The sequence below is a fragment of the Sphaerodactylus townsendi genome, linkage group LG14, assembly GCF_021028975.2.
Source record: "Sphaerodactylus townsendi isolate TG3544 linkage group LG14, MPM_Stown_v2.3, whole genome shotgun sequence".
NCBI classification, from domain to species: domain Eukaryota; kingdom Metazoa; phylum Chordata; class Lepidosauria; order Squamata; family Sphaerodactylidae; genus Sphaerodactylus; species Sphaerodactylus townsendi.
In genome coordinates, this window is record NC_059438.1 from 24,172,433 (window position 1) to 24,311,231 (window position 138,799).

Genomic DNA, 138,799 nt, shown 5'->3' on the forward strand with positions numbered 1-138,799 from the left:
TGTTATAGCATCATGGCGTTATAGGAGATTTATAATGGCGTTAATACTGTGTTATAATGGTGTTACAACGGCGTTACAACGGCGTTACAACGGCGTTGTAATGGCATTACTACTGGACATAGTTGCCAAATTCTTGCTCACTATCATGTGATAACCTTCATGACGTGATGCTATAACGTTATGACCAGATTTTATAACACCATGATGTGATCTTATAACTTCATGACCTGATGTTATAACACCATCATGTGATGTTATAGCATCATGACCTAATGTTATAACACCATCATGTGATGTTACAGCATCATGGCGTTATAGGAGATTTATAATGGCGTTAATACTGTGTTATTATGGTGTTACAATGGTGTTACAACGGTGTTACAATGGCGTTGTAACGGCATTACTACTGGACATAGTTGCCAACTTCTTGCTCACTATCCTGAAATAACCTTCATGACGTGATGCTATAACATGATGACCTCCCAGACCGTGGACTCCCACCTGGTAGGCAGGTATTTCAGCTTAGCTGGATCCCACTTCCACCTTTCCAACAGCCATCCCCTTGAGAGGGCCAACCCCCGTGAGCAGGGCTGCTTTGGCCCTTTCCTGGAGGCCTCTGCTCTCAGAGGGACTGGTCTGGCGTTCCTTCCCTGCCGTGGTCGAGGGGACTGGGGGCCTCTGCCTAGAGGGCCTTGTGCATCAATCCTGCCTGGTCCTTTCTGCCAAGTGGCTCTGAGAAGCTCCTTGCTTGAGAGGTCAGCTGCACAGAGTAGGAACCAAGGCAGGGAGCAGCAGCAGAGAGTGAATGTATCAGTCTGTTCTGTTGCTGGAATCTGCTTTTGCTCTCTCCACCCCCCCAACCCCCCCTCCCAGTTTCTTAAGGGCTCTGTGCCTTGCCGGCTTCTTTGCCTTCCCTTCCTTCTATACAGGTGTGTGGGGTGGGGGTGGGGGGTGGGCAGCGGCATGTATTATAGCCCTTCTTAGTCAAAGGAGAGGCATGCTTTCCTACTCTTGGGAAAGTGTTTGCTTTTGCCTCTTTTCCCCCCCGAAAAAGGATATAAACCGAGTACTGTCAATTCCTGGATGTTGTTTTAAATAAACGAATACTCTCCGGAAATCAGGGCTGGTGTGAAGGCTCACATATGTGTCACCCCCCCCCCCCCCCCCACAAGTCACTTGGGAACTGGAGAGGGCAGGAAGGAATTGCTGACAGAGATACCCTTTCACTTATTCCTCACCAGACTTCAATTCTTGCCCCAAACTGCAGTTTCCAGATAGGGCCTCAGAATTTAAAAGACATCCGTGGAGCAAGCGAGAAGCTGTCCATCCCCCACCCCCACCCACCCCTTTGCTTGTAGCTCTTTGCTCAGGGAGCGTCATAATGGACATGTATTGTAGGATCCAGTCCGTGAACAGGTGACATGGATTCTGCCGACTCCTGCACATTCCAGGACAAACCCAGGTGAATTCTTGCACTGTGTGGAACAACCCTTCATCCTCTTATGGGACGGAGCAGTCGTCAAAGCCATAGCAGTGTGCCCCCCTGTTGAAGTCGGACATAAGCATTTTCTGCAGAAGTCAATGCTTTGGCCACTGGAGGGCCTCCTTCCCAACAATGGCATAGACAAGGCTCCACTCCCACCCCCACCCCCCACTCTCATTGGCAGGCCAGGACCCACCTCAGGTGTGCCTCCAGGAGCCTGCACACACCTGTCCAGGGTCTCAAAGCACAGGAGTTCTTCTGCTGGAGTGGATGTTAGAAACGGGAAAAGAGGGGCTGTCGGAAGCCCTCACTCGCAAACACAGGGTCTTTCATCACAAGGAATTGGGGGGGGGGGCGCAAAGAGCTGGGCCTACAAGGGAGGGAGGGGGAGGTAGCTGGAAATTTCCTATGTTGTTCAAGGTGTTGGACTAGATCAAGGGTCTGCAACCTGCGGCTCTCCAGATGTTGGTGGACTACAATTCCCATCAGCCCCAGCCAATTGGCCATGCTGGCAGGGGCTGATGGGATTTGTAGTCCATCAACATCTGGAGAGCTGCAGGTTGCAGACCCCTGGACTAGATGATCCTCAAAGGTCCCTTCCCTTCCTCTCCCCACAACAGACCTTGTGGGGCAGGTGGGGCTGAGAGAGTTTTCAGAGAACTGTGACTGACCCAAGATCACCTAGCAGGTTTTATGTGGAGGAGTGGGGAATCAAACCTTGTTCTTTACGTTAGAGTCCACCTACTCATAACCACTACATCACGCTGGCTGTTCTGAAAAGATCTCCCGAAGTAGGTGATTTCTGTTGCTGCTGTTTAGGTGAAAACTAGTGGATTGTCATCAAGTTTGCTGCCTGCACTAGGAGGGGGGTGGGGGCTATTGGGAAATATTCCCTGACCTGGGTAGCCTGGGAAAGGCCAATCTTGGAAGTGTTGGAAGTGAAGGACTTTACACTTTACGCTGTTTCCTGCCTCAACCTACAGAGGGGTTTTTACTAGAGAGCTAGTGGCTAGATAGGGACCTCGGGATTTGACACCTTTACTCTTATCATGCTGGTTCTATCCCTTTGATGTTAGACTGATAGTGTCAGGGACTTCCTTCTGGCTTGTTCCTCGACCCCTTCTCACCTTCTTCTCTTCCTACCATGCCTAGAGAGAGGATGGATGCTCCACGCATCCATCTCCATCCAGCTAGATTAGGATAGCATAGTGACTCTACCTACCTACCTTTCTATCCAGAATGGAGTTCACTAATAAATACTCTTTTTATTAGATTAGAAACTACAACTGGCTCTGACTTTCTTTTGTGTAAGCTTGCCGCACATTGGGATCCATCATGTGCACGCACGCACACGAGGTAAGGGCTTCTGCTGTGTTCTAGCCACCCGTGCCGCTCTGCTAACTACGATAAAGGGTAATCTCCAACTACCAGGAGCACTTATCCCAACAGGAAGCTTATAAGTGCTGGCCCTGGTTTGGACTTGGACAGGACAGGACACCACCAAGGAAGACCAGGGTTGCCACACAGAGGCAGCCAATAGCAAACTGGCTTTGACAACTTCAGGGCGTTGGCGGAGACTGGGCAGCGCTTCATGCCAGCAAGCGTCAGGAGCAGTTTGGGCCCCGTTCCTTTTCTCACGTGCAGCTCTGAGAGCTGCTAATGCTTAGCTGCAAGGCCAGTGTGCTGACGAACAGAGAATCAGGGCCCCTGCCTGGGAGGCTCACAGCATTCGCTACAAGAGCTGAACCACGTTTCCTCCCCTCTATTCCAGCCAGCCAGCAAACACAACAGGAAGCTGGATCGCTCCCAGCCTGCTTGTGCAGGTGCCTTATGTTGCCTGTAAAGCAAAGACAGCCTGTTGCCGAAATGCTAGCGGAAGCTGCTAATGAGCCGCTTGATTAAGCCAATTAATTAGCTAATGTTGAATGCTTGGACGAAGCCCGCAAAAATGGGATGCCTGGATGGCGTTCGCTTGTTCGGCGTCTCCATCTGTGCCTGGAGACAGGGCTCCTTCCCATCGCCCCGCCAGGAGGAGGGTGTTGGACTGGGGTGGCTGCTGCATGCCAGGGCTCAGCCGTGAAAGGCAATCTTCTGCCCATGGGCTGGGGGGGGGGCGTTCCTCCCCGGGAAGCTCCCCTCTCCTGAGTCAGGGGGCGCCCTGCTTGCAGCTTGCCAGGTCTCTGCACCCAGTTCTTGAGGTTAGGGCCAGAGCCAAGTCTTGGAGGGCCCGCCCCTCTCCTGACCCCCAGCCCCCCCCACACGACACTTCCTTTCCTGATCACCCACCTGCCCGAGTTCCTTCTGTCCATGAACCCTCCTGCCTTTCCTTTTTCCAGTGGTGCTGGGCGCTGCCACTTCTGACATTTCCAAATACTAACTACCTGCACATCCCAATGATGTGGGGCGGTGGAGTGACAAGCAGAAGACAGCGGGGGGCAGGGCGGGACACACAGGCAGGTGGCAGGGCTGGAATAGGGACAACGGGTCCGTGGCAGGAGCCTCCCTGAGCCCTGACAGTTGCCCCACCCTGGGGTACCCTGGCACTGGCCCTCCTTCAGGTATCCCACAAGCAGCTTCTGACGGGAAGCAGCTTCTGCCTTCGCCCCCGGGGCCCCGCGAGGGCTTCACAGACACCCACTGCAGAGACAGCGAGGCTACCTTAAAAGGTTTGGGCCCCACGTGCTCAGCACAAGTCTGGCCAGTGCAAACGGGACTGCCAAACTCCAGGGCAGTCAGGCTGGAATGGGGAAAGACCTGGGTTCAAATCGAAACTCAGTCTTGGTGTTCACTGGGTGATTTGGGACCCCTCACGTTCTCTAAGCCCAGCCTTCCTCATAGGGTGGCGGTGGAGATAAACGCTGGGACGCATCCTGTACACCCAGCTCCTTAGAGCAGGGGTCTTCAAACTATGGCCCTCCAGATGTTCATGGACTACAATTCTCATCAGCCCCTGCCAGCATGGCCAAGTGGTAGGGCTCATGGGTATTGTAGTCTATGAACATCTGGAGGGCCATAGTTTGAAGACCTCTGCCTTAGAGGAAGGGCAAGAGAACAATGCAGTGGATAAATTAAAAACATGACAATGATTTAAATTTTAGAAAGAAAATGATTGGATTTTTTTGAAAGAAAATGTTGACACACACACACCCCCATCATGGGAAGAACTGAGATGATGATTCTGCATTTCCTTGCACGGAGGTGCTGGCTCACATCACAACTTGATCAGGCAGTGTTCTGTGGATGGGGGGCTTCTACAGGAGGCAGCCAGCCAGGAAAAAGAGTGCAAGCAGAGCGGGGAGGTATGTGGGACGGTCCCCACTGTCGGGGTCCCCACTGTTGTCAGGGTCCCTGCTGTCGTCAGGGTACCCGTACCGGGTTCGGCACGACCCCTGCAGCGCCTCGAAGGCAATGGGCACGTCATCAGGTGGGACTTCTTCAGAAAGCATCCTGTCCCTCACCTTGGGTGGGAAAAGAGACGGGTGGGGATTAGAAATGGGTTTTGCAAATAATGAGCCACACACACACCGCCCATAGTGGGAGTCTGCTGATCTCCACCTTACCTGTTCCACTTCATGGAAAACTCGCACCAGGTTCTTGGCCAGGGCGCCTCTCACTTCGGTCTCCGTCCAATTCCTCCGCAGCAGCTCTGCAACCAAGTCTGGGTACTTGGAGACGTCCTCCAAGCCCACTGGGACTCTGTGGTTCCAGAGAGCACCAAGGGTGAGCCCCATGCACAGGGCCACAGGCTCCCTTGCCCCGTTCCCAGGGAGCCCCCCTGGCCCCAATGGGCTTCCCTCACAATTGGGGGCTTAGCAGGGGTCCGGCTACCTCAGCGAGCCCTGCTGGAGGAGCCGGGAAAGAAAGGCGGCTGCTGGAGTCCCTCGGCCAGCCCTCGGGGGTCTGCCCCTGCTGCAGTTCTGATGCCCCTGGAAGCCCTAACAATGGCCCATCCTTTGCTGGGCCCTTCATCTTGCCATCCCAGGCAGCAACCGAAGTCTCCAGGCAACACCACTCCTTTCTCCTAGCCCTGAGTATCTCTCAGCACCAACCTTGCCCAGGAGGGGCTGTCTATCTAACAGGGTTTATTCCACCCACCCCCACACACACACACAACCTCCGGATACCTGCCAACACCATCGTAATCTCCTCCAAGTCCGACAGCCTCGGCCCCAGCAACATGCTTGATGTAGTCCATGTGATCTGTAGGCAGGAGCAGCAGCCGCTCAGGAAGCCCTCAGGATGCTCCGGCCCTCTTGCCCGCCTCCTCCCCTGCTCTCCGACTTACCAGCTACCTGCGAGAGGTTTGACTGATGACTGCAGGACACGTAATCACTGTAGAAGTTGACCATCACGAGGCCGCGAGTCTCTTTCTAGGAAGAGAACAGAGAGGCGAATTCCGGCAGAGGGCATGCCTGCGGTGGTGGTAGTGGGGCTGCTACCCTGAGCCATGACACCCCTTTCCCTTCACAGCATTGTTGGAAGTGAAGGACTTTACACTGTTACGCTGTTTCCTCCTGCCTCAACCTACAGAGGGGGTTTTACTAGAGAGCTAGTGGCTAGATGGGGACCTAGGGATTTGACACCTTTACTCTATCATGCTGGTTCTGCAGGAGAGAAAGGGGGGATATAAATCCAAACTCCTCCTCCTCCTCCTCCTCCTCCTCCTCCTCCTCCTCTTCCTCCTCCTCCTCCTCCTCTTCTTCTTCTTCTTCTTCTTCTTCTTCTTCTTCTTCTTCTTCTTCTTCTTCTTCTTCTTCTTCTTCTTCTTCTTCTTCTATCCCTTTGATGTTAGACTGATATTCTCAGGGACTTCCTTCCTTCCGGCTTCTTCCTCGACCCCTTCTCCTTTCTTATTCCTACCAGGCCTAGAGAGAGGATGGATGCTCCGCGCATCCATCTCCACCCAGCTAGATTAGGATAGCATAGTGACTCTATCTACCTACCTTTCTATCCAGAATGGAGTTCACTAATAAATACTCTTTTTATTAGACTAGAAACTACAACTGGCTCCGACTTTCTTTTGTGTAAGCTTGCCGCACATTGGGATCCATCACGCACACGCACACACATGAGGTAAGGCTTCTGCTGTGTTCTAGCCACCCGTGCCGCTCTGCTAACTACGAATAGGGATAATCTCCAACTACCAGGAGCACTTATCCCAACAAGTATGAGCTGTGATTACGCTTCACTTCTCCCCCTGATTTCTATCCCGTCTGGCTGGTTGGCTGGTCCCTGAACAAGCCACCCTGTGGCATTCAAAGGGCGTCCATATCACCCTAAACTGGTCCAGGGAAGGGGGAGAGGGAGCGTCACCCTCTCCTTTGGAGGAAAAGAGGCGTTTCCGGCCTTTGCATGCACAGATCATCAGTTGCAGGTCTGCAAAGGCAAAGGCTGAGGAAAGAGGGGAAATGGGCGATCCAGACCCAGTCCAGGCGGGAGCGGCTCTGCAAGAAGAGAGCTGGGCAGTGGTGGGATCCAAAAATTTTAGTAACAGGTTCCCATGGTGGTGGGATTCAAACTGTAGCATAGCGCCAATGGGGCTGGGCGGGGCACGACGGGGGCGTGGCCGGGCATTCCGGGGGCGGGGCATTCCTGGGCAGGGCTGTGGCAAGGACGCAGCTGCTGCGCCGGTCCTTGGGCGGGAAACAAATGCAAGCAGGCGCAGGCTGCCACGCACGCCGGTGCACCTCCTGCTAGACTGCTTCAAGTTCTGCACACTACTGCTGAGAGGAGGAACGTAATGAAGGCAAAAATCACATGGCAAAATCACCCATTAGTAACCTCCTCTCGGCACACACAAATAATGAGTAACCTACTGTCGGGAACCTGTGAGAACCTGCTGGATCCCACCTCTGGAGCTGGGGTTTCTCTCTCATGGCAGGCGGGAGCTCTCCCACTGCTGCCTCGGGCAAAAGCCCCTCATCCCCCCCTTCACCCAGTCTTGCTTACCACTTTCTGAAGCACATCATCTGGTACGTTGCGTTGGTGGGGGCAGATCCCGTAGGCAGAGGAGTGGCTGAAGATCACGGGTGCCTCGGAGACATTCAAGGCGTCTTTCATGGTCTCCACAGAGACGTGGGCCAGGTCAACCATAATGCCCAAGCGGTTCATCTCCTTGACCACACGCTGTGCCAGGGAGGGGCAAAGGGAGATGGGGAAGATTATGCTGAAGGAAGCAGAATTCTCTGTCTAGGGCTGTACATGTCGGTGGTGCCGGAGGGCATCTGGAGGTGGTGCTTTTACAACTCACTCACAACATATACTTTTAAAGACCAGCTGGAAAACTGAATAGGCATGCTTCACACAACACCATTTTGTGAACCTGCCCACTCGGCACCAGACAAGCGTGTGTAACCCTGAGGAGCAGGGCAACCAAGCTCAGAGGATACACTGGTTGGAGATCCATAAAAGTGGGGAAGAATTAGGACTAATAAAAGGCTGCAAAGCTCACTTCTTAGTTGGAGACGAGGCTACCAAAGTGTGACCTTGGTGTTTGGAATATGCCTTGCCACAGGTGGTGATGGCCACTAACCTGTGATAGCTTTACTGGGAAAGGGGCTTGGACAGATTGCTATGGAGGAGAAAATGTTCCATTTTATGGCTACCAGGGCTTCTTGGTCCTCCTTGTAATGGGTGAGATCTGCTGAAAATGCCTTTAATCATGTCCGATCTGTTCGGGAGCAACAGCCACAGAAGGCCATTGCGTTCACATCCTGCTTGTGAGCTCCCAAAGGCACCTGGTGGGCCACTGCGAGTAGCAGTAGTGCTGGACTAGATGGACTCTGGTCTGCATCCAGAACAGGACCTTGAAGTGTGATGTTAAATGTTGATGTTTGATGTTTGATGTTGTGTGTTGAGAAAGTAAACCATTTTGTTTGTTGAAATTGGTTGTTGCAAGCTCATTCCAAGTTCTGCCCCACAGAACCCACAGATAGAGGTTACACGTGCTCCTGAGGAGGGGAACCAAGCGGGATACTGTTGGAGATCCATATATACGTGGCGGTCCCCTGAGGAGCAGAGCCTGGCTTGGATGGTGTGGCTCGGGAGAAGGCCCCCGGGTTTGCATTCAGCCCTTTGCGGTTCTCTGGGCATCTTTGTGCCTGGAACGTGGATTTTCTAAAGCACTGATGCTTGCGAGACTTAATTTCTATGGAGCAGGACATCCAGATTAGCAGCAATTGTGTTAGTTTGTGCAGTTTGGTAATTGCAGGGGCTTAGGCAATTGCAGGAGCCCCAGGCCAGGCTGATCCTGCCAGATCTCAGAAGCGAAGTAAGTATTTGGATGAGAGACCTCCAAGGAATAGCCGGGTTGGGACGCTGAGGCAGGCTGTGAGAAACCACCTCTGAGTGTCTCTTGCCTTAAAAACCTCACTGGGAGTGGCCATAAATCAGCTGTGATTTGGTAACAGGTGAAAGTCTATAAATTGATTGATTGAAGTCTATAAAATTATGCATGGGATAGAAAATGTTGACATAGAGAAATTTTCCTCTCTTTCTCACAATACTAGAACCAGGGGGCATTCATTGAAAATGCTGGGGGGAAGAATTAGGACTAATAAAAGGAAACACTTCTTCACAATATGGCTTGTGGTGATTGGTGTTTGGAATATGCTGCCACAGGAGGGTGGTGATGGCCACTAACCTGGATAGCTTTAAAAGGGGCTTGGACAGATTTATGGAGGAGAAGTCGATCTATGGCTACCAATCTTGATCCTCTTTGATCTGAGATTGCAAATGCCTTAGCAGACCAGGTGCTCGGGAGCAGCAGCAGCAGCAGAAGGCCATTGCTTTCACCTCCTGCCTGTGAGCTCCCAAAGGCACCTGGTGGGCCACTGCGAGTAGCAGAGTGCTGGACTAGATGGACTCTGGTCTGATCCAGCAGGCTAGTTTTTATGTTCTTATGTTCTTAAATGCCTTAACAGACCAGGTGCTCGGGAGCAGCAGCAGCAGCAGAAGGCCATTGCTTTCACCTCCTGCAGGTAAGCTCCCAAAGGCACCTGGTGGGCCACTGCGAGTAGCAGAGCGCTGGACTAGATGGACTCTGGTCTGATCCAGCTGGCTTGTTCTTATGTTCTTATGTTCTTAAAGGACAAAGAAATAGCTGTTCCTGGGGCACGTAGAGCACAGGGCCTTTCATGGAGTGGAAGCAGCACGGAGACTCCAAGTGGCCGAGTGCCCTTGCTCCAGGGGCAGTACTCCCACCAGAGCACAGCTGCTCCTCCACCCGGCTGCCTGCCTGCTCCCTTGGGGCGCCGGCTCACCTTCCCGAAGTCGGACAATCCGTGGTGCTCTGGCTTTTCATCTGCTGTGTCCACCAGCCAGTTATCAGCCCTGCCAAAGGAAGCAGATGATGCCCAGCGAGGAGGGAAGGTGGCGCAAAGGAGCAACAGACCCTCCTGTCCCCCAACCTGAAGACAGCCCCTCCTTTCTGCCTTCTCCCACAAGGGCTGACCCCTGCTCCCCCCTCACCCCCCCCAAAAAAGTCCATGCGTGCTGCACATGTCCTGCACGCTGGGTGCAAACATGCTTGGCCATTGCCCCTCTGGAGGCTTTTTTTCAGATGCAAGCAGACTGGCTGCACTTGCTCTGTGGCACTCTGTGCAGGCTCAGGGGCCTCTGCACCCTTTCACCACAAATCACCCCACAGCTCAAACTGACCTGACCTTACCAGGGAGTGTTGCAACTGTGAGTGAGGGTCATGTAGCGGACCCCCAACCGGTAGAAAGTGCGCAGGACGCCCATGCTGCTATCGATGGAGTGCCCGCCCTCCACGCCAATCAGGCTGGCCACGTGATCCGTCCGGAAGGCTTCCTCAATCCCTGCAAGGCAAGCGTGTTTGGTGGGCTCTGGACCCAGCCTTGGGTGGGCTCAGAGAATGGGCAGGCAGTCCTGTTGGGCGAAGCAGTAGTCTTGCTTGGGCTCATCTTGGAAGAAGATGCTCGCTACGTCACTAGCAGGCGGAAGTACGGTTGCCACCCTCCAGGCAGGGCCTGGACATCTGATGTTGTTTCAACCGAACTCCAGGCGACAGAGATCAGGGAGTTCCCCTGGAGCATAGGTGTCAAACTTGCTGCCCTCCAGATGTTATGGACTACAGTTCACATCATCCCCTGCCAGTATCATGCTGGTAGGGGATGATGGGAACTGTAGTCCATAACATCTGGAGAGCCGCAAGTTTGACACCTGTGCCCTGGAGGAAGCGGCTGCTTTGGGGGCGGAGCCTGCCACTATTCCTCTTTTCCCCAAGCCCCGCCCTCCCCAGGCTCCACCCCCTGGCCTCCAGGAATTCCCCAGCCCAGATTTGGCAACCCAAAGGTAGGAGAGAGAATTTTGGCAAAAGGTGCTGCTTCTGCTGCTATCTTGCAACAGGAGCATCTGTTGACTCACTCCTTCAACCCCCACGATTCAAGGTGCCCTGTGGAGGTCCTGGCACGATTGCCACCCTTTCATCTTCAGGGGTAGGGGCATCATCATAGCTGATAATGGCACAAAAGCCAGGCCTCCAGAAGGCAGGAGGCGGTGTGGCACAGCTGTTCAAATGGGGACATCTCCTAGGCCAGTGATGGCGAACCTTTTCGAGGCCGAGTGCCCGAAATTCAACCCAAAACCCACTTATTTATCGCAAAGTGCCAACATGGCAATTTAACCTGAATACTGAGGTTTTAGTTTAGAAAAAACAGTTGGCTCCGAGGCACACATTACTCAGGAGTAAGCTTGGTGAAGCAACCATACAACACTTTGAATGGGTCATGCCCAGTGGCCCAGGCCAGCCTATGTGTGTGAGTGTGTGTGTGTGTGTGATTTTCCGACCCCCCCCCTCATGATGAACTCTGTGCGTGTGTGCCCACAGAGAGGGTTCTGAGTGCCACCTCTGGCACACGTGCCATAGGTTCGCCACCACTGTCCTAGGCAGAGGAGCTGGCAGCCTGGGATGCCCCTTGGCCATCTGTGCCCTCTCCCCCTCGCTTACCTTCGCTGTCGCTGATACACGCAAAGGTTTCTGGGTATTTAAGACACATGCGATGGATGACGTCAATCTGTTCCAGGGTTCTCTTCACAGCGTCCTTGTCTTGGGTCTCACAGGGCACATAGGCCGCCCAGAACTGGCCACGAGAAAGAGAAGCGAGGGGAGAACCGGGGTGAGCTACCAATGAATATCCCCTGGCTGTGTGCTTGGTGCTTGTGCACAAGTTCCACAGCCATTGGATAAGTCTACAGGATGCCCTGGCATGCCCACAAGCATTCCTACTGATCTGGGGGGAAACGCTTGTCTATGGGATGTAAGCAAGTATTGCAGTCTGCTTTCAGAACATCTTGCACATCTTGCAAAGGAAGGAAAGTCTGTGCAAGAGCAGGAAGTCGGCACACAGCAGATCTGGGCCCGCCAAATGGTCCTTGCAGCATTCACTGACAGCCAGAAAGTAGCCTGAATGCCTGGCAAAAGTTCATTTCACTTTTTGAAAACTGGGCATATGTTTTTAAAGAGCAGGTGCAGTTTTAAAAAAAACTTGCAAAATGTCTGGTTTAGAAGAGTCCCGGGTACACCCTCTTCTGTGTTTCTGCGTCTCCCGTCTGCTACCTTTCAGACCTTTCCCTACCTGTGCTCCCACGAGTCCCGTCATCAGCTTAGGGATGTTCGTGTGGGTGCCTTGGAGTTCAGACAGGTTAGCCGCCGGCAAGGAGAGCTGGTTGTTGAATTTTTTGAGCAGCTGCCAGGGTAAGTCGTTATGCCTAGAAGCAGAGAGGGCAAGATGCCAAGTGAGAGTGGAGAGTGCCTTGCCTTGCCTTGCCTTCGGGCGGATGGCAGCCACCACTGGATTAGGGACCATCAGCTGCTCCTGCTATACATGACATGCTAGACACCTGCCAAGCCAAGGTACTCCAGAGCAGAGGAGGCAGTGGTTCTGGAGTGTGGCTCTTGCTGCGTCTCCCTTGGACATCTAAGGTGTCGGTGGAAAGTGTCAGCTGACTTGTGGCGACCCCCGTAGGGATTTCAGGACCAGAGACAAGCACAGGTGATTTGCCCTTGCCGGCCTCTACACAGCAATCCGACCAGGGCTACCGGGGTGATCCACCATCCAAATAGTAATGAGCCCTGACTGCTTAGCTCCCGAGATCTGATGAGACCAGGTTTGCCTGCAGTCTGCCAGAGGCCTGCAGGGGCTTCCTGAAGGCGAGTGAGTGGGACGTGGTCGGGATTCTGCTGGTGTTCCACCCCCACCCCCTGTGCTGCCCCCCCCCATCTCTCTTCCTGAACTACCGATCTGGTCTCAGGTGTGTTAGTGGAGGCTGACAGGAGCAGTGCAGGATTTCATGGCCTCCATGTTAACCACAGGCCTGTCCCAAGTGATTACTGGCCCCACACATTTGGATGTGGTCTGTTACACTGTGGGTGGGAGAGTCAGAGCATGCTTGTCCAATTTATACAGATACCTTCCAGGTTGTGGCCCCCAAGGACGTGGTCCAGATCCTTGGAGCAGAGAAGTTTGAAATCGCTACTTTGCCACTGGAGGTTGCCACCTACTGAATTCCTCCTTGCTCCTGGCAAACCAGGCTCTGATCAGGTTGGGGTGCTTTCTCAGACACGCCACCAGTGGTGGGATTCAGCCGGTTCGCACCACTTTGGCAGAACCGGTTGTTAAAATGGTGCCTGTAGTCAACCAGTTGTTAAATTATTTGAATTCCCACCACCAGAACTGGTTGTTAAATTATTTGAATCCTATCACTGCACGCCACCCCTTTCCTAAGCCTGGATGGTCCAGGCCAGCCCGGTCTCATCAGATCTCACAGGTATACATGAACACCTGCAGCTGCTTTATCCTGGATCAGACTGGATCCCTCAAGGTCAGTATTGCCTAACTCAGACAGGCAGCCGCTCTCCTGGTCTCTGGCTGAGGTTTCCCCCATCACCAGCTGCCTGGCCCTTTTTAACTGGAGATCCCGGGGATCAAACCTGGGACCATCTGCCACTAAGCTACAGCCCTTCCCTCAACCCTGGGCGCTTTCACTCATGCTGCATAAGTCTATCTTCAGTCCTCTTTGCAGCTGGATCTGGCTGTGTGAAATGGAAAAACCCAGTTGCAGACGACCATCAAAATGTACTGAACGGGGACTGTGTGTCTCAGGGGTGAGGAATGAATGGGGAGCCACCCGGGAGGTCGAGGGTCACGATGCAGAGGCCGGCAACGACAGACCACCTCCGCTAACGGCTCGCCTTGAACCTCCTCCCGCGTTGCCGTGAGTCAGCTGCCCATTGACGCAGAAAAGAGAAGCAATGTTTGGAAAAAGAGAGGGTCAGCGTTTAGAGTGACGATGGGCTCTTGTCCCTCCAAGGCTGGAAGGCGGCTTTCTGTGTAGTCTGTGTGGCTTTTTTTACAGGTATAATTGGGTCGTTATATCCCTGTCTGCCGTGCTGTAGGACAATCAAGCTGGGCTAAAGTCTAATTAGACCTCTTGTCACATTCCCCCTTCATAACCTTTGCATTTTGTTCTTTTCCGCCATCCTGTGCTGCTATTTCTCGGCTGCTAATGTTCTGCACGGGTTTGAAGTGTTTGCTCAGAGAGGCAATTTCCTTTGGGTCGGTGTTCTCTCTTGTAAATCAGCTTCAAAGAGGGCGGCGCTCTGCCTCCGCGGGAAGCAGCATGGCCCAAGATCTGTGCTTTTGCTGCATGGGGCATGATGCCAGGGCCCTCTCTGCGGACCCAAAGGAGGTCTTGGATGCTCTCCTCACCTGGGGCCTTTCCCTCTCTGTGTTTTGCAGGCTGCCTGGTGGAGAGTGCGCTGGTTGAGTGGGCCAAAAGGCAAGTACCCCCTTTCTGTCTCACCCCAGAGCCTGCGGGGAGCTGGCTGAGCACCGGACGACGCCCAGGTCAATCACCCAGTTCTGGCTGCCTAATGATTAACATGCTGCGAAGATCCACCCTGGAGTGACTGACAGCCAGAGCGAAGAAGCAGCAGAGTCCAAGGGAAGAAGAGCACCTGGGCTGCCCAGCCCTAGGGTGAGGTCTATCTAGCCCAGCACCCTGGCTCTTGCAGGCCCCCCCCCCGGAATCTTCAGGAAGGTTTACAGGTGGGCAGACAAGCCCAAGGCACCCTTCCTGGTGGCCCCCTCGCCCCTGCCCCAGCACTGGCATTCAATGGACTACTGCCCAGGTGCATCTTAGCCAGGTTGGGTAAGCTTGGCTTTGGGGGAGTCTGATACAAGCAAGGCTCTTTCAGATGACGGCCACAACCAGTGGCGGGATTCAAATGATTCAACAACTGGTCGTTTACACGCACCATTTTAACAACCGGTTCTGCCGAAGTGGTGCGGACCTGCTGAATCCCACCACTGGCCACAACCCCAAGGATACTGGACTGAGACACGAGAGGTCAGGGATCAGAGAATCTGGGGGTCTGGCCGTTCTAGCCCATGCTCAGTACCCCCTGCCCTTTCCTTCTGGGCTGGCCTCCTGCTTCCCAGCAAAATAATTTCTCTCTACCTCTGGAGAACAAGCATAGCTGGCTAAGGAAGCTCTGCTAAGGGGCCAGGGATGCTGGGTTTGAGCCCAGTAGGACCCCAGAGACCAACAAATTTTGGGGAGTAGAAGCTTTCAAGAGGTGCTAGGGAAGCTGGGTTGCCCTTTGGAGATCTGCCTTGGCTCAGCCTGGCCCACCGGCCCTGGGGACTGGCAGCCATCTGGACAGCTGCCACCTAGACCAGGTCTGCATGACCTGGGCAGAACCATGCCCTGGAATTCGCCATGCAGGAATGGATCCATTGTGTTGAAGTCACACCCAACGCCTTAGTTACAGTTTCTGGTGTTGTTTCTTGCATTAGCAGAACTGGCTGATTGCGAGTCACGCTCCCCAGTTGCCCCGACCCACCCCTCACTCCGAGCAGAAGACCCTCACAGGCGATTCTTACCCATCCACGGCACGAGTCGTGCTCATCAGCCTTTGGGCCTCCAGCAAAAATGGATCTGCAGAGCAGAGAGAAAGGCCAGAGAAGAACAGGCACCCCTGCAGCAGCAGCAGCAGCATTCTGGGGAGAGACCGGTGCAGGGTGCGGAGGAACTCCGAGAAGGGCTCCCACTTTTCCTTTTAGGGCAATCCAAAAGCGGAGCTCCAAGAAATCTGCCTCTGGTTGCAAGAACGACTCGCCCCTTCGGTTCCTGTTCTGAACTCTGCCAAGGAGCAGGTGTGGATTGTGGGTTCCGCATATTACCTGGAGGTCAATAAATAACTGCTTGGGAGGAGCCAGATGCCGCTCGACGGGCAGGATTGCCACGGCCTGCTATGCAAGGGTGATGTCAAGGAATGGAGCTTTGGTCTCCTCGCCTTAGGAGAAAAATGCGCATTTCAAGGGCGGAGTCATTGCTGGCTCTGGTGGAGAAATGAGCAGATGAAACTGCCTTATACTGAACCAGATCAAGGTCAGTATTGCCTGCTCAGGCGGGCAGCTGCCTGCCCTCCAGGGTCTCAGGCGGGCCTTTCCCCTCACCAACAGCCTGGTCCTTTCAACTGGAGATGCCAGGATTGAACTACGACCTTCTGCAGACCAAGCAGATGCTGCACCCCTGAGCCACCGTCCCCCTGCCAAGATTTGAGCCAGGGGTCCTGTCCTGGACTTCTTTGCCTACCCCACTGAAGCTAGGCCAGCGTGTCTGGAGAAACAAGAGGAAGAGGAGATGCTTTCCAGCAAGACCTGCAACATCACAGCCCCATCTTTCTGGCTGGGCTGCCAGGGGCAGGGTTAGTGTGCGAGTGCGCTCCTTTTCCTGCCTCGGCAGGCACTGCGATCCCCTCCGGCAGAGCCTGGCCCAAGAGGTTTAATGTCTCTGTCAGCTCCTAGGCCTGGGCCCTCAAAGGGACATCCAATTATCAGTGCAGCCGAGAAAGATTCACGCTGGCTTCAAGCTTTTCACAAAATACACAGGAAATGTACGTGTATGTATCTCATGCACTTGTTCAATGATAAACAATTGATAGTAATTCAATCCTCCCTTGCATGCCACCCCTCACTTCCCCTCCCTCACTTCTCTTCCCTTGCATGCCTCCCCCTCAGTCCCTTCCCTCTCCCTCCCTCTCTTCCCTTGCATGCCCCCTCCTCCTCCCTTCCCTCTCCCTCCACTAGGGTGGGTGGGTCATGTCCAGATGCTGGGCCTCCTCCCTCCCCCTCCCTTGCATGCCACCCCTCCCTCTCCCCTCCCTCACTTCTCTTCCCTTGGTTTACCCACTGAGTATCATTTGTAGGCTGCAATTTTTTTGTGTTCTTCAAGGCTCCCCTTAGATGGTTCAAATATTTGCACTGATTAGCCTTTGCTGTGCAGCATGTTGTTTTTAATGTTTAAACACAGATTTCATTGGAAGTACCCATAAATATATGTTCAGTTTTATCGACCATTTACATTTTTATTCCTGCGAGTGGTTGTGTTGGTGCGGGCCCCAGTGTGCCGCTTCACCCACGGTGGGAGGGGCTATAAACTGTTATAGGCCCTGGACAATAAATGCCGTGAAAGACCTCAGTCAGTTGTAGGTCCCTTCTGCACAACAGTAAATGTGTTATTCAAGAAGATGCCACCAGGACCTTAGATGTTACAAAACGTGAATGGAGCTGACCCTGTAAAGCACAAGTCTTGTGCCCTTGTCCACCCCTGGAGCTGATGTTTGTACAAGCCCAGCAGCTGGCATGAATGATAACAGATCCCAACAGACAGGAGTCTGGCCAAATGCCCGCCAAGCTGGCAGCTGAGATCTACAGGAGAGCCCTGCTGGATCAGACCAGGGAGGGTCCATCGAGTCCAGCATCCTGCCTCACACAACAGTCAGGGCCAGCCCCAGGGCACAGAGGCCGAGACCTTCCCCAGATGCTGCCTCCTGGCACAGGGAGTCAGGGGTCGACTGCCGCTGAATGACGTGGAGGTTCTCTTTAGCCAGCAGGGGCAGCAGCCTCTGACAGAACAGCCCTCCACGAAGCCGTCTAGTTCCCTTTTAAAGCCAGCGATGTGTAACCGGCCTTGACCTGGGTAGCCCAGGACAGCTCGATCTCCTCGGATCTTGAAAGCCAAGCAGGGGCAGCGGAGGTCAGTCCTTCGATGGGACTCACTCGAAGGCTTCCCAGGATCTCCAGCATCACCACACAGAGGCAGCAAATGACCAATCACCTCTGCCCATGGGGTTCTCATAAGCTGATTGGAACTGAATGGGGCCAAAAAAGATAGTGTAAATGAGCCGTCTATGAAACACAGGTGCTCGTCTCAGAAGAGGCATCTGACAAGCGCCTTTTCTTCCCTGGCCACCTGTATATGTGTGTATGTGTGTGTGTGTGTGTGTGTGTGTGTGTGTCCCAAGACAATGATAATTTTCAAATCTTTATAAAGCAATGTAGATACAGAAATGCTTATGAAGTCATGCCCGCGATGCCCCAAGGAAGAGACGAGACGCGGAGATATCATCTGGTGGAGAGAGCCAGTAGCAGGAAGCGCGGGATCCCGTGATCCTGGCAACTCTGCCGTGTGCTAGCCTCTGGCACCTTTTATTAGGGTTTCACTGGGGGCGTGTAAAGGGGTCGGGCAGGTAGGAGAGCGGGAGGGTCGGGAGAGCGGGAGAACGGGAGACCATCATGTGATGCATGATCTCATCGGGCTGCTACGTGCAGGAGGAAGCATCCGCGTCTGGGTCTAATCCTCACCTGAGGGCAGGGGCCCTTTTGTCCCTTTGTCTGGGGACACCTGGTGACCGTGAGCCAGGTAGTTCATGACCTGTGACTCACTGGGGAACAGGGGTTGGGGGAGCGTGTGCGCCCAGAAGGCCGTAGCCGGCACTGGCATTCCAAGCGCGCTATCTACGGTTCTGCTGGGTCGCGGGCTCATCCCTACATGCTTACCCTAATCTTTCACCATAATAAATCATTCACACTTACAAAAGTCTACAATGTTTACAATGCAAATAAATCTTTTCAGTTGTTTAAACAAAACATTCACAACAACTTGCACATTTGTTAATCATCAGTCATCCACCATATTGTGGGCAATCTTTTTTTTATTATTATTTAAACAATAAAACTTAACAACATGCACATTATTTTGGCTTGGGCTAACCCAACTCCGATAGGTTTTGTCTCCAAAATCTTGTAGCTCAATTTATAATGCTCTCAAAGAAATTTGTACCAACAGTTTCCGGCTTTTCCTCTTCCGAGACTACAGCTCTCTGTTTTCTCTCATGGAAGGATAATATGCATGTTGTTATGTTTTATTGTTTAAATACTTATAATAAAAAAGATTGCCCAAACTACAATATGGCGGATTACTGATGATTAACAAATGTGCAAGTTTTTGTTTAAACAACTAAAAAGATTTCTTTGCATTGTAAACATTGTAGACTTTTGTAAGTTTGAATGATTTATTTCGGTGAGAGATTAGGGGAAGCATTTCTGAATCTACAGTGCATTATAAAGGTGTCATTTAAATAGCTGTGGAAAGGGTGCGGGGGATGGGTGGGAAAATCTCTCTCTGCTTCAAGCCTTGAAGCAGAGGGCACCGGGCGAGGCTGACCTTTCTCCCTTGCTCTTGCTTCCAAATGGATCTGTCTTTTGTGGGTTTTAGCCTTGAAGCAGGAGCAGGTGGCTGGCTCCCAGGTCTGTTGTTGTTGGGGGGGGGGGAGGGTAATGGAGCAGCCATTGTCCCTCAGAAATAGGCCAGGGCTCCTCTCTGAAGTCCAACCTTTATTGCAACGCACCTGAAGAATCGCTGGGGAAGAGGGCAGCAGAATCAGAACGGCCAGGGCCCACTTTTACTTCTCCGGGTATCTGTTTGTAATCATCAGCTGCAAAGCACTTTGCGGCTTGCTTATGGGGAGGAAAGTCTGGCCTTGGAGCCTGAACAGAGCGGCTTCTCCTGACTCACAGTGTTTATCTTGGCCTCCCTCTCCCACCTTTTTCTTTTTTTTACTTCCCTCTTGTACTCTGGTTACGTGTCATCGTGGTCTCTGGCTGGTTAGGCCTTTTGACAGAGCGAAAGAGAACTTAGCAGGGCAGGATGTGAAAACCGTGGCTTCCTCAACCAGCAGGTCGAGCCACTGTCGGGACTTATCTTTCAGTATGTTAATTCTAATGCCGGTGTGGCCCTTGTAGTTCTCTTATCATTGTTTCGGTGGGTGTGGACGGCATCGCGGCCTTCTCTTTTTCATGCCAGTAAAGGTCTTGGACTTGAAGGGCACTCTGGCTTTTACTGAAATGAAACAGCCACCCCATATGTCATGTCATGTTGATATTTCAGTGCTGGAAGCCGCCCTGAGCTAGGAAGGGCGACACATAAAACCCATCAATGCAAGGAAAGATGCTCCCCCCCGCACCCCTCCAAAAAATCTGAGCTGCTCCAGGCTGCACCAGAACCTGTCCCACCAGAGGGAGGGAGGGAGAAGAGCGTCCGGGCAGCAGCAGGACAGACTAGGACTGGCCGAAGGCCCCAGGCAGCCTTACACCGCCCACCCCCCGGGCCTGGGGCGTACAGACTGCCGCGGTGGTTAAGAAGGCCCAGCAAAGACTGGGCTATCTGATACTTTTAAGGAAACAACAACTGGATGGAAAACTCCTGGTGTCCTTTTACCGCTGTGCTATAGAGAGTGTCTTGACCTACTGCATCTGTGTATGGTTCTCCAGTTGCACAGTGGCAGATAGGAAGGCGCTCCAAAGGGTGATCACTACTGCACAGAGGATTATCGGCTGCCCTCTCCCCTCCTTGGAAGAACTCTATAATTCCCGAAGCCTAAAGAAAGCCCAAAATATTCCGAGGGACCTGTCTCATCCGGCACACTCACTTTTTGAACTGTTGCCATCTGGCAGACGACACAGGTCTATCCAAACTAGGACAAAGAGGCTTAGAGACAGCTTCTCCTCTAGAGCTGTGGCGATGCTGAACTCCGCGGCTTCGTGTTGATGTGTTTGGGGCTGTGTAGGGATGGGTGGAGGAAGGGGAAAGTGAGGATGGGGCATGAGTCTGAAGTGGTGTGCATCGAGGAATGCTGCTGTAAATTTCGTTGTGCGTGCACAATGGCAATAAAATGCTTATGCTTCGGGAGCCCTTCAAGGGCTTTGGGGCCACAATAGGCCACCCTCTGAACGGGGCGACCGCGAACCTTCGCCACGTGCGCAGAGGGCTTTCCTTCCCCCCACTGCTCAGCAAGCAGCAGACCGGCCCTGTCCCAGGGGGGTCCGTCGGAGGCTTTGCAGCCGCTTCAGCCTGGCAGGTTTGGGGCTGCCGCCCACGTGGCAGAGCCCCTTGGCACTCGGCCGCGCCGGGCTCACTCCCGCAGCGCCCGGCCCCCGGCAGAGGAGCGTTTGGGATGGGCCAGGATGGGCCGGGGGGAGCCAAAGCCGGGCAGAGCCGCGGAGGCGCACGAGGAGCCCCCCGACGCCGGTGCCCCCCGGCTGCTGTCCCGCCGCCGTCCGAGCGCCGCCGCCGAAGCAGGAGACCCTCGGTGGGTCCGGGCGGCCCGGGCGGCTGCGGCTCCTCCCCCTAGGCCGGGCCCCCGAGGGCGAGAGGAGGCGCCTCCTGCTGCTTCGCCGCCGCCGCCGCCGGCCGCGCAGTGCCATGGCCCGCCTGGACCAGACGGAGACCTTCGCCGGCCTCGCCCTGCCGGCCCACCTGCACACGCAGGAGTCGCTCCGCGCCGCCGCCGCCTTCCCCTTCCGCCCCTCCGACGTGCTCCTGGCCACCTACCCCAAGTCCGGTGAGCCGCCCCCCCCCCCCGCCCCAAGCCTCCGGCTGGCCCAACGCACCGGGAAGGGGGAGGGGTGCCAGGGAGCTGGAAAGGGGGGGAGGAGAAGGGTGCTTGCGGACCTCACGGGAAGAGGAGCCCCCCCCCGCCCCCCGCGAACCCCCGGGGGAAAGGTGCGGGAGGGGGTGGGGTGGGGTGGGGTGGGAAGGGTCCACAAGGAACCAGCCCGGACAGTTCCTTCTCCTTCTCCCCTGGGCCAGCCCCAGTTCTCCCACCTCTGCCCTCTAAGTGGCCTGTGGGGGATCCCGCTGCCCCTCCGCCAGCCGCCGCCTCTTCTTCCTCCTGCCCGCACTTTAGCTGAGCTGTTCGCCTCCCGCTTGATCTTTGCTGCAGTCCTTCATGGACTGGTGCGAGAGTAGCAGGGGGGATGCAGAAAGAACAACCGTCGAACTTCTCCGGCGCGGGCCTCTGCACGCTTGGCCTCCTAAAGGTGTCCCAGCGCTGTCCTTTCTCTGATGCTGGCTGCCATCATGCTTCCTGAGTGGCACTTGCTGCTGGGCCAGACGGTGCCCCCCTCCCAATGGCTCTCTTTCTGCCGGCCCCCCCCCCCACCTTCTCTGCCAGAGGTCCCCAGAACCACAGCCCCATGGTGGGTGACAGAAAGACTGGCTGAGTTCTAACACACACGCCGCCCATCTATCTCACAGGGAAGGTCACGCACAAAGAAGACTGTGCCAGAGGGCCACTCACCTGTTGCTAGCTGCCCTGACCTGGGGGGGGGGGGGCTCTCAACAGATGGAATCAAAAAGATCATCCAGGAATGAATGCCCCTGCTGGCATAGCCCCACCAGCGGGAAGAAAGGCCAGGCGGGAGCGAAGTAAGCAGCATATGAAGAAACAGCCACGTCTGTTTAAGGAAATAAGGATAGAGGATAATTTGTAACTGGTTTAATGTAAATAAGACTCCAAGAAATACAAGTTATGTAATTAGTTAACAGAAACAAGGCTAAGGGGAGGTCCCATATATAATTTTTTTTCCCTTTCTTACTTCATATATATATAAATTTTCTTTACTTTTTCTTTTCTCTTTATTTCTTCTTTCCTCCTTTTCCTCCTTTCTTTTTCCTTTTTGGGGGGTGATTGGGATGTATACATTCTCACTATATCTTTAGTTAGGTCTATCTAAACTCTAGCTCTGATTCATCTATGATTGTACCACAATTATTATAGAAGAAATCTGTATGGTTAAGTTGTACTAGGAAAAGTGGAATCTGTAACTATTTTATTATGCAAAATTAATAAAAAATATTTTTTTTTTTAAAAAAGAAAGAAACAGCCATGTCCACGCTAGTTCGGACTATAATTTTCACTGGTTGTGGTGGGTTTTCCGGCCTGTGTGGCTGTGGTCTGGTAGACCTTGTTCCTAACATTTCGCCTGCATCTGTAATTGGCACACCATTAGATGCCAGCCCCAGATGCAGACAAAACGTTAGGAACAAGGTCTACCAGACCACGGCCACACAGCCCAGAAAGCCCACCACAACCAGTTGAGTCCGGCCGTGAAAGCCTTCGACAACATCATTTTCACTTTTCAGTGCTGTGGAACAGACAAATGTTTTGGGATGCTGGAGAGCCAGGTCTTAGAGCTCAGAAGGGCATCATTGGCTGGGGCATGTGCAGGAATCAGGGAGCTGGGTTCAAGTGAGGTCCATAGTCGATCTCTGGCTACCAATCTTGATCCTCCTTGATCTGAGATTGCAAATGCCTTAGCAGACCAGGTGCTCAGGAGCAGCAGCAGCAGAAGGCCATTGCTTTCACCCCCTGCACGTGAGCTCCCGAAAGCACCTGGTGGGCCACTGCGAGTAGCAGAGAGCTGGACTAGATGGACTCTGGTCTGATCCAGCTGGCTTGTTCTTATGTTCTTATGTTCAGTGCAGGCAAAGCCCAGCTGAGGGGAGATGCCAGAGTTTTGCTTTGACCTCAGTCAGCATCAGCTTCCAGTTAGGCTGATCGGGGGAGGGAGAAGGTGTTGCTGGTAAACCAAAGTGTCGGAGGAAACCCACACGATGCTCTACTGTGCTGACAGCCCTTTCCTGCCTCCGACGTTGTCAGAGCTTTGAAGATGCATGTTGGGATTTTCTGAAGAATATAGATTCAGAGATATACTTAAGTAGCAGAGATGCGCAGTAGCAAAAACAAAGATATGCAGAGATCTTGAGTTTGCTTTCAAGAAAGAAAGTTTCCTAGCATAAAGCAAGGAAGAAATGCTGTGCTAACAAGATACACAGCTAAGTCTACATTTTGTCTCTAAGGAGCAGCAGTGGCATAGGGAGCAGCAGTGACATAGGAAGTTAAGAACTCATGTATCTAATCTGGAGGAACCGGGTTTGATTCCCAGCTCTGCCGCCTGAGCTGTGGAGGCTTCTCTGGGGAATTCAGATTAGCCTGTACACTCCCACACACGCCAGCTGGGTGACCTTGAGCTAGTCACAGCTCTTCTGAGTTCTCTCAGCCCCACCTACCTCACAGGGTGTTTGTTGTGAGGGGGGAAGGGCCAGGAGATTGTCAGCCCCTTTCCTACAGGAAAGAAAGGGGGGATATAAATCCAAACTCTTCCTCTTCTTCTAACTAGCAAGCCTAGCGGCTTGTTCTGGTCTGGTCTCAAACAAAGAAAGTCAGGTAACTGAATAACCTCTGTTGTGCATGGTTACCAACATGCAAGCAGTGGCATCTGCTGACCAATAACTGACCGGCAGACCAGATCATAAAAGTGTGACCTAAACAGCTGCTCTACAGACAAACAGTTAACCCTTTTGTGTGGCAGACACTTTCAAATTCCAACAGGGCACCTCTGAAGTCTGGGCGGGGCTGGGGGTGACTTGTGGCTTTGGCTCCTCCCCCCGCCCCGCCCCACTGTCTCTGCAGCCCTCTGGCAGGAAGGCCGCCCTCACAGAGCAAGCCGTTGAGTGCCACACAAAGGGAAGGATGGAGCGGCTTCCTGTTGAATCAGACCCTCACTGGCCCATTGAGATCAGTCTTGTCTGCTCTGGCTGACTGGCAGCTGCTCTCCCGGGTCTTTCCCATCATCTGGTGCCTGGAGATGCTGCTGGCGATTGAACCCTGGTCCACCGGCATGCCAGGGAGAAGTTCTGCCACTGACCCCCGGGCCCCTCCCTGAATGACCTTTTCTAACCAGGAAGCCCCTCTGGGGAGGTGCCGCTGTGCTGGTTGGGTGTGGAGGGTCGGCCTCAGTGTGCCCCGCTCTCCTCTTTCCCAGGCACCACTTGGATGCAGCAGATCCTGACCCTCATCTACAGCAAGGGAGACCCGGAGCCGGCCGAGACCCTCCCCAACTGGGTCCGAGTCCCCTGGCTGGAGCACACCATCTTCAAGGAGACCCTTCAGGAGACGGAAGGACCTCGCCTGCTCACCACCCACCTCCCCTGGCAGGTTTTAGCAGCTGCTCTGAGGAAAGCCAAGCCCAAGGTGGGTGCCGGCCAACTTCCTTTGGACTTCAGAAGTCACTGCAGTGCTTTACGATCCCCCTAGCTCCGTGGTGTCGAACCTTTTTGAGACCGAGTGCCCAAATTGCAACCCAAACCCCACTTATTTATCACAAAGTCCCAACCCGGCAATTTAACCTGAATGCTGAGGTTTTAGTTTAGAAAAAAACGGTTGGCTCCTTCTTCCTCCGCCCCACCCGCTCGAGCAGGGGCCAGCCTGCTCTAGCCTCCAGCAAGTCCCACGTGCACCGCTCTGTGCCTCTCCATCATCTCTGCCTCCTCTGCCCCCCCCCCCCCCGGCAGCAGCCACCCGAGCACAGGCACCAGCCCTGCCAGCCGAGTCCTCCCTGCTCACTGTGGTGCGCGCACGTTGTACTCAGTGGCCCAGGTCAGTCTGTGTGGGGGTGTGTGTGATTTTCTGCCCCCCACATGATGAACTCTGTGTGCGCGTGCCCACAGAGAGGGCTCTGAGTGCCACCTCTGGCACCCGTGCCATAGGTTCGCCATCACTGCCCTAGCTGGTGCTTTAAAGAAGAGGTGGCCAAACAGCAGGAGTCTTTACCCCCTTCACACACAGACACACCACCCCCTCCAAAGTCCGAGGCAGGAGGGATCTTCAAAGAATAAGACAATAAGAACCTGCTCAATTCCCCCTCTAGTTGGCCCAGGCCTCATCTAGCCCCCATGGCTCTCATATGGGCCTGTTTTTCTGCATACCTGGGAGTCTTCTGAGTAGAACCCCCTTCCTTAGTGGACATAGTGGGCTTTCCCCAGCTTCAAAGAGTAATGAAAAAATGGCCATCGATTCTTAATCAAATTGGGGTTATTGAGGCAGCTGGCCATTCCCTGCTTCTGTGTAGCAGCCCCGGAGTTCCTGGGTGGTCTCCCATCCAAATACTAACCAGGGCTGACCCTGCTTAGCTTCTGACCGGATTGGGCCAGCCTAAGCCATGTAGGTTGGGGCTACTTTAGGGTGGAGAAGGAATTTTTCAGGAGCTCCGCTTGGAGTCTTGAGCATGGGTCACTGAGTGGAGCTGTATGTACTGTGTTTCCCCGAATATAAGACAGTGTCTTATATTATTTTTTGCTCCCAAAGATGCGCTATGGCTTATTTTCAGGGGATGTCTTATTTTTCTGTGTTCTGTTCGTCGGGCATGCTTCCAAACAAAAACTTTGCTATGTCTTACTTTCGGGGGATGCCTTATATTTCACATTTCAGCAAAACCTCTACTATGTCTTATTTTTAGGGGATGTCTTATATTCGGGGAAACAGGGTAGCAGGAAGAGTGAGTATAAAACGGAGCCTGACTGCTCCTTTGAGGAAGGGTTTTTTTTTGAGCAGGCGAGGCGGGCAGGAAAATGGCCCGGGGTGACATTCCCTGTGAGCGTCTGTCTGTTTCTCCAACACAGGTGATCTATGTGGCCAGGAACCCCAAAGACGTGGCCGTATCTTTCTATCACTTCTACAGGATGGCCAACTTTTTCCCAGACCCTGGAACCTTTGATGACTTTCTCCTCCATTTCTTGGATGGCACTGGTGCGTGGGATGCATGGGGTGTGCTTGTACCGGTGTCATGGTGCAGACCAATCCAGAACGGGCTCAATTGTCAGGGGTTGAAACCTGGAAGGGGCTCAGAATTCACTCCCCGGTTTTATAGGAGGGACGATCTGCCTCTGCCATCACTTTACAGAGTTAGTTCAGCTCAGGTGAATTTTATCACCAAGCCAACATGGTCAGCAGAGGACTCAGGTAGCAGTGATGCAGGAATGCCACAGATAAAGAGATACCACTTTCCCCCTGCAGCGTGAATCAGAAGTGTTTTTGCATGAGAATCTTGACAATTTACAACATCCATTTCAGAGAATCCCTATCTCAGTTTTTGCATAACAACTGCCATTTGGGCAGCTGTAAATATTATCCCTTTTATTGTCTGGGCGAGAAATACACCTTGCAGCTAGATCCTCAGCTTCTGATATTCCCCTTAACAACCTGCACATTGGTTTTTTCCCTTGGGAGCCTTTAAAGAGTTAGTTCAGCTCAGCTAGCAGTGATGCAGGAATGCCACAGATAAAGAGATACCACATAAGAACATAAGAACATAAGAACATAAGAACAAGCCAGCTGGATCAGACCAGACTAGTCCAGCACTCTGCTACTCGCAGTGGCCCACCAGGTGCCTTTGGGAGCTCACAGGCAGGATGTGAACGCAATGGCCTTCTGCGGCTGTTGCTCCCGATCACCTGGTCTGTTAAGGCATTTGCAATCTCAGATCAAAAAGTTCAAGATTGGTAGCCATAAATCGACTTCTCCTCCATAAATCTGTCCAAGCCCCTTTTAAAGCTATCCAGGTCAGTGGCCATCACCACCTCCTGTGGCAGCATATTCCAAACACCAATCACACGTTGCGTGGAGAAGTGTTTCCTTTTATTAGTCCTAATTCTTCCCCCCAGCATTTTCAATGAATGCCCCCTGGTTCTAGTATTGTGAGAAAGAGAGAAATCCCTTTTATTGTCTGGGCAAGAAATACACCTTGCAGCTAGATCCTCAGCTTCTGATATTCCCCTGAACAACCTGCACATTGGGTTTTTTTTCCCTTGGGAGCCTTGCATATTAGTGAAGGGCAGACAGCATGATGTGCTTCAACCACACAAATGTCAGGAAGGCCACTCTCTGGCGTTTTGCACTTCTGTGCTTGGAGGCATCTGAGCAGAGGGTGGGCCTCGTGGCTGTTTCGTGGGGAGGGTCCTGCAGGATGCTGAGACACTTGAAGTGTGGAAACAATTCTTGCATAGCTGTGCCATTAATAATACCCTGCAGTTGTGTGTGTCGTTGTGTGTGTGGTGGGAAGAACAATTGTCACTGAATCAGTTCTGAGTCCTCAGAAAGAAAACTGACTCAAGTGATCTACCATAGATAATGGAAGGCCGAGATTTTTGTATGCTCAGCTTTGCTTTTAAAAGGTTTTCAATTGCCACAACACACATAGTGGGTTGAGTCTGGTTTGTGCTCTGAGGAATGCCGCTTTGGGTCACACTCAAAGAGGCTTAAAGGAATTTGTTGTGTACAATTTCCATTACCCAAATCCTCCTCCCTTAGGTTAGCTGAGGAAACTCTTTCCCAGAAAATATGCACAATGTTTGCTGTGGAGTTAAAGGTTGCATTTGAACTTATTACTTAAAATGTTTTTGTTGGTGAGCATGTGTAAAAACCAGAACTTTGGCCACATTTGTGCAAAACAGAAAGACAGTTTCAAATGTGGTTGTAACAAGTTTCTGGATGTCATAAAGAACTGCATCTCTGCCTTTCTGTGCTTAAGAACCCAACTGAAGTTTCCTTGTTAGTCTGAGTCTAGAAAAACTGCACATCCTTTGCACAGTTCTGGAGGCTCTGAGCTTTGAGTGTCCCCTGGGCCTGACCCAGCTCTTCTCCTTTGGGCAGTGCATTACGGCTCCTGGTTCAAGCACGTCAAGGGCTGGCTGAGCTGCCAGAAGGAGATGGACATTTTCTACATCACTTATGAGGAGCTGCATCAGGTGAGTCCCTTCCCATCAGCACCTTGTCTATCCGCTCAGGACCAGGACAGAAAGCCCAGTCTGAGTAGATCCAGACTTTGAGATCTGAATGTTTCTATGTGGCGTAAGTCACATGTGCCATTCAAAGGTTTTCCTTGTTATTCCATAATAGTGGGATGTCACAAAAGTGTTGGTACAAATGTGTCATTGTCTGTCTTGTTCCCTGAATCGCGCCTTCCTTCCCTAGCACATCATGTGGAGGTGGGAAATCTTGGGCCATTCCATTTCTGCTCTCCTTGCAAATCAAACTCAGTGTTTGTCTCCTGAAATACTGAAGTGCACGTAACTCATAGCGGGTATGCTTCCGTTTCAGAGAGAGAGAGAGAGAAAGAGAGAGAGAGAGAGAGAGAGAATCAGTGTACAGGATGGGGTTAGCAGCACTACATATAGCAACAAAACAGTCTGGATATTTCCATGCTGCTTTTAAACTGGGACCTATTACTCATGGAACACTCACCTCGGCCCCTTAAGCCTTGCAGTGGAGCTTAAGAAGAAGAAGAGTTTGGATTTATATCCCCCCTTTCTCTCCCGTAGGAGACTCAAAGGGGCTGAAAATCTCCTTGCCCTTCCCCCCTCACAACAAACACCCTGTGAGGTGGGTGGGGCTGAGAGAGCTCCGAGAAGCTGTGACTAGCCCAAGGTCACCCAGCTGGCGTGTGTAGGAGTGCACTAGGCTAATCTGAATTCCCCAGATAAGCCTCCACAGCTCAGGTGGCAGAGCTGGGAATCAAACCCGGTTCCTCCAGATTAGATACACGAGCTCTTAACCTCCTGTGGCTGTGACTCGATGGCTCTTCCAACCACCGATCCTCTTGGTTCAGTTGGGAACACCTCCCAAATCCTCCACCTGCCCGATCCAAAAGCTCCCCCCCCCCAGCTGGACCCCCTGCTCATCCCCCCCTCCTTCTCTGCCTCAGCAGGACCTGCGGGGCTGTCTGGAGCGCCTCGGCGCCTTCCTGGGCTACCCTCTGCAGCCGAGCCAGGTGGAAGCCATCCAGAAGCACAGCTCCTTTGCGTCCATGAGGGAGAACTCCATGGTGAACTATGCTCTTGTCCCTCGGGAGGTCATGGACCCCAGCAAGAGCCCGTTCATGAGGAAAGGTAAGCAGGTGGGCACCTGTGGGGGAACCATCCCCCGGGCTGGCCAGAGCGGCCTGTGGCCACTGTGCTCCTTCGCAAGACATGAGGGTGGCCGTGGCCAGGTGGGAGTTTGGGCAAGACCCACCTGAGCCATGGCCGATTCTCTGGCTTTCAGGCACGGTTGGAGACTGGAAGAACCACTTCACCTGGCAGCAGAGCGCCCTCTTTGACAAGGTGTACCAGCAGGAAATGGACGGCTGCAGCCTGACCTTCCAGGGCCTCACGGACTGACGGAAGGGAAGGGACTCCTCTTCCGACAGCCAGGTGATGCCTGTGCGGGGGCGGGGAGCACACCCCCTCGACGGCAGACCCTCTTCCCTGCCACAGGACTTGCCCGTGGCCCCAAGACAGCTCAACAGCCACAGAGCCAAGAGCCACCACTGGCAGCAAAGAGTTTTCCCAGCTTCTGAGGAGCCTTTAGTCATGGGAAGTGTGTGTGTGTGGGGTGTGTGTGTGTGGCGGCGCTGAAGTTCGGATCCTCTATGCAATACACAGAGCAGTTTGTCGCTCAACCTCCTGGCACTGCTGTTGCTGTACTCATCTTTTGGGGGGTGGGGTGGGGAACAGGGGCTCTCTCTGAGGCTTCCTCTTCTGCAGGCTTTGCCAAATAATGGCCCCAGGTGCTGGCGACAGGCCTCCCTTTACCCTCTGTGGAAGGTGAGCCGTTCTTTTCGTAGAGTGAGGCCCGGAGCTGCTGTACTACTGCCAGATGGTCGCATTCACAGCCGGTTCCACGTTGCAGCCAGTATCTGGTTTCCGGCCACTTCGTCCTACCTGGGTTTCATAGCAACTAACTGAGATCAGCTGGCCAGGCTTCTCTGGCTTCCCCCCAACCTCTTTGTAAGGCTGGGTGGGGGGGAGGGGGCGGGGCGAGAGCAGGCTGACCTGCCTGTGGAATATCTGCAAAACAGCCCCAATTTGGGTCCTGGCAAAGTTTGGGGAGGGGCCCCCAGATGTCGGTGCCAAGGAGGCAGGAAGATCTCCACTAAGCATTCTGGGAGAGCCAAATAATTCCTCTTCCCCCAAGGAGGCTGCTGCTGCACAACATTCCTGCGAGGGATTCTGTTTTGCATCCAACGTGTTTAGCAGGTTCTCCCACCACTTCTGAAAGCAGGATTTGAGTCCTGTGGGAGGGCGAGCCCCCCCACTCTACCCACACTGTTTTGTCTATTGACACCCCCCCCCCCCCAAATGCTTGGGTCCTGGTTGGTCCGAGGAAGGCAGGCTCAAAAATGGCTTAAATAAAATGTTTCCTATTGAATATATTTTCTTTGAAAGGAAAACAAACAAGTCTTGCTCCCCAGAGCCAGCCCCAATTTTGATTTTGAAGAAGAAGAAAAGAAGAGTTTGGATTTATATCCCCACTTTCTCTTCTGTCAGGAGACTCAAAGGGGCTTACAAACTCCTTTCCCCCTCACAACAAACACCCGGTGAGGTGGGTGGGGCTGAAGAGAGCTCCGAAGAACTGTGACTTGCCCAAGGTCTCCCAGCTGGCACGTGTTGGAGTGCACAAGCTAATCTGGTTCACCGGATAAGCCTCCACAGCTCAAGTGGCAGAGTGGGGAATCAAACCTGGTTCTCCAGATTAGAGTGCACCTGCTGTCTTTGCCATTGTTTTTAAACATTAATTACACATCTCTAGTTTGGTGCTGCACATCTACTTACGAGGAACGTGTGGATGTCCTTTGGCTTCAATCAACCGCTTGCTTAGCGCCGTCTGGTGGGCATCTCAAAGGCTGCAAGAGGCAGACAGCAAGAGGCAGACAGAGGGGCTCTGCCCTTCCCTGCCTCTGTGGGGCAACCCTGAATGGTTGTCACCCGTCCAAGGATTAACCGGGGCCGACCCAAACTGACAGTGCAGTTTGGCAGCTCCCACAGGGTTTGTGACCTGTTCCAGTGACGTCCTCACTTGCAGGGCATTCTCGTTGGCACAGCCAAACTGACCCAGGCAAGAATAGCTTCAGATCCCAAACCTGCCCAGCTTCCTTTGTGGGAAGCAGCTGGTCAGCTGGTGTCCCATTTGATGCCGCAAGATTTTTCCAAAGGAACAATTGGATCCGTACGTGTGTGTGTGTGAGCATCAGCTGCCTATGAATCAGCTGCCACAGCACAACTCCCGGGCATGGCACACCCCTGTGAGGCATGGAAGGCTACAGAACTGAGAACTTTCCCACTCTGGGGGGGACCAGCGGCACTGCGCCCAAAGCCTCTGAGTGGCATAAAGATGGCTCTGACGCTGCCCTTGCGGTGTCTGCCTACATTTTTTTAAAGTTCTTTTGGTGATGAGGTCCAGGAAGTTCCCAAAGCACTCACATCACATATTGGTTTGAAATGCTCTGAGGAGAATGCTTTTTAAGCATTTAAAATGTTTTACTTATCCCATAAAGCTTCTGGGGCATTTAACTATCCTTCCAAAATCCCCTTTGCCTGGCAGACTGGTGGGGAAGCACTGATCTGTCATGCGGTGCGCCTCCTGGGCCATGGAGAACATAAGAACATAAGAACAAGCCAGCTGGATCAGACCAGAGTCCATCTAGTCCAGCTCTCTGCTACTCGCAGTGGCCCACCAGGTGCCTTTGGGAGCTCACAAGCAGGATGTGAAAGCAAGGGCCTTCTGCAGCTGCTGCTGCTCCTAAGCACCTGGTCTGCTAAGGCATTTGCAATCTCAGATCAAAGAGGATCAAGATTGGTAGCCATCGATCGACTTCTCCTCCATGAATCTGTCCAAGCCCCTTTTAAAGCTATCCAGGTGAGTGGCCATCACCACCTCCTGTGGCAGCATATTCCAAACACCAATCACACGTGGCGTGAAGAAGTGTTTCCTTTTATTAGTCCAAATTCTTCCCCAAGGGAAGATGGTCACTAACAAAAGGAAGGAGAAGCTTGGATTTATACCTTGCTTTTCTCAACCATAAGGAGTCTCAAAGTGACTTACAAACTCCTTCCCTTCTTCTCCACACAACAGACATTTTGTAAAGCAGGAGAGAGATCGGGAACTGGGATGGCGCAACGCCACCCAGCCAGCATCATGGAGAAGAGCAGGGAATACAAGCCCCGTTCAGCAGATTAGAGTCCACCTGCTCTTAACCAGAACACCACGGTGGCTCTTTTGCATATCTGGGAGGGAGCCAGCCCAGTGGTGGGATCCAAAAATTTTAGCAACAGGTTCCCATGGTGGTGGGATTCAAACAGTGGCGTAGCGCCAATGGGGCTGGGCGGGGCACGACGGGGGCGTGGCCAGGCATTCCAGAGGCGGGGCATTAATAATTTCTCTGTTACTGTAAAAAACTCTTACTGTAAAAAAAAAGTTCCTAATTTCCAGCTGGTATCTTCCTGTCCATAATTTAAACTCATAATAGCCAGTCCTATCGTCTGCTGCCAACAGCAACAACTACTTCTCCTCTAATCGACTGGCTGTCAAATACTTAATACTTTCAAATGATTAATTTTGTTTCTAGACATCAAAAGAGGGAGACTTTCCTTAAACAAGGAACTTGACCATATTTCTAAAACATGTTTTTAAAACAGCCCAACAGGGAGAATTTTCTACCTTCACTAACCAGCCACATAGGAAACAACAGGACTTTATGATTTTTGGACCTAATGGAATTTCTAACGGAAAAGCAGACCCAATTAGTGACCCCCTCTCGGCACACACAAATAATTAGTAACCCACTCTCGGGAACTGGTGAGAACCTGCTGGATCCCATCTCTCTGCTTGGTACCCCACGTGGCAAGGAGGACGGCCCCTGCTCAACTTCAGGACGGAGGCTGTTGTTGCAGGCACGGGTGTGGGACTAGGAAAGAACGTTGACAGCTGTTTCTGAATCTTTCAGACCCCGGGAACAAGGAAACAGAGGAGCTTCAATTCGTCAACGTTGATGGAAAACACAGATTAAGAAAAGTCCAAAAGTTAATGCAAAAAAGAGAAACCTTTATTTTTATTTAAGCATTTAAAAAATTTAAGTATCCTTCTCCCCGAGGGGAAAAAAAACCACAACACTTAAATATCAGAGAAAGGGAAGGGGGAGGGATATCCGATCTCTACATCACTAACTCCAGAAGGATTTTTAAAAGGTCTGGACAGCAATAAAAAGATGGTCAACGTTAGAGACAGATTTCGAAGTGCAAAACATCAGTTTGGACAATTCCATACCATAATATATCTAAAAACTGCAGGCACAAAACAGAACAGCTCAAAACAGTTCAAACACAGATGCCCGGTTTTCCACAAACCCTGCAACAACTCGATTCACCTACTGTGGGAGGGGCAAAGGTCAGAAAGGAAGATAGGAGCACCTGACCCAAAAGATGGTGGCTCATTTTCCGAACCCTGCCCTGGTTAGCTGAGCCTTTTCCAGCCAGGGGCTATCTAATGATTTGGTCCAATTGCTGCGCCCCCTGGTGGGTTAGACTGGGAACATGAAGCATATCTCTATCCGTGGTGGCGAACCTTTGGCACTCCAGATGTTATGGACTACAATTCCCATCGGCCCCTGCCAGCATGGTCAATTGGCCATGCTGGCAGGGGCTGATGGGAATTGTAGTCCATAACATCTGGAGTGCCAAAGGTTCGTCACCACGGAGCTAGAGTCTTCTTACTTCACAATCAGTCCAGGCTTGACCTCAGCACATAGTGGACCGCTTCTGTCCAGGCCCAGACCCCCCTTTTGTCTGGGGTGAAAGGTAACCAGTCCCCCCCCCCGCCCTTATGCTATGCTCTACTCCCACCAAGTCATTTAAAAAGTCTGGTATATAAAAATAGAGGCAAGGAAGAGGGAGAGGAACTTGCATTCTTTGATAGGAAGGTTGGTGGTTCTGGAAACACCCCTGCCCTGGCCTCAGGACTCCCACAAGCACCAGGGCTACAGGGGCAGGAGAGTAGGTTGCCCAAGGACTTCCTGCCTTCTGACTGATGGTGGGCTTGGCTGCTTTGCACAGGGTTTAAGGTGCCTCCCTAGGAGACTCATGGCACCCTCCTGGTTTTACTTCCCTGCAACAGAGATTCCTCACAAAGAGAACAGAAAAAGGCAGGGCAGCTCAGATCAACTTCAAGGCATGGCTGTTATTGCTCCCCAGCAAGACTCCCTTTCTGGGTCCTTTCATCCCTCAGGGCCAAACAGACAAAGGGGTGGGGTGGGGGGAACAGTCAGCTAAAATCCTGCTCGTAAAACCCTGGTGGACGGCAGAGGCTGGGCAGTAAAAGGACATTAAAAACACACAGCTGTGTTTCAATACAGGTCATGATCTTTCCAGGCTGTAAATTGTTTTAGACATTTTAAAAAAATAACTTTCCTTCTCCTGCCCGTGTACCTCAGTTGCCTCTCAGTGGTTCTGTGGAAAGAGCCCTTGCTGAATACCCAGGCATGATGCAAAGGGAAGGGGCAGAGGTGTGTGCGGGGGGGGGGGGGGGGGCATCCTGTACTGAGCCACCAAGAGACCAGAGCTCCAGCCTGACTCTTGGTGGTTGGCAGGGATCCTCCTCCCTCTTTGATTCCCCACAGTCCTCAGCAGCTGCTCCAGGACTGCAGACATCTCAGCTCTGACCAGAAGGAGCAATCAGTCCAGAGGAGCCCCAGCCCCGGTTCTCTGCTCTTGGCCATCTCTGCTCTGAGCGAAAGCTGCGCTCCTGACTCTAGAACAGGTCTAGTGGAACACCTGGCAGAAACACCTGGCAGAGTCTCAGAAGCCCCAAAGGCAGCCGACATTGGGTGGAATCCAACCTGGAGGTCTACAGAGGGACCTCCCATTTCCACAAGGGCCTTCTGGCCACCACACCACTAAGGTGCCCCAGTTTTACCAAATGAAGAAGGGGTGGCTGGGGGGTCCTGCCGTTTGCAGGGACGCGTGTCCGGTCGACTCAGTGCTCCAACCTCGCTCGGCTCACAGGGAGGGCCGGGGTTCCTGGGAGATGCCAAGGCTGACCGAGGAGGCGCTGTGGGAATCTTCTGGGGAAAAGCTCCCCCTCTGCACTGCAGCACTGATGGTCGAGCGGCTGATGCCAGGCGGCTCCCGCTGGGCCCTGCAGCACAGCCGGCACAGCCGATGCCCGAGCGTCTGGAATTTGTGCCGGAAGCGCCTGTTGATCCAGAAGTAGACAAAGCAGTTGAGGAATCCACTGCTGGTGGGCAGCCACATCGCCACAAACTCCAGCCACTCGTGCACGCGTTCCTGGGTGATCGCTGGAGGGAAGCAGAAAGAGACTCAGCATTGTCAACAAGCAGGGTGCCAGCTCCAGGCTGGAAAATTCCTGGAGATTTGGGGTGGAAACTGGGGAGGGAAGGTTCGGGGAAGGGGAAGGAGTCTTATGACGATTCCCCACTGACTTTCTACAACTGAGTTCAACTCAGTTACAGGGGAAAAGTAGTAGTTCATAACTGCAACCTGATATTCCAGTTCTGAGGGGGACAAAACTGGGACAGAACAAGGACGAACTCAGTGGTAGTGGGGAGTTGCTGGGTTGAACCTAGTACTAAACTGAGTCGACTCTGCCAGTGGGGAATCACACGTAGAAGAGCATCTAGATCCATGGTGGCGAACCTATGGCACTCCAGATGTTCATGAACTACAATTCCCATCAGCCCCTGCCAGCATCAGGGGCTGATGGGGAGATATGGATAATTTACATCTGGTCTCACTCAGGTCCGCCACCTGTAATCCCCTAAGATCCTCACGTTGCCCCCTTTCTGTCCCTGACCAAGTGCCGAACCACCCCGGCCCCTCCCAAAGGCCCTGCTCTCCTCACTTCCCAGAAGCCTTGAGCTCTTTCCCCACCACCACACACACTCCCACCGTTGGCCTGGGATGGTGCCCATACAGGGGAGGCCAAGCAGGCAATAAGCCCGATGACCCTTTGGGCCCAAGAATGCGGGGAAGGCTTAGGGGTCCCATGTGCAGCAGGCAGAGCCTCTTGGGTGGCGCCCTCCTCCCTTACGCCTGACCAGGACACCTGGCTCCATGCCGCTGCTGGGAGCCAGTGCAGTGAGCCAGGCAGCCTTGGAGTTGTAAAGAGTGGCCCGGTGCAGCAGCTGGGCAGAAAATGGTGCCCCGCCAAGCTTAGGAAAGGAGTAGTGGAGTGTTGGAGAGGCGTGGTCCCTAGCTCACAGAGCAGGGCTGCTGCTCGAGAGCCAGGGACCTGGAGCACAGCACCGGCCCTGGCAGCTTGTACCGGCCCCATCGGGAGGGCAGGCACCAGCCACTTGCCATGACTATGAGCAGGGCCCACTTTCGCCTGCAGCGGAGTCCAAGAGAGCACCAGTGGCCCGAAGCGGGAAGAAACCCACGTAGCACGCTCCAGGAGGCAGCCCGCCAGGGGGAGTAGAGGGAGGGAGCCCGAAGGCAGCTGGAGTTGATGAAGGCCACTGCCCGGGCAGCTCCTGTCCACTTCCTCTACTGAGTGCCAGGCTGTGGGTACAGGTTCGGGGGCACCACCAGCACAGCCAGGGTGTGGCATCGGCGGCAGCCAGACAGGAGCACCAGCCGCTACTGTGGCTCCCAGCCAGGCTGCGGAGGATGCAGCTGACACCCAATGGCCGTCCCGTTGCCCAGCATGAGTCAGGGGCGCCCAAGAGGCGCACACCAGGCCACTCTTGACCACCCAGACTGCTGCACCCGATCCCGAGGCCCGCCTTGCTAGGGCAGAGGGCCCGCTCTCTACAGAAGCCTTTGCGCCGTTTCTGGAGCCTGTTATGCCTCTGCCCCGCCCTCCTGGCAGCCTGAGACCCAACAGCCCTGGCTCAGAGGGGGGCTGCCTGGCTGGGAAGAGGAGTCCCTCCTGGGGCGGGCCCGGCTCTCCATGCAGGCCTTCTCCCCTCCAGCCCACCCAGGGGCCCCTTGGGAAAGGAGCCCCCAGATCCCATTCCAGCAGGCCAGCTGCAAAGCACAGGCAGCTGACCAGCTTTAGCAGAAAGGAAGAGAGACCACAGAGGCTCCCCTTGAGGCCATGGCGGTCGAGGGTGGGAGTTAGGGGTAGGGGAGTGAGAGAGTGAGGGTAGGTGAGTAGGAGGCAGGCCTGGAAGTGACTGGAGGGCGGCCTCTCCACAGAAAGCAGAACTGAGGGCAGAACTGGGGGGTGCTGTGGTTTGCAGGCTGCATGCAGGGAGGGCACAAAAGGGCAGTTGCAAAAGGAGACTGGGCTGCTTTGAAAGCCTGCCCACCTTGCCTGGGCTGGAATGTTTACAAAGCCAGAGCTTCGGGGCAGGAGGGCTTCACGGATCCACAGGCCAGACGGGGCTGGAGGCCTCTTGCTCCCACAGGCAGCCTCTGGGAGGAGTGAAGGCAGACTGAAGCCCGGCTCTTCCAGGGGCACCACGATTCTGCCAGCCTTCCCGACACTCAAGCTTTCAGAAACTGCTCTGTGGAGACTTGCAGGAGGCGCTTGAGGGAACCTCTGCCTTTCCCATCCGTGGAGTCTTCACCGCCCCCACACCCTGCGTTCCATTGGGAGGGAGTGCCCACCACCACCTGAGGGAGGAGGAGGGAGGGAGGGAGGCCTTTCCTTCCCCAGCAGGAGCTCTTCTGCCTTCAGCAGAAACTGCACAGAGTGACTTTTTCTCCCCCTGTTTGGATGTGAGGACAGGCTAAATCGTGGGGTTGCAACCCTCTCTTTCCTGTGCCTTTAGCTGGTTAAAAGGTGAAGTAAGCACTGCCAGAGGTCTACTCAAGCCAAAGGCTGCAGATTTGGGCACTGGCTGGCTAGGGACTGCCAGCACACACCTGATCCGAGGGCAGGTCAGGTGTGAATCAGGGAGTCACCTCTCTCAAGCAGGAGAGCTCTTCTCCAGAAACAGACAAACACTGCCCAGTGTCAAGCTAAACTGCCCAGCTGTAGTTTTTGCAGAATCAGGACTCTGTCAATCCACGGCCCTGGGAAGGGCTTGCAGCAGCAGAAGGGGGGGGGGGCTTTAGGGGTTTCAAGGGGAAGAGGCAGAGTGAATATACCTTCTCTGTAGTTTTTTGGTGAGGGAGGGCGCTGATGCATTGCTGGGAGCCCGGGTGGTTCCCTTTTTACTGCTAAGACTCTTGGGTTCTTTGGTCAGGAAGAGCAAACCCTGAAATGGGACCTTGCCTGTTGTGGCTGGGTATGGGATGGTGGCCTAGATCCCTTTCCAAAGCTTTACTTTGGAAAGAGTAAGGAGGTGCTAGAGAGTAGCAGAGAGCTGGACCTAAGATGGACTCTGGTCTGATCCCGGCTAGGCTTGTTCTTATGTTCTTATGTTCTTACTGCTTTCAATATGGGAGGGTTCTGCTTTAGGTATCAAATAGAATTGGGAGCTGGGAAGTTCTGTTTTATCTCCTGTGAGCCACCTATGCCTATAGCCACTGTGAGATCCCACTGGCAAAGAATACCAATTTTAACACTAGGGTGTTGGGAGTTTCCAGATTTGTAGAACCGATGCTCCAACCAGTATTTTCTCCTGATGTCATTCGGCTCCAGGTGGCTTCCCTTGGGAACCCAGGCATGGGTCTAATGTGAAGCTTGCTTTTGGACGGCTTCATTGGACTGGAGGGGTCTGCTACAAACCACCCTCCTCCAGTGGGTGGGATCAGAATTTTAGTAACAGGGATTCCCATGGTGAGTGGGATTCCAAACTGATGGCGTGGCGCCAATGGGGCTGGGCGGGGAGCCGCAGCTTGAGGCGTGGCCGGGCATTCCAGGGGAATTAGGGGACATTCCTGGTGAGGCGGGGCTGTGGCAAGGGCAGCAGCAGCTGCACCAGTCCTTGGGTGGGAAAGCGAATAGGCACTTAGGCACCTTGCACTTTATGCGGTGCACCCTGCTAGACTGCTTCAAATTCTGTGCGCTACTGCTGAGGAAGGAGGCGTGGCTTAAGGCAAAAATCAAGTGTAAAATCACCCATTAAAGTAACCCCTCTCGGCACAAATGGCTTCTAACCTACTCTGGGACCTGCTTGAGGGAACCCTGCTGGATCCCACCTCTGCCTCCCCCCGCCCAGGGTATTCCAAGGGGAAGAGGGAGGGACCCTCTTGGAGTGCTCAGCTTGGCTGCTTGCATTCCCCTTTCAAAGTGGAGCCCTGGACAGAGCGTTTCCATCAGCAGGGTCCAAGCCTGTGATGATGTCCAAACAGGGCCAGCTCCCCGACTCTGCTCGTGGGGAGGCAGCCCCTCTGATCTTGGGAGGGAGGGAAGGAGGGGGAGGAGGCCCGTGTTTACTTTCATGGGGGTGCTTGCCCAGGCCTGGGAGCCTCTCTCCTACCCTTACCTGCCAGTTTTGTGGTGAAAACTGGTGTCAGCTGATTGGGGCTGGCCCGGGTGCTTTAGGGAGTTAACAACCTCTCCTTGGGGTTGGAGGCTGGTTGCTGCTGCAGGGGCCTGGCACTGCAGCTCGCCCCCAACCTGGAGCTCCTTTGCTGAGGGAAACTGGGTCACAGGAGGATGAGTAGGAAATCCCTGATTAAAGTGGCTGGTTGAACCTGTGCAAAGTTGCAATCCCTCACAAACTGACACCGTGGGGAATCCCTGCTGAGTGGCTCCCTTGCAAGAGGGGGGGGGGGGGGGCGAGGGGGGGAAGGACGATGGAGTGACAGATTTCCAGAAGGTCGGTCATTCCTCTTCTTGACTTTGCCTGCTGGATGCAGCAAAACTGACCAAGCAGTCCACATGGATGAAGGGGGGGGCAGGGATAGGGGACCCGCTATCTTAAACAACGGAGACGTCCCACAACAGAAGTGGCTGCAAAGGCCGCTTCTCCCTGACAGAAGGGAGCCAGGGCTGGCGAGTCTGAGAAACTTACCACCCTCCAGGTGGGGCCTGGAGAACTCTTGGAATTACAGCTGATCTCCTGAAGCGGATGCTTTGGCTGGGGACTCCGAGGCACCACCCTTACGGAGATCTCTCTCTGCCCCACCCCAGATCCAGCCTCCAGCTCAGATCTACCCAAATCTCCACAAACTTCTCACCCGGAGAGTTGGCAACCAACACAACCCACATCTGAGGTGGAGACAATTTGGGAGGGTATAAAAGTGTTGTGGGGGGGGGATGTTTCCAACTTCACAAGAGGTGGTCCTCTTGGTGTTTGTCAACCTCCCAGGCGGTGGCTTTGGAGATCTCCTGCACGGTGCAGGCAGTCTCCCATGCACACACAGAAATCGGTTCACGCCACCAGGAGGAGCAGGGAGGCCACTCTATAGGAGGAGGGGGCCTCCATGGCACAGAGACCCTCCCCTCCCCCCTCGGCCCCGACCTCCAGGAGCTACTTATTAAGATCAGATCAACTGGTTCGGACCCACCGACTTGGGAGAGGTCCCCAAAGCAGAGAGCGGCCTCAGAGTCCCCTCCCGGTTAGTTGAGATGTTGCTTCCAAAAGGAGGGGCAGAAGAGACTGGGAGGAGGAGAGGCAGTCTCTTTATCCGGCTTACAGCCAACTTTCCAGCGGCGGCAGCAGCTCACCAATCCCACAGAGAGGAACACCAGGGGGAGCAGCAGTGGTGCACGTGGCGCCACTGGCCAGGAGGCTGAAAGCAGCCACTTGGTCCCAGCTGCTAGGTCAGGAGGGCCAGTGGCGAAAGCAGGGCAGGATTGAGCCCATGAGTAGCCTGAACTCAGTGCCATGTAGCGCCCAGGCATGGCAGCTGAATCGGAGGACCTCTGGGCACACACAGAGGGGCCAGGTTGGAACAAATAGAGACCCAAACCTGCGCTAGACCACCTTCCGGGCCTCAATCATCTCCCCACTCCCCTTGGCCGGAGCGTCCTCTGCCCTTCCCGGCCCAGCCCCTTACCTTCCAGCCCTCCCCTCCTTTCAAGGACCCAACGGTGGTGGACTTTTGGCAGGCGGAGCCTTCTGGGGGGGTCTGGGGCTGAGAGCATCATCTCCTACCTCCTTAGGGGATGTTGGGAAAGAAAACCGCTGATTGCTGGAGTCTGAGTCAGGCTCATTGCAGAGGTGACCCCCCCCCCCCAGATTCTCTGCAGTCCCCACCAAGGGGCACTAGTTCACCAGATCTCTCCTGCAGTTCCTTCCCCATCACCATGATCTGCTCCAGAAAGGCTGGCCCATATGCAGCAGAAGGGGGTGGAGAGTCCCACGCCTGCCCCACAAGAGCCAAGGTGCAGAGGAAAGCCTGGCCTGCCCCCCAGCTGGCAAGACCGCTGTCCAGTTCTTGGCAACAGCTGCCTGCCGGCTCTGTGGCTGCCCTGGCGGCCTCTCTTGGGGAGTGAGAAACCTGCCTTAGCTTGTGCTCGACACCCTGGGGGGTGGTGGAGAGCCCTAGTTTGCCAGATCTAGGTTAGGAAATGCCTGGACATTTACACAGGGAGAGGACGGACAGTCCACCCTCAAAGCAGACCTGTGCATTTGGAGAGCTGGTGTGTTGTTGTCTGGAGGGACCAGCTGTGTGCCCAGGAGGCCTCTGTGCTCAGTGGTGGGATCCAAAAATGTTAGTAACAAGGTTCCCCATGGTGGTGGGATTCCAAAGCTGTGGCGTAAGTACTTAATGGGGCTGGGCAGGGCACTGGCAGAGGCGTGGCCAGGCATTCTGGGGGTAAGAGGCATTCCTGGGTGGGGGGCCTGTGGCAAAGGATGCAGCCGCTCTCATGTGAGTCCTTGAAGGGAAGCTTGCAAAGTGCAGGCAGGCTGCTGCATACGTAACTAAAAGGCAAAAAATCATGATGGCAAAATCCCCAATGGAAGTAACCCCCTCTGGCACACACCAATAATGGAGGTAACCTACTCTCAGGAACCTGTGAACCTGAGGAACCTGCCCTCTGTCTGTGCTCCTCTAGAGGCCACCATTGAGATGCAGGGGGTGCTTAAAAAAGAACACAAAGGGACGCTGAACTGTGGATTTGACCCCTCTGCTGAGAGTAAAGAATCCCCAGTAAATCCACTGATGTTGGCACGTAGGGTGTGGGGTTTTTTTCAGGGTGGTGGTGGATTGAAACTACACCTGAAAATCCTTAACGGTCCCAGAGTGGCAGGTGTCTGTCCTTTGGCTGAAGTCCAGCTGTTGCTCAGAAGCAATGCTTTTCAATACTTCTACCATGGGTTTTCTGTTCCCCCCCAGCTATTTCTGGAACCCACCCTCTACGACTCTGCATCTGGCCTCACCTGCCCTGGACTCTTCCTTCTCCACCTGGGAACCTTCCTTCCCCCGGCCACGTCTCTCCATCCTTCCCAGTTGACTTTCTGCAGCTTGGCCCCTGCCGTGCTCAATTCCAGCCCACCCCCACCCCCATCCTGTAATCATGGAACATGGCTGTGCCTGTCCAAAACAGGTCAGTTTCTGCTTGCCCTCTACTGGGACACTTAAGGAGGAGAATTTGGTGCTCTGCCCACACAGGGACTGAGGCTTTTCCACCTGGCATGTCAGCCCACCCCACTTCCTGGCAGGGTGCATCTGAATATGAGCACCTTGAGAGCTTGTCTGAATGTAGCTGCCCATCCAGCTCTAGGCCCGCCCTCCTGTGACTTCCCATCTTGCACGGGGAAGGCAAGGGCATCTGCGTGTCTTTCTCCTGCAGAGCTTTAGTGCACCCAGCCCTGCAATATGGGAAGTCACAGAACCTGCAAGCATGCACAGAATATTACTTTGTCCTCTCTAGGAGTTACCAGCAGGATTTTTGGGACTGGGTACAAACGAATTGCTGGAATGGTGCTCAGCAGCATGTCTTTGTGCCCAGGGTCTGGCACAACCTGTCAGTTACCTCACCAAGTTTCCTACCTGTCCTTTCTCAACACTTCCGCTGAGTGACTGCAGTTGGCCCCCACAGATTTGGAATCGAGAGGCATCGATTGATGCTGGGGAATTGCGAGCCCTGGTATCCTCCCTTCCCTTGCAGGAGATGCAGCTGGAGTGAAAGTCCTTTGGGGGCACTGGGCTGCGTCTGCTGAGGCGGTCCCCAGTGTCCTGCAGCCACCTGTCGAGGAACCAGCATCCCTGCCTCCTTTCTTGAGAGGGTTGCTCCAAGTACAGACAGTCCTATTTCGTCAGAAACCATGAGCAAGTGTCATATTTGTGCAAAGAAAATTGCAGCAGCGTTTCCACTGAATTGCGCAAACTCTTCAAACCCCACCCAGTGCATGACTTCCTTGTGTCCTGATGTGGCTATGTGGGTGGACAGCAGACTGCATTTTAACATCTGGAGATGGTCCTTTTAACATCTGTGGACAGGAGAGGGCAAGAAACCTGACCCAAGAAGCGTAAACCCCACAATAAATGCCGAATGGTTCTCAAGGTCTAAGCTAGACAGCTGCCGGGAAGGAGGACTTGCGGTGAGTGTAGAAGCCCCACAGAGGAGACCTATCTGGAGGCACCAAGACATGATTTGCACACTGCATGGGTAGCCGCACGGGCCTGGGAAATGCCCCCTGGCTCCTCTCACCCCCTGCCCAGGACAGGAGGGCATTAAAAAATGATGGTGACAAAGTGCAGCCGCTGTTAAATATTCATCCAAGGGACTGAATTAAACATCCTTGCTTTTCTGATGGCAGCTGAGTGGTTACTGCCACCCCAGGGAGCTCATCCTGCCTAGCAGTGGTGCTAAGCATCTGCTGTCTTCCCAGACAGGCGACTTCTGCTTGCACCTGCGCAGGGTAAAGGGAGGCAACAGAGAAGGAGGAATGGCACACTCAGGAGGAGCCTTGGTCTGCATTTTGGGTGGCCTACGCTGGGACCAAACCTCTGGGGATCAGCGTAGGTTCCTGAGGTCCCAACCAGTCCCTTTCAGCTACAGGGGCTGCTGGTGTACTTGCCCAGGGTAAGGGCACCCGGTCCCCACTCTGCCCAGCGGGGAGGCTCCTTTTGCAGCTTTAAGTGTGCAAGCCGTAGAGTTACACTGAGCGCTTGTTCAACCAGAGTGCCCTAGTGCTTCAGACAGGACCTGCCTTCTTCTACCTTGGCATGTGAAGATCTTCCTTGCTGCCTGTCGTGCCGAGCAGGTGGCAAAGCACGGGGCCTGGTGGGGGCCACACCTGAGCATTTGTTTCCCAGCCACGCTAGTGCCCCCCTGTGCAGCACCAGCTCTTTCCCCCAACCCTCCTCATGGCTCAAGATGCGCGGCCAGGCACAAATTGATATCTTTGATCAGGCTAACATGCAAATTTATAGTTTGTCCAAAAGACTCCAACTGGTTCCATCCAGAAGAGCTCCGGGACTGAGCGCCCAGCATCGTCGGAGCAATGAAGGTTTGCTGCTGCTGAGGTCCAAGGAGAGAGGGGGGGCTGGAAGGGGTGGGGGGCAGCATAGCCCTCAGAATGTGCCCGGCAATCATTTTCACTCCCCGCCTTAGTCACGCTCTGCAATTGAGATGTTTTATTGTCTCCAAAACAGCTGTAGCTTCTGCTGTGGCTGGATTCTCAATGCAGCTCCAGCCACCTCAGCGCTTTGCCAGAGAGACATCGTTCCGCGGGCCACGTGCACCCATGTCTGAAGAGGCTGCCACTCCCTTCACGGGGGGGGTGGGGGTGGCTGGCAACTAGTGCTGGCAGCCCACTTGTGCTGAGCCAGCTTGCTAATGGCTGACTGAAGCAACGGGAGGTTACCCTCTGCGCTGGTCACTTCCTGTGGGCCTCTAGCCACACGCATGAGCTTTTCACTCCGCGCTGGCAAGTCACGGCACCTGCTGGCAGACTACTTGCCCAAGCTGGTCCATATGGGTTCTGTTGCAGTTGGTTAGTCTTTGTTGTGCCGTTCAAAGCTCTGTGTGGTCCCCGGCCAAGGGGCAGGTCTACCCACTTCTTGCTGGGCCTTAATCTCTATTACTGCAGGATCTCCATACAAGGTCTGCTACATGCTGCCCTCCTGTGGGCACTGCCAGCTTAGGTGGAGTCCTGGCATCCCTTAGAGGCCCCTAGGTTCTCCAGCCCCATTTTTTTTGTGTGGCCGGTTCTTTGGTTTGTGGTGACCTGGGTTGTTAGGGTGGAAGTGGTTGATGGTGAGACCGAGGGCATAGCACAGTTAGCTCTTTCCAAGAACAGGCAGACCCTACCGAAGACCCATGACACAGAAGGTGGTGGGTGAAAAAGGGCCCTGGAGATGGTTACTCCAGTGACACTTGAGGGGTGGGATGGATGGGTGCCGGAGGTTGTCTTCACACAGAAAGAGTTCTGCTTTCTTCCCCGCATGCAGGTCAATGGCAGTTGGAATCCTCCGTGCCACCACACACGGCAAAGCGATGCTCTCTGAGCTGCGTTGGTGGTCTCTGCATCTGGGCCCAGCCAAGGACCTTGGGGGCAAGTTCAGGTCTGCCGGAGCAAGCCCAGAGCTGCTTGTCGCAGTGCGGAACTACCAGGGCTGCCGCATTAAGCCGACCTCTCAATGTACTTGACTCCCTCTCTGTTTCCTGCCCTGCCTAACCTTCCTTTTGTGAGGACAGCTGGTCTGGCGAGCTTCCCTTCTCTGGGTGCAAACAATCATTCCTCAGCCCCATAGAGCCTTACTCGTAGTAGTTCCAGTGCAGAGAATCACTTTGCTCCTTGCCTTTCTGCTCCAACTGGGGGCCTTTTTTGGAATCTGCCAGTAGCCAGAAACACACATCTGTGTGTGTTTTGCCTCAAGAACTCACCTAGAAGTCCTGGTGCTCTGGCAGGGACGTGGGCTCGGTGGCTTTGGGAAGGAGGGCCACAGAAGGACAAGGGGAAGGCAGTAGTTTACATAAAAGATGGTGGGCCGTGGCCTGGCTCAGGAAAAGCAGCAGCTCAGGCAAGGCTGATCAAAATGAAGACCAGGCAAACACCCCAAATGGCCCAAAAAGCCAGGACAACCATCCTGACAAGGGAGATACTTGGGGGCCTGCAGGCCTGGCTGCCCTGGTGCCCAAGAAGAGAAGAAGAAGTGTTTGGATTTATATCCCCTTTCTCTCTGCAGGGAGACTTAAAGGAGCTTACAATCTCCTTGCCCTTCCCCCCCTCACAACAAACACCCTGTGAAGTGGGTGGGGCTGAGAGAGAGCTCGAAGAGCTGTGACCTTAAGGTCATAGCTGGCGTGTGTGGGAGATGCCCAGGCTGTCGAATTCCCAGATAAGCCTCCACAGCTCAGGTGGCAGAGGCTGGGAATCAAACCCAGTTCCTCCAAGATTAGATACACGACTCTTAACCTCCTACGCCACTGCTGGGCATAGGAAACCTGGGCTTGCAATACAGACTACATATGCCTCCCCCTTCGCTCACACAAGCCAAGGCAAACTTGGATCTCTATCAGGGGCTTGTCTCTTGTTCATTTGAGGACAGAGAGAGAGGCGAATATGGAGGCCCCCCTGGTTTCTCCTCTCCGTGTTCAGCATGAAGGGCTATGAAGAGAGGTGACCCCGCTGGGTTATATGGGCCCCAGGCAGGGTTGCATTACTGAGACATCATGGAAGCGAGGGAGCCAGCTCCGCTCCAGCGAAGCTGACTCGTTGTGGCACTAGGAAGCTCTGAGGGAGTCTCCAATTCCTTCTTCCTTGAAACATCTGCTTCCAGTCGGAGGGACTGGCTGCGAGCATGAAATTCATCAGAGCACAGGAGTTTCCTATGAGAGCGTCTATCCCTCTCTTATGGGAGATGAATCAGGAGCTATAAATAAAGAAATCTGTAGCAGATTGATCGGAGATGTAACGGGGCAACATGGGTGGTGGGGCTCTGGGTGCTCTGTGTTGAAGTCCCTCCTATCTGAGGGGCACCCAATGGAGGGCCAGGTGGGCAGGCCTGCAGAAGCAGGAATGTCTTTGTGAATAGTGTGTTGGGTTTCCTGAGCCAGGTTAGCTGGACGGACATGGGTCAGGAGACTCGTGTGGCACTGATGGTTAAGAGGATCTGGGAGACAGGTCTGAAATCCCCACTCTGCTGTGGCACTTAGCCCAAGTCACTGTTAGCCTAATCTACCTTACAAAGTTGTTGTAGGAGTTATGATATATTGTGAAGACTTTCGGCGGGAATCCCACTAGAGGTGCTGTGTGGTTTCCGGGCTGTATGGCCAAATGTTCTAAGCATTCCCTCCTGACGTTTCATACCATCTGTAGCTTAGCATCTTCCAGATCCTCTGAAGATGCCAGCCATAAACCATGCTTTTGAGAAAAGAATACTCTTAAATTCTGACAATCTACAACCTATATAGATATATTGTCGAAGTTCTTTGTGGCCAAACTCAACTGGTTGTTGTGGGCTTTCTGGGCTGTATTGCCTTGGTCTGGTAGATCTTGTTCCTAATGTTTCGCCTGCAAATCCCACAACACCCAGAATTTTTGCTCCGTGGTGGAAGGGCAGAAGGCAAATGTGTCAGAGCATCAATATCTATGGGTGCCTGCATAAGGACAGGTTTGAGCAGTGATGGGCGCTCTTGCAAGAGCCCTGGTCTGACTGGAAAGGTCTGTGGGGTCCAGCTGTTGAAGTGGTTGTCCGATTGACCAGCTCTGGCCCCTTTGCTTGGATCAGCCATAAAGAGCAGGCCGTTCCTTGTGCAGATAGCAGAGGAATGGGAAACACCACGGAGCCATCCTATGGTTGTGCCAGATCTGGTCACCTCTGTGCCAGAAAATAAAGCCAGACTTCTCCTGAGCATAATCCCAAAGTGAATGAGGAGCAGCAGTGGCGTAGGAGGTTAAGAGCTCGTGTATCTAATCTGGAGGAACCGGGTTTGATTCCCAGCTCTGCCGCCTGAGCTGTGGAGGCTTATCTGGGGAATTCAGATTAGCCTGAGCACTCCCACACACGCCAGCTGGGTGACCTTGGGCTAGTCACAGCTTCTCGGAGCTCTCTCAGCCCCACCTACCTCACAGGGTGTTTGTTCTGGGGGGGGGGGGGGGCAAGGGAGATTGTCAGCCACTTGGAGTCTCCTACAAGAGAGAAAGGGGACATAAATCAAAACTCTTCTTCTCTTCTTAAAGATGGGGTGTACGGAAATCCTCTTTTTTGTTCTGAGAAAATACCAGTACCAATGGATTGCACAGCACTTCTTCTCTGCCCACATGGTAAGCCCTCCTTGTTTGCCTGCTCACTCTGGCTGGCCACTCTTCCCATGAGCATGTCTACTCTTAAGAGAGATCCGTGGGCCCATGCATGAAGTGTGGCGATGAGTGCACTGCATAGTCACGGGCCTCTCGCCAGCGCAGATGGGGCGTGCATGCCTTGGTGAACCCGCCTCTCCTGCTGGGCCAGGTCAGCTTCCAGAAAGCAGCTTGTGGACACCAGCAAGAGGCTGGCAGCTAATTCAGTTCAGCAGCTGGGAAGTATCCGGCTGCAGCGGTTTGCGCCGGCGACTCGAGCGCACAGGCTGCTTCCCACTCCTTGGAGTGCTTCCCCATCAAAACCACATCCTTGTCCAGCATAGATGCATCTCGCTGGCCCCCCATTTTTGTTGTTAGAACAATTTGAGCAATTATCCCGACAGTCAGAAATAATCCCACTTTGTCTCTGTTGAATGGAGCTGTTTGTAGTGAAAGCCCGTTGAGTTGGTCCGGGGGCGGGGGGGGGGGGTGTCAGGCAGGGAGAGTTGGGATTATTGCCGACTGTGAATCCCAGCTCTGGTTAGCAAGGGTCACCATCTCTGAAAAAAAACTGGCCTGCACTGGGAAAGAGCATGATTAGTCTTTGTTTCCTCCACAGCTATGGCTGAAGTTATCTCTAAATCATGCCCCTCTTCCCCTCATAAGAACATAAGAACACTTAAAAAAAAAAGACAAATACGAAAGCTGGATCAGACCAGAGTCCATCAGTCCAGCTCTCTGCTACTGCAGTGGCCCTGGAGTGCCTTTGGGAGCTCACATGCAGGAGGTAAAGCAATGGCCTTCTCGCGGCTGTTCTCGAACACCTGGTCTGTTAAGGCATTGCAATCTCAGATAAAGAGGATCCAGATTAGGTAGCCATAAATCGACTTCTCCTCCATAAATCTGTCAAGCCCCTTTTAAAGCTATCCTCCACAAAGACCATCAAGCATGATCTTGGATGAGGTGTGCCCTGGTTCTTGGAGCTGAAATTATCTGGTTGGCTTCCCTTGGAAGACAAAATGCTGCTCTAATGAATCTTTTACAGGGTTGGATGTTTATCCTCAGGTGACATAGCACAATTTATCTCTTTGATTACCTTAATGAAGGGACCCTTCTGACGCAGGCCTCTTTACTGTTTCCCACAGGTGAGATGCGATCAGGTGGAATTCCCAAGCATTATTTGTGATCCAGGAACCAAGAGAATTTTCTGTTTTCTGACAGACAACATCTTGATTTTACATTTCGGCTGAACATCAAAGAGACCACCAAAAATGACTACTGAAGAGTTACTCAACTTTAAGATGGATAATAGGGGAAATGGGATTAGTTGGGTTTTCTGGGTTTGTATGGCCATGTTCCGGTAGTATTTTTAAGCCTGAACAGCCTGCATCCTGTGGCTGGCATCTTCAGAGAGATCTAGAAATGAATTTTTTCCCAGACATTCCTATTCCTTGGCTCCATCATCAATCAAAGGAGACTGCAACCAAAAGAAATCAGAAGGCAATTTGAGGTGGGAAGGGCAGCTACGAAGAGGTTAGAAAAGGTTCTTTCATGTCAGGATGGGTCACTGGCAACCAAGATAGGATTAATTCATGCAATAGTATTCCCTATTATTATATATCCAGTATGAAACTCTACGGAAAAGGTAGAAGCATAGCAGTGGCGTGATGGCCTAGAGCAGGTGCACTCTGATCTGGAGGAACCGGGTTTGATTCCCAGCTCTGCTGCTTGAGTTGTAAGGAGGCTTATCTGGGGAATTCAGATTAGCCTGTACTCCAAAGCCCACATGCCAGCTAGGTGACCTTAAGGCTAGTCACAGCTTTTCGAATCTCTCAGCCCCACCACACCTCACAAGTTGCTTGTTGTGAGGGGGAGAGGACTGAAGATTGTAAGCCGCTTGAGTCTCCTGCAGGAGAAGGGGGGATAATCCGACTCTGCTACAGATTCCTTTGAAATATAGTTGTTGAAGGAGGTTTACAGATGCCTGGACCACCAACCCCCATCCCCAAGAAGTGAATTCTAGAACAAATCCAAGCCCGAACTCTGGGGTGCTGGTGACTATGACTGCAGAGCTCTGGAAGAAGACAATGATGCTTGGAAAGAGTTAGAGAGCCAACAGGAAGAGCAAGACCCAGCATGAGACTACAGAGGAAGGAAGCCACAGAAAGTGACCCCTCTGTTTGCAAGACCAAGGGAGGCGGTCCAACCAGGACATTTGATTCCGCAAGCTCATCCCGAGTCCAGAGCATCTTGATGGCTTGTTGTGGGCGCCACCTGCCTCTTACAGCAGTGGTGGCGAACCTATGGCAGTGCCAGAGGTGGCACTCAGAGCCCTCTCTGTGGGCATCGCCAAACAGAGTCTCCCCCCACACACATCTAGGCTGGCCTGGGCCACTGGGCTTGATTATTAGCATTAAACCCTAAGACTAATTTTGGGAAAAAAGTGTAGGTAACCCCTGTTAGCTGAACAAGCACTGCTGGATTTTCCTTGAAGAACTAAAGCTTGATCCCTTTACCTGGGAAGTAAGCTACGGCGGGACTGCTTCTGGTAAAACCCTCTAAGTCATGATTCACCCGTTGGAAGAGAGTTGCACAGTTGCTTCAGACCAAAGCCACCATTATCCATAAGCTTACTCCCGAGGTAGCTTGCATACCGAACCCACCTTTTTTTCAACTAAAACCTCAGTATTCAGGTTAAATTGCCGTTGTTGGCACTGCGATAAATAAGGCTGGGTTTTGGAGTTTGCAGATTGGGCAATCGACCTCATTAAGGGTTAAACCATCACTTGTCCTACAGAAACAATTCCCAGAGGAGGGAGGGTCATCTTGAAGACCTCTTTGGAAGCCCCCCCCCCCCCCCTCTGTCCATGGTGCTTTTTGAAAAGGAATGTCCCCTCCAGAAGCCCTGTGGGAGACTTATTGCAGAACATTCTCTCTCTCTCTCTCTCTCTGGTCTTTCTGATATTATTTATATAATGGACTCAAGGGCCTCTCTTCTGCACGATGTCCTTGAGACGCTGCTCTTGTGAGCCAGGGCTTCCATTATTTGCCCAGCGTTACACCATGAAGTGGTCTTTTTTTGTCATGCTGCAAAAAAGATGCCTGAATCAGGATGTCTCTCCCGAGTCAAGCCCGATGGGGAAATGAGGGCAGCAGCCACACTCAAAAGAGACCATGTGAGCCCATCCTGGTACCAAAGCTGACCCGAGGTGAATTGAGGATACCAAAACGGAGGTGGGGAGCTGCCCACCCAAAGAGGTTTGATCAAGACTATAATAGGGAGGGAGGCAGGCAGACCCTTTGGTTTGCCAAGAACAATCTCAGCACAGAGCATCCTGCCAATCTGCTTCTGTTAAGCCAAAGAAATCCCATTGAAATAGTTTATTTTCCATCCTTGCCAACCATGACCTGGGAACTCAAACCTTCCACAATGCAACTAGAGCTCACTCCCCAGCGCTTCCCTCCTTTCCTGTTTCTGCTTTAAAAAACAACATCTTTGAGCTTCCACCTCCTGAGGCTGAGATCCCCAGCTGGGTGAGACAGTTTTCTCTCGAGGGAGAGAGCAGAATATCCGCGAGATGGAGCCAGGCTGGTCACCATCTTCCTCCCTGGCTAAGGCAGGCTGGATCCATTGCTACATGCTGCATCAGAAAAGTGATACTCCAGTCAGTCATGTGGGTGCTGCCTTACAGTTGGGAGGAACCACACCCTGAATGCGTGTGTTTCCCACTTACCAAAAGTATGCAGAAGCACAGAGGAGGCTGAACTTGCAGGGAAGCTTACCTGGGCACCTACTAGCATTGGCTGGGCATGGCTAGCCAGAGAGAACTTCAGACACAAAGAAAGTCCAAGAGTCGTTTGTAGTTTCTAATCGCTAATGAAAAGAGTATTTATTAGAGTAGGAACTCCCATTCTACTTGGATAGAAGGTGGAGACAATTGGGTTGCTATCTGTATTCCAGGAGTAGAGAACCTGCTGCTTGAGAGCAGGCATGTGCAGGCTTTCTTTGGCACCCATATACACTCTGCGGCTCCCGCAGGCTGAGCCGCTGGCCCCATCCTTGCCCGCCCTGCAGACCAGCCCAAAGAGTGAGGCTTGCCTCTTTACCCACAACTGGCTGGAGCCACACTGAGGGAGCTTCCCTCTCAAGCCTGCCCCACGTTGGGGAGTGGGGCAGGGCACCTTCCAAACAGCAGTGAGAATAAACCCAGCTAGCCCCATCCCTGCCTGCAGAGGCGGGGCCGCATCCATCAAACTTCTCAGGGCGAGCAGAGTAAAAGGTAAAACCCCTATAGCACAGTGTTATCTTTATTTTTAAATGTCCAAAAATTATTTTAGGACTCCAAATTGTTTTCTTTTCCCATGGAAAAGGCAGTTGAAGCAAACTGCTCTTTGGGTGTTAACGGTTCACACTACTTCCTAACTAATCTAGCTGGATGGGCCGGGCCGATGGGAGACACATCCTCTCCCCAAGGCATGGTGAAGGTAAGATGGAAGGGTTCTGAGAGAGAAGTAGGAAGCAAGGGAGATCCCAAGGTAGCAGTCTACATCAAAGGGATAGAGTCCCAGCATGATAGAGTAAAGGGTGACAAATTCCTAAGTCCCTATCCCCAGCCACTGACTCGCTTCATTTACAAAACTCCCTCTCTGTAGGATGGGGCAGGAAAGCAGTGTAAGTCAGCACTGCTTCCAACATGCTTGAGATCCGGAGAAGCTCATGCAGGACTAGCCATCTCACTTTCGGTTCCCACTCCCGATGTCTCTTCCATGCATTTGAGTCAGAAGTGCCCATAGGTTTTCTCTGCCAGCTGGCCCCAACACAGGGCCGAAGGGTCTCAGAGAACACGGATGGCTGTGGAGTGGGTGGCTCAGACTTTTGTGCATCAGGCAACTGGGCAGTGATGTGCCTTTTTTTGTGTGCAGATGTGCTGCAACAACTTACTTTGGCCCCACAGATGGTGCAGCGAACTTCCTAAACATCAACCCAGCTCCTGTTGTTCCCAGTCCCGAGGCTGGAGAGCTCGGTTTTTTCAGGTTCCAAGCGCATGGCCTGTTAGCGACGAGCACTGCCTCAGTCTGCTCCTGTCAAGGACTTCACAAAACAGGAAGCCTTACCCCGAGAGCCGGCCATAGCACCCTTTACAGCAGGGAGGCCTTGAGACTCTCTGTAGCCGTTTGAAGTGACTAATGCTTGTTAAATAGTCTGTGGCTGGAGCCCCCATTACAAGACGGCTGCTTCTCAAAACAAACAAATTAGGTTAGACCCACAAAAAGTGGCAGCCAGGTCCATGCAGGACACTGAATGCAATCCTGCCTACAGACCTGTGTGGCAGGCCAAAATAGCGTCCATTCCTCTACAAGCGGGCACAAGATCCAAAGCACTCAGGACTTTTCCTCTCACCATTTATTAAACTGCAGTTTTGAATTAGCAGAATCCTTGGATCCTCTGAGGGATAAAAAGGCCCATGAACGAGAGGTGGGATCCAACGGGTTCTCACAGGTTCCGAGTAAGGTTACCCTAATTATTTGTGTGTGCGAGAGGTGATTTTACCCCACGTGATTTCACCCACTTATGGTCATGCACCTGGAAGTAGTAGCATAGGGAGACTTGGGAAGCAGTCTAGCAGAGGTGCACCGGTGTGTGTAGCAGCCTGCGCCCTCGTGCATTGGTTTCCCACTTGCCTGGACCCGTGAGCAGCTTCGTGCCACCACAACCCTTGGGAGATGCCCCCACCCGGAGATGCCTGGCCCGCGCCCCTGTGGTGCCCGCCCAGCCCATTGGCACTAAGCCACAGTTTGAATCCCACCACCATGGGAACCTGTTACTGAAAACTTTTGGATCCCACCACTGGAGCACAAAAAGAGACCTGTGGGCACACACAGCTGATCTCTCAGACAACACAGACCAGCTCTCCTGGGGCCAAGGTCTGCTTTGGAGGGAGTGGATGGTCCGGTCCCTCCCACTCCCAAATGTCCAGGAATTTCCCAGCCCAGATCTGGCAACCAGGGAATTCCCCTTCATCCCAGTGCTTGGCCGAGCACAAGCTAAAGGCAGGTTTCCTCACTCCCCCAGGAGGCCACAAGGGGCAACCACAAGGCTGACAGGCAATATTTCTCCAAGAACTGGTCCAGGGGTCTTACCAGCTATTAGGAAATGGGAGGGCTTCCAGTGGCTTGTGCCCAGCCCCATTGGCGCTACGGCACGGTTTGGGTCTACACCACCATGGGAACCTGTTACTAAAAAATTACCCCAGATCCTCATCACTGCCCATGAATGGATTGCTTTCATTCTCTCACAGCTTGTGGGGGGGGTGGGAGAGGAGCCCCTCAAAGGGGGTGTGTCCAGGGATGGTCCAGTGAGCCTGGAGTTGCTTGCACTCCTGCATCTTGTGAACTGGCCCCAGTTCACAGTGGCTCTTCAATAATTCTGCACAGCCAAGACTCAACTTGCCCCATCAAAGAAGATACAAAGCCGAGGGGAGAAACTTATAGACCTCTTTTATTTGGCTGCCTCTCTTGGTACATCAAAGAACAGTAGATTTGTCATGCTGGAAACCTTGGGCAAAACAAACTAACATCACAGTGAAAAGAGGGACCATGGACCACATGGAGGGAAGAGGGAAGGGGCCAGACCACGATGCCTCCCAAGCAGCCCAGCCCGAACTTCATGCACAGGGTGGGGCAGGAAGGAAGGGAAGGGAGTACCAGAGGGATGGGGTCCGGGCCCCTTTTGAGCTGTTGTGGCCCAGGCACCACTGTCCAGGAAGCCAAGCCAGCAATTCTGCCCCACCCCACCAGCTGTTCTGAACAACAGGGACTGAGTGTAGGATTTGGGTGGGCCCACTTGCTTGAGGGAGAGGGGTCAAGAGAGGTTGGAAATCTTTCCCACAGCAAAGGTGCCGACATTTGCACAACTTGGGAATAATACCATAAGCCGCCCCGCCCCCCCCAGGTCCCTTCATCTCCATCAGATAAGGAGGCGCTGCTGGCAGTATCAGGCAACAAAGGAAGCCCACAAAGATCCTAAGCGTGTTTGCTACAGGTGGGGGTGGGATCCTCTCTACTATGTTGACCCGTAACCCCAGTCCCAGCTCTTCCCCGAGACTGTGCAGAGTCCTCCTCCCCCTACTGTTTTTCCATCCATTCACTCCTCCCACTCCTGCCTACCAACCTCTCCTGGAAGTAAGTTTGTAAGATCTCTCTAGCTACTTTTCCCAGGAGGGAGGAGGGAGGAAGAGGAGGAGGCCCTGCTTCATTCTGCTGCCAGGGACCAGAGAAGAAGGCCAGAACTGCACCCGGGATCCCTTGCCTGTGTGTGCAGCCCAATTGCCCGCCCTCCCTGCACCTTCTCCTGCCAGCCTCCTGTTAGCTGATCCAAGCTGAGACCTAGCCATATACCCCCTTGGAGGCTCTGGGATCAGGACTCCCATGCTAGGAGAGCAACAGTGGTAGGCAGGAGGTTCAAGAGCTTCGTGTATCTAATCTGGAGGAACGGGTTTTGATTCCCAGCTCTGCCGCCTGAGCTGTGGAAGGAGACTATCTGGGGAGGTCCAGGATTGCGACCTGTACACTCCCACACATGCCAACTGGGTGACCTTGGGCTAGTCCCACAGCTTCTCAGAGCTCTCTCAGCCCACCACCCTCACAGGGTGTTTGTTGTGAGGGGAAGGGGGGAGGCAAGAGATTAATAAGAAAACCCCCAGAGTCTCCTGCAAGAGAAAGGGGGGATAGAAATGAAACTCTTCTTCTTCTTCTTCTTCTTTGGCAGCCCTCCTCTGTTCCCTGGGAAGGGATGGGCATCTTGGGGCTGTCTCCCTGCCAGCTCAAGCTACATAGGGCCGGAGACCACTGAGAAGGGACCCATTGAAAGACATTGGGGTGTGTACAAATGGCCACACAGTCCTGCTCTGCACAGGATCTTCTCTGGGGCCTGGCCGGTCCAATTGTCAGGAGGGCTTATCCTTTCCCCACCCTTCTGTTTCCAGCCATTTCTGGAGCATTCTCCTGTCTCCTTTTCTTCCTAGGAGGGAAAGATCTGGTGGATGAAGGGGGAAGACAGGCAGGTGCCCAAGTCAGGCCCCTCCTCACTGAGGGTGAGTTCAGGGGTGGAGTCTGGAGTGCTTCCCTAGTGCAGGGCAGGAGAGCCTTAGCCCAGCTGTAATATTCCACCACCTGCTTGAGGCACACTGCTGGGACACACTTGGCCAAAGCTGGCTAGGAGATGCCACAAGACAAGGAGTCAGGGAGTGAGTGGGTCTCCTCTCTCCCTACCCGGGAAGACTTTTCCTTCAGCCCTCTGTCTCTATCGGAGGGGGCCTGGAACCTCAGGGGTTCATTAAGTTTTTTATGTGTTTAGAATGTTGAAGATACCGGATGTCTCCTGGGCAGGAAACAATCAAATGGATTCAAGTGCAAGGCCACTACTAACTAAGATGCCCTCACTAATTGATTATGCAACTTCATTCTTGGGGTGCTGTGTGGTTTCGAGGCTGTATGGCCGTGTTCTAGCAACATTCTCTCCACAACGTTCGCCTGCCATCTGTATTTTAGCATCTTCAGAGGATCTGATGCCAGCCACAGATACTGAAACAAATCGGGAAGCTACTGCTAACCCTTATTCAGCCTTCTAGCCTCCCTAATGTTCTGACCGTGAGAAGCCTTCGACAATACAACTTCATTCTTGCTTACATATGCTAAAATGGGTGGATTCCACTTAACGCATGCAAATCACACTTGCTAAGTGCACCCTGTACACTTGTTAACCAATGCCAATGGTTATTTCTTCCACCCTGGACATTCCACAGGTATATATATTCCACTTGCTTTGCTTGACTACCACCAGATCCATTGAAGATGCCAGCCACAGATGCAGGCGAAACGTCAGGAGAAAATGCTACTGGAACACGGCCATACAGCCCAGAAACCCCACAACACCCCAGCGATTCCAGCCATGAAAGCCTTCGGCAATACAGTAATATACATTATTCAAAATATCCGATAAAAATACAGCAATTCAGATGGTGGGTTCCTTGTCAATTGTACTAAACAGTAAAAAAACTACCATGCCACGGGGACCAATTTAATAATTAATAACTGGTGGTCGATGGTGAGTGGGGGAGGCCCGAATGGTAACTGAAAACTGCCTCAACCATCCGCCTGGCAGAACAAACTCAGCTTTGGAGACCTGGGAATTGCTCTAAGCTGCACAGCCCGTTCTCCCTTGGACCAGGCGTCCCTGGGAAGGCTACCCGGGGCACTGAAAGGGCCGAGGGCTGGGACTTTCTCCGGGGCTGGGGATCACCAGGAAAGTGGGCATCCTGATGATCAAAAAGCTCCTTGGAGGATGTGCCAGGAGAGGCGGTCCCATAAGTACGCAGTAACCCCAAGGAAGGGGGTTCATTTGAGTCCAGCCTCAGCCACAAGCAATCTTTTAATGCCAGAGAGTGCCTTTGACAAATGCAGAGGCCTGAGGACATTTTAAAAAGGATTAAGCAGAGATTGGTCCAGACCTGGGAGGAGTCCTTTTGTGGATTTTTACTTATGGGGACCTAAAGCAACTCGTGCCACTCTCCTCCCCTTCATTTTATCCTCAGCCGTGGGAACAGGGGGGGGCAGGAGGCTGATCTCCTGCGGGGGCGGGTGGGAGGGGAACTGTCTGAGTTCCCAGTTTGCACTCCCGACTCCTGTCACTTCTGGCGCCAGCAGGGCCAAAGGGGTTAATCTTGTGTTGTGACATTTGGAGGCCAAGGAAGAGGTGGTCTCCAAGGGCCAAACTTACTGACAATCAAACCAATTAGACGTTTGCAGCGGCCAGCTCCTCTGGACTCCTCTGGCTGTCAAAAGCACCCAAAAGGGAGATTTTTCTTCCTGATATGTGCAAACCAGACCCGGTGGCTGGAGCAGAGAATGCCCCTCCTTCCCTGGGCCCCCTTCTCTTGAAACACAGAGTGGGACTTGGGGGCACTTATGGCATGAAGGGGAGACTGAATACCCCCTTGCCACGCATCACTGCCCCAATCCAATTCAGGTCCTGTACATCTGAAAATAAATGTAAACATCAGGACTGCAGGTGTGGTCCTTGACCAGTCACTGTGATTTGTGGTAACTCAAAGCCCAATGGGGAAAGGAGGCCCAGAGATGCTGAGTCCTCTCCTGGCCCTGTGGCCTGAATTGGTCCTTCAGAGGGAGGGCTCTTGTTTCAGGACCCCCCAGGGTCTGCCTGGCTGTCTCTGGATGGCTGTGTGGCCTTATCCCCAAAGCTCACACCCATTCTCTTTAGCTAGCTCCAGGCCTTGCACTGCAGAGCCTCCAAAGTTGCTCAACCCAACAGACCTGGGACGAGGGCCAGCCATCCAGCCCAGAGAGTCTAGTTCATCTCTAGAGCCTCTGACTTTGGGGTTGAGCACCAGCCCCCCTCTGTGGCCTGACTGTTTGAAGAGAAAACAGAGAATTCAAGGTTTGCAGAGGGCAAGACTTCTTCCCTGCTCTCAGAATGGATTGATTGAAATATTTATGGCCGGCGTTTCTCCTCTGGGGTTGCCAGGAAGTCATCAAGAGGCACCATAAAACCAAGAGAAATGATCCCAACCTACAAACAACCAAAAAGGGAGCCCAGGGAAATGCCACTTGGCGACACAAAGCCACCTGATCCTCTGCTGGAAGGAACTGACAGAGTGGGCAGTTTGCAGTTGTTTAAAAGGGATGGAAGAGCCACTTATGGAAATGAATGGCAATGGCGGACACAGTGTTGGTTCAAGCTTACCTTGAAGAAACTGCAGTTAGGTGGTGGCGAACCTTTGGCACTCCAGATGTTATGGACTACAATTCCCATCAGCCCCTGCCAGCATGGCAAATTGACCCGGGCTGGCAAATGGCTGACAGAATGCTGATCAGAGTTCCATATCCTGCTGAGTGCAAATTACTCTATGAAGGTGCCAAGTCTCACCATGGAGTTAGGGTGTTGTGGGTTTTCTGGGTTGTATGGCCGTGTTCCAGTAGCATTTTCTCCATCAGGGGCTACTGGAACATGGCCATACAACCTGGAAAACCCACAACACCCTAGTGATTCTAGCCATGAAAGCCTTCAACAAAACTGCAGTTGCTACCTGGCTAATGAGGGGCAGGGCTGGAGGTGAGGAGCAGAGCCTTGTGTGCTCTATGGAGTGCATAATGTATTCCTGGATCCTCCATGTTTTTTGCAGGAAATGAGTAGGCACCGCCCTGCCCTTAAAGGCGGCAGAGCCGCTCGGAGGAGCCCGCCTCGCAGGGCCACTTACGTTCTTGAACTCTCGGAAGGGGACGAACTGGACGATGTCTCGCAGCACCGGCTCCCCCTTGGGGGAACGCAGGATCCCGTCATCCCCGTCCAAGATCTGCATGTCGGTGAAGTCAGCGTTGCCCACGCCCACGATGATGATCGACATGGGCAAGTAGGAGGCGCGGACGATGGCCTCCCTCGTGTCCGCCATGTCGGTCACCACCCCGTCGGTCAGGATGAGCAGGATGAAGTATTGCTACGGAGACAAGTGGGGGAAGAGGGATCGGTTGAGGGTCTCCAGCGGCATCTCAGGGCGTCTGGATGCTGCTCCTCCGGGGACCCAGTCCTGGCCTCCCAAACATCTGCCTCTTCGCCAGGCATCATTCTGTCTGCTGCGCATGGAGGCTGCCGGCTCCTCAGTCCCAGCTGTGGCTGCAGAGCATCACAAGGTCCATGGCGGCCAGGACTGGAGCCCCAGCAGGCGAAGGCAGCAGCACGTTCATGGGGTCAAAAGGGGCCCCTCAACATAGTGAGCCAGAGAGGGGGCAGCTGGTCTAGCAATTGATGAGCAACATCACAACGGTCCATAAACTTCATGTGAACATCTCACGCGCCACTGAAGAAGAAGAAGGGTTTGGATTTATATCCCCCCTTTCTCTCCTGCAGGAGACTCAAAGGGGCTGACAATCTCCTTGCCCTTCCCCCTCACAACAAACACCCTGTGAGGTAGGTGGGGCTGAGAGAGCTCCGAGAAGCTGTGACTAGCCCAAGGTCACCCAGCTGGCATGTGTGGGAGTGCTCAGGCTAATCTGAATCCCCCAGATAAGCCTCCACAGCTCAGGCGGCAGAGCGGGGAATCAAACCCGGTTCCTCCAGATTAGATACACGAGCTCTTAACCTCCTACGCCACTGCTGCTGGCTGTAGCATGACCACACAACCCAAAGGTCTGGGGGACACACAGTGTTTAGTGTACCACAAAAGCCCTGCCAGAACAGACAAAGGAGGGGGTTCCTCTCCATTCCCCCCCCCCCAAGCCACCCCTTATCTCTTGCTCCTGGACCCGCGATGGGCCCAACTCCACCCAGAGCAGGACACACAAGTCCCTGACGTGGCCCACTGGCCCCCCCCACTGGCATCTCTGACTTGCAGGGACGCATTAGGCACACGCTGCCACTTCCTTCCAAGGCCTGGCGACAGCAAAGCTTTCAGCTTCTTAATGAGCAGAGAGTTGACGAGATCCCAGAAGAAGCAAAGCCCGCCACATGCCGCAACCCCCGAGCGCCTCGTCTGCGTAAATAATGAACAGGGGTTTAATTGAAGTCCCCTTATTTAATTCAGCACGTGCGCACGCACACACGCCCACACCGCAGGCTCTGAGGACAGCCCTCCCCGCCCTGGCCCCTTGCCACCAAGGGGGGACAAGGGGGGGAGACTCAGCCTGTGTTCCTTCAGCCTTTGGTCGGAGACATCTGCAGAGGATGTAGGTGGCTGCCCCCCCCCCCCCCCGTTCCCTGCTGCAGGCTCACTCACCGAGGCCTCCTTCGTCTTCTCCTCCTCGGCCGCCACTCTGGCCACTTTGGAGATGATGGGGGCCACGTTGGTTGGCCCGTAGAGCTGGATTTTGGGCAGGCAGCTTTGGTAGGATTCCACCACACCCTGGATTCCTAGCAAGGGGACGGGAGGGGTCAGGGGAGGGAAGGACACAAGGAAAGGGGCTTCCACGGTTGGGGACCTGGATTGATGGAGGGCCTGGCGGTCTGTGCTGCTCCAGCAACAAGAGGAAACCCCCAGTATGAATTGGGTGGATTCGTGGAGGGCTGGCTGATCAGCGGCGACTAAAGGAAACCTCCATGCTCAGAGGCAGTTAACCTCTGAATTCCGGTGACAGGAGGCGGCATCAGGGGAGGTCTCAGATTCTAGTTGGTCCTCCAGAGGAACCGGTTGCCCACTCAGCGAAGCAGGATGCTGGACTAGATGGACCCTCACTGAGAGCCAGAGGGCTCTTCTGATGTTCTTCCTGGGGAGGGGGCTGTGGGCAGACCCTTACTCCTTGTAGGAAACTGGCCTTCATGCATTTATCTGATTCTGTCTTGGGATCAGATCTCTGATCCAAGAAAACCAGGGAGCCCGTTGGGAGGGAACCCAGCACTGGAGGGCTGGCCTGGAAAAGCCCCGCGGCACCCAGAGGCTGAGTGACAGGTATGGTGGGCTGCTGGCATGTCAGAGATGGGAGCTGGGCAGGGCAAGGAGCAGAACGAGCAGGAGGCAGGGCAGGAGCAGAGACAGGAGCAGAACTTGGGGAGCAAGAACGGGAGCAAGAGCAGAGACGGGGCAAGGAGGCAGGGAGCAGAGGCCCGGGCGGGAAGCCCTGGCGACAGTCCCCACCTGTTCCTTACCTTCACACTCATCGTCTTCTGGGTTAAAATTGATGGCAAAATCGTGGGAGACCTGGGCAGCGAGACAAGAGGACACCTGGGGGTGAGCTTTCCTGTGGGCGCAAGATGGGGGCTTCCCTGCTGCAGCCCGGCAGTCTGAGCTCAGGAAGGCTCAGCTGAGGCAAGGCGGCTGCTCCAGCAGGAAGTGCTGGGGGGGGGGAGGGGCTCCAGCTGCACCCTGGAGAAGCCCAGAGTCCTCCACCTGCACATGTGGAGGATGTCAGGGGTGAGGAAAGGCCCTCTGCCCAGGCCCAAAGGCACCCTTTTGTCTTTGCTGTCACTTCGCCTGTTTCAAAGCTGTGACCCGGCTTGACCTGGGGAATCATGCCAAAGATGCAGACATCCCCCCCCCCCCACCTGCACTGCTTTCCTGCTTTCCCCCGGGGCTCCAGACTTCCTCTCTCTCCTGCTCTTTACCTGGTCTGGCCCAAAGGGCACTCAGCAGGCCTCTGTCCCCTCTGGGGGATCTGGCCCTCCAAGCAAGGGAAGGTTTTTTCCCCCCTGCCCCTGAGTGTCAGGGGAGAGGAGCCAGCTGCCCGTTCAGAGCTGTCAGTGACTCAGAGAGATCCTCAGCTCCACTGTCAGCAAAGGGAACTGTGGGAATTATGGGGAGATCAGAGTCAATAATTGACAGCAGCCTTCCGTGGCTGTCCTGGGGGGCCAGTTAAGGGCCAGCGTCTGTGTTGGAGACCCCCAGTTTCTTCCATTCCCCTGCAGCTACACCCAGGACCCAGCCTGGAACCGGGCAGATTGACAGGGGCCATCCCAGCCTCTATGTCGACACTCAGGTCTGACTTTGGAACCTTTCCCCCAAATCTCTCCCATGTGGATCAGGCATCTTTGGGGGTGGGGGGGCGGCAAAGAGATTTGGGCTCTGCTATTTCATTTTCCTTCCAACTGACAATGTTTTTAACGATTGTCATCAGCTGCCACAAGGAAAGGCAGGAAATCAACGCTTTAATACATAAATAATACGTTAACAATAAGTAGTGAGGAAGACGACACAGGATAGTGGCGAGAGAACAGAGCTCGGCGTTCCGTTCCTGATGCCATAGTTAAAAATGGGATTTCACGTAGCAGGCGTCAGGACAGATTTTGGCCTGAGACTGTAATCAGAATTAGCATTTTTATAATGTTTTCATGTTCAAAGCACTTCTTCATGTGCATTACCTTTTTGTAATCCTTATGACCCCCCTGTAAGGTAGGCCAATGAGAGAAAATGGCTGGTCTAAACCCATCGGGGGAGTTCATAACCAAGGCAAGAGCCAAATAACTCACTTTATGTACTTCTCTCTACTTTTCTGTTCTGAAAGCAAACCTATGTAGGTTGACCCAGTGATGCCCGGCCTGGAGGCCTCGTGGGAGGAAAAGTCCAGCTCCATGTGGCACAAACACAAAGGAAGGGGCCCAAATCATGACTCTCAGTCATTGTGTGTGTGTGTGTGTGTGTGTGTGCGCGCGCGCGCGCATGTAAGCAGTGGTCTTGTCCCTACAACTGCATATCTCATGGCCCCTCTTCTCTGGCACCAACCCCCTCCCGCTCCAACTTCTGTGCAGTCCTGGACTTACCTCATAGTTTGGTGGGATCCTGGCTCCAAAGCCCAAGGCTGAGAATTTCTTATCGCTGTGAGGAGGCAGGACTCAAGGTCAGAAGACACACGGGGGAGCATCTTTGGCCACACAGTCAACAGCACCCCCAGGAAACAGCACCCACCCCCGACACGGGCGTCCTGACCTGACTTGGCCACTGAATTTGTGGGAACTCAGGGCACACTGAACTCGTGGTGTGCGTGTTGTTGAGGAGACCTGGCAGAGGGGCAAGTGAGGAAAAGGCAACTTTCCTTACGCCCAACACAGTCAAATAAGCCAGACTGCCAACAGGTCCAAATAATAATAATAATAATAATAATAATAATAATAATAATAATAATAATAATAATAATAATAATAATGATGATGATGATGATGATGATGATGATGATGATGATGATGATGATGATGATGATGATGATGATGATGATGATAGGCAGCTGTGAAATCTACAATCATCATCATCATCAAATCATCATCATCATCATCATGGCTGGGTGCCATCCCGAAAACACTTGAAAACATCTTCAAGCACTTGAAACATCTTCAAATTGACAAAATTATCATTGGTCAAATTCAGAAGGCATCCCTGCTGGGATCCGCACGAATACTACGCCGATACATTGCAACTTCCTAGGCCTCTGGGTGAGGCTCGAATTGTAATGAAGGCCAACAACCAGCTAAAGATCTGGCAGCTGTGAAATCTACCATCATCACCACCACCACCACCACCACCATCATCATCATCATCAAAAACATCATCATCATCATCATCATCAAAAACATCACTGAAATCTTATGCAGTCATTTGCTATATATTTGCATTTTGTGTGTTGTGATACAGCGACAGTGTGTCCCACAAGGGCCTTCACACTGTGTCCTGTGTATTGTTTATCCTCTAGGTGAGGCCTGAAGAAAATGGCCACTTGGGAGGGTGGACTCCATGGCAGAATATCCCTCTCCAAAACCCATCCTCCCCAGACTCCCCACCCCCCACAAATCTCAAGGAATGTCCCAACCTGGAGGTGGCAACCGCAAAGGGAGTTGCCTCCACCGCTCACCTGTCGTAGTCCTGGCAAATCTCCCCCACGGCGACCAGTGCTTTCAGGTATTCGTTGGGCTGGTAAGGGTTGATGTAGTGCAGAGAGCAGCTGTTCCGGGGGTCCCCGTTGGAGGCTGTGAAGTCGATGGCCACCTGGGGAGGGAACGGCCAGGAGAACAGTGTGCACGTCAGGTGGGGGGGGGCCCTGCCCGCTGCTGAGAGGAGGGTGCCCCACAGACTCCTCTGCCAGCTCCAGAGTTTGAGCCTCCTGACCCACTCACCTTGGGGAGGTGGAGGCAGGGCCCCCATTTTGAGAGCCCCAATTCAAGGAGTGTGCCTTTTTTGCATCGTTGCAACAGGCAGGGGAGGGGCAGACCCTACTCTCTCTGCGTTCCTTCTGGCCAGGGACCTCGGCTGCCTGTTTCCTCCTCTCTTGCAGTGAAACAGGCAGTCGTGGGGGAATCTTTGTTCTAGGCTGCTCCTCTTGGGTCCGGGGGCCTTGGGGCCAGGACTAGGTAGGCCCTAGGACCTGAGCGGAGGATTCTAGAACAAAGGCAGTCCAGAAAACGGCAGATGACTTCACCAATCTCCTGTCTCGTTGCCCTGAACAGGGCATAGCAAAAGCAGGCAGCCGGTGGCCTCTCCGTTCTGTTGCTCTCCCGTTGCGATGCACCCCAGCACTTCCTGAGACTTGGCATGCGGAAGGAGACTTGTGTTTTTGTGCTTCTTAAACATGCTACGTGGAGCAAGGAGTTTTTATAGTCGGCAAGTCTTAATACAAATTGGACTGAAATGTGAAATGGCTATTACGGAAGATTTCATATGTCTTCACAATATACCGGCAGAGGCAGCTAGGACCCCGGGGGAACCCTGGATTACAATTCCTGGTAGGAGGTTGAGACGAAGGCGGGATAGAAGGAGGAAGAGAGGGCGCCGGGCTGGTGTTTTTACTAAGCTGGGAAGGTGTAGTTTCAAGTCTGCACTTCCAAGCATTTTTCTTACTAATGCACGATCTCTTAGCAACAAAATGGATGAATTAAGGCTACAAATTGTGAAGAGCAGATTTGGCAAGAACAGCTGTGTTTTATTAATTACAGAAACCTGGCTTCACTCACACATTCCCGATTCAGCAGTTGAACTATCTGGTTTCACTTCTTTCCGGCAGGACAGAAGTAGTAAAGATTCTGGGAAGCATAAAGGAGGGGGTTTAAATCTCTATGTGAACAAAAGCTGGTGCACTAATGCAAGCATCACAGGGGGTCACTGCTCAAGGGATTTGGAAAGTATGACTATTAGATGCAGACCCATATATCTGCCACGGGAGTTTAGTGTGGTTATCATCATTGCAGTATACATTCCACCTGATGCTAATGCTGCCATAGCTTTGAGCTCTCTGTATAACATTGTTGAAAACCAGCAGAAAAAGCATCCTGATGCTGTGCTCATTATAGGAGGAGACTTTAATCATACTAATTTAAAAACAGTGCTCCCTAAACTCTACCAGCATGTCAGGTGCCCCACTAGAGGAGCCAATACATTGGATAAAGTGTATACCAACATCAAGGATGCCTACAAGGTGATACAGTTACCACACTTGGGTCAGTCAGACCATTTATCACTGTTTCTGGCACCAGCATATATTCCACTTGGGAGGCGGGTGTTGCCTGTAATAAAGACTGTAAAATCCTGGCCTGATGATGCCTCTAAACTACTTCAAGATTGTTTTGAGACAACAAATTGGGATGTTTTCTACCACCCAGATCTGGAGGAGTATACCACTGCTGTTCTGAGTTATATCACCCACTGCACAGACACTCTTACTGATCCGGATTTACTCCAACCATAAACCCTGGATGACAAGGGAGGTTCAGCGACTTTTGCATGACAGGAATATTGCTTTCAGATCTGGTGATGAGGCAAAGTATAGTGCGGCGAGAGCCAGTCTCAAGAGAGGCATTCGACAAGCCAAGATGAGTTATAAGAGAAAAATTGAAGATTATTTTAATAATAACAACATGAGGCAGGTGTGGCAGGGAATTCAACAAATTACCAACCATAAACCAAACAATGACATTTCTGTGGATGGGGATTCTTCTCTGGCGGAGGAGCTAAATCACTTTTTTGCCCGCTTTGAAACAGGTCTATCAGAAGGAGATGACACACAGCCACCAGGTGATTGCAGCTCACACCTCACTGTGGAGGAACATGAGGTGAGGCAAGTTTTGAGGGCTGTGAATCCAAGGAAGGCTGCTGGACCAGATGGTATTCCCGGTCGGGTGTTAAAGGAATGCGCTAACCAACTGGCTGGTGTTTTTACTGGGATCTTTAATCGATCTTTATCCCAGTCCACCATTCCATCTTGTTTGAAAGCTTCCACCATTGTTCCACTACCAAAGAGATTTCCTGCTGACAATCTTCAGGATTATAGACCAGTGGCACTCACCCCCATCATCATGAAGTGTTTTGAAAAACTGGTCCATAGGCATATTAGTTCTTGCCTTCCAGATACATTTGATAAACATCAGTTTGCATATCGGACTAATAGATCTACGGAGGACGCCATTGCCATTAGCCTCCACACTACTTTGACGCATCTGGAACAGCAGGGGGGGGATTATGTGCGAATGCTCTTTGCGGACTTTAGTTCCATTTAATACAATCTACGCCACAAAGACTGGTGACAAAACTTGTGGATCTTGGACTCTCACATTCAATCTGTTTGTGGATTAGGGACTTCTTGTCTGGGCGTTCCCAGAGGGTTAGACTAGGAAATCGGGTTTCCTCAGTTCTTACTCTAAATATGGGAACGCATACAGGGCTGTGTGTGTTGAGCCCTTTACTGTTCACCCTTTATACATATGATTGTACTCCTGTCTATCATAGTAACACAATTATCAAATTTGCTGATGACACACCGGTGGTGGGGCTCATCTCTGGAGGGATGAGTCTGCCTACTCGGAATGAAGTGGACCGACTGCTCTCATGGTGCAGGGAAAATAACCTGGTTCTTAACACTAACAAGACAAAGGAGCTCATAGTGGACTATAGAAGGAATAGCTCAGAAATTCAGCCCTTGACTATAAATGGAGATCAAGTGGGGCGGGTGGCTAGGTTTAAATTCCTGGGCGTTATGATTAAAGAGGATTTGACCTGGGAATTACAGACTACCATGGTGGTTAAGAAAGCCCAGCAAAGACTGTACTTTCTGAGGCTTTTAAGGAAGCAACAACTAGATGGAAAACTTCTGGTGTCCTTTTACCGCTGTGCTATAGAGAGCGTCCTAACCTACTGCATCTGTGTATGGTTCTCCAGTTGCACAGTGGCGAATAGGAAGGCGCTCCAAAGGGTGATCAATACTGCACAAAGGATTATCGGCTGCCCTCTCCCCTCCTTGGAAGAAATCTATAATGCCCGAAGTCTAAATAAAGCCCAAAATATTCTAAGGGACCCGTCTCATCCAGCACACTCTCTTTTTAAACTGCTACCATCTGGCAGACGATACAGGGCCCTCAGAACTAGGACAAAGAGGCTTAGAGACAGCTTCTACTCTAGAGCTGTGGCTATGCTAAACTCCGCTGCTTCATATTGATGTATTTGGGGCTATGTAGGGATGGGTGGAGGATGATGATGTATGAGTCTGAAATTGCATGAGTCTGAAATTGTATGAGTCTGAAATTGTGTGCATCGAGGAATGCTGCTGTAAATTTCGTTGTGCGTGCACAATGACAATAAAATGCTTATGCTTATGCTTATGCTTATGCAGAGACACCCAAAGGGAGACGGTGTGCCATCTCCCAGCCCGCTACATTTGACTAGTACCCAGTTGCCCCTTGTGCCCCCGGCCAGCCCCTCCGTCCCTGGCCCATCCCCTTCCTGCCAAGAGTCCCCACGGCAACCGGCTGGCATGTCCCCCAGAGTGGCCGGCCTCTTGCTCCGGGACGGCTCCTTGGCTGCGTCTCCGTGAGCAGAAGCTAGCTGTTCTCTGAATGTTCCGGGATCTGACTCACTCCAAGAAGGAGGTGCTCTTTCAAAACGCAATCTGGGTGCCGGTTGTTTTCAAGGGAGAAATCTGTGCGAAGCGGCACCAAAGGTCTGGCAGCAGGGTGGGTACGATTGTGAGGAGGGAAGGAAGCCAGGCTGGCTCTTGGCCAACCCCGAGAGACAGAGAGACCGAAGAGCCCCTTCCAACCAAGGAGGAACTGGCTTGCAGGGACTCGTGAGCGCCCACGGCCGGAGCTGCGTGGGCCCCGGTGCCCTCCTTCTGCAGCACGTGAGAGGGCAGGAATCGCAGCCCACATTCAAGGAGAGGGAACGTGCTTGGAAAAGCGGCCCTCGGATCCCACAGCCCACCCAGCAAACACTCCCACTGGGGAGGAGGTGGAGGGAAGCCCCCTCCCTTTGTACAACTTGCTGCTGGCCTGGAAGGCAAAGGGCTCCTTGCCACCAAGAGCCAGCAGGGGAGGCAGGAACGGGGACTCACCGTGAAGTGGATCTGGCAGCCGCCCATGATGTAATCCAGGAACGAGTAGACTCTGTGGATCTTCCAGACAAACAATGTGTTAGCCAATGCCAGGAACGGCCAGCTGGCTGAGGCTGGGTGCCCGGGGGTGCGAATGGTTGTGGTGGTGGGGGGGGGAGAGCAGAGAACAAAGGCCCAGGCCCACTTCACAGCCCCATAGCCCAGCAGATGCCAAGGAGAGGGGGAGGGTTCGGGGAAACCCCCACAGGCCCAGCTCTGCTGCAGCCAGGTGGGATGCCAGGACAGTGACGAGGACCCTCCCCTTTCTGTTCTGGGCTGCAAAGACGTCTCCCCTCCCACCAGGACCCTCCCCCAGGGCACAAAGTCTGCCCAGTAAGGTACCCCTGCTCACCTTCAGATCTAAGAGAATGACCACACCTGAGTTTTTGTAGTTTCGCTTCTTCAGCTTGTACTTGGGGTTCATGCAGTCCCACTGGATCTGGTTTAGCGGCAGGAGGAGAGGCAGAGAAAGGGGGTCAGTGGGAAATACCCCCCACCCCCAAGGAAACAGGCGCATTAGAAGACTAGCTCCTTCCCAGCCTACAGTTCCACTGTGGGAACAAACACAGCCAGGGCCAGGGCATGTGTGTGTGTGTGCGCGCATGCACTGAGCCCTGGACTGCCCTGGCTCCAAGGAAACAGGCCCACTCCCTGTGCATGAGCACAGCCCCATGAGGTTGCCAGCTCCAGTTTGGGAAATTCCCGGAGATGTGGGGGTGATGCCCAGAGGTGGGATCCAGCAGGTTCTCACAGGTTCCCGAGAGTAGGTTACTCATTATTGGTGTGTGCCGAGAGGGGGTTACTAATGGGTGATTTTGCCCATGATTTTTGCCTTAGTTACGCCCCTCCTCTCAGCAGTAGCGCACAGAACTTGAAGCAATCTAGAAGGAGGTGCACGGTGTGCGTGGCAGCCTGCGCCTGCGTGCATTTGTTTCCCGCCCAAGGACATGCGCAGCGGCTGCATCCTTGCCACAGCCCCACCCAGGAATGCCCCACCCCCGGAATGCCCACCCACACCCCCATCATGCCCCGCCCAGCCCCACTGGCGCTACCCCACTGTTTGAATCCCACCACCATGGGAACCTGTTACTACAATTTTTGGATCCCACCACTGGGAGTGCCCCCCCACCTCCGTGCTGCTGGGCTGGGTCTTGGCTCTCCCTGCTTCCTCATGCACCAACCTTATTGCCCCCCATGGCTTTCTGCATCTCCTCAAATGTGGTGAAAAACTCTCCGATGAAGTCATGTTTGCCTCGGGAGTCGTAGTCAAAGACCACACACTGCAGGGGACACAGAGAGAAGAAGCCGGATGGAGGCCGGAAGCCGGACCAGCCCGCCCCTGTCTCCCCTCCCAGCCAACGGGCTTCCAGTCCCACCCGGTGTTCACCAGCCACAAGCTTCACCAGAAACCCCCCCCCCCCCCGGTGCCCTGGCATCCCTGGACTTACCCGCAGCTTCCGCTTCTCCTCGCAGCTGCACAGGGAGTTCAGAGACACTTTGAAAGGTTCCCAAATGGGGCTCAGGTTGTTCTTGACAAACTGCAAGGCACAGGCGGGGGAGGGGTCTTGGTTCCTAGCAGCTGGGAGGATTCCTTGGGGGCCACCCCACACCCGGGGGCATCCGTTCCTTCCCCGGGAGACTTGCCACAGTCCCAGCCTGAGTGCTTCCCTTCAAAGTCCTGAAGGCCTGCGCGGGGGGGGGGGGGGGGGGGGGGGGGCACCCTCCGGATCTGGTGCAGCTGTGGGACTGGAAGCAGGCGTTACAGGTAGGCCTACGCCAACTGTAGCCTGAGAAATCCCTGGGGATTTAGGGGCGGTCCCTAAATGAGGAGGGGGACATTCGGGAGGTTCTTACCTCAGTGCGGTGTACCAGCTGCTCACTGCCATCATCATTGATCCGGTAGATCTCCAGAAAGGGATCTGATTTGCTGAACAGATCCTGTGGGGAGACACAGCGAGGGCACCTTACTTTTCCATCCCTCTCCCCTGAAGGTTGGTCAGGACTGGAAGATAGCAGAAGCGAACTCCCTCACGGGCACGAGCCCCTGCCCGCTGCCGCCCTCCTGGCACGGGGCCTTCTTGCCATCCATTGCTCAGTTCTGAGCCCTTCTTCAGGGACAGAAGTGCTGCAGATCCCCATCTGAACGTGCTCCAAGATCCACCTACTCCTGTGGTGGTGAACCTTTGGCACTCCAGATGTTATGGACTACAATTCCCATCAGCCCCTGCCAGCATGGCCTTGGCCATGCTGGCAGGGGCTGATGGGAATTGTAGTCCATAGCATCTGGAGTGCCAAAGGTTCACCACCACTGACCCTTGAGTCCCATCAGCCGATGCCCTCCCCTTCACCAGGTGAGTGGATGGGGCACCATGTGGCTAAAACCCTCTCACCTGCGTGCGTGGGATGGGGATTTACCAGCACTCAGCCCCCAGTTACCTGACAATGAATTGAGGCACAGAGAAAAAAACCTGTCCCCACACATTACTCCCTAGGAATTTCCTTTGTGGTAAAGACCATAGAGTACAGGGGAGGCAGCCTATAGTATCACCTAGAAGTGACGTCACATCCTCCCTCCTCCACCCCTCCAGCGGCCTCGCCTTTGCCAAGGTAGCATTAGGTGGCTACCTTGTCATCCAGCTTCTTGGCACGGAAGAAGAGCTCCACGAAGCCATTGTCCCCAGAAATCTCTTCAGAAGTCACCTGTCAAAGAAGCGCTCCAGTCAAGGTGGGCTTTGCCTGGGGAGACCCGGAGGCCGAGGGGCCGGGGCAGCGGGCAGTGGGACACTCACTGTGATGGTGGATTTGCCAGCACACTTGCCGTACTTCAGAAAGAGCGGCTTGCTCACTCGCTTCTGGGCCACGATCTGCAAGGCAGAGGACAGGCGTGGGCTTTGAGGGCTTCCTCAGGAGTCATGTGCACAAGTTGCTTCTCTGTGTGATCGCAGCGAGCCCCGTGGCGGGGCATCTCTCCAGCACTTGCGGTGGCTCCCGCCAAGCCTGGAAGGAGCTCATCTTCTGCTGGATACAAAGAGCACTGGGGGGGGGGGGAGGGGGGGGGCCGGCTGGAATGCTTCAGGCCGACTGGGAAGAGGACTCTGGCAGCCCCAGGTGAAGGGAAAGGAGCTCTGTGCGTCCTCAGGGACCCAAGAGAAGGGCTGGCTGGGAGGGGCAAAGCAAATATCCTCCTCTTGCAGCCTGCTGAGAGTGGGGGGCGGGGGGGCGAGCGCTTGGCACACAAGCCTCGGGAGACTTGCTCATCACCGGCAAAGGAATGGGGGGCGGCGAGGGGGCTGCCAATTGCTGGCAATTACCTGCTTGCTGAGAAAGAGAGCACGGGAGCACCAGCCCCCTCCCCCTCGGGGCACGCCTGCCTCTCACTTGGAAGGGAAATTGCCTGCAGAGGCAGGCCTGGCTCTCAAAGTGCTCCTCTTCTTGTCTCTCTCTCCTGGAGACAAACAGCTCTTCTGCGCTGCTCCCACCCTTGCGCCTGGACACAACCCCCCTCACAGCCGCTCCTCACCTGCCCCACGGTGCACTCCATGCCCCCCAGGAAGTCGTCATCGTGTGTCCCGATGCTGCTGTGGCCGTGAATGTCGTAGACCTCGAAGCGCAGCTTCTGCACCTCTTCAAAGTAATAATCCACCATGAAGACCTTGGCAAAGGTGGGGTTCAGGTTGCTCTTGATGACCTCGGACCTCTCCACCTGGAACGCAGCGAGGGGGGGGGGACGTGGTGAGGAGGCCGAGAGAAGCCCAGGCAGGCGGCAGAACCACCAGGAAGGGCCACTGGTGAGCGCCAACCGGAGGCCTGGCTGCGATCCTCGTGCCCTGCTTGTGAGCTTGCTGTGAGCAGCTGGCTGGCTGCTTTGGGGAGGGGCTGCTGAGTCTCAGCGATAGAAACTCTGGTTGGTGTGCAGCGAGACCCAAGTTCAGTCCCCGACATCTGCAGTTAAAGGATCTGGCTGAAGGTGACAGAAAAGACCCCCACCTGAGACCCTGCAGAGCGGCTGCCAGTCTGAGCAGACAAGACTGACCTGGATGGACCAAGAACCACCGGCAAGAGCGACATGCCTGCCAGGGAGGCCACACAGCATTTGGGACTCTTTAGTTTGGAGAGGAGACATCTGAGGGGGGATATGATTGAAGTCTATAAAATTATGCATGGGGCAGAAAATGTTGACAGAGAGACATTTTTCTCTCTTTCTCACAATACTAGAACCAGGGGGCATCCATTGAAAATGCTGGGGGGAAGAATTAGGACTAATAAAAGGAAACACTTCTTCACGCAACGTGTGATTGGTGTTTGGAATATGCTGCCACAGGAGGTGGTGATGGCCACTAACCTGGATAGCTTTAAAAGGGGCTTGGACAGGTTTATGGAGGAGAAGTCGATCTCTGGCTACCAATCTTGATCCTCTTTGATCTGAGATTGCAAATGCCTTAACAGTCCAGGTGCTCGGGAGCAATAGCCGCAGAAGGCCATTGCTTTCACATCCTGCATGTGAGCTCCCAAAGGCACCTGGTGGGCCACTGCGAGTAGCAGAGAGCTGGACTAGATGGACTCTGGTCTGATCCAGCTGGCTTGTTCTTATGTTCTTGCAGAGGGGCCCCTTGCTGCTCCTGGATCTGCCCTGGGGGCAGGGGAGGGTTTGCTTCCCTGCCTCATATTCAGCCAGAGTGTCAAGATGGCGGCTTCATCCACAGGCCCTGGGAACGCTCCCAAAGGGCTCGCGGGAAGGCGGAAGAGTGCCCAAGGACGGCCCTACCCACTTTCCCATAAGAGAGGGGCTTTGGGGGTCAGCCAGCCAGGCAGCCAGCTAGGGGGCCATTTTTTATAAACAATATCCATGGAGAGGAAAACGAGAGAGACCCAAAGTCCGAGGCTGGGCCCCAAGGCCCTGGTCAGGCACAACACTGGAGCCTGACTGCCTGGATGAGGTGTCCAATAGCTCTAGTGAGAGGCAGATTGGGGAGGGGGGGCAGGCCTGCTCCCCCCCCTTTCCCTGCTTTTTAAGGGACAGAATCTTCCCGTCCACCAGCCTGACTTGCTTAAGGAAATGGAAAAGAATTCTGTCCAAACATTCAGGGAACAGAATGTCAGCTTGGCGAATGCAGATGAGATGCTAATGAGCGCTTCCCCCGGCAGGCGTAAATCCCAGTTTCCATCGGAGGCATTGTCAGGGTGCCAGGCAGAGGGGCAGGGGGCTGCCAGAGGGCGGTGGTCTCACACAGTGTGTGTGCGCTTGTGTGAGGTGGGGGCACGACTGCTGCAGACACCTCACCTCTGTCCCATCATCTTCTGACTCATCATTTTTACACCCTCTTTGCCCCATTTTCCTGCTCTACTGAGAGAATGGTGGTGGGCTTTTCCTCACTGGGGGGCGGGGACGTTCAACCAGAGGTGGGACAGCCAGGATACTGTGGCTTTGGAATTTCTGCACGGGGGGGGGGGAGTGGATGGACTAGGTCAGTGGTGGCGAACCTTTTCGAGACCGAGTGCCCAAACTGCCACCCAAAACCCACTTATTTATTGCAAAGTGCCAACAAGGCTATTTAACCTGAATACTGAGGTTTTAGTTTTTAAAAAAACCCGGTTGGATTAGAGGCATGCGTTACTCAGGAGCAAGCTTGGTAGTTGTCGGTGGCTTTGCTTTGAAGAAACTGTGCGACTCTCCCAAATGTAACCTGGTATAATTATGCTATGCGGAATTGACCATACACAACCATATTTAGTTGGTTTACTCAGAAGCAAGCCCCATTGCCAGCAACTGAGCTTACTCCCAGGTAAAGGATCGCACTTTAGTTGTTCACATGAAAACTTGTGGGGTTTAACAGCACTTAACAGGGTTACCTGCACTGCTTCCCCAAAACTAGGTCTTAGGTTGAATGCTAATAATCGAGCCCAGCAGCCCAGGCCAGCCTAGATGTGCCGGGGGGGGGGGGGGGCTCTGTTTGCGAGTGCCCACGGAGAGGGTTCTGAGTGCCACCTCTGGCACCCATGCCATAGGTTCGCCACCACTGGACTAGGTGGACTCTAGGTGACCTTCCCGCTTTCCAGCGTTCTCTTGCCGAATGAAGATGCAGTCCTGCATGAATGGGCAATGTGCAGTAGAGAGATGCACACAGAAGCATATTGGAGCATGGGGAGAACGTGTGCCCTCTAGGTGCAGGCCAGACTCCGCAAGCTCAGCTTTTCTGCAGATTTTGAACCCTGCCTGGGGCCCTCCCCTCGACAGAACTCTCTTCCATCTCCCTCCAGTGTCTTCCGCCAGCAGGGGAGGCCGGCAGGCTTAGCATCGACAATGGCTCTGCTTTCCACAGCGATAAGGCAGAAGGGCTTCCCGTTTGCTCCCTCGAAGCCTGATTGCATTTGGGTTTCAATGAGCCAGCCGGAGGGATGCCGACTCCATAGCAATCGATTCCCCTAAAGCTCCCTTCATCTCAGGAAACCTTCCCAAATATCTTCCTCCTAATGAACGGGGATTTATTAATTAAGCGCAATAACTGTCACTCTAATCCGGTTGAAGAGTGCGGCTAAGCTCATCCGGCCCCCCTCAACAGCCCAGGCTGAACAAACATTTTGAGCTGGGGCCAAACACCAAGTTATGGGGCAAAACCCCACCTGGATCCTCCAGTGTTTCCCTTGAAGACTAGGTGGGAGTCCAGCAGCGCCTCAGGGGCCATCAAGATCCCCAGGGTATAATAAGCCTTCAAGAGACCCAAAAGTTTAAGATCACAACATTTTTTGGTCTCTTCAGTGCTGCAGGACTCGACTCTGGCTTTTCTCCTGCAGAGCAGCCTGGCTACCTGTCTGAAACATCTTTAAAATGAAGACGCCAAAGAGACAGCATAGACGGGTTCTGGAGGGTTTTCCGGGCTGTGTGGCCGTGGTCTGGTGGATTTTGTTCCTAATGTTTCGCCTGCATCTGTGGCTGGCCTCTTCAGAGGTGTATCGCAGAGAAAAGTCTGTTTCTCACTTAGACACAGTGACACACTTAGACACAGTGAGAAACAGACTTTTCTCTGTGATACACTGAAGAGGCCAGCCACAGATTCAGGCGAAACGTTAGGAACAAGATCCACCAGACCACGGCCACACAGCCCGGAAAACCCTCCAGAACCAGTTGAATCCGGCCGTGAACGCCTTCGACAAGACAAGATAGACACAGTGTCAGCATGCTGGGCATTTTGCTCCAGAGACTCTCTCTTCCAGCGATCGTGTTGGGGAAATGCAAGGTCCAGCACTCCCCATTGGATTCTACATCTGGAAACCTGGAGCCCCCCTGCTTTCTCTGTCACATGGTGTGTGGGGACAGCCACCCCTCTCTGGGACTGTCCATTGGAACCTGCTGAAACAGAACCAAGGGGACCTCACAGCCACCTGGTTTTGATTGGCCCTAGAGATGACAGACAGCTGGAACAGGGACCAGAAGCAGCTCTGGCAGTGGGCCTGGTCATGTGAGCTGCTGTGGAGGAAAGCCCTGGAGTCTAACATGTGGGCCAGGGGCCACATCTGGCCCCACGAGGAGGAGGTTTATCAGGCCCACGAGTCAGCTGAGACAACCCCCCTCCAATTGGATAAAGCAGTGATGGCGAACCTATGGCACGGGTGCCAGAGGTGGCACTCAGAGTCCTCTCTGTGGGCACACGCAAACAGAGTTCATCATGTAGGGGGGGAATCGCGCCCCCCCCCACACACACACATCTAGGCTGGCCTGGGCCGCTGGGCTCGATTATTAGCATTAAACCCAAACCTTTTGGAAAAGCAGTGTAGGTAACCCTGTTAAGCGCTGTTAAACCCCACTGATTTTCATGCAAAGAACTAAAGCCCGATCTTTTACCTGGGAGTAAGCTCAGTTGCTGGCAATGGGGCTTGCTTCTGAGTAAACCCTCCTAGGGTCGTGGTTCACCCGTTCGAAGAGTTGCCTGGTTGCGTCAAAGCAAAGCCAACAACTACCACCAAGCTTCCTCCCAAGTAACGCACGGCTCAGAGCCAACCATTTTTTCTAAACTGAAACCTCAGTATTCAGGTTAAACTGCCGGGTTGGCACTTTGCAATAAATAAGTGGGTTTTGTGTTGCAGTTTGGGCACTCGGTCTCGAAAAGGTTCACCATCACTGGGATAAACCCTCTCAAGGCAGCCACCCCACCCTGCTGCAGCCTCACCAGGGCCAACGTAGCCCCGGCCCCCGGCCCAGCCCAACCAAGTCCCATCCGGCCCCTGTAACCAACGTGTTCAACACCCCTGCCTAGAGGGCTCTGCTGTAAGTGGGTGGTAAAAACCCCCCAATCATAAGTTTGCCTGTTCAGTCTGAGATCTTTATAGGGTCATTGGGGGGGGGGTGGTCTTCAGATCTCCTGCCCACCCTGAAAAGGTTGCTATTCAATCCCCTGCTGATCAAGGAAGCAAGCATGAAGATGCTCCGTGCTCTCCTGCCCCAAAACAAACCCTGGGGGCTCTGCTGGTGCCAATTCATGGGCCAGCCACAGCAGCAGTTATTCAGGCCCTGGTGCCAGCCACGTCCCAGTCCTTTGATGAGAGCTGGCATCCTCGCCACAGAGTCATTCTTCTTGTCATTCTAAATGACACCAAAGCTCAAAATGGCAGCTTTCTCAATGTGAGGGTGAAACGCCCCTCTGGGACCCCAGCCAGAGTGATTTTCCACGGCTGCTAATCTGGGCCAAGCTAGCCGGACTCCTTGGAAATACACGAGCCCATTTGGGTATTGATTTTTGCCCTGCACTCTCAGCACAAACAACGAATCTGCACTGTTTGCCACAGAAACAAATTAGCCTCTCTAATGGCCAGGCGGCCTCATTCCAGAAAGGGAGCCTGCGCTACAAGCAGAGAGTCTTGCGTGGGCCCTTTTCGCAGGGTTGTTTTGGTTGCTACAAACACACCACGCCGTGCCGTGCCATGCCAAAAGTCCACGAAGCCCAGGCAGAGAGCAAAAGTCTCTGGCAGAGAGCAGACAGGCAGGAGCCAAATAGCTGCTCAGTCAGGTCAAAGGTGCACCCAGCCTAGATTTCTGCAGGAACCAGTCTGATGCCCTAGAACACATGTGTCAAATTTGCGGCCCTCCAGATGTTCACGAACTACAATTCCCATCAGCCCTAGCCAATATAGCCAATGCTCATATTGGGAGGGACTGATGGGAATTGTAGTTCATGAACATCTGGAGGGCCGTAAATTTGACACCCCTGTCCTAGAAGACCCCCAAGCAGGGGCATTCAAGACCTTGACCCCAGAGGTATACTGCCTCTGAATATGCAGGTTCCATACAGTTACAATGTATAACAGCTTTTAATTGACTCTGAATCCAGTATTCATTCATTCATTCATTCATTCATTCATTCATTCATTCATTCATTCATTGTTTCGATTTATAAACCGCCCCATCCTAGGTCACTCACTGCCACTTCCTAGAGTGAAGTTAGGAGTCCCCCTCCCTGCCCCCCACTGTTCATCTTTTCGCCCTTCCTTACTGTAAATCACATTTTCCTTTCAGAAACCCTTTCACTTGGGCAGGTCAAAGGGGTCCTCCTCCGTCTTCACAGCCTGAATCGTTTGGTACCACCTGCCAAGAGGCTGCTTTGCCTCTCACCCCCAATTCTGGCTCCAGCACCAATTCAGATCACCGCGGGGGGCCCAGGCTTATTCCCCACCCCCACTGGAAGCCCTGTCCATTTACTAGCCCTTCCCCCAGTTTCTAATTCATGAGAGGATCCCTAAACTACTAAGCTTGGTCAGGAGCCCTTGAGAAGGGACTTTGTTGAAAGTTGTTTGGAAATCCAAGTACATAATGAGACCTGGATCATCTTTGCCTAAGGATATGTTAACCTTCTCAAAGAACTCCACAACGGGTTGGTTAGCTGGGACTTCCCTGTGCAGAAGCAGTGCTGATTTTTGGTCAGAAGGGCTTCTCCTTCCATACATGTTACAATTCAGACGCTGCTAAGGGTTCCCACCAGTTTCCTCCAGACAGGCAAACCGGCCTGCAATTTCCTGGCTTCCCTCTGGAGCCTTTTTTCAGAGCAAGTGTTGTGTTTGCTGATTATCATTCCTCAAGTAGGGAGGCTGGATTAGTGCCAAGTTGCGTATTATGCTGAGGAGCGCAGCAGCTTCCTCTCCGAGCTCTCAGGGCCCCTCGGGTGTTTTGCCATCCAGACCTGGTGACTTGCTGGCTTTTAATTTGTCAATTACTCCAAATTGTTTCGGGCATCCCGGGAAGCAGGCAAAACAGGACAGAAACAGAGATAAAGGCTCTGGTATTTGCCCTGCAGTATCGGGCCCACAGATGTCTGCTGTTTCGGAACAATACGGATAAATCCATCCACTGCTCAGAGCAGCAGAACGGGAGCCAGAGTGTGGATTATCCTCTGCATTATTCTCCACATACTGGATCTGTTGACGAAGAAGAAGAGGCTCTTCCTGGCTTGGCTGCTGTCCGTCACCTAAAAGACTTTGGTACTCTGCCCGCCCCTGCTTTACAGAACACTCCTCTGACTGTCCCCTGCTCACCTGCTGCAGCACCCCCGCCCCTGACACGTTTGCAAGATTTATTTATTTCCTTACTTCATTTATACCCCATCTTTCTCCCCCAATGGGGACTTAAGATGGCTTACATAATTCTCCTCTCCTTCATTTTAGCCTTCCAACAACCCTGTGAGGTAGGTTAGGCTGAGAGTGTGTGTCGGTCAAAGGTTGCTCAGTCAGCTTCCCAGACAGAGTGGGGATTCAAACCTGGTTCTCCTCGTTTCTTCTCCAGCACTTGAACCATTCCACCATGCTGGCTTGCTGAGGTCTGAAACCAGCTTTGGCAAGATGGGGGGGGGGGGGGGGGGGGTCCGGCGGGGGGGGGGGGGGGGGGGGGGGGGGGGGGCGTGTTCCTGCCTTTGGCCAAGGGGCTGGACTGGGCTGGGCTTTCTTTTTGCGCTTTTAAGACTCAGAGTCAATTAAAATTAGCTGGAGCAAAGCAGAGACCAAAGCAAGGCCAGAGGATGCTCAGAGAGGCTCAGAGGAATCTGAGTTGCTCATTAGAGCAGGCCTTCTGTGGACCTCCCCCCAAGCGGCCCTCTTAAAAGCAGGCAAAAAGGTAAAAAGGCAAAAAGCAGGCAAAAAGGAGCAGCAGTGGCGTAGGAGGTTAAGAGCTCGTATATCTAATCTGGAGGAACCGGGTTTGATTCCCCGCTTTGCCACCTGAGCTGTGGAGGCTTATCTGGGGAATTCAGATTAGCCTAGTGCACTCCCACACACGCCAGCTGGGTGACCTTGGGCTAGTCACAGCTTCTCGGAGCTCTCTCAGCCCCACCTACCTCACAGGGTGTTTGTTGTGAGGGGGGAAGGGCAAGGAGATCGTAAGCCCCTTTGAGTCTCCTGCAGGAGGGAAAGGGGGGATATAAATCCAAACACTTCTTCTTCTTCTTAAAGCCAGAGCCAGAATCTGGCACAGTGCTGAGCTGCGCGATGAAGCCGCCAGGCACAATTCTTTGCTCCTTGGCTCAACAGTCCCTTCTGAGCAACACAACCTGCCTGAGTGCTCCGCTGTGCTTCCCTCCGGCATGAGCCAGGGAGCCTCCACCGGCCCTGACTGAGCAGAGCACCTCGGAGTCTCTGGCAACGTGGCCGGGGATGTTCCAGAGCAGCATCCAAATCCCACCAGCGAAGAGTGACACTCCGGCTCCATCTGGCCCCTTGCAGGGATTCTTGCGCAGCAGATGGTCTTCTCTGAGCAATGGCTGAGCCTCCCCAGCAGAACGTCAGGGTTTGGGGGCAGACACAGATCCCTTCTTTACGATTTTTTTGGGGGAAGCGGTTAAGAGCAGCGGACCCTAATTGTGGAGACCTGGGATTGATTCCTCCACCTGGAGCCTGCTGGGTGACCTGGGGCTCTCTCCAAACTCACTCCGTGCATGCTGAGGCCAGCCGTGGCAAGGCACCTCTTGAACGTCTCTTCCTTTGAAAACTCTTTGGGGGCCCTATAGGTCAGTGTCAGCCATTGCAGACTGGGCTGAGGACCCCCGGCTGCCTGGCCACCCCACTTCCTCTGGCCCCTTTCTCTGAGACGCCGAGTCCCAGCACAGAGTCGCCCCTTGGCTTAGTGGCCCCACATTGACTGATTCCTGGGTCAAAGGTCCAGGGTGGGGAAGCTAAGCTAAGCTAACCTGATGGCCAAGCTGTTATTAGAGACCCAGGAGCAAGTTGTGCTGTTCTTTCTCACCCGTTGACAGCTCAGCGTGCGCACACACACCCCTCCCTCCCTGGCTGACCAGCACCTTCAGGAGGCGGAACCAGAAGCCCCAGAGGTTGCAGAGGAGGCATTCCCTACTTTGTCACCCCCCTCCAGTTAAGCCTGATCCCCCAGGAAAAGGCCCTGCCCGATCCTGTGTGCGCGCACTTCTAAGCTTTAATAACCCTCATTCATCATGCAAATTGCAGGGGCAGAAGGAATTAGGCAGAAGAATCCTATCGCCCGGCAACACATTCAGGCTTGGCCTGCGGGTTGGCAGTCAGTTCCTCTGGCAACTGGCCCACTCGCCTCCCCTCCCCTCCCCTCCGCAACAATCATCGTCCCAATTTGCAGCACCCCACTTCTCCGGCCTCCTCCTCTTTCCTTGTCTGCACACACACCGCTGGGCTTGAACCCGGGCACGTTTGTCTGAATGGCTTGCCTCCCCTTTGCACCTTACCACTAACTCACCCCCCCCTCCCAGTGGGGTGGGGGTGGGGCTGCTTGCAGAGACCTGTGCATGCATGTGGCAAATTATTCAGATGATGGACAGTTAGCCAGCGATCAGCACAAATTAGCTGAGTGGAAGTGGAGAGGAAGTACAGACTGAGAAGCCCACACAGAACTGGGGGGCTCCACGGGATCCTCCAGTCAACCCCCCAGGCTGCAAATGGATGCTGGCCCCGGTCTTTTTTTGCCGTTCCCCCCAAGAAAACGGTCCCAGCAACCTCCTTCCGCCACAGCCGTTTTGTTCCAGTTCAGAAAGCTGGGTCCTGCGCAGGCTGTTCCGTGTCACAGAATTCTTCATTAGGCAGAATAAAAAGATGTCCTTTGGAGCCACCTCAACAGCTGAGTTGAAACTCCCCTTATCCCTTCCACACCCACAACGCAATGGGGCCAGCTTGACCAATAAATGAGCCAAGGAGCCCCGAAGGGATTTCAAGCTCTGAAGCCTCAAACTCCACCTGCACCCTTGATGATGATGATGATGATGATGATGATGATGATGATGATGATGATGATGATGATGATGATGATGATGATGATGTGCATTTCGACCTCACGTTTGTCAGAGTCTCACGTTCGCTGTCACCTTTGCAACCACCCTGCAAGTTTTGCTATCCCTTTATAACTACTGGAGCACTGTGGCAGAATTTGAACAGGGGACTCCCAGATGACTATAGTAGCTCTCTGGTAAGAAGAAGAAGAAGAGTTTGGATTTATATCCCCCCCCCCTTTCTCTCATGTAAGGGACTTGCAATCTCCTTTCCCTTCCCCCCTCCCCCACAACAAACACCCTGTGAGGTGGGTAGGGCTGAGAGAACTCCAAAGAACTGTGACTAGCCCAAGGGCACCCAGCTGGCATGTGTTGGAGTGCACAGCTCAAGTGGCAGAGTGGGGAATTAAACCCGGTTCTCCAGATTAGAGTGTACCTGCTCTAAACCACCACACCACTCTGGTAAGGAAAACACTCTGGACTTCTGTGGGAACAGAACACCGAAGGCAGTCTCCGAGGCAAGCATCACGCTTGCCAACTGGGCACAGATGCCATGTTTCAGTGCTCAGAATGTGCAGCCAAGAAGCTGAAAGAAAAGATGACTACAGAAAACCTCTCAGATTTTCGGTGGCATAACGAACTGGCAGCGCCGGCCTGCTTGAGTCACCTTTTCTCTGTGCACCTGAGCAGCTCCCTGGCAGGTGCTGGCTCAGCAAATGGTCCTGGGGGCGGGGGCGGATATTGGCCCACCCGGCTCATGTGCCGCTAGAAGGCCAACCATCCTTTTGTGTCTGAAAGGCTTCAGCCCCTCGTCCTCCAAAGCAGGCAGCCAAACGGTCAGCTCACAGCCGAGAAGCCCACGGCAGAGAACAGGCCTCGGAAGGTTCAAAGCAGCCATTGTGTGCCTCTCTCATCCCACCTGCCTGGGCTTTATCACTGCTGCTTGTTCAGAGATCCACACGGAAAAATCTTCCACACCAACATCTAACAAGCCTCTGAAGCTAAAGGCAATTAACCCTGAAAGTGTCACAAAAGAACCACGCAGCTGCAGGGAGCAAGAGCAGAGACGTCGGCCCCGCCGAGCGCGCCAGACACTCCCCCGCCCCTGGCAGGTACGGAAGAGGAGGGCTCCAGGGGACGAGTGGCTGGCAAGGAACCCAGCAAGCCAAGGGGAGGCACCTGCAGAGGAGGGACCGGGGCCAAGAGAGACACCTAGGCGTGCCGTTCCAAGTCCCAGGGAACAGGGCGGCCCATCTCGTCTGTCACCCTGTTTCTTGAGTGGGTAACCAGTTGCACCTGGAAGGCCTACATGCAAAAAAAAACAGGGGCCAAAGCTTCCTCCTGCTCCAGAACCAACAGGCATGCAGCAGTATACTGCCCCTGAATCTGGAGGCTCCATTTAGCCAACATAGCTAATAGCTATGAATGGAAGAAGAAGAAGAAGAAGAAGAGTTTGGATTTATATCCCCCCTTTCTCTCCTGTAAGAAGACTCAAAGGGGCTTACAATCTCCTTGCCCTTCCCCCCTCACAACAAGCACCCTGTGAGGTAGGTGGGGCTGAGAGAGCTCCGAGAAACTGTGACTAGCCCAAGGTCACCCAGCTGGCATGCGTGGGAGTGCACTAGGCTAATCTGGATTCCCCAGATAAGCCTCCACAGCTCAGGCGGCCGAGCGGGGAATCAAACCCAGTTCCTCCAGATTAGATACACGAGCTCTTAACCTCCTGCGCCATTGCTGAACCATTCTTCATACCTTTCACTCATCCTCATTGACAGCCATCCAAGGTAGAGGCTGTTGGAACATCTGGTGGCACAGGTGGATGGGCGGGTTGCATGAAAAAGTGCTTTGCCAGTTTTCAGTTTGTTGCCCACCGACTTCGCAGGATGCCCCCGAGTGTTATAAGAATTAGACCCCGAACCCTTTTATTCTGTAGAGATCTTCCAGCTGGCACTACAGAGGGAGGCGGTGGCAGGAGCACGGGCAGTACCCATTGCCATCACAACCAACAAGGCCGCCTTCCTTGTCCAGGGACTCCTTTCTTCTTACCCTGAGCAGGCCCCCTGGCACCACCCCTCCTTTAAGAGCATAAGAAACAGCCTGCTGGATCAGACCAGAGTCCATCTAGTCCAGCTCTCTGCTACTTGCAGTGGCCCACCAGGTGCCTTTGGGAGCTCACGTGCAGGATGTGAAAGCAATGGCCTTCTGCAGCTGCTGCTGCTCCTGAGCACCTGGTCCTGAGCACAGGACCTTTGCAGGGGGCTTCTCATTCAAGGGTCTCAGGGTGGGGTGTGGGAAGGGTCTTTGTCTCTGCCGGTCAGGGTTGGATAAACCAGCAGCAGCGCCGGCACTCCTCTGCCTGGCAGGAGCTCTCTCGTAGGGCTGAGGCAGGCCAGCAAAAGGTCTCCGGCTCTGGGGAAGACGTCGTCGGCCCACCCAGCTGCCTCCCCTCTGGCTTTGGTCCCTGCTATGTTCCAGCTTGGTAAGGGAGGGGAGGGGAGGCAATAGCCCTGCCCGGGGACGGGAGGGAAGAGGTTTGCTCCTGGACGAGCCAGCTAATGAACGCTCTTGATGTATTTCAAAGATTTTTCATCCTGCCTCTCATCCAAAGGCTTCCAAGGCAACTAATAAAGCAACCGTTGAACATCATCAAAATAAACTAAGAGCCAGAGAAAAACAGTAATGACTAACTCTCTTTCCAATACGGGGCCAGGCAAATTGGTCCAAGCCCAGGCAAGGAGGGGGGTGGGGAGGTGGAAACACCAAAGCAGTGCGGGGGGGGGGGGACAACACAGAGCCTCAGCATGAATCAGAAAGAGGACGAACACCCCAGCCCACAAGGCTGGCCAACACAGGCAGATATTTGTGGGGAGGGGGTTCCTAGCAGAGGGGCCGCTGCAGAAAAACCACTGACTCAGACCACCGCCCACCTTGTGGGGCAAGGTCTCCACGGGTGTGCAGGTGGACTCAGGTGGGAATGCAGCCACGGCTCAGTCATAGAGCCCCTGCTTTGCAGGTTAAGTCCCCGGCTTGTTCCATTTCAAAAAGGATCCGGTGCACCAGGTGACGTCTGTTTTTGGAGACGCTGGACAGCTGCTGCTGTGCACAGCAGACAAGATTGGCCCGGATGATGGACCAGGGGTTTGGCTCAGAGGAGGGCAGTCTCACCTGTACGGTCACCCTGAACCATTCAGGTCTTCAGTGTGGAAAGAAGCACTCGGAACCAGCACATCTGCTTGGGGTCTGCATGGGAGGCTTCGGAGGAGCAGCAGTGGTGTAGGAGGTTGAGAGCTCGTGTATCTAATCTGGAGGAACCGGGTTTGATTCTCCGCTCTGCCACCTGAGCTGTGGAGGCTTCTCTGGGGAATTCAGATTAGCCTGTGCACTCCCACACACGCCAGCTGGGTGACCTTGGGCTAGTCACAGCTTCTCGGAGCTCTCTCAGCCCCACCCACCTCACAGGGTGTTTGTTGTGAGGGGGGAAGGGCAAGGAGATTGTCAGCCCCTTTGAGTCTCCTGCAGGAGAGAAAGGGGGGATATAAATCCAAACTCTTCTTCTTCTTATGCCTGGGGGGAGGGGCAGCCCCAATTGGCTCTCCCCGTTTGACCATTCCCAGCGTGCCCCAGCAGCACCAGCAGCAAGAGTCCCCGCTCGCCTCCGCTGCATGCGAGTGCAGACCCAGGCAGCATGAGGGAGCGTCTTTCTGCAAGCAGCCAGCGGCCACGCTTCTGTCGGCACCCGGCTGCAGCCTCAGCCTCTGCTTGCACAAGACGGGCGGGGAGAGCTGGGTAATGTTTAACCTTGTCAAGCGTCATGTATATGGACTGAAGGGCATTAAGGTCCTTCCCGGGGTGGCCCAGCAGCCCTCTTCTCTCCCTGCCTGCTTGTCTCTTCCCCCCTCTTCATCCGCCCCCTGGCCCTTTCCGGAAGAGCAGACGCCCGTCTTGCCCACAGAAGTCAAGCAGGGCAGGCAGGCAGGCAGGCAGGGTGGGCTGAGCCGAGCTTTGAGCCAAGGAGCCCCTTTGCTGCCCCCTTTGCTGGAAGATTCCCCCCAGAGTCACCCGGCAACTAGATCTGGGACAGGAGGGGTCTTTTCTGGGCCCAAATGGGGGGATTAATTCGGAACACTGAGAAATTCATCCAAGAACTTCTTTAAAAGGTGTTGTCTCCTGCACACCCCGCAGTTCCTGACCACCATGCCCCTCGGCTGTGAACACAAGACACACTCAGTCCACTTCACACACAGACAGGCTCAGACCCAGCTGCCAGCCTGCCCCGTTGGAGGATCTCTTGGGGAGCAGAAAACAGGAGATTCGGGGGCAGACAGACAGAGAGCCTGAAGCCCTCTCTCCACAGAAGGCAGCTCCGGAGGGCCCCAGGAAAGCGGCTTCCTCTTCTGTGCTACCCCGGTAGCCAGTGCCTCAAAAGTCCTCCGGCAATCCCACCCCACCCCACCCCCCCGTGGAGTCTGTGGGCTGGCAGAGGCACTTCTAGCATTACAGGAACGGAATGGGTGCCAGCCCAAAGGCTACTGCATGCCAAACCTTGTACCTGGGCAAGGGGCCATTCTGGGGAAAGGGAGCGGGGGCTCCACCTCTGGTTTCCGTGTTCTCCAACTGGTCTTGTCATCCATCTCTTGAAACATGTCCTGTTTCCCTCTTCAACAGTAACACACACACACACACACACCCAGCCTTCTGCTAGCTTAAGCAGCAACCCTCAGTTGCTCCTGGGAGACTCTCAGTCTTCGGACGAGAGGTGACCCCCGCAGAGCAGCCCCCGAGGAGAAGGCCTCTCAGGCCCAGCAGTGGAGGGTGCGCCAGGACAGCCTGGTACCTCCCCAACCCGAGGTCCCCCCCGCCCCGCCCCGCCCTACCTCCATCCACTGCCCCTGGGACTGCATCAGGAGCACCACGCAGGGGTCCGATTTGTTGAGCGTGTCCCGATCGAGCAGGTGCTTGCAGCTGACCCGCAGCTCCACCTTGGAGACGCAGGTGGCGGAGACCACACCCAGGTTGGCCTGGGACGCTGGGTCAAGCAGCTCATTCATCTTGGTCAGGAGGCAGGATCAGCAGCAGCTGGGGGAGGACAGCTGGACCCTGGGGGGGGGGGGGCTCGGCTTGGAGTTCCAGCCAGGAAGCCCCCACTGGCAGGCCTCAGCTCGAGGGCAGGAGCGGCAAAGGGCTGGCTGAAGAGCACCAGGGGCTCAGGCAAGGATCCCGGCTCCTGTTCAGCTCTGGGGCGTCGCCTGCTCCCAGCGCATCCGCTTGGGGGGCATGGAGTCCTAGTCCGCAGTTGGCGTGGTCAGTCCTGGGGAGTGTGACCTGGAGGAGGCCTGCCCCCCCCTCTTCTGGAGGCTCCTGCCAAGCAGCTCTCAAACGAAGCCAATTAAACGGATTCCCTCCCCTTCTCCTTGCAAATTAACAAGCGGTGGTTGGTGTGTTGTCGCTTTCTCTTCCTCTGCCGGATGCCGGAGCCCACTCACACTCGCTCAGCGCTGGCACAGACAGATCCTGGGGGCATCTGTGCCCAGGCTCCCTGGCTAGCTGGAGGGATGGCGGGGGAAGGGGGCCTCCTCCTCTGGCCTCGGACAACCTCGGGCACTCAGCGGAAGAACACGAGGAGCAGAGAAGTTGGCGGGCAGGGCCACTCAGGCAGGTACCTGCAGGATGTAAGAGTAAGAAAGGTGGTGATAAAGGAGCGCCCCTCGCCCTGAAAAGCCCAGGAAGGGCAAGCATCTGAATTGGGGGGGGGGGGAGCCCTTTGTGAGCACGTTGTGCTACAGCCAATCCAAGCGCTTCAATCTCCATGTTCACACGGGCAGCCAAGGGAGCAGCAGTGGCGTAGTGGCTTAGAGCAGGTGCACTCTGATCTGGAGGAACCGGGTTTGATTCCCCGCTCTGCCGCCTGAGCTGTGGAGGCTTATCTGGGGAATTCAGATTAGCCTGGGCACTCCCACACACGCCAGCTGGGTGACCTTGGGCTAGTCACAGCTTCTCGGAGCTCTCTCAGCCCCACCCACCTCACAGGGTGTTTGTTGTGAGGGGGGAAGGGCAAGGAGATTGTAAGCCCCTTTGAGTCTCCTGCAGGAGAGAAAGGGGGGATATAAATCCAAACTCCTCCAAGCTCTGGATGGACCCCTGTGCCAGGAGGCCTCGGCCCTTGCTGTGTGGTCGAACTCTGTGGGAACTGCCTGGCCCCTCCCTGATCTGATCCAACAGGGCTCTCTGGATGCTCTCAAGGCCTTCCCTGGGGGGGGGGGGGGCTACAGGAGCTGGGCCATGATCTCCCCACTGGGCTGGGACATAAACCGTTGCCCCAGCCTGAACTCAGCTGGCCCTGTCTTCCTCACCCATTATCTTGGCTGGGGGTCCAGAAAACCCCTGGTTGGGACACAGACTCTGCCCAGCAGTAGCCACCCACCCACCCACAATCCTTGGCTGATGATACCACCCTGAGCCTTTCCCCCCAGCCTCCATGCTGGCAGCCGGAATTTGGTCGTTCTGCTTTGCCCGCTTGGGAGCAGACCCAGAATGCCCTCTCTGGGCGGCAGTAATCAGACAGCCCTTCTAGACACATGGGGGGGGGGGGGGCTGATGCCAGTGAGGGGCGGGGGTTTGCAAAGGGCAAGGAGGGGCTTTTGCAGACTCCCTGGAAACAGCAGGCAGGACTAGAGGGAGCCAACCTCCTGGCAGAACCTGGAGAACAACCAAGATTACAGCTGGTCTCCAGGCTGCGTCTCCCCTGCAGGAAATGGCGGCTCTGGAGGGCGGGCTCCGTGAAGGGAGGCCTGGCTGAGGAGGCCCTTTCCATTCTGCAGCCCCAGCCCCACCTATTCCAAATCTCCAGCAATTTCCCACCCCAGCGGGGGCAGCCCTCCATCTCCGCCAGCAGGGCTGCTCCTCGGGTAATGGCATGCAAATCCCCTCTGCTCACAGGCACGGGGGATCAGCGTTCTGGCCGCAATTAGTCACACTACTTGGGTGGTAGAACACGGTCTCCCTTCCAAAAGCCTGGAGGGCGGGGGGGGAGGGGAGGGGCTCATGGCCAGTGCTCACTGGTGGCTTTGGGGGCATCCTGTTTTGACAACTTGTAGCGTTATGTCACCAGTAGGGTTGCCAGAATAAGTTTGGGAACCTCCTGGGGATTTGGGGCGGGTGGGTGGGGGCTGGGGAGGGCAAGGATCCCAGTAGGGTATAATGCAGGGACCACTAAGCAGCCAGCAGCCCCCCCCCCCCTCGGCTTTTTGCTGAAGGCCAGTCAGCGCCTGCTTGGAACTAAAGGCTCCATCCAGCCCTGTCTCCAGCGGTGGTCGGCCAAGCACCTCTTCTGGGAAGCTCGGTGAAAACAGCCGTGGTTTCCTCTCTTGTGTGCCCCCCCCCCCCAGCCCAGCCAGAGTATTTCCTGGCTCATAGGAGCACTATTCCTTGCAGCTGCACCCATGGGGGCCAGGGCACCTTTTCGCAGGTGCCTCTGCCCCCTAGTCACAGAGGCATCTCACTTAGAGCAGGCGGCTGAGACGTCTCGGCCCCCAGCCCCCACCCCAGTTGCTCCCTAACTGCCAGGAACGTGCCTGTGTGTGCATGAGTGTGATGGAGATGGCGAGTCGAGGGGGGGCAGCCCTTGCCCAAAATGGGGGGGGGGGCAGAAGAGGAATATGCTGCATGAACTTTGTGCCCTAGACGACCAGTCACTCCTGCGAACTCTCTGCGGCAGGGCAGGGGTTAAAGCACGCTGGTGGCTAAGGCCTGACTCGGGGGCAGGTCTGCTGGACCCTTTTCCTGACGCACGCCGTTGCCCGCCCTGATAGCGTTTCAGCACATGGGTGGTCTCAGTTAGATGCTCCGCAGGGCAGCAGGAGGAGGAGGGATTGTGGCTCGGAGGCCGTGGCATGCAGAAGTCCCCAGTTCAATCCCAGGCCCGCAGTTAAAAGAGTCTGCTAAGAGGCTACATGACAGAGAGCCATGGCCAGTCTGAGAAGACGGCAGCGACATGGCTGGACCCAGGGCCTGATTCAGGAGAGGGCAGGTGAACGTGTTCATATTTGGGGTGGGGGCCCTCGGGGCTCATCTTGTGGCCCAGAACTTATTCTGGCAGAATTGGGAAGTCCGGATTCTTGACCCTGACATTGCTGGGAAGTGGATTGCAGGTGGGGGCCCCAGAATGGGAAGGAAGTGCCCCCTCCCCCTCCGAGCACTCATGTAATTGGTCACAGCTGTTGCATCTCCGGCTGGGCAGGGAGACTTCCCGATGGACACGTCTTTCCCCCACACGCAACACGAGCACTCATTTGCTCTCATGTGGAAAGGCTGACACACACCCAGTGGTTGGCACTCGCAGGCACATCTGCCCCACTTGCGCGCTTTCCCCTGTCACACACATGCACACACGGTGGGTCCTGCCTGCGTGCTTCCTCCGGCGTGCCGCCTCCCATGTCTGGCGACCAAGTTTATTTATGAACAAGTTTTGTTTGTCCACAAAGAGGAAGACCATATATGATGAGACGTGAGAGGAAACGAGTCGCATGCGAGGCACAAGACGGCACCCAGAAGGCTCAGCATCACACTCCGCACACTCCCAGCTGTCAGTCAACATTTGTACTGAATCACAGATTGTTACATGACGGTACACATTCATTGCTCTTATTCTTGCTTCAGCATCAGACACAGAGGCGAGCCCAGCCGTCTTGACACTTAGGGGTCAGGGATGCTCACACACACGGACACACAGGGACACACCAACACAGGAACACCCACAGAGGGACTTCTCACCCACACTGCCAACACATAGACTAAAAACGTGGCTTTAGGCTTTTTGGTACATCAAAACGGGGGCCATGCACAGTTGGTCCCTGAGGTCCAGATATCCCCTGCCACATGCCCAGAACTTTGGCACTCGCACATAAACATGTGGACTTTGGTGGCACATGCAAGGAGCCCAACTTGCTGCCTGTCTCCTGCCCGGCATCCCCCCTCCAGCTGTGTCTGTTGCCCGCTTTCTCCCACACAGGTGCTGCTGCTGAAGTTCCCTTCCGTAGTGCCAAGGGTGTAGCACCCTGCGCTGGCATGCTGGCATATTCCTGCACTGCCCCTCTGTGCCCTTTTGAAAGTTCCCGGCTAACCGTGCCCTGCGGCAGCCTGCCTGGTGCCCTTTGCTCCCCCGCTCACCTGGCTGCCCATGGCAGAGCGACTCTCTTGCAGCCCGCAGCCGGGGCTCACTCCCAGAGCATCCTCTGCCGGCGCTGCCAGCATCCGCGCTCTGCCTCCTCCACAGCCTGGCGAAGCCTCTCCAGCGAAGAAGCCCTGACAGTCAGACTCAGCACAGGCATTAACTCCTTCAGTGCCAGATTGCTCCAAAGGCATTTGTCAGGCTTCGGAAGGGAGGCGCACAGGAGGAGGGGGCTGAGCCCTGCAGAAGACTAGTCTGCTTCACTGGAGCTCATTCTGCCCCCTCTCCCCTGCCTTGCCAGCAGGCTACCACGGGGCCCAGTCACCCCCCAGAACCGGTCCCTTCCTTGACTCCCGCTGCTTGGCCACAGAAACCACTGCTGCCACTTTTAGGACCTTCCACTAGGGTGAGTGTCACCAGAGCCCAAAGGGCAGCCTCTGTTCCAGTAGAATTTAAAAAGGGCTTGGACAGATTTATGGAGGAGAAGTCGATCTCTGGCTACCAATCTTGATCCTCCTCGATCTCAGATTGCAAATGCCTTAGCAGACCAGGTGCTCGGGAGCAGCAACAGCAGCAGCAGGCCATTGCTTTCACCTCCTGCACGTGAGCTCCCAAAGGCACCTGGTGGGCCACTGCGAGTAGCAGAGTGCTGGAATAGATGGACTCTGGTCTGATCCAGCTGGCTTGTTCTTATGTTCTTATGTTAATCATCCACTCCTATGTCAGACACAGGAAGTTCTACTCTTTTACTCCAGGAGGTCTCGACCCAGAGGAATGGCTGTCCTGTCACAACAACATGCAACTCAGAGGAGAAACCCCCCACACCCCAGAGTTCAGGGTGAGCACAAACTTTTGCCCTTCGAGGCAGAGTCCGCCTGGCATCTTCCAATCTCCACCTTTGGTTTTGCCTGGCTAATTTGGCGGGAGTTTCTGCCTTAAGAGTTTCACACCTTTCTCTCGGAAACAAATATTGTCACCCTGTGATCATCCTGGGCAGAATTCCAGAATTTCTCCTCCTTGGTGGCTCAGATTTAATTCTTTTCCTTGCCGATGGACTTCTTGGGAATTAGCCATGCCAGCAGGGGCTGATGGGAATTGTAGTCCATGAACATCTGATGCGCCAGAGTTGGACACCTCTGCACCAGACCTTGCCTGCTTTCCCTCACTATGCTGAATAGACCATCGTTTTTCTAGACCAACTGCTGGCCCTGGGAATCTCCCGTGCCCATCACACCCCATTCAACAACGGTCGCTTCAGGTCACCTGGTTTCCCACTGATTTGGCCCTGGCAGGAATTAAGCACCCAGGAGCTGAGCCAGAAAGAGGGTCTGCTTCAGATAACTGAGCTTGTGCGCAACTTGACAGAGAGACGTGGTCTCCTAGAGGACAGTTCAGATACCATGAAGCGCTTGAGAAAGGCGATGGGTGAAGTGGGCCGGCACACAGTTTAACAAAGGACCAAACCAGATGCTACGGTGGCCGTAGGCTTGATCCGGGTCTGCTGCTGCTGCTGCTACAGTTTTAGCAAACAATCGGATGGCTTAAACAATGCTGCAGGAGATTAGCTGCCCTCCCTCCCCCCCCCCCCCCCCCCCCCGCTGCCCTGCTTTTTCAAGCACTGAAACAGCCAGGGGTGGTTAAACCCGTGGGTACCACTAGATCAGAGGTGTCAAACACGCGGCCCTCCAGATGTTCATGAACTACAATTCCCATCAGTCCCTCCCAACATGAGCATTGGCTATACTGGCAAGGGCTGATGGGAATTGTAGTTCATGAACATCTGGAGTGCCGCAAGTTTGACACCTGTGCACTAGATGGTCCCTAAGGGGGGAACTTCACATACTTCCACGCAGCTACTGAGGGAGGGTTTAATCAAGTCTGCTGCAAGAAGCCGCCTTCATGTGTCTGCCCCCCCCCCTTTCCAGCTGCATCTTCATAGGTAAACACAAACCTCCCATCGCACGTGTGTGTGTGTGTGATTCCACATGTTCCTGAGAAGGGCAGGGAAGGGAGTGGGGGGGGGGGAGGGGACAGGGGAGTTTGGGCCTGGGAAATGATGACATTAGCTGATATTTCCCGGGATTTGCCATGCAAATGCGCACTCCGGATGAGCACACAAACGAGCTAATCCCCAGCCTGGCTGGCAGAAATAGGGCACATGGCTCCAGGTTTAGCCTGGCACATGCAGGATGATGCCCGCCTTGGGATTTACATGGTGGGCTTCACGTGTGCCTCCATGAACACACAGAGAGAGGAGCCGACGCGTGCACACCCTGACACTCGACGGGGAGTCTGGCACAGCAAGAGGACTGGGCAGCTGCGCCATGGGGAGTGGGGCAAACTAGATGTCTTTCCCAGACCCTCTGATGGCTGTATTGTCGAAGGCTTTCACGGCCGGAATCACTTGGGCGCTGTGTGGTTTCCGGGCTGTATGGCCGTGTTCTAGCAGCATTCTCTCCTGACGTTTCGCCTTCATGATCCTCTGAAGATGCCAGCCACAGATGCAGGCGAAACGTCAGGAGAGAATGCTGCTAGAACACGGCCATACAGCCCGGAAACCACACAGCGCCCTCTGATGGCTCTTTGGAGGCTTCTGGAGAAGTCCAGGAGAGAGCAGAGCAGGGCCTCTAGTGAGGCAAGCCCCTTTGGGCAACTCTAGTGAGTCCCATGGTGATAGAAGCACCTTGACACCAAACGTCTTACCCAGAGGTGAGATCCAGCAGGTTCTCACCAGTTCCCGAGAGTGGGTTACCAATTATTTGTGTGTGCCGAGAGGGGGTTTCTAATTGGGTCTGCTTTTCCGTTAGAAATTCCATTAGGTCCAAAAATCATAAAGTCCTGTTGCTTCCTACGTGGCTGGTTAGCGAAGGTAGAACACGGGATAATTCTCCCTGTTGGGCTGTTTTAAAAACATGTTTTAGAAATGTGGTCAAGTTCCTTGTTTAAGGAAAGTATCCTTCTTTTGATTTCTAGAAACAAAATTGAGTATTTGAAGGTATTAAGTATTTGACAGGCAGTCAATTAGAGGAGAAGTCGTTGTTTCTGTTGGCAGTAGATGATAGGACTTGCTATAATGAGTTTAAATTATGGACAGAAAGATACCAGCTGACCTCAGCCCCTCGTGTCCGTTTGCTGCCCTTGCCTCAGTTTCCCCTGGCCAAATAACCCTCTCTGGGGCAGTCATAGTCCTAGAGTTGGAATGCTCTTCAAGATCCAACTCTTCCGCCCAGGCCAGAAAATCCAAAGCCAGAGCTTTCTATGGTGCTTTCCCCACTGACAGAGTTGAACTGGTTTCTACCTTGGTTCGCCTCAGTGAATCCCCACTGCCACCGAGCTCAACGTTGTTTTATCTCAGTTCCCCTCCCCCCTCAGAACTGCAACATCCTTGTCGCAGTTATGAACTACACTTTTCTGTCGGAACAAGGTCGATACTGCTTCGAAGCTTCAAAGTGGGGAAGCATCGAAACGACACCTCATCTGTTCAACCAATCACGAGCCGCTTTTGTGGCATGTACAGAACGGGAGAGTCGTGGCGGGCAGAAAGCGCATGTAACTGTAAACTGTAAAAAAAGAACGCTCCCGTTTCCCGCCGTAACACAAGCGCCAATCACGATCGAGGAGCGAAACAGGCACCAAGATGATCCCGCCCACTTAGCTCGGTTCCAGGGGGCCAACTCAGTTGCTGTGGGGACAGCCTGGAATCGCCCTCCACTGAAGGGAACCGAGTTGACCTTAGCTCCCTTCTGTAGTGGGGAAAGCCCCCCTGAGAGGAAGGTGCCCGGACTCTGCTTGAAGACTCTGGGGGTGGGGAGTGGGGGATCCACCTAAAATGGCATCCCATTTAGCTTTGCACAGCATCAGTCCTTCGCCCAAAATGTGGAAGATGCTGGAGCAGAGCTGTGGCTGCTGGGGGCCCCCGAGATTTGGAATCTGTCTGTTTGGGGTAAGATCTTGTTCCCTTTTTTGGATATAAAGGACCGTCCTTTCCTTTCTGACTCTTTCATGCTCTGAATCTCCTCAATCATCACACAGCAAAGTGTGTGTGTGTGTGGGGGGGGAATTGAAGCTCGGGCATCTGCAGAAATAGGGGGGAGCTTTTTGGTGGGAGAACGCCCTCCCCCGTGAGCTGGAAAGGGGGAGCAGGTGACTAGCAAGGCAAAGCGAGGCAGCCTCTTTTGAAGATCTCCTTGTACCTGACCAACAAGGCATGTGAGTCTAATCCACCCCTCTGACGCAATTTGCACTCGCCATCTGAGCACGAGAGCAGCGCAGCCCACCCCTGTGCCGATCCTCAGCTGCAGTTCATTTCTCTCTTTCTACCCAACAAATGCCAATGATTCAGATCTTCTGGCTCGGATGATTTGTAATTCTACATGGGCGTGTGAGATGCCTTCCAATCCAATTCACCAAGAAAAGGTTGCTGTGAATTTATTCTGCTCCAGGAAGGGGGGGGGGACAATTCTGGGCAGACGGGGAGGCGGCACCCCCTCCTCGGGCTGCTCCAGATCACTGACTTGAGATTTGTACCGGAGCTGGAGGCACATTCTGTGCACGTGCAGAGTGCTGTCAAGTGACAGCCAACTTATGGCGACCCCGTAGGTTTTCAAGCAAGAGACAATCAGGGGTGGTTTGCCGTTGTTTACCTCTGCGTAGCAATCCTTGTTGGGCTGCCCCCTGCTTAGCTTCTGAGGTCTGGCAAGACCAGGCTAGTGTGGCCCTTCCAGGTGGCACAGGAAGCATTAGGGACTAGTCCCGTGGTGGCGAACCTTTGGCACTCCAGATGTTATGGACTACAATTCCCATCCCAATTGGCCATGCTGGCAGGGGCTGATGGGAATTGTAGTCCATAACATCTGGAGTGCCAAAGGTTCGCCACCACGGGACTAGGAAATGCACCCCTACCATTTATTGTCAACTTAGTCAAAGCATCAATTGACCTTTTGATCATAGGGTGTTGGAGCTCGTTAAGGAGTCAGAATTAGTAGCATCTCTCCTGACGTTTTGCCTGCAGATGCAGGTGAAATGTCAGGAGAGAATGGCCTGCACAACCGAAAACCCACAACATAGCGATTCCCGCCGCGGAAAGCTCTCCACACACATTTTCTGGATCTACCTGAGCCTGTTTCTGGAGCCCACCTGCCTGTGAAGTTCTGGGGTGCAGGCTGCTCAGGGGGATCAGTGAGTGGCTGATGGGTGGGGTGGTCCAGGTGAGGGGTGGATCGGGGTCATAGAAGGTCCAAAGTGGTCAGTTCAAATGCAGGTACCTGAAATGGCAGCCAGTAAAACCATCCAGCTGGGACCGGCAGCCGACTGTCCCCAACCTGAGCCGGCCTAGAAGAAGCCAGAGCTGAAAGCCGCAACCAAGCTGCACGCAGGTCTGCCCAGGAGGAGCGCAGGCACCCGAGCGGGCCTTGGATTCAGTTTCCTGCCATTTGTCCTGTCCTCTGGGCCCGCTCTTGTTTGTGCTGAGAGGAAGCGGCCACATAAAGAGCTGCGGCCTGCAGGAGAAATGCCTCCGGAGGGTGCTGGGGCCAAGAGTGGCTGCTGCTGCTGCTGTGCCCGGGGCAATTGCAGGCAGATGGATGCTTTTCATTAGCCTTCCGCGCTTATTGCCTCTATCTGTCCTCGGTAAGTGGAGGCCGAGGAGGCCAGTCTGACAGACGGCCCTTCTCCCTCAAACCTTCCCTAAGGAGGAGAGGCTGCAGCTTGGGGCTCTTGGTTGGGAGAGAGGCCTCAGGGACAGGACTGGAAAGCCCAGGGCCTGGCAATGCCACAGAGAGAAAATTTTTCTCTTTCACAATACTAGAACCAGGGGGGGCATCCATTGAAAATAAAGAATTAGGACTAATAAAAGGAAACACTTCTTCACTCAACGTGATTGGTGTTTCAGATGCTGCTTGAGGTGGTGACTGCCCACTAACCTGGATAGCTTCTTAAAAGGGGCTTGGACACAGATCAAGGAGAGAAGCTCACTCATATCAAATCTTGATCCTCCTGATCTCAGATTGCAAATGCCTGAGCAGACCAGGGTGCTCGGGGAGGCAGCAAGGCAGCGCCACATTGCTTTCACCTCCCAGGTGAGCTCCCATGTTGGCACCTGGTGGCTACTGCAAGTAGCAGAGTGCTGGACTAGGTGGACTCTGGTCTGATCCAGCAGGCTCTTTCTTATGTTCTTAACCCCCCTCCCCCGCACTGTACCCAATGCTGAGGCTCAGACCTGGCTTTGGGGACCAAGGTGATTTTCAGACCAGAGCCCACCCAAGTAAGCCCACCACGTTTAGAAGTCCCAAAACCAACTCGGCAGCAGCCAAACCCTCGACTGCCCTGAAGCCCAAGCAAGGAATGCTCCCCCTCACCCAGGAGCCCCTTCTTCCAGCCCACCTTCCTTCCCTGTTCACTCAGCCAGAGGAGGAGCCCAGGGGTATCAGCCACAGGAATAGCACCTCTAGTGCCCCCAACCCCAACCCCCCAACCCCAACCCCAGAACATGCCCTCCCCTTTCACAGGTAGAACTGGAGAATGTTCTGCTCTGTCAGCTCACAGCAGAGGCGGTCCTCCCATTGGGCAAAGTGGGCAGCTGCCCCAGGCGGCCACCTCTGCAGGGCGACAAAATTGCAGGCCCGTTTTGTGAAGGATTTTGTATTTTCTTCAGAGTTTTTCTGTTTTTGGCCCGCAGGGGGAGTGATTTCAAGCTAGTAGCACCAGAATTCCAGGGAGTGTGTGGGAGACTCTCCTGATGATATGACCCAGGTCAAGAGTTTGGTTCAGGGAGTCCAGCAGGACTCCCCAAAGGAGGCTCCCCATCCCCCCATTGTTTCCAATGGGGAACTAATACCCTGTTCTCAATATAAGACATCCCCGAAAATAAGACTTAGGTAGAGGTTTTGCTGGAAGTAAGGAAATATAAGGCATCCCCCAAAAGTAAGACGTAGCAAAGTTTTTGTTTGGAAGCATGCCTGACGAACAGACTACAGAAATATAAGACATCCCCTGAAAATAAGACATAGCGAATCTTTGAGAGCAAAAATTAATATAAGACACTGTCTTATATTCGGGGAAACACGGTAGGAGATGGGGGCTACACCTATGAGGGTCCATAACTTTGGACCCCCCAAACCAAACTTCACCAAACCTGGGTGGTATCATCAGTAGGGTCTCACGAAGATACTCTGAAATTTGGTGCTGCTACCTTAATAATTGCACTCTGACAAACAGGTGCACCCTAAATTTGTGGATGCTAGTATGTTCTATAATGTGATGGTGACTTTGAAACGACCTGGTCGTAAAAATCATTGTTTGGTCACGGTGGGGAGGGTGGCTGCTCATGCGGGGGGGGGGGGGGGGGGCATCAAACTCAGGTTTTGCCCAGGGCTCCAGTTTGCCCAGGTACGCCTCTGGCTCACAGGCCTTTAATACAGCACTGTGGGGGGGAGGGGAGGTGTGCCCTGAGAGAGACCCCTTCCCCAGCAGTCTCTGCTGGCTCAGCTGAGTTCTTAGCCCAGAAGGCTTCCCACCCAGGCAAAAGGGATCCACCGATCCCCAGGCAGGGTGTGTGGGTGTACATGGTGACGTCCAGCAGCTGAGTTTGGGTGCTTTTGCAGGGTTTTCAAAGCAAGAGGGGTTCAGAGGTGGTTTGCCATGTTCCCTGCCTTCCCCTGGACTTCCTTGGCATTGACAGGGGCCAATCCCGATCGGCTTTTCAGAGCTGATGAGACAGGACTAGCCTGGGCCATTGACGCCAGGGAACTGGGCTGGAGAGAAAGGTCCAAAATAAAGGGTGGCCGATGTAACCTCACATACCAATAGTCACAGCAAGGCTTCCAAACACAAGTGCTAAACCAAGGGCATGTTTGTCGTCTGCTGGGAAAGGACTGATGAGACACACACACACCCCCAGCAGAAACAGGCGGCGTCCTTGAACGAACAGCACACTCCTCGGCAAGAAAATCTCTTCACATTTTATTTAATGCATTTCTCTTCCACCTGCATATGTGCACAGTGCTCCTGGATTACGTAGCTCGTGGGGGCTGCCGTGTGGCTCATGCTTGGAGCCTGGACCTCTGGGCCAGTGTTTGCTTAGAAGAAACGTGACTTGTGCCACCTTCCGAGGAAGCGCATTTGGGAGAAAAGGAGCCAGAACAGAATCTTCTCTTTGCAAAATTCGGGAATGCAGACGGCAACCCATGGACAGGGCTGGCAAGTCAAGGTTGCCAACTTTGGCTTGGCAAATTCCTGGCCATGTTGGGGCTGTGCCTGGGGAGAGGGCAGATGGGGGGGGGGGGGGCTCAGCAGACTTCTTTCAAAAGCTGCCTTTCACCTCCTCTGGGGGAACTGGTCTCCGAAGGTCAGTTGTGGTTCTGGGAGAAGGTTGGCTGCCCTTGCTAAGAGAGAAGGATACGAAGCAAGGGATGCACAGAAGTCTGGAAACGAATCTTTGAGGGGTAAAGTGGCAGGATGCTGACTGGGTTCATTCCCTGGTCTGTCTAGAGCCAGCGTGGTGTAGTGGTTAAGAGCAGGTGCATTCTAATCTGGAGAACTGGGTTTGATTCCCCCACTCTTCACCTTGAGCTGTGGAGGCTTATCTGGTGAACTAGATCCGCTTGTGCACTCCCCCACACACCAGCTGGGTGACTTTGGGTTAGTCACAGTTCTTTGGAGTTCTCTCAGCCCCACCCACCTCACAGGGTGTTTGTTGTGAGGGGGGGAAGGGGAAGGAGTTTGTAAGCCCCTTTGAGTCTCCTTACCGGTGAGAAAAGGGGGATATGAATCCAACTCTTCTTCTTTTTCAGAGTTCCATCATTCTGAGGTTCTGGCCCAGCAGGTTCTCCACACATCACCCATTCTGCCAAAAAATAAAAGCAGCCCAGACGCCCTCAGGAAGTGGCAGAGGCCCAAATGAGCGCCTGGATTAGAACTGGTCTCCGGCTGACAGAGATCAGCTTCCCTGGAGCGAACGGCTACTCTGCAGGATGGACTCTCTAGCAGAAGCTGCTGTGGTCCCATCCCAAACTCCACCCTCCCCAGGCCCCGCCCCCAAATCTTCAGGAATCCCCCAGCTCTGAGTTGATGACCGGGCAGCCCCCCCCCCCCCCCCCACTTGTCAGCTATCCTAAGTGAGGAAGATTCCTCTTCAGCAGAGCCCGGCCGTCTCCAAACCCAGTCTGCTCACTGCGGAGGCTGCATAAAGAATCTTGCCCATCCCAGCCCCTCCAAAAGGCAAAGTTGTTCCTGACTGCCTGCCCGCCCAGACCAGTCCACTGGCAGCCGTCCAGTCCCCAGAGAGGCTCAGGGCAGGTTAATGATAACAAATGGCTGCAATTAGCAGAAAGGAAATCAATGCAGGAAAAATTACCTTCCTCCTGCCTCGTATTCTTCATCCTAGGAAATTGCCTGGGACACAGGTCAGCACTGGGGGGGGGGGGGAATCTTGCTTCAGGCCCTTGGAAGGCACTTCTCTCTCTCCTCTCCCCCCCTTCCCCCTGCCATTCACACACAGGCGAATCCCAGCTGGGGAAATTGTGTACAGTGCCATGAATGAACGGCTGCTGGGTCTCTGTTTCCCTGCAGGCACCCGCGGAGCTGTCATTTGTCTCCCGATCCTTTTTAATCTCTGTCTTTCCCCCACCCAGCCCCATCACTGCTGTACTCTGCCTTGATCCCGTGGGGGGAAGCAAGCTCTGAATGAAAACACGGGACCCTGCGTGGCACAGAGGGGAGGGCCGTCAGTGGGACAGGCCCGGCTCTGCAAAAATGTCCTGGGCAAGCTCCCGTCTTGTTTTTGAGGGTAATTCATGGCCTCCCTCGCAGGGTACTCCAGAAAGCCCACTGGGTTGTTCAGCAATCACTCCCATTGCTCACGGTCCTGTTGCTGGGTCCTGGCCTTTGAGTGTTTTTGCCCGTCAGCACACTGCATCATGGGTTGTGGCAAAGCTACACAAGCACCACACTTGCAAACCCACTTGTGTATATTTAACTCACAAGGTGGTTCAGACGAGACCAGGAGGCGGCCCCTTTTTCTCTGCAGGAATCGCCCCCACAAAAACAGCAACCTGCACTGGAGGGGGGCACATGGCTTGAAACCTCCCCGTGTCTGGAGGCTGGGTCCCAGCCCCAGGGCAGCCATCTGGGGGTGGCCCCACTCAGTGCTCTCAAAGTCCTGCCAGGGCCACAGGTGCAGCAGCAGGCGGAGGACCCCTGGCCTAGAGGAGCGAGCCATTCACAGGTGAGCTCAACACAAAGAATTGGTGCAGACCGACGGCAGCCAGAGGGTTAAAATGCTCCGAGAACACCCAGCGCCTGTTGATGCAGCCTTGAAACGGCTTGGAAATTTCCTGGATGAACACAAAGCGGAGTCAATAAAAGCCACAGGCGATTCGGCAAGGCTGCCTTCGCTTCTCAAAGGGTCTTTCTGAATGGCGAGGCCACCGCGTCGGGCCCCTCGTATCGCGCTATTGACGCGCTCCTGCCGCATTTCCACTGATGCTCTGCTCAACAGCAATCATTGGTGACTCATGCGCCCCAGCCATTCTCTCACGTCACTAATTTTCCTCCACTTCTGCTTGCAAATTTGTTTTTAGTGTAGGGGTTTTTTTTTACTGGGGGGGGGGGAAGGATGGTGTGCAGGGGTCTGTGTGCAATTTCATCTTTATTGTTTCGTGCCATAAAGGCTAGCAACTGAAGGTTGTGTCTGGATTTTCATGTCAATTCCCAAACCGTCTGCACACCACCCACCTTTGTGCCAGGGGCCGGGGCAAATGTGCCACACACTTTTCATGCTCCCCTCTTCCAAGGCCACGCTCCTGTCCCTGAACAGAACTATGAAGAAGTGAGGCGCTTCGGATAACAGCCCACCTTACCACACAGGCAAAGCCTGGATCTGACTCAGCAGCTGAGACCCAGCAGCTGAGACCCAGGGCAGGAAGGGCTCCGAAGTGTGCGCAGAGGGTTTTTCAGCTCTCTCTCGGCTGCCCCCTTCAGTGGTGACATGAACGCCCTTTGCACACAGTCAGAGGCAGCTGAGGGCGTGCTCATGCCTCTATCCCTGGGCACAGCTGGCTGTGCCATCCAAAGAAGACAGCAAAGGCAGACCAGATGCTGCAGGGCCGGGGCAGCGGCCGACAGCCTGGCAGAGACCATGTGGGCATCCCCTGGCAGCCCCCTGACCCAGCTGCCACAGAACTGACCAGCAGCTGCAGTGGGGGGCAAGAGAGAGGTGGGGCTTCTCCATACCTGCTAAGTCCTCCATGGCTTTGACACTTCCCCCTTCGCCCTCCAGAGACCCCTGCCCGGTCCCCTTTTGCCCCCCCAGCGCCACCTCCTCAGCGGCTTCCTGCTCCCTCCAGTGACTCCACCCTCTTCCTGATGCCTGGAAGACCTTCTCAGAATACCTGTGTGATGCCCCCTCCCTACCCCTCTCCATTGCAGTGGCATCAGCCCATAGACTCCCCTCCCAACAAATCTGGAAACCCCCCTCCCCTCTTCCTCTATCTTCCTTCTTCAGTCTCCCTGGTGGCCCCCTTGGGATTGCAGGCTCCTCAGGGCAGGGACCTGCTTTCTTGTCCTCTCTTACACGCCATCCCTGGACTGGGCCCTTGGCAAATAGCAGATGTGGCTCCCCCTGAAGGACTTGCTGAGCTGCAGCCCGGAGGCTTCTGCGAAAGGACTCTCCAGTCTTGCCAGCAGGAGTCGCGGGACCTCCTGGCCCCTGCTCAATGATCTGGGAGGCTCAAAGCCATGCTGCCCTTTGCTCCCCTGCCTCCCAGCAGCCTGTCTGCCCATGCCAGGGACTAATTCATCTGCTCAGTGGAAAGACAGGCCCTGGCTCATGAAATGAGTGTCAGGAAGGGCCTGGAAGCAAGAGGGGAGAGCGCCCACGGCAGGCAGGGGCTGGCTGGAATCACGGACTTCGCCAAGTGCCGCAGGAGCCCCTTGGAGATGGTGGCCGTGGGTGCGGCTGGCAGATTCCGGGAAAGACCTTCAGGGAGCACCGCTGAGCTCACAGCCTCCTTGGCCCCATTTGCAACTGGGTGGACCTTGGCTGGCCTCACTTGAGGCGTGAAAGAACTCTTCAGTTTTCCCCAGGAGGGAGGGGGGTGAGGCTAGCAGGTCCTGCGGGACCCCACCTTGAGACTCGTGACTCTCTAGACCTCCTGTTCAATCTCTATGAAGTTGCCCTCCTGTGAGGTCGGCCCTGGCTGTGAGCTGCCTCCCCCTGGCCCTCTGCTGCCAGGCGCTTGCTGACACTCATTTAATTAGTGCCTGCCTGCCTGGCATAGCAGAGAGCCCTCGGGGCCAGATGCCAATTTGCAAATGGGAAAGAGAGGCCAAAGCAGCGAGATGCCCTGCACGAAGCAATCCGCGCCAAGGCAGGAGGTCCCAGCCTCGGTTCAAGCGCCATGGAGCCCGAGAACTGCCGGGCCCTGTCAGTCAGCAGCAGCCTCGACTGTCTGGGAAGAAGAGGTCTGGGAGCCGACAGGATGGCACACGGCTGTCTGAGCTGTCCTTTGCAGGCCTCTCATATTCAGAGCCTTCCAGCCAAGGGCAGCTCCCCGCGGCACTCTCCGCAGGCCCCAACGGCCTGCTCTCTGTCTCTGCCTGCCAGCACGCAGGTCTTGAGCCGGAGGGGCCCGCACGGCGAGGCTTGTTGCTGCATCAGGTCTCTTTCTAGTTCACAGCACACACAAGCCGATTTCCTGCTGCGGCGGGCTGACTGACAGCACTGGGGAAGGATCTGCTCGCAGCAGGGCAGCCAGAGAAAAGAACTGCTACAGCAGGGCAAGAGGCCGGGCGCGCCGGCTGTCAGGTGGGTGGGAAAGCGGCAGGCTTCAAGGGCTGTCAAGGAAGCCCTGCCCAGACGTGGCCAGCAGAGGGCGCTGCAGGAGAGGAGGCTGCCGTACCCCGTGGGACAACGGAGGAGACCACGCCTCCAGCAGAGTAGGTGACAACCCTGCAGGGAGCTATTGCGATGAAGTGAAGAGATCATCAAGAGCCACGTCGTTCAGTGGCTGGTGTGTGAGGCTAGGATCAGAGAGGCCCAGGTTTGAACCTCCATTTTGCCACGGAGGTTTGCTGGGTGACCTTGGCTCATCACGCCAACTGGCCCCAGCAGCCAGGCCGAGATCCAGCTTCTGCTGTGGAAACACACAAAACAGCCAATTTCCCCCTAAACTGTAAGCAGCACCAAGAACCCAAAAGCACAGGCAAGCATGCCCAGCGCCCAGCAAGAGAGCGCGCCGGCTGATCGCACCAAGGAAGCAGAATTTCCTGCCTCTAATGAGAACACTTTGCAACAGGGGCTGCTTCCTGGAGAAATCCCTGGCCATTTGCTTGTGCGGAGGAGGTCCGCTAACATTTCTCTTCCAATGCCCATCTGTTCATAGCGTTTGGCACAGAAATCCAATTAATCCTAGGACAGAAGAGTCAAATGTCCGGCCACCAAAACCACGGTGGCGCTGGGGAAAAGAATGTAGGCATTCAAGTGATGGAAATAATTTTTTCTGAGGCTTAGTTTAGCTAGTGATCAAAACTATCACTTGACCTGTAGGAAGTTCTTAGCTCCTGGTCACGCACTGAGATCAGTGGGGGCATTGAGCACCTCTTTAGAGTCAGTGTAGTATAGTAGTAGAACTGGAAAACATCTGGTGAGACCTGGCTTTAACTCCTCATCCCCCCCCCCAATTCATTGGCAACCTTGGGCTAATACATCCATCGCTTGGCGTAACCTACTTCACAGGGTTGTTGTGAGGATGAAATAGAAGAATGGAGAGTTATGTAGCCTGGGGCAACACTCATAACAATATTTCCCCTTTCCTGCTGGAGTCATTTTAAGCCTGTCAGCCTCAGCTACTCAGTGCCAACTATCTGTGATATGGGCATAGTATTCTACCTTGCAGGGTTACTATGAAGATTAGAGAGCACCAGTAATTCATTTGGGACATTCTTAAGAATCACTCCACTAGTCAATCTTAGTACAGGGTGACGTAAGCAGCAATTGGCCTCTGGAGGCTCAGGCACAGAAGGGTCCCTACTAGTAACTGTGACTCGAGAACCCTTCGCGTCCAGGATATTCTGCCTGCCAAAATGGCGCTCTGCCATGCCGCCGCCCCCCCCCCCCCCCCAACATTGCTGCACAGAATGGAGAACACTGGCAACATCTCATTGCAGGCCACAATTGGGTGGTCTGAAGCTGCATTTGCTCTGCCCTCCCCCCCCCCCAAATATTGTCCCAACCACTAGCCAGAGGGAACGTGGGTCTGCTGCAAAGCACCTGCCCGGCACACTCGAGGAGGTTCAGTCCCTGCCGCCTGCAGTTAAAAAGAGCAAGTTGCACGCAAGACTGCCCAGGACCCTGGGGAGCTGCTGCCGCCAGAGAGAAGAACAGGCAACTGGGACGGGACTGCAAACCAAGGACTTCAGGAGCAAGGCAAGAAAAGGCCCCCAAGCGCACGAAAAGAGAGAAGCTATGAAGTTAACAGAGAGAGTCCAGGCGCTTCTATCAGGCCTCTGGCACCACCCAGTGGAAAAGAGGAGCCCTTTCATGCCAACCTTTTCCCCTGGCTATATCATTTCACAGAAAGAAAAACAGTAGAGTCCCCCACCACAGAACAAAGCGTGTCGAACCTGCCTTGGTGCGGAATGCTCTGCCTTGTCCCAGTGCCTACCTAGCCCTGCTCTCCCCCCCTCCCCTCTCCATTTGACAGCAAAAATACATTTTGGCATAAATGCTCTTATATATCAAAGTACCATGTTCAATAATACACAAAATAATGGCTTTGACAAAGGTGGTGTGTAAAAATGAATGGTAATTCTCATATTCACTCGGGATTATATCCTAATGCGGAAGAGTACAACTTTCCCAACTGTTGCACCTCCACTGGCCAAACTACCATCTTTATGTGGAAAAGAGCATAGCAGCCAGTCACAGAAGGTGGCCCTTTAAGCAGATCCTTTCTTAGCTAGAGCCTTGTCAAGGTACCACACTTTGCCTGATCGCTCCTGCACCAACCTGCAGTGGAACAAAACCCAGTGAATCCTGGCCCTCAGCGTGGGGCTCCATCAAATCAGGAAAAGAGGGTGAAATAGAAGGTCGGGGTCCAAAGGGCTACCCTGATCTCATCAGGGCTCAGAAGCTGCGCAGGGTCAGCCCTGGTTATGACTTGGACTGGAGGCTACCAGGGAAGTCCAGGGTTGCTACAGAGGCAGGAAATGGCAAACCACCTCAGAGCGTCTTTTGCCCTCAGCTGGATGTTCCAGGCCAGCCAGAACCTACACAGGATCAACCCTGGTCAGTTCTTGGATGCGAGACCCCCTTGGAAGTCCAGGGCCTCGATGGGGTTAGCATGTTAGCTGCAATGGGCCAGTGGAGACACTCCAGATGCTGTGGTGCTGATGTGTTCCACCCGTGATGCACCTGAACCCCTCTGGAAAGGGTGTGCACCAATTTGCTCGTGCCCCCCCCCTCCAAAAAGCCGGATTGCTTAGGCCACGCAGCTGAGCTTTGCTGCTTCCGCCTCATCTGACAGAGGGGCAGCCTGCTGCGCTCCCTGGCCCACGCAATAAGGCAGGTTGGGTTGTGGTCTCTTGTTCTTCTTAGGTAGGAGGACCGTGTGGGCAAATCACTCCTGGGCCTCTGGCACCACAGATGCGGTCAGGACACAGAAGCCCCCGGCCGGAGCCCCCTGGGCCCTTTGATTTGCATTTCCCTGGAGCACAAGGAGATGCAGCTGCTGTGAAAGGCAACTCCGCCAGACGGTGAACGTCAAGCAAGAATTCCCGGGAAACTCCTTGCCACAAGATCGCCACCACAGCATGTTCCTTGGAACTGCCTGGATTTGGGGGTGGAACAAATCTCAGCTCAGCCCACCTTTGCTCTTGAGCAGGGGTCTTCAAACTATGGCCCTCCAGATGTTCATGGACTGGCAGGGAGCCTTCTGTGCCTGAGCCTCCAGAGGCCGATTGCTGCTTACGTCACCCTCCAGATGTTCCCATCAGCCCCTGCCAACATGGCCAAGTGGTAGGACTCATGGGAATTGTAGTCTATGAACATCTGGAGGGCCATAGTTTGAAGACCCCTGCTCTTGAGCATGGTGCGTACTGACAATGGGGTAAAAAACACCCATCTCAGGACTCCTTGTACAGAGTTAACAGGCACAAACCATACTGACAAGTTCTTTGGTCAGAGGAGACTCAGCTCCCTCCCCTCCCCCCCAGCAATTCCTCCCTTTTGTAGAGTGAATCCTAAATGCCCCCTGGGATGGGCCTACCAGTTCAGGAAGAGCCAGGAGACAGGATCACTCTCCCACAAGCGGGTGAATTCTGGCAAGCTGCTTCCTGCTGCCCGTGTGGGTCAGAGCCCCTGGCACCCAAGTGATGTGAGGAGGACGACATGCCTGTTCTGACTCCCAGGGCGCACAGCAGACACTGAGGCAGGAGGGCCCTGGTCCCAACATACCCTTTCCCCTTCTCGGCCCCTTGGCACAGAATGGCACCACATAGCTCCGATTCTATCTTCTTTATTGAGAGAGCCAACAGTTTATTTCTTCTTCTCCACGTCTTGCTCAGCCGCCTCCTTCGCCCGTTTAGCCCGAATGCCAAAGAGCCTGGAATTTGCCCGGGCCATGCGCAGGCTGGCAAAGGCCTTGAAGTTCTTCTCTTCCTCGGAGATAACCCGGGCCTTCTCTTTTTTGTAGACCTGAGAGGCAAGAATTGCAGTTACGAAGACCACAGATGCAGACACGCACACCACACATCTGCTGCCACTTGCAGGTTATTCTGCTGCCTGCCAGCGACACCAAAGGCATCTGCTAGCAGGGACAGCCAAAGAAGCTTCTGTTACTGCTCAGAACTACCATGTTCTGCAGCCAGACACATTTTACCCACCAACTAAACCCTATAGAAAACATTTCTGCACAATTGCACACTGCAGGGACTCTCAACCCTGAACAACAAGAATAACTAACATTCCTGCCCTGTCCAAAAATATCCCCAAAGCCTTGCCGGTTTGGGCCCCACAGACGGGGCCAGTTGCAAAACTGAGTGCTGCAGCAGTCTGAGTGACAAGAGCTTCTCCCCTAAACCCCGAGACAACCCCTGACCATGACAGTGACCCTTTAGCACTGAAGTGCAGCATGGAAGAAGAACAGAACTATCATGGATATTTTACCTCGCAAGAGAATTTCACTTCCATTGCTACAAAAAGGACAGCACTTCAACCAAGTGCAAAAAGGACACCTATGCTCAACCTACATTGCAGGGGAAAAACCTACACAACTCCAGAGGGGAAGGTACTTACATTCTTGATGGGCATAACTGGCCCAGACAGCTGTGTGGCCATTTTGAGCTCTTCTGCCTGCAGGGGAGAAGAAAGGAACAATTGCAGAACTCCATAAGAACTATCCTGTGCAACCCTTTGTGGGCAGGAAAGCCTCGCCTTGATCCATTTCAGAGAAGTGCGTCAGTGGAGGTTCGCAAGGCTAAAACCAGTATGACAGCTGAGCTGAGGCAAGCCCTTTAACCTGGCCAACACTGAAGGCCGTTTTCACATCATAGAACCATAGAGTTGGCAGAGACCCAAGGACCATCAAGTCCAACCCCCTGCAATGCAGGAACACATGATCAAAGCACTGCTGACAAATGGCCATTGAGCCTCTTTTTAAACACCTCCAAAGAAGGAGACTCCACCCACTTCAGCTCCATACTCTCAGATTGTCTCCAGGAACAGAGTTGGTTACAGCACAAGTATCTGGTCAGAAGTTGCATCCTGCATCCCCCCCCCCGCAAAACCTGCGTGTGAACAAACAGGAGCGGGAGAACAGCTCACACTTTTCTGCTTTAGACTCAAGAGTGCTCCAAGGTTAAGCCCACTCTTCTTGGAAACTAAACCTGGGATTTCTTGTGTGCTCTGGAGATCAGTTTCACCAGAGTTGTAGGTAAGAGTACCCCCCCCCCCCCCGACACACACACACCAAAATACTTACTGAGCTATCCCCTTTCTTGGGGACAGAAGGTTTCCGGGGAAAGAGGATGAGCTTGGAGCGATACTCCTTCAGCCGCTGCACATTGGCCTGCAGGGCCTCCGTAGACTTGTTCCGCCTCCTGGGGTCCACTGAGATGCCAATGGTGCGGGCAAACTTCTTATGAATGCCAGCCATCTAGGGAGAGAGCACTCGCCTGAGCCTCATGGGAAACAACCTGTGCATCAACATCCCTGCCTGGCTGAAGGCCGCTACAGTCATCAGCTGGAAAAGGGTTCAAGAACAGTCATCACGGAGGGTACAGAGATTCCGGAGACAGTGTCATCATCGACTGAGCGAGCGGCCACCAAAAATGGCAGCAACAAGCGGCATCCTGAGGCACTTTCTGGCCCAAGAGTTTAAGAGAAATATCTGCCAAACATTTTGAAAAACTCAACAAGGCTAAATTCTGTGCTCCTCAAAAAAAACCCCCCACAACACCAGATATAGGAGGGCTTTCCTCCACCGCTGCCTGCACGAGCGCCTTGACCCTCCCAAACAAGAAATAATTCAGTGCAATCTTAAGAGCTCTCATGCAGATTTCTTTAGGAACACCCAGTAATCTGCTTTATAGCAGCAGTCTGTCAAGAAAGGCAATCAGGTTCAGCCAAGCTGCCTTGAGAAACCTTTCCTGAAAATGTAACTCATTCCTTGAGACTTTAAGCCACGTATCCAGCAGTCCAAGGGAACCTCCACCTCCGTCTCTGAGACATCTGCCCCCTCCACTTACCCTCAGCTCCTCTAAACTGAATCCCCGACCAGCGCGGACTTTTGTGTGGTATCGCACGGTGGGGCATCTCACAATTGGTCGGATTGGTCCAGATACTGGACGAGGAGCGATACGACGGGCCTTTGCTTGCCTGGCCTTCCTCCTGGGTGGAAAGAGTAGCAGACGGGGGGTTACATCAAATCCCTTCCTTTTCTCTAAATACAACCACAGCCTGATGCTCATTACAGATTAAACAAGGAGAGACTTATAGTCCCAGCGGCAGCAAGATAAAAAACCACAACCATCAGCTGATAAGAGTTCTAAACACATCAGCAAGGTTGGACAGCAATTCTGTAAAAATTTTGTCACTTGGCTGCAGTGCTAATCTGGCATCTTGGGCGCAAGGGACCCTTGCAAAGAAGCCCAAACGGCCTCTGTTACCCAGAGCTTATTTGCTGGCCCCTGGAACGCAGACCTCACGGACTCAGCAGGCTGCAATAACTTACCTGCGGATCTTCCTGGCAGGCTGGTTGAACCACGTAGCCACTCGTCTTTGCCAGTCTTTGTGAAAGTGGGGCTTTAAGATCATGCCATTCCGGCTGGGCGCCATGGCTGCTTATATCCCTGAAAACAAACACCCCGGACTCAGCTTTATGATTCAAGCTGCAATAATTCTTCACAGCCTACAGAACCTCTCAGAATGATTTTACCCCCCTAACATCCCTCTGAATAGTCAGGGAAAGATGCAATGAACATCAATTCAAGCTTGTCATGCATATCCAACACATGTTCACCCAGGGAAAATGCAGCACGTTGGGTTCTTTCTAATCAACACTGGCCAACGCACACAACAAAGGGAAAAATCTTTTAAATACAGTATTTGCAAAGTATTCTTAGGTTAAAAACTGTTTCACTAATAAATCATGCCTTAATTCACCTGTCATCAATTTATTTTAGTACCATGAACATCTGCAGGCTTTCCAGATTATTAAACTGGCCTGGGATGCACAATTTTATTTTAACTGATAAAGCCACTAGTTACTTATTAAATTATTAAGACTTTTAAAAACTAACATACAACAGTTTCTGGCCATTTAAATGTAAGTAATGTACATTTTTAGCTTGGATTCCAGACTTGGAAACAATTAAAAAATCACTTTGTTCTATTATTTTATTGTTTATTACATAATTCACAATAGGAACATCCCCCTGGAAGGCTACATTTTCTCACACACACACCCCATCTGTATTTGTTTTATGCCAGAAATTTCTTCTTTGCCATTTCAAGGAATATATACACAAATGACTTTATTTGTTCAATCTTTTAAGTAACTTTTAAACCAAATGCACAGTAAGCACCTCTTTGAAAATAACCTGATTTTCAATTAAGTCACCTGTGCAAAGCTGCACTGAGAACATTTACTGGCAAATTTTAAAGATTTGTGTATTTAATAGACCTGGAAAAATGCACAACTACGAAGGCCAAACATGGTAAGTAGGATAGAACACATGCGTCAAAGCCTCGCCAGCTGCAGTCCAGAACCTGAAACACCTCCCTGGTGGGCTTATGGTGGTGGGGTTCTTGCTGCCAAGGGACTGGGAAATCACCATCACAAGCACTGAGATCCAGAGGGTGGGGAATCCGAACAGAAGACACAGTAGGGGAAATTCAGCCCAGAACAAATGAAGAGGTGGTGCAGGAACACCCGGCCACTTTAAAGGAGTTCAAGCCTCCAGGGTCTGATGAGCTACACCGCTGGCAGAAGTACTCTCTGAACCGCTGGCTATAATCCTTGGCTGATTCCGCACGGGCCAAAAACAGCGGTGTGAAAACAGTATAAACCCTTTTACACCGTTTTAAACCCTTTTACACCATTTTCACACTGCTGTTTTTGGCCCATGCGGAATCCGTCTTCGAGAACTCCTGGAGGGCCGCGAGTGCGAATCCTCCGGGGGGGGGGGGGGCAGGGCGGGAGACGCGGCCGCTCCGAATGAGGCCCCGCAGACGCAGCGCAAAGGAGGGAAGCCGGCTCTTTGCCCAGCTGCGGCCTGCCCGCCCCCCTTCTGCGGGAAAGAGGGCCGCAGGCGCTCCAGGCCCCGGTCGCCGCGCAATGGCCCTCCCGCCGCCACGGCCAGGATCCCCCCGGTCCGCCCGGCCCTTTCCGGCCCCTTCCGGCACCACACCGGAGAGGGATGGCGAAGGATCGTCTCCCGGCCGCGGCCAGGCCTCCACTCACCTCCCGCCGCTGCAGATGGCCGGCCGGAAAAAGAAAGAGACGGCGCGGGGCACGCTGGGAAATCTGAGCCTCTCTTCCGACCCGGCTCCAGGAAGCGCGACGCTCCGCTCGTGGCCAATCAGGACGAGGAATCCCGCTCGCTGGCCTCAACAGTGGCGCGTCTCGCCGCCGTCACTAAAGATGGCGCCCTCCTTAAAGCAGCCGCGCGCTGCAGTTTCCAGCACCCAAGTCCGGGCGACGCTCTCAAGAGACACTCACGTCAAGGAGGGAAGGATTTTCTTTAGCCCGCTTTAGTCACATTTACCGAGTTTCATATTTATTTATTTTATTCTACGTATATGGCCAATTTCATGCATCTCCACACTAAGAACTTAATAATTTTATAACACAATCGCTGATAGGTAGAAAAAAATGAACACCCCCCCCCCCCCCCCCCCCCCCGGCTGCAGGATCCCCTGATGAAGCTGAAGAGCAGGAAGATCAGGAGGACCAAAGGAAATGCTGCTTCATGCAACAAAGCACCACCGGGCTATGAAGCAATGGAGAAATGTACAGAACACTGTTCCATCAGGGTGTTCAAGTGGATCATTAAATAGAACCTCCACAAATAAGGGCAGTTCTGACTACCAAGTACTTCAGACTAAGAACAGGGCTGGAACTGTTTGGGAGCTTCCTGCAGGCACTTGTCTTCCAATACAGCCAGCCAGAATCACATACTAGCTGGGCCTTTGGTTTGATGCAGCAAGACATTTTTTTACTGATATGCGCCATGCTGAGCTGTTATGACTAAAACTGAAGCATATAGAAATATGCATAGAAATATGCATAGAAAAGTAGGGGTGGAGAGGAGAATGAACCATGTTTTCTTATCATGCTTCTGAGAGCAACAGCACCCCAGCTAAGGTTGCCCATATGTACTTGTAATTTCATTACAGCCCAGACAACAGTAATAAATCCCAAACTTTATTTTCTTGTACATCATCCAAACCTCCAAGATAAACACACATTGACAGTTAGAACCCAAGGCTTCCTTGCCCCTGAAGCTATCTGAAGATGAGGCTACCACACAGCTGAGGGGTCTGGTGAATGTTGAGTAACTCCAGAAATATCTTGTGGGTGGATTTGGTTCCCCTTTTGGGGAGAACAGCAGCAGAGACTTGGGAACTTCTCAGAGGCAGCTAGACTGGAAAATACTATTCCATGTAGGTTCTGAACAGACCACTAGGTGGTAGCTACAGATCACTGATGACTATTTGCCAAGGGCCACTGGTTTTATACTTGTACTTATGATCCTGAGGGCTCTGAAAGAGAAGAAGGCCAGAGAACTGCAATGTAACGTTGGCAGGACCAAAACATGGCAGAGGCTCCTTCCAGGATAAAGACAATCCTCGGGGAAGTAACCCACATTTAAAGAGAGGGTGCAAATGGAACTGGCTGATCTCTTTCTCACTCTCTCACCCCCCCCCCCACCCGCTCATTTGCTTAGTGATGATCAACCCATTCCTCCTCCTCTGCTTCCAGCAGTTCTGGACAAATATTTGCCCTAAAAGCATATTCTGAACAAAGACTTGTAGGTGCTCCCTCGTTCTTAAAGCCACTTGACTTGGTCTTTGCCTTCTTGTAACATTTGTGGCCAGAGGCCATATGGCGTTCTCAAGGAACTCGGATTCCGCACCGCCCTTAGCATAGGCACGGGCCAACTACTCTCATCAGAAAAGGCCCCGTGTACTTGGATATTCCTGAGCGCTGAAGAACTCTGCCAGCCAATTCATGTCTGTGGTACAGACTGAGGGCTCCTGAGCGGGCGACATGTTCAGAGGCAGAGCATGGCAGCGGCTGATCGAAGCCTTGGCAGGAGGCCATGGGGAAGGGAGCTGGCTCCCACAAGTGACCCAAGGATGTCTGCTTGACATCATACCCATTGTCACGACTCATTCCCAGAGCAGCGAAAGCCACCCCAGAAACCCGAGCAGAGAGGTCCACACATTAAGCGCAAGGGAGGAGAACCTCTCCTAGCAAGCCTGGTTCAGATGAGAAGCTGACAGACTCTTCCCCTACTCCTCGCCATGACGTGGCTTCAAACAGGTCTCAGGTTGGGCTCCTCCTCTTCTTCCCGTTGCCTGGGGGGCTGCTGGGGGGGCTCTTCGTCCCCCACATCCTGTTTGTCTCTCTCGGCTTCAATCCAGCTCTGAGGGGCGATCATTTTCTTAGGCCCATGGGGAGGAGGCCCAATCAGGGCTTCGATGTCATCATAGTTGATCACTTCCCTCTCCAGGAGGGCATCAGCCAGCTAAACACAGAAATGGGGGAAGAAGATGAGCCCAGGAACGCTCTCAGACACAGGCATGCAAGGAGAGCAGGGACCAGGGTCAGGGGAGAGGATGGCCCTTTGCAGCTCAGATGAGGCAGAGTCCAGCTCACTGCCCGAAACGGAAACAAAAACAAAACACTCTCCACTAGGTGAGCATGGTGTGTGTGTGTATTTACTTCAGTTTAGAAGCTTCTCAACCTTAAGGGGGGTTCCCCACCATAGTGGGTTCCCAGCTGCTCTTCTGTGCACAGGCACTCGAAGGAGCACCCCAGAGCCTGCTGTAGCCATAAGCCAGGCTGTACTGAAGGATAACACACAAATGCAACCTTTCGCTGCTTTCACTGGCAGGGGAAGAAAGTCTCTCCTGCACAGAACGAACTTTCAGACGAATAACTTTCAGACGAATAACTGCCCACAGTCCCCACATGGGAAGGGGAAACAGATCAGCTTTTAACAGACGCTTCCCACATGTGGTGCTGAGATACTGGAGATGGGACGACTGCCCAACTCTGCAGCTGTGTAAGGAGAGTGGCCACTCAGCGTGCTCCCTGCCCCCACAGCAGCTGACTCATCCCGTGGCCCCAAGCCCTTCTTGTTGCCTGCAGGGGCCTCTTGGCTCTACAGCCTAAGAAAGACGGCCGTGGCATTTTCCAGCACTCAGGGCAACCAGAACAGCCCTTGGGTCTTTGAGGAGACAAAGCCTAGCAGCCATCCAATCTGCTCTATAGATCTTTTTGAGCTTCAGGTTTCCGCCCAGGACCTCAGAGCTGCTTGTGAGCTTCACAAACGAACTACGAAGCAGGTTAGTCTACTAAGGAAGGGGTTTCCAACAGCCCTCTACCTGCCCCCCCTCCCAACTCAAGGCCGCAGGTATGCCAGGAAAAAACCATACCGCCTTCAGCTTGTCCCTGTTGTCCAGAAGCAGCGTTTCTGTGCGCCTGTAGGCCTGGGCCACCAGCACTTTTGCTTCCTAGAAAGGAAACAGAAGCCCACAGGTAACCAACACCACGGGACTAGTTCTGTGGCTTGAGCTAGGAGAGTGTTTCTCTCCAAGCAGTGCCGTCGGGTGCAACGTCCGGTGGCTCCAGATGTGACCCACAGTTAACATTTCTTAGCCTTGACGGGACACATCCTGAATGGGGTCATAACCTTCAGTGTGGGCCAAGCCAAAGCCACAGACAGTGGGGGCCAGCACAGAGAAGGTTCTTGGTCTTGCGTGACTTCTTGAGCCCAGTGGGAGAGGTGGTCCCGCAAGCACAGGCTGAACCTAGATGCCTGGCCAAAGAAACCCCCGTCAGGTTTGCAGCAGGACGGGAAAAAGCACCAAGCACCAGCAGCAGTTTTGGGGTTGCAAGGAGAACTTACATGGTCCATGATCTGCTGGAGTCCGTGGCTGAAGGGGCGCCGCCCAATCCCGGCAGTATTTTCCTGGACCGGAAAGGAAAGGTGGCCGACGTTGGGCGCCATCCCGTATTGCTTCACCATCGAGTAGGCGATCTTGGTTACTTTCCTCAGGTCATCTTGTGCTCCTGGGCGTGCAAAGGACCAAAGATGATCAATACCTGATTATGATCACTGGACCTGACTAGAACAGCTTGCTCCTCTCCCAGGGCCAGCTGCAAATTGTGGCCTAACTGGCTGAGCAGTAAAAATTGCTCTGACCGTGAGAGTCGTGCAGCACAACGGAAGACCTAGCTTCCCAGGGAGACGAGAGCAAACCTCTCCTCTATGGAGCCATGGCTCAATGGCAAGGCATCTGCTGGGGCTGCGGAAGACCCCAAGTTCAGTCCCCGCCTCTCCAGTTGAAAGATCCAGGCAATGGGGGACGTGAAGGACCCCTCCGCCTGGAGAGCCACTGCCAGCTTGAGCAGAGGCAATACTGACCTGGATGGATCAAGGGTCGGATTTGCCATCAGGCGGCTTCATGGACTCAAGAGAGGCTTCACCGAGCCCTTTGTGTGGCCTCGCTCAGCTCGCCTGCCTACAGGAGGGCTCCTCCTCACCTGTGGTCACTTTGTTGAACGTGATGGCCTCGGACACCCTCCCTCCCAAGGCCATGCACATCCGCTCGAAGAGCTGGTCCTTGGTGAAGAGATACTGGTCCTTAGGCAGGATCTGAGCAAAGCCCAGGGCAGCGTTGGTGCGAGGGGCTATGGAGACCTGCAGCAACAGGAGGAAAGCCACAGGCACAGAGACTGCTTAGCATGGACAGCGGGGAATGGTCCTCCGCCCGGATTCTCACAGCCCGAGTCAGGATGAGCAGCAAACATACCTTCATCACCGCCTCGGTGTGTTCCAGAAGCCAGCCTACGAGGGCATGCCCAGACTCATGGAACGCCACAACCCTCCGCTCCTCCTGGGACAGGATCTTGCTTTTCTTGGCAGTTCCTGGAGACACAAAACATAAATCTTCGGCTGCTTCTGCCTCCTGGGACTTGGACGAGTCAGAGACTGAGAATGCAGGAGGGCCTCTGTCCTTCATCTCCCCACTCCTTTTCAAAAACTAATGCCATACATTCAGTTTACAAACTTCTGACAAAAACTTTGCCACTATAAGGCAACAATGAAAATCCTGACAATTTAAAAGCGTAACTACTTTATCTGATTCAGTACAATCAATCATAGGGTCTATAGCTTGGGATAGCAGGCTGGATCGGAGTTCTTGGTATGATACGCAGTTCAGGAGAATGTGTGGGATGGGATCCAGCTGTCCTATGCTACAGGTACAGAACCTCTTATCGCTTGGAAGACCTTTAAGTCTTCCTCTATGTAGTGGAGATGGCATGATGTTAAATCTAGCCAGCATATAGGCTCTCCTGTGTATGGGATTTGTGAGCGCTGTAATATAATAGGCTGGGTATCCCGGCGTGAAAGGAATTGACATATTTGTTGGTGAACAAGATTTATTTGCCAAGCTCTGCAGTTGAAAAACTAATGCAAAAAGTCTGCCTGCTGCTCAGGGTGTTGCTGTCCGGGCCACTGTGGGCCAGGCAGCTGCCTTAAGCACTGTGCCCAGGCAGAGCTCTGCACCGCAGGCTGCCAATACTTGAGAACAAACACGAGCGTCTTTCTTAACAAAACAGACCACGCTATTCCTTATTTTAAACAGAATTCTTTTAACGTTTCAAAAAGAAGCCCCACCAGCGATGACTCTTTCCACAGCATATTCAAAGTTAAAGGTGTCAATGGACTTATGTCCTTCTCTTGCAGCATGAAGAGCAGCCTCGTTGCAGATGTTGGCAATGTCAGCTCCTGTGGGCAGAACAAGAGACACAGCTGATGGTTCGAAGCCCCCCCCCAGCTTTTCCACTCTCCATTCTCCCCCCCCAACAAGATTAACCCACATCATTCAAACAATGGTGTGCCATAAGAGGGACACCCTAACCCAGTGGTGGCGAACCTTTGGCACTCCAGATGTTATGGACTACAATTCCCATCAGCCAATTGGCCATGCTGACAGGGGCTGATGGGAATTGTAGTCCATAACATCTGGAGTGCCAAAGGTTCACCACCACGGCCCTAACCAACACTGCCTGGGTTGGGGTGGGAATGCCAAAGAGCAGGCGGCTCCTATAGGTGGATCCATCCCAGAAGGCAAGCCCCCTCCAGTCAGAAGGGGAAGCCAAAACAGTTGTCTGGGATCACCCCTGGTCAACCTCACGTAAACTTCTCTTCCAGATCCCCATGAAAACTGATGAGGTTTGTTCCATGCAGCGTTCGTTCCATGGTTGCAACGGGACAAAGGAGAAGGGGGGAGGGAAGGTGAGGGCCAAGGAAGAACGGTGCAAATCTGACGCACGCCAGCTGTACTGGTAGAGGCCACTGGGCACAGGATGCTCTTGCACCCTTTACGCTGGAGTCCGGCCACCAGACGAGCCTGGCTGCCCTCACCAAGATGCTCCACGAGGGACAACAAAGTCTTGGGCCGAAGGGAGCGAGCGAAGGCAGCCCAAGAGTGTCAAGGCCCACGGGCTTTTCCCTGACCAGGGAACGAACAAACATCTGTTCTGAGTGTGAGGGTGGCGCAGGGGCCGCTTGCAGAGGCTGTGCAAGAGATAGAGAGCGGGGGCCAAGCAAGGGGTAATACACACAGGATACTCCACAGCCACAGCACAAACAGGAAATCCAGAACAAAGGGCTGAGCCTGGCTCAGCGGCCTGAGATCTGGAAGGCAGGCCAAAGCCTCCCTGCTTCTTAATCTGGGAAAGCCATCTTAAAAAAAATGCTTGACTCGAAGCCTCCCCGCCCCCGTTTGCGGCCCTTATTTCCTACCCATTAAATTCCAGAAAGTACCACCAGAGGGAGCAGCTCTCCTCCGGACCTAAAGAGAGCAGGGTCACTCACACACGCGGCTTTCCTTGCCACGGAAGCAGAGGGGAAGGTGGCTGGAAGCTCAGCAGGTTTGTGGGTTCCAAATAATCCCCATAGAAGCATTTCTGGCCTGTCTCCTTGTGAGCCCTTCAGGCACGAAGGGAAACTGCTGGGTGGGAGGGAGCCAAGCAGAAGATGTCGCAGAGATCCAGCAAAGGCCCATGATGGGTCTGGGTCTGGGTGGGGAAAACGGATGGACGGACACAGAAGGTTGGCAGCAGCCAGGCTCACGTACCGCTGAAGCCTGGAGTCAGTTCAGCCAGCCGCTGGGAGTAGAAGCTGCCAAGCTGGGATAACTTCAGGCCTTTCAGGTGCTGCTCAAAGATCTCCCTCCTCTCCTGCAAGCAAAGAAAACAGGGACTGCAGATCATGGGAGGGGCTTTTGTTTCAGCACCTCTTGGGCAGCGTAGGAGGAGTAAGAGCATGGGTTGCTAGGAATCTTGCAGAGACTTCTGGACGCAGTGGGTCTAGGTCCAATTCAGTAAAGCACTTGCTATGCTCCTACGCAAGAGCTGCACACTCCCAATCTCCTAACTCAGGGGTGTCCAACTCTGGCACATGCCAGCAGGGGCTGATGGAAACTGTAGTCCATGAACATCTGAAGCGCCAGAGTTAAGACACCCCTGTCCTAACCAGTAAGGCACCAACAATCTGTGTCAGGAGCCCCTGAGCCTGCATGCTTGCTGTGCACATCCACAGAGGCTAGAGGGGAGGATGGCAAGGGAGCCATCCGGCACCGTTCCATTCAGACGGGATCTGCACAGCCCCAAATGTGTCTTTTCACTGCTGTGGTTTTTTAACTGCTGATCACTTGCTTTGGGGGCCTGTTTTTGGAATGGAAAACAAGGTTAATAAATAAACCAGGAAGTAATACTTCTGCAGAAAAGTTTCAAAGGGAGACTACAAGGACACACTGAGCTGGAATTCAGATGCAGATATGACATGATCAAACTGGGCTCAACAGAGTGGGGTCATGAACCCACTGCCAGACATTACTGCCCTTAATGTCTAACTTTATAGATACTGTTCTGATTCGTCCTCTTTTGCCAGCTCATCAGCAGTGGGAGTGGACCGTGACCACTTTGAGATGGTTGTTGACTGGATCATATTTTCACCCAGTTTGCACAAGGTTAGGCCATGAAAATCTCTGCCATGATCAAGTAGCTGCTCTTGTAACAGCCACAAGCCTCTCTGTTACGTAAGTCTGAAAACACACATCAGTGAACTGCACAGGATTCTAGGGGGGAAGAGCGTTTTCAGAGCTGAAGTCAGCTGACTCCTGTGGGAAAGAACTGATCCTGCACAAGATAAACAGCCTTCCCCAGTTCAGAGTAGAGCTACCTCATCAAAAGGAAAGAGGGCTCCATCTGGGGAAAAGAAACCACAAGGAAAAAGAGTGGGCTGGCCTTGACCAGAACACTGGTCTGATGATGATGATCATTGTATTGTCGAAGGCTTTCACGGCCGGAATCACTGGGGTGCTGTGTGGTTTCCGGGCTGTATGGCCATGTTCTAGCAGCATTCTCTCCTGAGAATGCTGCTAGAACACGGCCATACAGCCCGGAAACCACACAGCACCCCAATGATTATCATTATTATTGCAAGGGCAGTTGCAGAACTCCTATTGCTGGCTGAAATACAAGCTGTAGGCTCAGAGGAAGAGACCTCCTGGGAGGAGCACAAGCCAGAGCTGGGATGGCTGCTACAGGTTGCCTTCATAGTTCAGAGCAGCCCCCGTGAGAGCATTTCCTCCCAAGCAGGATTTTGTGGACGCCTCTGTGGCTCAAGAGAAGGCACCTGAATGTGTGAAGATGTGACCATTCCAGAGCAACGCCAGCAGGCGGCAGAATTTCCCTGGCTGGCCTGCTCTCCCAAGGCCCACGTGCAACCCGGGACTCCTTTCAAATGCGTGAAAACCTCCAAGGAGGAGTCATTGGCTCACCTTGCTCCCTTCCCCCTGCCTCTGCATTAATTTTAATTTATTCCTTAACATTTCTATCACCACAGTCCTTGCATGGGGGAACCGAAGTCCTCAAAAATGCTCTCTCCACACCCTTTAGAAACAGAGGGAAGGAATGTGCAAAATGTGGGTGGGGGCTAAATCTAGTATGCCTCGTGCACACTCCCCAGAAGCAGCATCTGGAAGTCACCATGGGAGCGGGTCTGGATCATACCTGCAGGGTGGGCAGGTCAATAAAAATGTGACGATCGAGCCGCCCGGGTCTCATGAGAGCGTTATCCAAGATATCTGCTCGGTTGGTGGAGGCCAGCACGATAACGTGGTCAGTGGTCCCCATGCCTGCAGAAGGGGCAAAGGTCAGGAGTGACAGTGTGTGGACTCTCCCTGGGGCAAGGGGGCCTGGAAGATCTCCTTCTCAGTACTGTTTGCAATCAGGCACGGCTGGGATGGAAAAGATTTTGGCAGCGAAACCAGCTACCCTGGCACGCACGGGGTGCCGGTTCCTGGGGTGGGGTGGGAGTTATAATCTCATGGCAAAAGGTGCATCTTTTTCCCCCCTGCAGGGAATACATTTTGGAAGCTCTCCTCCCAAGGAATAAGTCTGACCCACTGACCGTCCATTTCCACCAGCAGTTGGTTTAAGGTCTGCTCTTCCTCGGTGTTGGAAAAGCCAGCCATGTTGGTGGAGCGCTTCTTCCCCACGGCATCTATTTCATCAATGTAGACAATGCAGGGGGCTCGGGCCCGGGCTTCCTTGAAGAGGCTCCGAACGCGGGCAGCTCCGAGGCCTGCAGGGGGGCAAGAAGGGAAAAGTTTCTTGAAAGCTGTTGTAAGCTGAGCTGCCAGGAGGCGGCAGACATCTCCCAATGTTTTTGCTCGGCAGACCCTCCCACCCTGGGCCGCTTCCCCAACAGAGCCAATCATCACTCCCCATGCAAAACCAAGGTCCCAGCAACACGTCCCCAGGTTGGAAATTTGGTGGAGAAGTATATTGTAAGAAGATGGTCCCCAGGAAGAGAGAGTGGGACAACTAGGGGAATCAGAGTCACCAACTAGTTGAAAGCCTGTGCATAAAGAAGAGCGGAGAGAGAGAAAATGCAGCCATGATTTAAGAGAAGCGAGTAACCAGGAGGGATTTCTAAATGCAAGGCAGCAAGGAAGCAAAGGTCTCTTTCTGGTAAACAATATAAATTCTTCTGGAACAAAGACACTGGGGATAGTTTTCTTTTGTTAGGTAGGTAGGCAGGTAGGTAGGTGCCCACTGAGTTCCTCTTCCAGCACACCCCCAACTGAGACAGTCCTCACGGTCAAGGGAAGCTGGAAGGAAGTCAAATCTTGCCACCTAACTTGCTGGCTGTGGTGGTTCCCCTGAGCGGATGGCTAAAATGTCACGCAGGCTTCCTTCCCGCAGCCCCAAGAGCCAAACTTCCCACAGCCCCAAGAGCCAAACTCAGAGAAGGGCAACGAGGATGATTGAGGGACTGGAGCACCTTCCTTATGAGGAGAGGCTGCAGCGTTTGGGACTCTTTAGTTTGGAGAGGAGGCGTCTGAGGGGGGATAGGATTGAAGTCTATAAAATTATGCATGGGTTAGAAAATGTTGACAGAGAGAAATTTTTCTCTCTTTCTCACAATACTAGAACCAGGGGGCATCCATTGAAAATGCTGGGGGGAAGAATTAGGACTAATAAAAGGAAACACTTCTTCACGCAATGTGTGATTGGTGTTTGGAATATGCTTCCACAGGAGGTGGTGATGGCCACTCACCTGGATAGCTTTAAAATTGGCTTGGACAGATTTATGGAGGAGAAGTTGATTTATGGCTACCAATCTTGATCCTCCTTGATCTGAGATTGCAAATGCCTTAACAGACCAGGTGCTCAGGAGCAGCAACAGCCGCAGAAGGCCATTGCTTTCACATCCTGCATGTGAGCTCCCAAAAGCACCTGGTGGGCCACTGCGAGTAGCAGAGTGCTGGACTAGATGGACTCTGGTCTGATCCAGCTGGCTTGTTCTTACGTTCTTATGTTTCACAAGAACACAGACGGTTGAGATTGAAGCCTACGTACAGTGCGCAGCCCCCGCTGGCTCTCAGCAACTGTCAGCCCCCAGAACAGCCACTTGAGAAGCAGGGCAAAGGCTGCACATGCTGGTTGTGCCATGAGGGGAAGCCGGCCCTCCCAGGACTCACCTCCGATCACCTCTACAAACTCCGAGCCAGCCATTGCCAGGAAAGGCACCTGCGCCTCCGTCGCCACCGCTTTGGCCAGCAGGGTCTTGCCGCAGCCTGGCGGGCCGAGCAGGAGTGCCCCCTTGGGCACCTTGGCTCCCAGCTGCAAATAGTGCTCAGGGCTCTGGAATCCAAACAGGCAGGGCTTTAGCTGGACCCTTGCATGACGCCACTTCCAACTTGCCAAAGTTCTTCCTTGCTGTGGACAACGTTCTGCAGCAGCCTTTGGTCAAGGCAGCTGCCTTTCTTTACCCCTCTGGCAGCCCTCTTCTGCCACTGCAGCCAGAGTTAAGCAGACTCATCCTTTCCCACGGCACCCACCATGCAGGGTGACTGAATGACCAGCCTATTCCCAACGAAAGATCCAAGGGGGCGCTTGAGCAAGTGCTTGGCGAGCTCTTGATACCCTCAAGGAAACAGCATTCGCCAGCAGAACAGGGAAAGAGGGCTGAACATCACAGGGCTGCCTACTGCAGGGGTCTGCAACCAACTGGCCATGCTGGCAGGGGCTGATGGGAATTGTAGTCCATGAACATCTGGAGAGCCACAGGTCCCAGACCCCTGGCCTAGTGGATCCATCCCCACGCAGGGGCTCTCGGCTCCCCGCCTCCCAAGGTTCCTTCGTCCCAGGGGTGTTGCAGCTCTGACCTTCAAATAATCCACAAATTCCTTGACCTCCATTTTGGCCTCGTGCAGTCCTGCTACATCCTTGAAGCTGATTCCTTTCCCAGACTTGCTGTCCACAATGGTGAAGCGGGCCATTTTCAGCTGATTCTGCGATGGGGGAGAAAGGGCCTTAAAACCCAGGCAAAGGAGGCCAACACCCCTTCCCCCCACCCTCTGCAATTTCCTTGAGCTAAAGGGAAGAATATTTCTGGCCCAGGTTCCACAAGTCCTCGCCAGTCGAGGCCGCTGCTGGCTCTGCCCTTGGGCCATTTCCCCCATTTTGGAATTCTGCTGCGCCTCCTTCCTGCAGCAACAAGAGCAGGGGCTCTGTTGACTCAGCTGCCCTCTGAATCTATGCGGGAAGCTGGGCAGGGAGGTCGACTGCTCCGGCCACCAGACTTCAGCCCAACCAGCTTGCTGATCAGACTCACAGCATTCACTCCACAATCTCCCCCTTCTCCACTTCCGCAGAGAAAGCTGAGCTAAAGATGCTCCCCCCCGCCCATCTGTTCCCATCAAACCCACGCAGCCCCCCGGCCCCCAAACGCTGCCCCAGCCAGGCGCCAGCAGTGACAGGGCAGCGAGAGAGCAGCTGGCCCCGCACTTCAGCCTCCGTGAAACCACAAGACACAGCAACAACTGGACTCAACAAGCTTTGTGTAACCGCTCATTACCCTGTGCTCAAAATGTAAGCTCCCACTGAGGGTTTGGCTTTTCCATTTCGCCTGAAGCAGGCTGAAGGCTGGAAAATGTGGCTGCTGAAACACTGCGTGTGCACAGTGCGGCCTCCTGAGGGAAGGGGCCGGGAGCCCTGAACCTCCTGCCCCTCTTCCTCAGGGTGGGGCGAGGAGGCCCCCTAGAGCGAGGGGGGAGGGGCGGCATGTGGCCCAGCCAGCCCCTCCCGTCAAGCCTCCCTGGCCAGGCAGGAGAGATCACCAGCCTCTGCTCAGCTGACTGGGCGGCAGGGGTGCAGGGAAGGAGGCCAGCTCACAGCACAGGCCGTAGAGCTCAGGTGGCCGGAGAGGCTGAAAAGTTATTTGGCTGTAAGCGAGGGGATTTGTGTGCGCCGCTGCCTGCGAGATCTGCTGGCAAGACGAAGGCAAACAGAATGCCATTCCCAGCTGCAAGTCATTAGTGAGTCTTGAAAGCAGCCAAAACACTCTGCACATTCCTTGAGTTCAGCCCTTCTAGCCTAAAGGATGCCCACCACCCACCACCAGCAAGACTGAAGACCGCACAGATCCGCCGGCTGATAGGAAAAGCAGCCTCTGGCCTGGCTTCGTTCCCATCCATTGTTGGTTTGCCGGGAGAGGGCAGGGGAAGGCGGGCCCACCCAAAAGAAGAGCTGCAGGCCGCAAAAGCTACTTACGAAGGCACTGAAGCCCCCTTCCCTTCCAGCCATCCCGGCCAAGCGAAAGATGTACCAGAGGATGCCGACTCCCACGGCTGCCATCCCCAGAGCGTAGAGAGCACTGCAGAGCCAATGGAAAGCTGAGATTAGGCCTGAGACATTGGCCCCCCATTCCCTTTTGTTCCCCCAATGCAGCTGATCTGTGTCCACAGAGCACCGGGGCGGGGGGTGGAATCATAACGCTGAAAGGACTCCAGCGTCACCTAGTTCAACCTGCAGCACAGTGCAAGGAATTAAAAACTTCCTCCCCTGGAGATCCCTGCTCCATTAGAGGAGGGCAAAAAACTTCCTGGACAAATGTGGCCTGGAGGAAAATTCCGCCCTGACCCCAGAGTGGTGATCGGCGTTCCCCTGGGCACGTAAGAAAGGACCGGAGTACTGACACAGCCCTCCCAGCCCTCCTTCTCAGGCTCAGCGTGGCTATCATACGGCCTCTACTTAAAAGCTTCCCAAGGAGGAGAGCCCACGCCCTCCTTAGGAAGCCCGGGCCACTGAGAAACTGCTCCAAGTGTCCGGAGGTCCTTCCTAACGTTTAACCAAAAACTCTTTCGGTTTAATTTCAGCTGGTTGTTTCTGGTCTGACCTTCTGGGGCGACATAAATCAATTCTGCACTCTCCTCTATGACAGCCCTTCAAGTACTTGAAGATGGGTCACCGTATCACCTCTCAGTCGCCTGCAGGCCAGGCTAAACATACAGAGTCCCTTCAACCTTTCTTCATAGGATTTGGTCTCCGGACCCATGCCATCGTTGTTGGCAACCCGCTTCAGCTCGTCCACATCCTTAAATTGTGGTGCCCCAATACAGAACACTTTGCCCTTTGAGGATTGTGTGAGGTCTAAAACTACGCCGACACTTCATGCAAACTGGATTGAGGATTGTGTGAGGTCTAAAACAACGCCGACACTTCATGCAAACTGGATTGAGGATTGTGTGAGGTCTAAAACAACGCCGACACTTCATGCAAACTGGACATGATGTTTCTGCTGATACAGCCTAAAACTGTGGTGGTGAACCTTTGGCACTCCAGATGTTATGGACTACAATTCCCATCAGCCCCTGGCAGCATGGCCAATTGGAAACAGCATTCGCCAGCAGAACAGGGAAGGATCCATTGGATACTCACCGTGAAGGGTCTTTCTACTGTAGGTAAGTGGGGCATCTTGTGAGGGTGTGATCTCGACCAATTGCAGAGAGGCAGGAAATGATGAAATTCTTCCATGTACTTCCTGTGAGGTCTTGGGGTCACCTTCTTCAGTACCCCCGCCTGGCATAGTAGTATAGCACTTAAGTAACAGGAACATATAACCAAAAACACGGAAGGAAAAACAACGGCTCGGCAATAACTAGGATCACTAGAACAGTGACAAAAACAACGACAACCCTAAACGTTGAACAGTCTGAAAACATGAATTTAGTTGATAACTGAGAAAGTAACATCGGGAAACAAATGGAACTAGGGAGGGCCAAGATGCCCCACTTACCTACAGTAGAAAGACCCTTCACGGTGAGTATCCAATGGATCCTTCTACTGTAGGAGTGGGGCATCTTGTGTGGGACCTCCCCGAGCAGTGTCCCAAATTCGGGTGGGTTTCATTAGTCCCCGATGATACTTTCCAGTACCCTTTTGCCAAAGGCTGATTCTGCCGAGGCCAGGGACCGAATTTATAATGACGTATGAAGGTGGAAATGGAAGACCAGGTGGCAGCTTTGCAGATGTCTTCCACCGATGCATGATTTCGGAAGGCTGCGTTGGTCGCAGCATTGCGAACTGAGTGAGCTGTGACTTCCTGAGGGACCGGTAAGTCAGAAGCTTTGTATGCTTCGCATATACAGGCTTTCAGGGTACTACTGATTGCTGCCTTGGACATTTGCGCTCCCAAGTTGGGCGGGCTAATGTTGATGAACATACTCTCTGATTTGCGTAACTCCTCCGTTCTTATTATGTATGCTTTTAAGGCCCGTCCTTGGCGTCCAATGTGTGCCATGATTTCTCTTTGGGATGAGGGGTTTGGCATGAAGTTGGGAATCCACGATCTCCTGGCGCCGTGGAAAGGGGAGTTAACCTTGAATGAAAGTTGGATCTGTACGAAGACATACTCTATCGCTATGGAACGCGCAGAATTTTGAGTTTACTGAAAGGGCCCGAAGTTCCGCCACTCTTCTTGCCGATGTTATTGCGATTAGGAACAACGCTTTCATTCGTACCCATTTGATGTGTACAGTTTGAATGGGTTCGAACGGGGACCTAGTGAGTGCCGACAGGACAGCGTTCAGGCGCCAAGAGGGGAACCTGTGGACTACCGCAGGTTGGGACAATTTTACCCCTCTTAGAAGTTCAGAACGTCCGGATGTCTGGTGATGGGGGTGTCGCCCACACAAGGGATGACGGTAGCAAGAGCTGCCAATTGTCTGCGTAAGGTGGAACACTTGAGTCCCATTGAGTAGCCCTGTTGCAGGAACTCCAAGATAACAGTGATGGATGGTTCCGTGGGGTCGAGTCGTTTGCGATGGCACCACCTGACGCGAAGGCCTTCCATGAACAGTTGTAGATATTGACCGTCGACCTGCGTCTGGCTGTTAAGATTGTAGATGTGACTTCTTCCGAGTACCCCTTTATCCTGAGGTTTGCCCGTTCAAGAGTCATGCGGTCAGCTTGAACCAAGCGGGATCGGGATGTATGATGGGGCCCTGCGTCAGGAAGTCGGAAGTGATTGGCAGAGTCAGTGGTTCTGCGATGGCCAGTTCTAGGATGGTGGAGAACCAGGGTCTCCTGGGCCATCGGGGGGCTACAAGGATCACCAAGGCGCCTTCGGATATGATCCTGCGCAGGAGGCGAGGAATCAGGGGAAAGGGAGGGAATGCATAGAGAAGATTTGGAGGCCATATCGCGTTCAGGGCGTCTGTTGCTACCGCCTGTGGATGGTAGTATCGGCTCATAAACTTTGGAAGTTGACGGTTCTTCTGAGAGGCGAACAGGTCTATCTCCGGAGTGCCGAAGGTGTTGCATATCTTGAGGAAGACCCATGGATCGAGTCGCCATTCGGTTTCGCACAGGTTCTGCCTGCTGAGCCAATCTGCCTCTAGGTTCTGGACTCCTCTGATGTGTAGGGCTTCTAGTGAGACCAAGTTCTCCTCGGCCCATCGGAGGATTTTTGTTGCTTCCGAGTGGAGCCTTGCCGATCTGGAGCCTCCCTGGTTGTTGATATACATCTTCGCGGCAACATTGTCTGTTCTTATGATGACATGTTGGTGACGAATTTGTGGCGGAAATGTTGAAGGGCAAGGAAGATCGCTCGAGTTTCCAACACATTGATGTGGAGCCGAGATTCTTCCGGAGACCAAGTTCCCTGGACATACATTTGACTGAGTGTGGCCCCCCAGCCCTGAAGGCTGGCGTCTGTGAAGACTTGAGTTCGATGAGCATGTAGATAACGTTTTCCCCGTCTGAGGTTGGAGCGGTTCGTCCACCAGAGAAGGCTGAGACGGACTCTTGGGGGTATGGTCAATTTTCTGTCTTTCTTGGCAATAATGTCCAGCTGGTATGCACGGAGGAATCGTTGGAGCGGTCTCGCGTAAAACGTGCCCACTGGGTCAGGGTCAGATTACTGAGATGAAGGTTCCCAGCAGACTTGCCAGTTTTAGCAAGGACAATCTTCTGTTGGACATGACTGGTAATGTCGAGATTTTTCCTGATTCTTTCTACCTTCTGTTCTGGTATGAAAAGGGAGTCTTGTACCGTGTCCAGCACTGCTCTAGGTGTTCTAGCCGTGTGGAGGGAATGAAAGAGCTTTTCCTTTGTTTACGATAAAGCCATGCTGTGCTAGGGTTTCTTGAACTACCTCGATGTCGGCGATGGCCTTGGGGACGGAGCGTGAACGAATCAGCAGATCGTCGAGGTAGGGGTAGACGTGTATCCCCTGTTCCCTCAACATGATGACTGGAGCCAATAGCACCTTGGAGAAGGTTCTTGGGGCCGTGGCTAGTCCGAATGGCAACGTCTTGAATTGATAATGTTGATCCTGTATGGCGAATCTCAGGTACTTTCTGTGAGAGTTGTGAATAGGGATGTGCAAATAGGCTTCGGTCAGATCTAACTAAGTCAGCAGATCTTGATGGCGAAGAGTTGCCGTGATAGACCGAAGGGTTTCCATCCTGAATTTGGGGACCCGAATGAATTTGTTGATGCGCTTCAGGTTGAGGATTGCTCTCCAGTCCCCATTTCTTTTGAGGACTGTAAAGAAATGTGAATATGTCCCTGAGAAACGTTCCACTGTCGGTACAGGTTCGATGGCTTGGATCTTGGTTAGGTGGGAAACCGCCTCCAGAGTTCTGCTGGCTTTGGCCGGATCCTTTGAGAGCGGCGAAATGAACAGGTGGTGATGTGGAATAACGTTGAATTCTATCACATAACCTGTGGAGATGACTTCCTTTGTCCACCTGTCCACGTGGTTTCCCTGCCAACGGTGCTGAAAGTGTTGGGGACGGCCTCCCACCGGGATGCTTTGATTGTCATTGCTTGTTCTTATTGGAGCTGAAGGACTTGCCCGGCTTGTTGTATTGTTTGAAGGACTGTTTGTAGTTCCGAAAGGAATGTTGATTCTGCCAGTGTGGTCTTTGCCCGTCTCGTTGCAAGTAAGGGGTAAGGATTTGTGGGACCGGAAGGTAAACTTGTTGTTGGTAGAGGACCTGTCGGGTGCCCGGACAGATTTTGGCATCGTCTTTGTTGTCCTTGGTTTGGACAAGGACTCTCGTCCAATTCTTTGCCAAATAGGGCCCTCCATAGTATGAATAACCAGCCACTACGTGTTTAGATTGTATGTCCGCTTGCCATGGGCTTAATCCAGGCGTTGATCTTGCTATCATGTTAGAGGCTAAGGATCTCGCTACCAGTGACATGGCGTCGAAGGTGGCATCTGCTATGAAGGAATTGGCAGAAAGGACCCTTTCGATGCCTTCTCTGATGCCTTTTGCTTCGACTGGAATCATCTCCAGGAGACGTTTGAGCCACACCATGGAGGCTCTGGCCACTGTGGAGGAGGGCGTAAGAGTTTTGATGGCTGCCAGCCAACCACTCATGGGATCTACAAGCGCTGCTTCAGACCTCCCATCAAGCTGGTCCTTGATATTGCCCTCCCCTCTTTGGCTACAGTGTCCCGGAATGCAGGATGGACACAGGCATCAACTGGAGGATTCTGGAGGATCTAATGGAAACTGCTGAGGCATCAGATATTTTCTTAAAATTAGGGGCAAGCCCTTGTGGGCAGTGGGATTGAGCCATTCCCTATGAATCCTTTTAACAAAGCATTCAGGAACAGGGAAATACTTGTCGCCCTCCCTATCAGCGGGGAAGTAGGATGATGTGCCTTTTGGATAGCCCTTGATTGGCTTGTTGGAAGCGTTAATGGAAGGCTGGGGAATTTGTTCTTCCGCGTCCTCAGGGTCGCGTAAATCCAGAGCGGAGATAGTTTTAGAAATTAAGGATTGGATTTCTTCCAGTTTAAAGAACTGTATGGATTGTTCTACAGCTGGCTCAGGGGTTTCCTCTGTGTCAGAGAATTTTTCTCCCCCATCAGAGCCGTCTAAACTGGATAATTCTTCTTCCTCCTCATTAGGTAGGGCTAAGGGGTCCCTTCTGTAGGAGCTGGAGTCCTCTCAGTGGGGACTGCGGGATCTATGGGACCGAGTAGAGGAGCGGGCATTAGCTGTTCTTTGATCTCTTGCATCAAGAGCTTTGTCTATCTCCCTTCTAAGGAACTCAGCGAAAACTGCAGGGGGCGCGTTCATCCAGGAGGAGGCTGGAGTTAGCTGCCCAGTGTTAGAATCTCCCCGTTCAGGATCCTGTGGGTCTTGCCTGTTAGGGGCACAGGGAAGAACCAGTTGATCGGGGGGCCCGCTTGAGGTGCTCCGAGGCCCTGGGAAGGCCGGAGGAGTTGGCTATGGAGTCTCCGGTTAAGGACGCACCCTGGGAAGGCGCTAGACTCCCGGTCGTTTTAGTCTTTTTCTTTTTCTTGGCGGGTTGGGATGACTGCGCATGCTTGGAGGCGCCAGATTTTTCCGCGCGCTGCGTTGCGGCGTCCGTTTGAGTGGAGCTTCTCCCCCCTTCTTTATGGCCGCCTGACTTTGCGGAGCGTGTGCGCTCCGCCGCGGAGCCAACAAAGGTTTCGCGTTCAGGCGAAAAGGACCTCACGTCCATGATTAACTGTCTATTTGCCAACGTTCTATTTGCCAAGGGGTGGGGGAGGGGTGGGTGGGAAGGAAAGCGGTTGCTTTCAGCGGCGGCTAGACTACTCTTCCCCAAGCCGGATCGCGCTTACTCACCCCTCTAAGGACTTCAGACAAACACAGACTGACACAAACAGACTACGAATAGGGTTTTTTGCCAGAGCCAAAAAACGCGTCTGCTCTCTGCAGAGGCAGGAAAATACTGGGGGTACTGAAGAAGGTGACCCCAAGACCTCACAGGAAGTACATGGAAGAATTTCATCATTTCCTGCCTCTCTGCAATTGGTCGAGATCACACCCTCACAAGATGCCCCACTCCTACAGTAGAAAGAGGTCCCACTGTGAACATCACAGGGCTGCCTAGTGCAAGGGTCTGCAACCAATTGGCCATGCTGGCAGGGGCCGATGGGAATTGTAGTCCATAACATCTGGAGTGCCAAAGGTTCGCCACTACTGGCCTAAAATCTCTTTTGCCTTCTCAGCTGCCACAACGCCCTGCTACCTCATGGCCTTTAGAGGCCCCAACATCATTTTTGAACATAATATTGACCAGTCTCCCTCGTTCTATGACTACGCGGGGGAGCCAGCAGCTGCTCTCACATGATGAGAAAAGACCCGGCCTGGCATCAAAGGACACAGCAATGGGGAGCGCTCTCATCCGCCTCGCCCCAGACTCCTTCGCTCCTGCGCACGCTGCACTTGGGACAGAAGAGCTTGCAGTTCTGCACTCTGTGCGGATGGCAAAGCAGGACAGAACTTGGTTTCCTTCTCCCTGGAGGATGTTCCAGGCAAAGGCACTACCCAGCTGTACAAGCCAGCAGCTGACCCTGTCACAACCCTCAACATCTGGCAATTCACCAAAAATATTAAGATTTGGCTCCTTTAAGGCACAAATTCTGTTTGGCACCAACAACGGCAGCAGAATTGCCCTCTATTCCATTCTCATTGCAAAATAAGGTCACAGTCAGGGACTGGTTAGGATTTTTGCAGACAGCAGGGTCTTGGACAGAGAAGGCACGGAAGCCCTCACTCCCGGCTCCTGCAGATCAGTCCTGCCTTTCACCTTCCTGTCAGCTCTGACAGTAACCCAAACCAGGCGGGGTGCACAAGAACAGTCCTCAAAGGCAAGCTCGTTCCCATGGAATTGGTGGAAAACACAGACTGATTCCCGCCAGAGAGCGGTTTACAGGCACCCTTCCCTTTTTACTCTCGTGGAACTTTGTCAGTGAGAGATGACAAGATTCCACAAATCCCATTTTGTCATAAAAGTTGCTGGTTTTAGTGGGACAGCAAATATACGGCAGCAGGAAGGAGATCTCAAAGGGGTGGGACTCACGAGCAGCCAGACAAAAAGCCCCCCCCCCCCCCCCGACACCATGTTCCAAGCTGCTGCTTTTGCAGCCTTTCTGGGTCTGGGGTGCTGTGTGGTTTCCGGGCTGTATGGCCGTGTTCTAGCAGCATTCTCTCCTGACGTTTTGCCTGCATCTGTGGCTGGAATCTGTGGCCCACACATTCAGATCCTCTGAAGATGCCAGCCACAGATGCAGGCGAAACGTCAGGAGAGAATGTTGCTAGAACACGGCCATACAGCCCGGAAACCACACAGAACCCCAGTGATTCCAGCCGTGAAAGCCTTCTTTCTGGGTCTTTTTAAAAACCTGCCTCTTGTCCCCTCTTCATTTCCGTTGCTGAATTTACATGGGCATTGAAAGCACTGGCTTTTGTGGAATTGCCGGGAAAAAAGGCCTGGGATTCTGTAAAAGAGAGCCCGTGCATCTAACAGCCGTGCTGGCTTCTCATTGACATTTCGAATTTTATTATCAAAGTAGTTTCTGCTCAGCAGGAGGGGGGGCGGCTGTGAGTCAGCGTCCGCCTGAGGTACACTCAGCTGCTGTTCTCCTGGGCAAAAGCTGGGTGTTTATTTTTATAAGTGCAAGATAATGTGGTGGGGGAGGTTTGCGGGGGCTCTAATGCATTCCCTCCACTGGCCTGGCCACATCACGGATCGCCAGCGTGTTTGCTAAGCCACTCCGCAGGAGCAGCAGCAACGGCCGCTGAGGAAATTGATCAGGCAGCTTTTTGCAGAAAAGGACGGCTGCATCTGAGCGGTTCAGGTGGCCTGCTGTCGCTGCCCCTCCCCCTTCTATCACCAGGGAAATTATCTCCAGGCAGAGAGTCATTCAGAAGCCTCTCTTGGCTCGTCAGCCCCATGGGGCACTGCACGTCTCACACATCCGTGGCTCCTAGCAGCCGCTGGTGCCCTGGCCGGGGCCACTGGCTCCTTTTAGGATGCTGCACATGCAGCACTGGCAAGGCAGGGGCAACAGCAAAGTGCAGGAGGGAGAGGCACATGGTGGGGTGGGTGGGGGGTCTCCAGAATTCACCGTACTTTCCAAAGAAGCCAGTGCGCTTGTAGGAGACGGGGATCCTGTCCTTCACACTGATGTTCAGCTCCTCCTCTGCTGCTCGCAGTTTCTCTTCAAACTTGTCAATGTTGGCCACCTGCATTCTGTACATCAGGGCCAGCCTCTGGAGACAAATGACAAAGAGCGACGTGACATCAACGGGGGAACACTTGTGGGTCCTCGCACAGCAGGGGCAGGAAACTGAGCTACTGGAAGCTGGAAACAGCAGCTGGCCTTCTCTTGAAAGGGAACGCCACCTGCATTGCCAGCCTCTCTCTTCACAGCCAAGAGAGGTGCTAGGAGCCATATCCTCCCTGGCCTAGGGGAGGCGCTCTACCTCCAGAGAGTTACTGCTTTTTCTCATAAGAACATAAGAGCCTGCTGGATCAGACCAGAGTCCATCTAGTCCAGCTCTCTGCTACTCGCAGTGGCCCACCAGGTGCTTTTGGGAGCTCACATGCAGGAGGTGAAAGCAATGGCCTTCTGCTGCTGCTGTTCCCGAGCACCTTCTCCTGGGCTTGCTTAGAATTGTGAGAACGCCGGAACTGGGGGGAGGCTCGAATATCCCTTGCTCTCAGTTCAGTCCCTTTCAGCTGTCCTCTGGACACCAAGAAATGAACCTGGAGCAGTTTTCCTCCAGAAGCGCTTCTCCCTGGTGCGGCTCTCACCTGTCACCAGCTACCCTGGAGATGAAAGGATGGCCCCCAAGTCTTTAAAAATAAAAGAATGAGCAAAGATTTGATGCTGGACACGTCAACGGAGCATCCTCAGCAGCCAGTGCCGCCTCTCCCCACTGGTGAGACTCATGAGTCCAGCAAGGTCTCCTGGGTTACGGAGCATCCAACGAACGGCATGTCCGGAATGTGAGCCAGGTGAGGCCAAAAGGCCCAGCCACCTTCACTGAATTCTCAGCGGGGGCCTTGAAACAGAAATCTAGATGGGAACCATGCGAGGGGCCGTGGATCAAGTGGTAGGTCATCTGATTGGCATGCAGAAGTTCCCAGGTTCAGTCCCCAGCATCTTCAATTAAAAGGAGATGGTAGAAAGTGACGTGAAAGAGCTTAGCCAGAAGCCCTGGAGAGCAGCCGCCAGTCTGACTGGCAGACCAAGTATCTGATTTAGTACAAGGCAGATATCTGTGCGTTCTCACATCTAAGGTGCGTTTTCAGAGACGTCAAACTCGCGGCCCTCCAGAAGTTATGGACTACAGTTCCCATCACCCCCTGCCAGCATGGCAGGGGATGATGGGAACTGTAGTCCATAACCTCTGGAGGGCCATGAGTTTGACACCTGTGGACTAGAGAGATTCAGGGAAATATCCTTTATGTTGATGTCCAAATGCGAACAAGTCCCAAAAGTTATAGCACTTTGTGCTTATAAAAAGGAAAAGCAGTTCCAGAATCAACAGACTGCGCTTTAAAAGGCTACCTTTGAATCTGCTAGGCAGCGGGCCAGTTTCAGTTAATATGGAACTAGGTTGTGTTTCACAATACCTTTCACCTGGCCAGATGCCGATCGATAGGCTTCTGAAAGTCAAAACATGCAGAATTTCCTGCTGTGAACTAATATCACAGGGAGAGGCTTTTGTGACTGTCCCACCAATCAAAGAAGCTCGCCAGGTGGGCACATGAGAGAGGGCCTTTTCAGTGACAACCCCACAATTACGGAATAACTTCCACAGGGAGCGGGGCCCCTTCACTTTTGATCTTCAGGCGGCAGCTTAATTTAGGACGGCGTTTGACTAACAGTTTTTATTTATTGGCAGTCCTTTAGATTTTAAGTTGTGCCCTTAGTGTGTTTTTGTAATTGTTATTTACTTACACTGTAAGCGGTATTGAGTACTGCAAGGAGAAAAGCATCTAATAAAATAAATTTCTGTAAAGGGATACTCACAGGCCGTCCAAAGACAACTGCCCCGGGGTGCAAGTAGATTTCCACAATGTCACTCTCTGGGACCACCTGAATCCGCTGCACCTCCCCTTTCGCCAGCATCTCGTTCACAAAGTCATTCCAGGAGATGTTGCCTCCGCTGGTGCTCAAGGAGTTCAGCAAACTCATGATGATGGCGATCAGGAGGAGGGTCCTCAGCCGTTCCCGGTACATCTGGTCTTCCCTCTCCCGGCGCTTCTTTTCCTCTTGAGAGGGGAAACATAAGAGTGCGTCGAGAAGGAGAGAGGAGGAGGATGCCCCAAGCCACAGACCCCACACCAGCTGGCTTGCGTTCCACGTTTCCTTTTCCTCAGCATGTGCCGTGGACTGAGGGAGGAGAGGCGAGGAGCACGGTCCCCCATGGAAACTGGATGGGAAAGACTGTTTTTAACTCGGCCCGCAGCACCGCGTGTGTCAAAGGATCTGGAAAAGAGAATGCTCTCCGGGGAGGGGGAAGCCTGGACTGTATCAGGCTCTACCAGCTTGCACTTTTAGTCTGTTTCCATTTTGTAAATGGAGATGAGGCAGGCAAGGCAGCCGGGAATGAAGCGACTCCCAACCTGCAAAAGGCAGAGAGGGAAAAGCTATCCTGAAGGGCACACCAGGCGATGCCAGGCCGGTAACTGCCGCTGCGTCTTGGGCAGCAGAGCTGCAACAAGCAGGGAGCAAATGATGCAGCAGCTGCAGCCTCCTCTGAACTGCACCAAGGAGACATTGCAGCCGCCACCAGGCTCCACCGGTCCGCATCAGCTGGCATTGTTTTATGGGGGGGCGGGAGGAGTCCTTCAAAAGGTCCTTTAGAACAAAGGGAGGCAAGCAGGACAGCAGCAATGCCCGATGGCTAGCAACCTCTTCCCCAGACCAGCTGATCAGCTTGAAGCTCTCCTGCCATTCAAGGCCTTACTCCAAGCTCCATTCTGTGCCTTGGCGCTGCTGCCTGAGAACTGCCACAACTCGAGAAGAGCACCCAGTAGCTGCCTATTATTATTATTATTATTACACATAACAACACAGCACAAGTGTCTGGAATTCATCTCTGAATATCGAGTCCTTCCCAAAGACCTAGGATATTAGAGGTATTTGCGTAGAATGTGTGCAGTTCCTAGAAGTGCTGCTTTCTGCAGCATGTGGACTGATGTTCTGTCCAAGTTTAGGCTTTCCAGATGTTTTTCAAGATTTCTTGGGATTCCTCCTAGAGCACCGACTACTAGTGGGATTACTGTTGTTCTATTATTATTATTATTATTATTATTATTATTATTATTATTATTATTATTATTATTATTATTATTATTATTATTATTAATATTAATATTATTAAATTTAATAGACCGCCCTACCCCCGAAGGGCTCAGGGCGGTTTACAAAACAATCAACATTTGAATACAGCAAATAGTTTCAATTAAAACAATAAATAAATTAAACATTAAAACACTAGCAGCAGTGATCTTCCACAATTAAAATAAGTAGATGATGTCCGGCTGTTTAGTAGTAAATTCTGCTGCTTATAAATATTGTTGTTTAGTAGTAAATTCTGCAAATCCGTCACTTGTAAAATGGCTTAAAAACACTAGCAGCATGTAAAGAGTTAAAAGCATCTCTCTCAACCCCCGCCCCCAAAGCAGCTCTTAGTGACACATACAAACAGCCCCTTCTGTTTACTGATCAGATCTGGACGCTCCACATGCCTGCCCCACCAGCAACACATCCTACCCAAGAACAAATAATAGAGAATCTCAAATAAATTGTGGCCGCTCTGTCAGCCCACTGGCCTGTGGCAGCCCAGATTAGATTGGTTTGCAAATCGGTTAACAGAGGCATTTATCAGGCGGCAGCACCCCCAGTGACTCCCATTCTGCAACCAGCACAAAAGAGCTCAGACAGCCCCATTCCGCAGTCACAAGCAGCACCCCACCTCCAACCAGGCAAACCCCAGTTGTCACTTGTGGCCTGCCCAATGGGCCTTTCAAGAGGAAGAGCACGGCCGAAGATAGAGCTGCTCTGCTCTAAACGACGGCAGCACAGGGACCAGTCTCTGCCGCCGCAGCCTCTTTCCTCCTCTTGTTGCTTCACAGTTATCCCGTTATCAAAATGACCCAGGAGGCTGAGCAAATTCACCACTGAGCTGCAAACCAGTGTCCAACAAAGCCTTTAGTTAAGAGAAAGCTGACTTGTCAAAAGAAAGGACAGGGGGGGGGGGGGGAAAGAGAGAAGTCCCACGACTACTAGAGGGCAACAAATGGAAAGGTCAGACTTTCTGGCTTAGGAAGCGGGGCGAACGGGTGGGAGGCGATCCGCAAGGTCCTCAGATGGGTAGAAAGGTCATGTCTCTAGGAAACACAAGCAGCAGCAGCCGGGGGCACAGTCTCTGGCAGAAACTACCAAGAATAAACTTAATGGACTACCACGGGCTTCTACTTTTTGGCTCTGAGCACTGAAGCTGCCCTGGGAAAGCAAGAAGTTTTCACCTTCTTTCAGCTACCTGCAGAGCAGAGAGGATGTGCTGTGGTATCAGTGCCAAGCCTCTGGCTTCCCAGTCTGTTAGCCTCCCCACCAGCTCTTTAGTTGGGAAGTCAGCCTGGAAAGGTGTATCTCGATAATTCCTTCTCGCACCAGCCTTTCTATCCCCCCATCCCTGCCTTTGCATGCCATGCCATGAGGCTAAGGGGGCCCCAGGGCCTTCCCCTGCAAGCCCACCCCCTTTTTTGCATGTAATGACTTCCTCCCACTGACATACAGAGGAAGTTCTGAAGAAGTGCTTTCCTGTTCCAAGCTTTGG

The 138,799-nt window shown here is 53.5% G+C and overlaps 5 protein-coding genes and 1 non-coding gene across 7 annotated transcripts in view; 1 reads left to right on the forward strand and 5 right to left on the reverse strand.

Moving 5' to 3' along the window:
- Positions 1 to 4,620: 4,620 nt before the first annotated feature.
- Positions 4,621 to 15,628, reverse strand: DPEP1 (dipeptidase 1). Its single transcript, XM_048515928.1, has 10 exons — positions 15,391 to 15,628; positions 12,082 to 12,214; positions 11,454 to 11,586; positions 10,152 to 10,302; positions 9,745 to 9,814; positions 7,433 to 7,609; positions 5,769 to 5,853; positions 5,608 to 5,683; positions 5,044 to 5,179; positions 4,621 to 4,941 (listed from the first exon to the last, which is right to left on the reverse strand). The coding sequence occupies exons 1-10, from the start codon at positions 15,504 to 15,506 to the stop codon at positions 4,735 to 4,737; spliced, it is 1,284 nt and encodes a 427-aa protein (XP_048371885.1). The 5' UTR covers positions 15,507 to 15,628; the 3' UTR covers positions 4,621 to 4,734.
- Positions 15,629 to 20,811: 5,183 nt separating this feature from the next.
- Positions 20,812 to 30,659, forward strand: LOC125443271 (sulfotransferase 2B1-like). The gene is made up of 6 exons (XM_048515278.1): positions 20,812 to 21,194; positions 24,460 to 24,668; positions 26,096 to 26,222; positions 28,125 to 28,219; positions 29,179 to 29,359; positions 29,514 to 30,659. The coding sequence occupies exons 1-6, from the start codon at positions 21,056 to 21,058 to the stop codon at positions 29,627 to 29,629; spliced, it is 867 nt and encodes a 288-aa protein (XP_048371235.1). The 5' UTR covers positions 20,812 to 21,055; the 3' UTR covers positions 29,630 to 30,659.
- Positions 30,660 to 43,514: 12,855 nt separating this feature from the next.
- Positions 43,515 to 91,692, reverse strand: CPNE7 (copine 7). Its single transcript, XM_048515318.1, has 20 exons — positions 91,557 to 91,692; positions 87,266 to 88,051; positions 72,686 to 72,868; positions 71,955 to 72,029; positions 71,791 to 71,865; positions 71,020 to 71,103; positions 70,614 to 70,703; positions 70,347 to 70,445; positions 69,518 to 69,604; positions 69,127 to 69,186; positions 64,666 to 64,799; positions 63,584 to 63,638; positions 61,976 to 62,027; positions 61,110 to 61,243; positions 59,598 to 59,834; positions 56,491 to 56,546; positions 46,704 to 46,832; positions 45,924 to 45,964; positions 45,348 to 45,603; positions 43,515 to 43,521 (listed from the first exon to the last, which is right to left on the reverse strand). Exons 2-20 carry the CDS (start codon positions 87,437 to 87,439, stop codon positions 43,515 to 43,517), a joined length of 2,028 nt encoding a protein of 675 aa, XP_048371275.1. The 5' UTR covers positions 87,440 to 88,051; positions 91,557 to 91,692.
- Positions 91,693 to 108,052: 16,360 nt separating this feature from the next.
- On the reverse strand, positions 108,053 to 112,657 carry RPL13 (ribosomal protein L13). Its single transcript, XM_048516062.1, has 6 exons — positions 112,515 to 112,657; positions 110,784 to 110,901; positions 110,299 to 110,440; positions 109,533 to 109,706; positions 108,848 to 108,904; positions 108,053 to 108,247 (listed from the first exon to the last, which is right to left on the reverse strand). The coding sequence occupies exons 2-6, from the start codon at positions 110,885 to 110,887 to the stop codon at positions 108,089 to 108,091; spliced, it is 636 nt and encodes a 211-aa protein (XP_048372019.1). The 5' UTR covers positions 110,888 to 110,901; positions 112,515 to 112,657; the 3' UTR covers positions 108,053 to 108,088.
- Positions 109,770 to 109,856, reverse strand: LOC125443921. The gene has a single exon (XR_007246204.1). It is a non-coding gene; the product is annotated as a small nucleolar RNA MBII-202 (small nucleolar RNA).
- An 806-nt stretch (positions 112,658 to 113,463) lies between the features above and the next one.
- The window catches only part of SPG7 (SPG7 matrix AAA peptidase subunit, paraplegin), a 32,349-nt gene continuing 7,013 nt past the window's right edge, over positions 113,464 to 138,799 (reverse strand). For both annotated transcript variants that reach the window (XM_048515601.1, XM_048515602.1), the window contains exons 4-17: positions 135,985 to 136,226; positions 134,076 to 134,215; positions 125,421 to 125,523; positions 124,034 to 124,159; positions 123,347 to 123,509; positions 121,771 to 121,944; positions 121,371 to 121,495; positions 119,432 to 119,534; positions 117,967 to 118,077; positions 117,098 to 117,213; positions 116,829 to 116,985; positions 116,191 to 116,354; positions 115,718 to 115,795; positions 113,464 to 114,804 (exon numbers count right to left, since the gene is read on the reverse strand). In XM_048515601.1, coding sequence (XP_048371558.1) covers positions 114,592 to 114,804; positions 115,718 to 115,795; positions 116,191 to 116,354; positions 116,829 to 116,985; positions 117,098 to 117,213; positions 117,967 to 118,077; positions 119,432 to 119,534; positions 121,371 to 121,495; positions 121,771 to 121,944; positions 123,347 to 123,509; positions 124,034 to 124,159; positions 125,421 to 125,523; positions 134,076 to 134,215; positions 135,985 to 136,226 — 2,015 coding nt within the window. In that variant the 3' untranslated portion in view covers positions 113,464 to 114,591. The remainder of the gene's footprint in view (positions 114,805 to 115,717; positions 115,796 to 116,190; positions 116,355 to 116,828; positions 116,986 to 117,097; positions 117,214 to 117,966; positions 118,078 to 119,431; positions 119,535 to 121,370; positions 121,496 to 121,770; positions 121,945 to 123,346; positions 123,510 to 124,033; positions 124,160 to 125,420; positions 125,524 to 134,075; positions 134,216 to 135,984; positions 136,227 to 138,799) is intronic.

Bases quoted from the DNA above. Each gene is read 5' to 3' on its own strand.
- DPEP1 (XM_048515928.1), bottom strand. From the start codon at position 15,506: ATGCTGCTGCTGCTGCTGCAGGGGTGCCTGTTCTTCTCTGGCCTTTCT. The intron at 12,215-15,390 runs GTAAGAATCGCC...CTCTGCTTCTAG, and splicing joins ACGACTCGTGCCGTGGATGG to GCATAACGACTTACCCTGGC. The intron at 4,942-5,043 runs GTAAGGTGGAGA...TTCCCACCCAAG, and splicing joins TTTTCCATGAAGTGGAACAG to GTGAGGGACAGGATGCTTTC.
- LOC125443271 (XM_048515278.1), top strand. From the start codon at position 21,056: ATGGCCCGCCTGGACCAGACGGAGACCTTCGCCGGCCTCGCCCTGCCG. The intron at 21,195-24,459 runs GTGAGCCGCCCC...CCTCTTTCCCAG, and splicing joins GGCCACCTACCCCAAGTCCG to GCACCACTTGGATGCAGCAG. The intron at 28,220-29,178 runs GTGAGTCCCTTC...CTGCCTCAGCAG, and splicing joins CTTATGAGGAGCTGCATCAG to GACCTGCGGGGCTGTCTGGA.
- CPNE7 (XM_048515318.1), bottom strand. From the start codon at position 87,439: ATGAATGAGCTGCTTGACCCAGCGTCCCAGGCCAACCTGGGTGTGGTC. The intron at 70,704-71,019 runs GTAAGAACCTCC...TGTGCCTTGCAG, and splicing joins AGCTGGTACACCGCACTGAG to TTTGTCAAGAACAACCTGAG. The intron at 61,244-61,975 runs GTAAGGAACAGG...TCCCCTTGCTAG, and splicing joins AGAAGACGATGAGTGTGAAG to GAATCCAGGGTGTGGTGGAA.
- RPL13 (XM_048516062.1), bottom strand. From the start codon at position 110,887: ATGGCGCCCAGCCGGAATGGCATGATCTTAAAGCCCCACTTTCACAAA. The intron at 108,905-109,532 runs GTAAGTATTTTG...TCTCCCCTGCAG, and splicing joins CCAAGAAAGGGGATAGCTCA to GCAGAAGAGCTCAAAATGGC. The intron at 108,248-108,847 runs GTAAGTACCTTC...CTTGCCTCTCAG, and splicing joins CAGTTATGCCCATCAAGAAT to GTCTACAAAAAAGAGAAGGC.